We start from the raw sequence: 144,179 nt of genomic DNA, 5'->3' as shown, positions 1-144,179 counted from the left end.
TACTTCTTTTTATCTACAACCATATTTCCAGACAGAGAAAGGGAGCAAAGCGGCCTCACCTTCCAGCTAGGTTTTCTCCTGAAAGGGTTTCCCAGAGATAATATCTTGTGTATTATGTGTGTGTGAGCTTATTTTTTCATTCTCTACTTTTCTTTTTGATTTACTATTGCAGATGAGAAGACCATAGGGTATTGGGTTGAAAACCCCAACAGAGCGAAGGGAAAAAAACAACAAGAAATGCTCAGCCAAACAATCTAAATGCTTATTCTACTGAACTGCGAAGAAGTGTCCTTACCGAAGGGTCCTACATTTGGGTAGATCCCGTAGGGTGCAAACCCTCTGCTTCTCTTGATGTCCTTGAAACTTGTAAATTATTCAAACAAAACATATACAACAGTAGAGACGTGAAGCATATTCATGATATATACGTTAGATCATATAAATGAATGAACAATTATGCATTAATATAAGATTTATAAACAAATCACAAATGCATAAATACATTCTAATATCAGGAATAAAACATCATTTCTTTATTGATGTAAGCTACAAGAAAGGTGGAAAACTACAACCTGAGTCTTCCTCTAGTTCCAAGCGGAATCCTCCTCCGAATCTATCCTTTCCTGGCCTCAACAATATTCCTCCATCATCATACACAAGGATATCTCAAGAAGGATGAAGAATATCTAAAAAGAGGAAATAAGTGTTTCCTAAAGCTTTAGGGAGCGCAAGAGGCATAGGGATTTCATCAGACTCGATCAGGGATAATTAACTATAATATCAATATATCATTTCTTCTCTTCTTAAGTCCTTCCCATGGAGGTTTATTTATACTTCTCCAAATTAGTTTTTTCAGTTGGGAAACAATTGTGCTATGAGCTATAAGAGTTGAGTAACAGGAAAAACCCGTGAACTCCACTCAAAATTAAGGAAATTTATTAATTTTAAGTGTTTTAACACATGTACGCGGGTTGGGTATATGCTGACCCATGTGTAAACGATTTTATCACAAGGAAAAGTAGTGTATATGAAATAAAACACTATTTTTTAGATTTTGGACCAAGTCTGGAAGGAAGGGTTTCCCTAGGCCAAAACCAGAACATCAAATCTACAAAAAGTGGTAAATGGTGCTATAACATATGCCTCCTAATATATGAGGTTAGAAGGGGTGCATGATGGATGAAATGTATTATGTGTATAGAAGGAATCATGCCGAGATCGAGGAGGAGTTCACCAGAATTCAGCTTGCCAAGCCAGTGAAAGAGATTAGAAAGAAACTGATGTCTGAGGTGGGCATACCCATGCTCAGAGGTAGTAAAGCATGTCTGCATGTCAAGTACAAAAGAGGATCCAATATGCATACAGGTATAAAAGAACTGAAAATACATAACGGATCATTTGATCATATCAAAATAATTACATGTCTGAATATCACATTTAAAGAAATGATCAATGATGTTGAAGTATGAAGCAGATCCAAAAAGTACCAAGTCAAATGGTGGAATAAATGGTACTACACTGCAACTCGAGTGCCAACATATAGGATGTCATTGTAAGGAACTGCAACATATAAGGTGGATGGTGTCAACTAGCAGAAACAAGAGCAAATGACAAGTGAACCAAGAAATGCTGATGTAACCCGAGGCCTTCACCGACCACTGTGGTACATTTCTACACAATGGGAATAAATGATCTAAAGTTGACCATGTGAGAAATCATTTGATTACTGGTCATTGATGTATACTGCTAAAAAATGCGAGACTACTCACCGATAATGATGATGAGAGCCAAGGTACCTAGTACAATCTAACAAGTGCAAATAAATGAACTGTAGTCAAACACTTGTAAGAATCTATCAATTAGGAGACAATTTTGCTTTCCCATTGTCGATAGAGAAGGAGTCTACCACTGATGACTGCAAACCCTAAGGTACTTCCAAATGGACTCTAGACCTCTTTCCCAGAGCAATGAGTTGAAGTCGATGGGAAAGGATCTGCTAGAAGGAAGGCATTAAGGCATCCTTCATCAATATAGTGTGAATGTAACCAGTAGGCCAATAATGTGGAAGGAATCGAATGAATAAAGATGTAGTAACCTAACTGAAGCACGTTTCCAGCATACACAAGATGTGGCTAGCACATGATAGAAACCCTCTGAACCAACCAATAATGAAAGCTAACACAGAGGTGAGGTATCCACCAATAGGGTCAAATGGAAACCAGGGTACTGCACAAATCCCAATGTTGATGTCGAACATAAGGGAAACCACTTAGTCAAAGAACTATGATAATAATTGATGTTGATCACAAGGTGACCTGTCAATAATAAAAATAGGACCAGGGTGTGGCTCTAGATCTGATCTCAGAGCAATTTGTCATAGTTGATAACAGAAAGACCTGCAAGCAAGAAGTCAATGAATACCTTCTCAAACCAGCACGAGCAAAGGACCAAATAGATGATGTGATAACAAACATGAATCTAACAACTAGGGATGGCTGACTGAAAAATAGGTCAAGAGACACCACAGAGAGGCTGACTCAGGTTTACTTCCCTTGAACAAAAGCACGACTCAACTGTGACTATGGCATCATATGGTAACTTTGTATAAGTTTGTCATGCAGGAGGCATAAGAAAAATCTCCATATGATTGGAAGAGATAACCAATCAGAGAAGTACTGACTCAATAACAAGGTTAAGGATCTCCCAAGTCAAACTAAAGCCCATCCTAATGGAGGAAAGACTTATTTTTTGAGTGCTTTGTTCAAGGGTGACACAACTTACTCTATCTACCATCAAACATGGAAATAATGTCCCATTCCTGCTCTTTTTTTGGGATATATAATTTTTTTGTCTTTTTCATTTTATGAAGCCTGAAAAAGAATAAAAGAGTTCGATAGTACAGTAGAAGGAACAAGTGTCAAAAAAGCATATGCTTTAGTTCCTAGGAGGGGAACATTCCTATGCTCAAGGAAAGGTGGTGAAATTGGTTAGTAACACTCAAATGAATGTTCTTTCCATGGGTAAAAGGGTGCATCAAGTTGTAGAGACTAAGTGATTGCAAGGTTGATTTTGCAGAGGACATGGTCAAAAAGTGGCTTAAACACGAGTCCAAGTGAAGCCGGCTCAAGTCCAAAAGGTGCAAATAGTCAATATGCAATGCAACAGTACAACTCAACACAAAGGATCCTTTAGGGTATAAAGCCAAAAAAATAGCGAAGAAGAACAAGAATGAGTCTCCAATGCACAAGTCATGGTGGGACTAAAGAGGAATCCCAAGCCTAAGAACAAAAGTTCAGCATGGATGCCAAGTGACAACAAAGTACTATCTGTTAGTGTCAGTGTCTTCACACTGCCATCAATGATCAAAATCTGCTCTTTTTCATTTCATAGTAGGAGTCCCATACTGATGAATTTTCATTCCATTAGGTCATGGATTCACTGAGGGTAGGATTTAGTTCCAGTTTTTCTTCTCATGATCTATACTTGCTGATCCCCTTTCATATTTCAATCATGGTTCATGATTTACTCTGCAAGTTTATATCATTAGGTCTTAGGGTTTCGTGTCATTAGGTTTTAGGGTTTTTTCATGGTTAAAATCAGTTATTTCATGCCAATAATGATCAACAAGGATATGAGGAGGCCAATAAAGAGTCTTAAAGTCATAATTTATCAGTTTGAGAGACAAATGTAGTTCTCACCTCAAAACTAGTTTTGAGGTGAAAACAGAGTATTATGTTTTTTATCTTTCTTTATGATGCAATTTTATTTTTTCTATATGTAATATTTGTTCCCAAGCTCCTCCTAAGCTTGTGAGGCTATCAAGCATCTACCACTGCAAAAAATCAAAGTGAAACAAAGAATTAGTCCACTTGCAAGCAAAAGAGAATACATTTGAAAAAACAGAGTATTGAAAGAAACAAAGAGACATTACAAAAATGGGTTTTCAAAAGCAAAAATTAAAAGGGATCATATATAAACTCATTCTTTCCTATTTTCATGCCATTGTGTTATTTAGCAAATCCAAAGAGCCAAGAAGAGAGGAAAAATGATTTCTAAGTGTCATTGAGCGAAACAGAGGAAAGCACTACGCTTTTGGAGGTTTTGGACTGACGCTATGCTTCTAGCTTGGCGCTGTGCTCCTGGCATTTTTACACAGTGAAAATTAACACTAGTGTTGCGCTCCTGGACCGACACTGCGCTTCTGTAGTTGGCACTGCGCTTTGACCAACAAAGCCCAAAAATGCTCCAAGCATCCACATTTCACCAAGTTTCTTCCATATTTTCTCTTAGCAAGTAAGTACTATCACTCCTATTGCTTAGTGTGCACATGTGAAGATTTTCGTGGTTTTCATCCTCAAAATTAAAACCCTAATTTCTATTGTAAAACCCTAGTTTTCCTACCATTCATTTCATAAGCTAGAACCCTTATTCCATCACTGCTATCACACTCTATCACTCACTTATCACTCTCCAAACCCCCTCCCTCATACATTTTTCCCACACCTTCATTTGCACCCATTCCTCCAAGTCATTGCCCATAGCACAATCCATACATTACCACTGTGCAAACTAAGGGAAACATGGACAGAGATAGTGATCAAGAATATGAGGAGGAAACATCCAGTGGTAGTTCTATAGAGAGGCACAGGCAATAGAGGAAGCCCCATAAAGGAGGAAAAATCATTAGAGAGGAACCCACCAGTTTAAGAGAATTACAGACTTGCCCATTGGAAGTTTCTTATTTCAGACACCAAGCATGTTTTGAATTTTGTGAACTAGTGGAAGGAGTTCAGTTTCACCATGAGTTGGCCAGAATTTTTGTGACTCATTTACATAACAATAAGGTGATGCTTGCCGGAGTAACCTTCACAATGTCGCCAACTGTCATTTCAGAGGCCACTGGAATCCCTAGTGTTGGTGAAAAATGGTACAAGGGTCATGACCTTGATGAGGATTACTATGAACCTTACATCAAGCCTCAATACAGAAACCAGGTGAAGAGGCTTTTCCCCTTTAAATTTTTGGAGAACAGGTATGTTCCTTTGATGAGGATTATCATCAAGTATTTCACTTGTGAAGGCAGATTCTCTCGGTTGTATGCTTACCATATCAGACTCCTCATGCACTTCACCAGGGTAAGAATGATGAATCTCCCATATTTCTTGTTTAGAAATATTGATAAGATAGCTTACATTATGTAGAAGAAACCATACCCTCAACAGTTGAACAACATCTATCATTACTCTTTGATCAAAATCATTGTTCTTCACCATCTCAGTCTTCTTAACATTCCTTGGGAGACTTTCATTACTCATGAGATTTTCAAAGGTCCACAGATCCCTTCACCAGTGCATCAAGAAGAAGGTGGGGCTTCTGACCATGGGGAAACAAGGGAAGAGGTCAAGGAAACCAAAACTGCTGAGGTGCCATTGTACTTAACATATCAGAGAGGCCCAAGGATACTTTTTGCAGCTACTAGGCAAGTTTTTTCTCCACAAGATGTGGAAGGGGCATTGCCTTCGTCATCAGTCCATAGGCAAATGTTATCTCCACAAGGTGTGGAAGGGGATTTGCCTTCGTCATCGAAAAAACAGGTACAGGTTGAGAAGTTGAGAAAAGGTGAGGAAAAAGTGCAGGAGGAAGATATTGGTGATGAGGAGGAAAGAGATTTTGATCTAATTGAGCATGAGGAGCCATAGCAGCACTTTACTCATCATGGAGTTGGCATCATTGACTTGGAAGCTCAGGATGAAGAAACTGTCAAGGACATCATAATTCAAGAGAGGGAAGCTCAAATACAAGCTTTGGAAGACAATTTAGAGATAGCCAAGTTCATCATCAAATATCTAGAATAGGAAAACAAACAATTGAGTGACAAGAAAGTCCTCATGGAGCTGCAAATGATCAAACCAAACAGGCAAATGGCTAAAGAGGCTCATGTCACATTTACTCCTATTGAGAAAGAGATTGAAAATGATAGGGAAACTTGGCTTAAGAGGGTCAACGTACATCTTGAAGGACTAATTGAGAAGGCCAACAGGGATAAGAAAATGCTCTGCCACATGGCCTACCATTACATGACCCGCAACAACATCTGTAACATGAGGATTAGAAAATTGAAGGCAAGGCTAAGGAGAGCTTTGGAAGGAAAAAAGAAGCATGATTAATTGAAAATGTTAGCTGAAGCCTCCCTAGTCCATCACAGTAGCTGATGATGGTGTTCCATGCCAAATTTGGGCAAATTTTGGAAAGTTTTTGCATTTTTGGAATTTTGCACTTTTTGGAAGTTTGTGCTTTTTCCTGGAGCACCAGATGAAGAAAAGGTTTTCATATTTGGATTCAAGATGATGAGGACATGCACCCTGGAAATTTTCAGAAGTTTGGAGCAAATTTGGGTCACCAAAAGGTCGAAAAACTACCAAAAAATGACCTCTTTGCCTCTTTTTGGACACACAAAAGCAGTCTTGGGAGATGCAAGTTTTGAGGGGGCAAATGACCTCAAAATTCAAATTAATTCAAGGTGTTCCAAAAACTATACTTGAATACCTTTCCAATGAGCTATCATGGGATCAATTGAGCTAAGGGGAAAGCCTCCGAAAGTGTGCTGAAAGTGGCACTACGCTTCTGGCCAGTGGCACTGCGCCTTTGACCATTTTGCTTAGAAAATCATAATTCACCTCTTTTGACTAGAATCTGATTTCTCTCTCCTCATGGATGTTTTTATTGATTTAATTGATAGCACGGTATGTAAATGTGATGGTAAATTAGTTTTAGAGGGTATATTCATTAGTTAGAGGTGGTTTTGAGGCAAATGAATAAGTTCCCCTACTTATAGAGGCAAGTTGTTTGACTGCCTATATTCTTGGTCCTTATTTAGAAATGGTTGAAACAACTCCTCTTCTCATGGTTTCGACCCCTGATGGCTAGGATGAGGGATTGTAATGTCTATGTTATGTATTTTCTTTCTCATTTGCAAGGGTTGGATTCACTTGGATGCTCTCAACTATATTGTACATCATTGTAAGCAGTTTGGCAAGGAAATTAATAGGAGTTGCAGCTATTTATATGGGATACCCTTGGTATGATGTTTTTTGCATGGTTTCATATTTTGTTATTAGTTATTACATGTTTTATGTATGCCATCATCTAATTCATTGATTCTGACTGAATGATATCAAGATAGATAGGTAGAATTCATTGTTTGTTGTGCTCTACCTTGGGAAATCTTTCAGTATTTTATGTTTTTTGCTGTTTGAGAAGGATATATGATTGCTCCATGCCCTACTCAGCTCCTCACTAGTCTTAGACACCTCATCTCACTTAATTTCCAGTGCTAAAGCCTATACCTACATTTCCCCATAGAACACCCTGCATTCTGACCTAATTGCCCAGACCCAAATTGCTTAGCTCCAACTGATTCAACAAAAACCCAACAAATTCAATCAAAAACCCTTGAGCTACTATACCTAGCATAAAATATTGTTCATGATTCAGTCATCTTGACTGAAATTCATAAGGAGAGTGCCCTCTCCTAACCTGGTAGGGCTAGATACTAGGTTAAGCTTGGCTTGTGGTTACCCTAGAATTGTCTTCCTTCAGCCTGAGGTCAATCTAGGCTCTAACACTATCTAGGGTGCTCATGGTAAGGTAGGCTCTACCACACAAGTCATGAAACTTCTAAGCAATGAGAAGGTTTCACATCATATCTTGGTGGGGTCGATCCTAAGGCCAAAATGGGAAAGGAAACTGACAAAGGCACAATGTAGGTAAAAGACTTCACCTATATGCCAGTTTTGAGAACCAATACCTGTCAAAGCGGATCAACCATAAAAATGTCCAAAGGATAAATCTTCCAAGTTCTTTAGACATATTAGGAACAATAGACAAGAAGTTAATACATCCCATATATAAACTTTAGATAAAATCTTGTGTTATAGAATACAAAACTTGAAAATGTGTACCTTATATGTACAATATGGTACATGGAACCACATAGCCTTGCGGCTTATGCATAATAGTTCTTCTCGACAAAATCCTTGCAAGGCTCAGGACAAGGACTCCTTTGGTAGTTAAAACTCATGGCTTTAAAAACTTCCTCATGTGAAGGAAAATCAAACTCCAAGAAATCATGAGAACGAAAAGGATCAAAAGAGGGAATTAAGGGGTCCCATGTCTCCATAGGAGGAATCACTCAGTCAACCACTGGGACCAAGTCCCAAGAAGGAAAATAATAGTTCAAAGGATCCTTCTCAGAAGCAATTGAACATTGAGGATTAAACGCCACATAGTTCATCCGTGGTGAGGTAGAGTCTACTTTAACACTTGGAACAAACCAAGGGGTATTCTGTAGTAAAATCAAATTAGGGTTGTGATTATCAGACACAAACTGATCAATAGTGAAAATATTTCTGTTATGGGGAAAAATCATCACTCGAAAGGGTGAAGACACCACAACATTCATATCGTAGACATAATCATGCCCAAGTAGCATATTAAAGTCTAAGGGGCGATCAACCACCATCAAATTGATAGAAACAATATTCCCACCTAAAGTTATGGGAAATTGAGGAAGAACACCCATAGATTCACCAGGTCTTCTATCATAGGCTAACAAATGACTCTCTCAAGAACTTTGAAGAACCCAAAGCTTTCCAAGTCAAAGAGGATATAATACTTGCAAAGGATCCTTCATCCACCATACATTTATAGATGTTTGTGGAATTAACTCTAACCTTTATTTGGAAAGGTGCAGCCGAAAGAAGACAAGGCTTGACAAGACTATCCCAATCAAAGGACACACTCCTAGAACTTGGAGGGGGAACATTCGAAGAATACAGAATGCCCCCTATACCAGAAGACTCTACTAGAAACCAAACAGATTCTGTTGTTAGGCACTTCACCGCCCAAAAGAGGAGTGTAATCAGCCAGAGATTGCACTAGATTAACCACATTATCAACCAATGGTTGATGAGATTATTAAGAAACCATACCAGATTCAAGACTAGAAGAACCTTCAGACTTGGACCATATCCTTTGTACCTCTAGAATACCAGGGCATAAATGAGTAAGATGGTCTCCCTTGCATATCTTACAAGGAAACTTAGGTCTAAAAATTCTACGCTTAGGTTTCTGATCAACATTCATTCCACCAACATGACTAGCAGTGGTTTGCAGAGAGTCCCCAACATGAATTGTCGAGGTCAGTGACTCTTTCCCAAGAGAGATATGACTTGTGCCCCCAACCCTACTCAAAGAAATAGGTGAATCAATAGAAATATGACACATAGAGGTAGGTTACCTATTGCTATTATGATTTGCAGTGACTAGACTTATGCCTCCAGCATGACTTGTAGTGGCTGAAAGCTCATCTCCAACATGACTAGCAGAGGTTGATGATGATTCATTGCTAGTATTACTTGTAGTGACTAGACTTACTCCTCAAGCGTGACTTGTAGTGGTTGAAAGCTCATATCCAACATGACTAGCAAAGGTTGATGATGATTCATTGCTATTATGACTTGCAGTGACTAGAATTATACCCCCAGCATGACTTGCAGTGGCTGAAAGCTCATCTCCAACATGACTAGTAGAGTTTGATGATGAATCTATAGAACTATTCTTCTTCTTCGTCTTCCTCTTTCTCCTCTTTTTAGAACTCTTATTACAAGAGGGAGGAGAAAGAGGAATCCCAGATTTCTCTTTGAAAGAAGATGAACAATTAACACCCATTTGATGCCCATGAAATAAAGAATTCATCTAAGAAGCTTCAAGAACATCAAGAATATTTAGAGTGGACCACATCCCAACTGGTAGTCCAACATTCAATCCAGGAATATTCAAAGTGGCCATCAAGGGGGTATCAACGTTTCCAAAGAACGAAAAAGCACAAGGATCCCCTTTTGGAAGGGTACCTTGGTTGGTATCCATAGGAATATGGGCCATCCCAGACTTATTCGCAAATCTTGCCCTTATAGGAATGTACAAATGAATTTCCAAGGAAGAGATATGCACAGTCAAAACCTTTTTCCTTAAGAAGGCAACTCCACAACTTTCAAAAGAAAGATAAAAATCCTTTCAAGATCGGCGGAGTGGTAGGTCAGTTACTCAGAATATAAGATCCAAAAGTGACAAGGCAAAAACACATAAAGCGAACTAAATCCAAAGAGTAAAGAGCACTCAAATATAAAGTCCCTAAATATGCAACCAATCAAGAAACTTCCAAGTATTTCCACTTCGGGTGATGAGGAATGGACACCAAAATACAAGAAAGTGAAGTAAGGGACCTTCCGAAGATAGATTGCGATAATAATGACCCGAACCTACTAGCGAAGGTAACAAAAGTAGTTATGTTGACCTATAAACAAAATCTTTTGCCAGTGCAAGCACCCAAGCTTCACAAGGGTACCCTCTAGAAGTACTAATGAATGTGATGCAACGTCTACCTCAGGTGCCATGAGATTCCCCTCCACAGCCACCTATGTGATCCCTAAGAAAGGAAATTAGGGGCACCAGTTCGTATCAAAATCCGGGTTGAATAGTCGTGAGGCAGGATCCAACAAGTAGGAGAGGGGGTACCTCTCTTCCTTGTCTTCACTCTCCCTCGTGCTTAACTCCCAGTCATGGAGCTTTATCGGTATTTTTAACAACATCAGATTTCGCTCCTTATTCAACTTCTATGTTTGATAATTTGAGTGGCCTTGGAGAGTTAACTCTCCAATCACCTATTCCAAGTCCCTAAAGAACTTAAACTTGTTGGTGTTTGTTAATGATTGCTATAGGGATTAATGCACGGTGTATGGAGAATGAAGGAACCCTCAAGGGTCTTCCCGGGACCCTTGACAGGCTGTAAGATTATATACAACTGTCACAAAGATACAAGCATGTCCATATTCAATAACTAACTATCAAATAAATACGGACTCATTACCTCGAGTCTCTATTTAGAGTTGTTGGAGAGTCAATGCAGCTAGGTGGAAGTCCCCTGAGTTGGCTCCAGATCAATTATTGCACATAGAAGAGACAAGCGTAATCACAACATTAAACCTTGATAATCAATGCATGAATATACAAAATACATATATTTGCAGATAACTAAGATACTTATGATAAAAGACATTGAATAAACATATAAATGAATTATAGTACCAACACCACGAAGTAGACAATACAACTACAGTTCTATATTAATGTCGAAAGAGTGATTACAACCATCGGTTGCATCAACCTTCCCTTACCCCTCCAGCTCCTCTCTCTCTCTCTCTCTCTCTCTCTCTTCTTACCAACTTCTTATGCTTAAGTCTGAGACTTTGCTCGACAATCAAGTAAGCTATCCTTTCAAATGATCCGACCCCTTTCACAATTGCCCTAGCTCTACTTATGTAGCATGCAAGGTTAGAGTTTCCAAGTTTTTCCATGAATATCCTTAGGTAAAAGCAATGATGTTGCCATTATTTTGAGCTCTTTCCCATTTGCCTACTTCATTAGGATTAGAAATCCCCCAAATAGGTCAAACTTTGATGTTTCCTTGCTTTTCTGAGTTGATTTAGGAGAGAATATAGGGATATTTCTTAGTCAATTTGTTCCTTTGACCCTTAGATCCACATTAGGGTTCACTAACGCTGTCCCCGAGGTAACAAGTAGAGTTACTTGAGTCACTAACACTCCCTTAGGCTTGCAGAGAAGCTTTATAAAGTAGGTTGTTAGTATATAGGTAGTGTTAGCTTGGAAACAAGGATTGTGAACTTGGTCATTGCTTTAGTCATCATGTCTTCCCCTCTGAGCTGATGACGAGGTCATTTTACTATATAACAATGCCAAAATAAAAGAGTTCTAGTTCTTTTTATTAAAGTGCTTGATTTTAGAGGGTTGTTCTTTAAGTCATGGGTAAAATGAGAGTGAAACTAATGATGTTTTGATGAAAAAGAAAATTAGTTACATGCAAATACAATTATTTTCTTCAATGAAAATGGATTTCTATAGAGTTCTACGAACAAACTTGTACAAGCAATTTTTTTTCTTTTTCCAGAAAGCACACTCCACACACACAAAAGCTAAAAAAAAGACTAAAATGTCTGCAATGCAAACTATAATGATGGTGCATGGATGCTCATAAAATAAGGAAATGTGTTGCCTTACAATATTAATAAGCCAACTTGAAAGTAAAGAGGACAAAAATTCAATAACAAATTTCCCTCAAAACCAAGCAAAACAAATTGAAAAAGTTCACAATTGCTCCAAAAAAAATAAAAGAAACCAAAAAACCAAAATCTTGGAAAGAAAGAGAAAGGAAAAAACTATGTTTTTTGTCTTTTTCTTTTAAGGAAACTAAAGAAACTTTTGAGGTCACAAAAATAACTACTAAATTCCAAAGATCAATAAACAAGCACAAGGAGCCCTTATACCTTGCAAGTTATAAAACTCATTAATAAATGAAACTTGAAACAAGAAGGACTACAAACTCACACAAATTGACCCGAATAGTAGTAAAAGACTTCAACAAACTGACAAAATGTCAAGAAAGAAAAACTCTCAAGATTGCCAAAGAGATACTCAAAAAGTACGAAAAGAAACAAGGCCAAACAAAAAGGAAAGGAACACAATACAATTTGAAATCTGGGTTATAAACGAAATAAAAACAAATTTCTTGTTTTGGAAAACCAAAACATCCAAGAACTTCAGGCAGAAGCCTTGAACCCAAGACACAAACCAAAAACTTTCTCAAAAAGTAATACTAGGCCAACTAGGCTTTTCACTGAGAAGGAGATTTGAAATTGAAAAGTTGCAATAGAACAAAATTCTACAGACAGTGGATGACAAAAAAATAACAGAGTTCACCTGGCAATAGACCTAACTAAGCAAAATATTTAAAAAAAAACAATTCAAAATTATGTATACATGTCTGTGTAAAGACACAGAGGTGTGCACATGTGTTTCAAATGCAGGAAACTTGCGTATATGTGAGTCTACTTGCGGAAACTAGCATGTATACGCGATTGTACTCTAAGAAAAACACGTATAAAAGACTCAATCGAGAAAAAAAAATCAAGGTTTAATCTAGAAGATCAAACTTGATGCTTGTGAAGCTAATAAGTCAATAACATTGTAAAAGCAAGTAATCAATAAAACAAACCATGATCGAGAACAAACAACCCAAACTAGGAATAACAAGAATGTTATCCCCAATGGAGTCGCCAATTATGTTGTGGATGAGAACACCCTAAGGTCTTGGGTTAAAACCCCAATAGAGTGGAGGGCAAACAACAACAAGAAATTCTCAGACAAACAATATAAATGTTTATTCTACTGAACTGGGAAGAAGTGTCCTTACCTGGGGTCCTACGTTTGAGTAGATCCTGCATGGTGCAAAGCCTCCACTTCTCCTGATGCCTTTGAAACCTATAAATTATTCAAACAAAGCATATACAACAATAGAAATGTAAAGCATATTCATGATATATATGTTAGATCATATAAACGAATGAACAATTACACATTAATATAATATTTATAAACAAATCACAATATAGATCAATGCATAAACACGTTTTAATGTCAGGAACAAAACAACATTTCTTTATTGATGTAAGCTACAAGAAAGGTGGAAAAATACAACATGAGTCTTCCTCCAGCTCCAAGCAAAACCGTCCTATGGATGCTTCCTTTCTTGGCCTCAACAATCTTCCTCCATCATCATACACAAGGATATCTCAAGAAGGATGAAGGATATCTCAAAAGAGGAATCAAGGGTTTCCTAAAGATTTGGGGAGTACAGGAGGCATAGGGATTTCATCAGACTCAATTAGGGATCAATTAACTATAATATCAATATCTCATTTCTTCTTCCCTTAAGGCCTTCCCATGGAGGTTTATTTATACTTCTCCAGATTAGTTTTTTCAGTTGGGAAAGAGTTCAAGGGCCACGAGCTATAGGAGGTGAGTAACAGGTAAGACTTGTGAACTCCACCTGAAATTAAGGAAATTTATTATTTTTAAGTGTTTTAACACATGTACGTTGGTTGGGTATATGTTGACTTGCATGTATATGCTTTTATCACAAGGAAAAGTAGCGTTTATTTTTAGATTTGGGATCAAGTCTAGAAGGAAGGGTTGCCCTAGGCCATAACCAGAACATCAAATCTACCAAGAGTGGTAAATAGTGCTATAACATTTACTTTTACATGCATGCAATAATTACAGTTAATTTTACAGATGTAGAAATTAAATAAAACTGTAATAGTGTAGAATCTCAGATTTTTAATATAATATTATCATATATGTTGTGACGAACTATCCATAAATTTGTAATAATGTAGAATCTCAGATTTTTAATATAATATTATCATATCTGTTGCGACAAACTGTTTAGTGGAAACCATGACAATTTATAGATCATTTGGTATCGTAGTAGGTTTATTTGGGTATTTTGTGGAGATTGCGGGGATCTAGATAGTCGAGGTCGAAAATCGTAAAACCCCAATCATGGGCGAAAAATTTGTAAACAAACCTCGTGATCCTATAGAGGTGAGGTTTTCACGACTCGAAGAACAAGTCACTGATATAAACCGCAATGTAAAACTCCTCATGGTGGCCCTAAGCAATAAGATGGGGATATTTGGAGTAAAATGGGGTTCAAATGCAGAGAAATTAAAAGGGGGATTAGGAGATAAGGAAGACATAGATAACCATTCGAAGAAAGAACTCGGAAAATATAAACGTTGTTTGAGTGTCATGAACCAATCCTTGTTTAAAGTGGAAGAAAAAGTTGATATCAACCCATACCATGGCGAGATTGATGCTCTGAAGTTGAACCACTGGTTGCAATAGCTGGAAGCTTATTCCAGCGCCCATTATATCGAGGAAGGGCAAAAGATCTCATTTGCAAGGCTGAAATTGGAGGGCCATACACTGACTTGGTGGAAGAGACACACGGAACCCTGAGGTTGGAGGGAGAACCTCCAGGGACTAAGTGGGAGGATTTCAAAACTCTCATTAAGTCATAGTTTTATCCCATTGGGTGCATGGAGGACCAATGGATCCGGTGGCATTACTTTAGGCAAACGCTGGGCCAAAGCATGCATGAGTACACCACAGAATTCAAAAATATGGCTATAATGTTGGGTAACTCTCTAAAGAACCTAGGTGTACTCCTCAAGTATTTGGGGGCTTTGGACTGCCATCTGCGTGAGCAAGTGATGTTGTTCAAGCGAGAAACAGTGGATGAGGCTTGTGTACAAGCACAATACCTAGAGAACATAGGCCTGAAAAGAACGCAATCAAGTGGATCGAATAAAAAGGAGCAACAAGAATCTTATAAGGAGGGGAAGAAGAATAAAATAGGGGAAAAAGATAAAAATATTATAGCCACAACACACCAATGCATAGATCCTAGCAATCACTGTAACCACTGCAACATTGATGGCCATATAGAGGAGAAGTTTTTCAAATTACATCCAGAGCTAAACTAGAAGAACAAGAAGAAATATAATAAGAAGAAGAATCTCATGGCCTCTGTCTCGAGCAACCAAGTTGAAAACAACTCGAACGTGGATGAGAATATCATCTGTACATTAGTGCAGAAAGAGGTGAATTTGAGTAGCCTTCAACAACAAGAAGAGAGAAATGAAAAAACTCTTCCATGTAAATATATAGGTCATGAAGATGAAGATTGATGCTTTGTTTGACTCAGGATCGCAGGCAAATCTCATTGTAGCAGATCTGGTCAAGAAGTTGGGGCTAGAAGTTCATGGTCATCCAAACCCATATCCAATAGGATGGTTACATAAGGATGCAGAACTGAAGGTAACAAAACAATGTAAAATTAGATTTCCTATCAGTGTTGATTTTATTGATCAAGTAGATCTGGATGTGGTTCCCTTGATGTATGTGGAGTTGTGTTTGGGAGTCCATACATGTAAATGCATGATGCAATATTCATGAGGAGAGCTAACCAGTACCATCTCATCAAGGATGGAAAATAATTCATTATCAACATGCATAACGTGAAGTAAAAAATTCACTGGTAAGTTCCAACCAAGATAAGATATTGATCAGTTCTTGCAAGAAGTATGTTTTATTGTTTTTAAGGGAAAATTAGTCTTTAGAGGAGTCAATAAGAGGCAAGGAAGCCCTAGAGGGATGTACTAAGGAACGAAAAGAAAAATTGGAGGAGTTGTTACAGGTGTACAAAGACATTTTCCATGAGCCTAAAGGGCTACCCCCTAAGAGAGAGGTGGAGCACGAGATCCAGCTATTGCCATACTTCCCATTTCCAAATATTGGTTTGTACAAGTAGTCTGTTTTAGAAGCAAATGAGGCAAAGAAATAGGTTCAGGAGCTGCTAGAACATGGTGTCACTTGACCAAGTACATCACCATGTGGGTCACCCATCATCATTGTGCCAAAGGAGGATGGGACTTGGCGGATGTGTATAGATTACAGGGCGTTGAATAAAATCATGCTCAAGAATAGATACCCCCTTCCCAATATAGATGATATGCTAGATTAGTAGTAGTAAGAAAATTATTTCACCAATCTAGACTTGCAGTCTAGATATCACCGGTTTGAGACAAAGAAGAAGACACATGGAAGACGCCTTCAAAACCAGGCAGGGTTTGTATGAGTGGTTAGTTATGCCACTTTTCCTATGTAATGCAGTAGTTACATTTCTAAGATTAATGAATGATGTACTGCACCCTTTTATAGATTAAATTTTTATTGTCTATTTGAATGATACACTGGTATATAGTGCTAACTGTGAGGAACATATTTGACATTTAATGTAGCTGGAAACATTGAAGAAGCACCAGCTGCTAGAAAATCTCAAGAAGCGTGATTTTACGCAGCAGTCCTTGGTGTATTTTGGATATGTGATTTTTGGAGGAGAATTCAAGATAGATCCTTCCAATATGGAGGCCATCATGAAATTTTTGGTGCCTACTAATGTTACTGAGGTTAGGAGTTTCATTGGATCAACATAGTACCTGAGGAAATTCATAGCCTCATTTTCAGTGGTAGCAACACTGCTCCATGCCATAACATCAAGTGGCAAGAGTTTCCAGTGGGGAAAAGGGAAGAAGAAGGCTTTCGATGAGTTATAGAAGACACTAAGTGAAGCACCAGTTTTGGAATTATCAAACTTGCAATGTCCCTTTGAAGTGGAGACAGATACGAGTGGGTATGCTATGGGAGTTGCCTTGATGCAAGGAGGAAGGCCCATTTGCTACCATTCTAAAGTACTTCATGGGGCAGTTCTTAACTACCCTACCTACAACAAGGAGATTTATTCCATGGTGCAAGATCTGAAGAAGTGGAATCACTATCTGATGGGAAAGGAGACGATAATCCACATAGATCACCAATCGTTACAGTAAATGTAGTCCCAAAATAAGCTACAACAAACCAAGCACTTCAAGTGGATGGGAATTTTACAACAGTTTCATTTGGTGATCAAGTATAAGAAGGGTAGCACAAACAAATTTTCCAATATTCTTTCAAGGCTACCCACATCAAATATTATAGCTTTGGGGACTCTTGTGTACATGTAGCCATTCACCCATGATGCATACAAAGAGGCATATTTAGAAGATGAGGACTTCAAGGAGGTGTATCAATAGTTATAGAGTCAGATACATGTGCATTATGGTGACAACATCGTTGACTACCATCTCCAGGATGGGTTACTTTATAGGTTGGATAAGCTATGCATTCTTAAAGGTGAGCATTTGTAGCTGATTAGAGAGGCTCACACCTACAAGGTTATAGGGCACTCTGGTGTAGGGAAGATCGTGGCTAACTTGCAGAGGTATGTGTATTACCCCAAGATGCAAGAACAGGTAGCTAGGTTCATAAGAGGATGCATGATTTATTGTACCAGCAAGCCTAACAACAAGAAATAAGGTCTGTATCATCCCTTACCTATTCCTACTAGTCCTTTGGAAATCATTTCCATGGAATTTGTGGGAGGTTCATTGAAAACCAGGAAGGGACATGACTACATGTTCGTGGTTGTTTACAAGTTCAACAAGATGTTTGTTCTAATGCCTTATAAAATGATCATGAGCAGACAAGAAGCATCAAAATTGTTCTTTGGATAGGTCTGGGTACACTTTGGGATACCAAGGATCATCAATTCAAACAGAGATACAAGATTTCACAGTGAATTTTGGACTACGTTGTGGGAGAAGATGGACACAAAGTTGAAGAGATCTACAACATTCCATCCACAGACACATGGGAAAACATAAGTAGTCAATAAGACTTTGGTGTAGCTTCTGAGGGGTTACAACTAGCAGCGTTCGAAGACCTGGGATGAAAATATGGTATATATACAACATTCTTATAATAGAGCAGTCAACACTTCTATAGAAAAGTCCCCATTTGAAACTTGTTTTTGATATTTTCCACCTTCACCTTTGGATATTGCATATGGGCAACAAGGAGGAGTGAAGGTAAACATTAAATGAGATGCCTTTGAGGGATGAAAATTTTATAGAGAAGACCAGGAAAATCCATCTATAGGTATATGAAACACTATAGAAGTTGGAGGTGAAGTATAAGGCCATGCATGATCAGCACAGAACAGAGAAATCATTCAAGGTGGGAGACAAAGTATGGATATAGTTGAACAGGAGAGGCTGCAGGGGCCTGGTAAGAAAATCAAGGCTCTAAGGTATGGTCTCTTTGGGATACTAGAAAAGGTGGGTTATAATGCATATCGACTTAGTTTACCACCATATATGCACATTTACTCAGTTGTAAATGTAGATAATTTGAAACTCTATAAGCCTTCCATGCTAGATCAAGAAGAGGAAAAAGTTCTACTTTCTATGGAGGATTTGGCACCAAATGATCATGCAGAGTTGATAGTAGATAAAGTTTTGCAGAAGAGGTACAGAACTAGAAGACAATGGCAACAAGACATTTGGCAGATTGGGTTGAAGGGACAACTTCCAAGAAAAGCTAAATTGTAAACCAAAGAGAAGGTGGAGGAAACATTTCCCCGCCTCATTCAGTAAAAGCTTTTGGGGACTAAAAGCCTCCAAAAATGGGGAGGTGTGGTCTAAATTGTATCATTATATTATTTGTCATCCATCTCGATGCACTTGGAGTGGAAAAATTGGAGGAATCATCTCACAAGACCATTTTTACCGGTGGGACCTAGTTTGGTGAAATAGGGTTTGAAACCTTCAGGGAGCGTTTTGAGGCATCAAATGATGTTTTTTGGGGGTAAAAATTTACCTCATAGGCATAAAACCTTTTCATGCTATTATACACATAGAGATATTTCCAATGGCACAAGAATCATGTCAATCATAGTCTGTATGCAAAAGTTATGCCACTTAGACGTTAACCTTCCTGTTTCACACCTATAGCTCGGGAGGATACTGCATTAGCGCCCATTATTTATGGAGAAGGGGATAGCCATATGTTTTTGATGTAAAAGACTCTATAAGAGTATATTTTTTAACTCTAGTTAAGAGTTTATGTAGTAAAACCTAACCACTAGTAGGCTATCGGGTTGTGTTATAATAGGGCCACTAGGAGGAAGAGGCATTCCAATCTTTTGAGAGCATTTTTTTTCATAGTTGAGAAAAGATAGCCAAGATAGATAGAAGATAGAGAACATAGAGAGGATTTGTGCACTATAGCAACCCATGGGTCACAAACATTACTTATTTGTATATGCAACCATATTTCCAGATTGATCTGAATTTGAAACTACTTGTAAATGGTATGCAAGGTATTCAATTCAGATATATACATGTTTAAAAGATGTCCATGTCTTGCAGAAAGAAAACAAATGAAAATTTTAGCTGTTCATGACCCATTTAAGTATAGCAAATTTATTTCCTTTTACTGTTTAACACACTAAAACGAATTTGTTCTGCAAAATAAATCAACCACAGATGCAAAAGAAGTTGATAAAGCAGTTCACCCCTCCTGGGCTACGTCTGCTAGGTCCAAGGCTCCCAAATGGGCCTGTCCTTGTTTTAATTAAATGCTCAAATTGAATATACAGCTGAATAGAAGAATCTACAAGTGGAATTGATGGTAAAAATGGATTCAGAACACTTGAATCCTTCAGGATTGCTACTGGTTCACCTCAAATGGGTACCTGCAACCCTATACAGTCTTCCCAATACTGGGCCCTGGTGGCTCCTAGAACTTCCACGGCTCCAAAACCTCTGCGAATGACCTAAGAATACTGTAAGACCTATGCCAATGGCTTCAAAAGGTCTAAAATAATCAAAATAAAAAAAAAAATTTGTCCAAAACCACCTTTCCTAGCCAAAGTTATGGCCATTTACTCCCAACTACCAGCTTGGCCTAAAATCACTCCAGCTAAAACTAGCTAACTGCTAGATAACCCCGTTAAATATGGGGCAGCTGCCAAATTTGGTGCCACCACCAACAGATCCACTAAATCTGTCATAACCGCCGGCTAACTACAGTTTAAATTCGCATGTGACCGCAAATTCCGGGTTGGCTGTTTGCATGGGATTTCGTGCCAACGGTTAAGGTACAGGCCCACGGTCCAAGGGCGGAGGTCACATGGAATGGGGGCTGGTCGTTAGGGGCTGGCCCCCTTAGGGCCCCGCCCAAACCAACATTATAGTTCATATGATGTTTAGGCCGCTCCCCTATCACGAACTGCAGTTGTGGCAGAATGGTAAGACATTTGGTTGTTGAATAGGAGGTCATGGGATCGAACCTCACTGCCACAAAAATTTTGTATAACGCACCTGCGACCTGTTGATGTCATCCAGGCCACGTGGCTACCTCCGAGCCTGCCACGTGGAAGCTTGCTATTGGCTGCCCAAATGGAATATTCCCTAGAATATTCCAAGGAATATTTTGTGGAATATTCTTTTTAAAATTTTTTTTGAAAAATTCAAAAATTAAGGGTTATTGGGCGATTTTGTTTTTGGCATAACTTTCTCATACGACGACCGTTTTTCAAACTGTTTGCGGCGTCGGAATCAGGAAGACGAGCTCTATCCGATCATTCAGGTTTGAACTAATTCTAAGCATTTTAAGTTTTAAGCATTTTACGACACTTGGGACATGAGCCCCTGATCACGCCTCCCCATTGGGAAGCTTTTGGACCCCAAAAGCCTTCAACTACCTGTTAAAGAGGTGAGGGTACAGCTCCCTCACTCTGTCCACCTCCATCCACTTTTCCTTGTTCGGTTTGCTGCCTTTGAAACGAACCCGAACATAATCTACATTGCCCCTCCTTGAAGTGCGTGTCCTTCTGTCAAGGATTGTATCTTCTTTCAACTCATCTAATATTTCTGGCGAGAAATCTTCTATAGATGGCAGCTTAACAACACTTTCATGATCAGCAATCAAAGGAGGTTCATACAAACGTAAGTTCTCCACATTGACAACAGAATACATTTTCATGTAGGAAGGCAAATCTAATTGAAAAGCATTATTTCCAACCTTCTTGAGGATTTTGAATGGACCATAACAAATAGGCTTCAGCTTTTTACCTTCTCCTTGCATCCTTTCCTTACTATTGTACAGCCATACCTCATCCCCTTCTTGAAACTTTTGATCGACTCTATGCTTGTCGTGTCTTTCCTTGTACTTGCCTTGACTCTTCTCAAGCTGTTCTTGAATTTGCTGATGTATTTGCTGAATTATTTCAATGAATGAACGAGCTTTGTCAATATCACTATGTCCCTCAATGGCGACATCTTTCTCAAGAATGAAATCAAGAGGTGATTTTGGCAAGTAACCAAAACAAGCTTCAAACAGTGAGGTGTTTGTGGAAGAGTGCTTGGTACGATTGTAAGCATGTTGTATGTAGTGAAAATGTTCATCCCAAAGCTTGGGATGCTTGCTGCAATAACCTCTCAAGAGGTGCACAATGGTTCTGTTCACAACTTCAGTTTGTCCATCTGTTTGCGGATGGAAAGCAGTACTTTTCTTCAACTTTGTGTCCATCATCTCCCATAGGTTGGACCAAAAATTCCCCACAAATCTGGAATCCCTGTCACTAATAATGGAAGTAGGCAAACCAAAGTGAATCCATACATGATGAAAAAATAATTCAGCAGTTTTTCAGCAGTTATATTTTTCTTACAAGGCATAAGTATACACATTTTGCTAAAACGATCAACTACTACATATAAATAATCATGTTGCTTTCTAGATTTTGGCAAACCTCCTACAAAATCCATAGAGATGCTCTCCCATGGTCTAGAAGGTACCAGCAAAGGAGTATACAAGCCAAGCTTCCTATTACTAGGCTAGCTTGTAGCACATAATGAACAACCTCTTATGAACCTTGAAACAAAATCTACCATGCGAGGCCAATAGCAATACCTCTGTAGATGTGCAACTATTTTGCTTACACCAAAATGGCCAGAAATAAGAGAATAATGAGCTTCTCTTATGACATTTATTCTCTCCCCCTGTGGTATACACAACTTGCCCAAATGAAATAGCAAATTGTTATGCATGTGATAGTCATTTTCTTCTACATGATTCCCTTTACTCAAGTTAGCATACACATCTTTAAAGTCATCATCATATGCATATTGTTCTATGTAACTATCATGTACAATGGAATCATTCTTAAGTAAAGTAACAACACCAATAATAGGCCTTGAAAGCATATCAGCAACTTTATTCAGAGTACCTTTCTTGTACCTTATTACCAAATGGAACTGTTGCAAGAAGCCCATCCATCTGAAGTGTCGTGACTATTGTAACTTGCTTTGTGATTGCAAGTATTGTAAGGGCTGATGGTCGGTATGTATAACAGTTTCTTTGCCCATCAAATAGTGTTTCCACTTTTTGACACTTTGTACCAATGCATACAACTCCATATCATATGTAGGATAATTTACAACAGCACCATTAAAAGTTTCAGAATGAAAAGCAATAGGCTTACCATGCTGTAGAAGAACTGCACCCATGGCATAATCACTAGCATCGGTTTGTATCTCAAATGGCTGTCTCAAATCCAGTAATGCAAGGACCGGAGCTGAACTAATCTTCTCTTTCAAAGATTCAAAAGCTTTTTGCTGCTTGCCTCCCCATTGGAAAGCATGCTTCACACTTGTCACTGCATGCATAGGTGCTGCTATAGAAGAGAAGTTAGAGATGAACTTCCTCCAATATTGAGTTGCACCCAAAAAACTTCTTACCTCTGTTATGGATTTGGGAGTAGGCCAATTCACAATAGCCTCTATTTTAGCAGGATCTATTCCCAAAGCACCTCCTCCTACTATGTGTCCCAAATAAACCAAAGAAGTCTTTCCAAATTCACACTTTGACATTTTAAGAAATAACTGATTCTTCTTCAAAACATCAAGTACTTTCCTAACACGCATGACATGATCTTCTCTAGACTTGCTGAAAATTAAGATGTCATCTAAGTAGACAATAACGAAATCATGAAGAAAAGGATGCAAGACATCATCCATTACCCGCATGAAAGTTGCAGGTGCATTCCACAAACCAAACGGCATCACAAGCCACTCAAAGAGTCCTTGTTTGGTTTTAAAGGTTGTCTTCCAAATGTCACTTTATTCAATTCTTACTTGATGATATCCACTACGCAAGTCTAACTTAGTGAAATATCGAGCATCTTCCAGCTGGTCTAGCAAATCATCTATCCTTGGGAGTGGGTAACGATTCTTTATTGTTATCTTTTTCAAGGCCCTGAAATCAACACACATACGCCAAGTGCCATCTTTCTTTGGAATCAGTACAATCATTGACCCACATGGCGAAGTACTTGGCCTTATGAAACCCTTGTCCAAAAATTCCTTGATTTGCTTCTTTATTTCAGCATTCTCCATAATAGACATGCGGTACATGCCTATGTTTGGAAGAGGACAATCTGGATGCAAATGGATTTCATGCTGAATCTCCCTCTTAGGAGGAAAACCTGTTGGCTCCTTAAACATCTCATGATATGCATCAACTACATCATATAGATCTGATTTAAGTTTTGGATCACAATTGTCAAATGACTCATGATTCACGTCAACCTCGGGCTTAATCATAAGAAGAACAAAATTCTTACTTGAATTGACTAGTCTTTTTACCTGTCCTACATTCACCATCGCTATATTTGTCTTATTGTGATGAGCTCTAACAATGAACTCCTTGCCATCTTTGAAAAGATGATATTTTTTTTCATGGCGATGAAAGATAGCTTTCCTGTCAAACAAGTAAGGACTTCCCAAAACAATTCCTGTTATATCAAAAGGTACCACATCAAGTTAAACTGTGTCAATAAAATGTGCAGTAATTGCAAAGCGCAATGTGCACTTTCTTGAAACTTGTAAATTTGCATCCTTGCAAATCCATCCAAGTGGATATGGCTTAGGATGTGGAACGGTCTCAAGTTTAAGCTGCTTGACCAAGTCCTTTGATATAAGATTTGCTTGTGACCCACTATCAAAAAGTGTGTCAATTTTAGTATGTTTTGAAATCACCCTCACATGAAACAGTTCAATTCTTTCTTCCTCATTAGGAGCTTGTACATGATAGTTTGAGGTACTAGTGCTGGCTTGAGTTTCAATTTCTTTTCCCTTCAAGTTTTTCAAACCCATGGCTGAAATTTTGGTTTCATCACCTGAATCATCCCCTAAATCTTGTGGTGTAGATGCAGTAGCAGCAGTTTTCTGTTTCCCTTTGGATTTGTTAAATTGAGGCCTTTTTTCAGGATGTAATTTCCAACAATTTTTCTCCTCATGGGATGGTTTAGAACAGTGTTTACAGATCACTTTCTCACTCTCCTGTTTGACAGATACATTCTTTTTTCCCTTTCCCTTGGAGGTTTTCTCTTTGTTTTTCCCCTTGGGGGACTTGTTTCTACCCTCTTCAAATGTGTTTTTCCCCTTGCCTCTAAATGGGTAGCTTGGACACAAACCTTGTCCAGGCTAGTAGGGTTAAACATCAAGATGGTGTGTCTAAGGTAGCTATGCAAGCCACCAATGTATTTCAGAAAGGTTTCCTGGGTCTGTAAATCTACCCCTAACAAGAGATCTCTTCTCCTGAATTATTGGGTGTAGTCTTGGACACTCTGACCCTTAAGTTGTCTGAAATTTTGCCAATTCATAATGGCTTTCTGCATGTGAGCAAGAGGATAAAACTGTTTTTTAATGGCTAACAGAAATTCAGGCCATGTTAAGGTAACCTTACCAAATTTCTTGATCTCCTCTTTAGTCTTGGCCTCCCACCAGACCAATGCTGCTCCATCCATTCTCAAAGAAGCCAACTGAATCTTGGTGGCATCATCATGCATATTCTGGATCCTCAAGTAAACTTCCAACTACCTAATCCAGTTGTCATGCTTTTCTGCATTCACTTCACCATTAAACATAGGTAATTCGAATTTTACATCAAGCTTCAAAAAAGGACTTTTTCCAGAGGATCTATGCTTATGCACAGAAGAAGAAGACGAGGATGAAGAGGAAGAAGGTGACGATGGGGGTGGTGGATCACCATTACCTCCATGTCCTTTCTTGGAATGATCATCATCCTTCTTACCTCCTGAAGAGCCCTCTCCTTCATGTGGATGTTTGGACCCTTCTCCAGCCAATTTCTCATTTCTTTCTTGGTACAATATCCTCACCATTTCAGTGAGGTCCAAGAAAGCCTTTCTGACGACTCTTTCTTCTTCTTTTGGATCCATGTCTGCAGGAATTTCTCCTTCTTGTGCAGACATTCTTGAAGCTTCTGCTTAGACTCTTGAGGGTGAAATTGAAGGTGGAGGCGATGGCTCTCTGGCCTTCCTTGACTGAGGATTCTCTCGTTCTCTAGTCAACTGTCCTTCCCCTCTTTTAAGTTTCAACCTGGTAAGCATCAATACGTGCAAGACAGTTAGAAGATCTTTGCACAAAAACAATCAAAAGACAACTACACCAGAGATTGACTGAAAGAGCATTTATCTACTTTGAAATTGCATAACAAGAGCATTTCGAAGGCTTCCTGGCTCATTTCAGGCTTTGTCTATAGTTTATTTGACTGCTTTTGATACAAAGAAACAACAACATAGCTCCGATACCAACTTGATCTGAATTTGAAACTACTTGTAAATGGTATGCAAGGTATTCAATTCAGATATATACACGTTTAAAATGTGTCCATGTCTTGCAGAAAGAAAACAAATGAAAATTTCAGCTATTCATGACCCATTTAAGTATAGCAGATTTATTTCCTTTTACTGTTTAACACACTAAAACAAATTTGTTCTACAAAATAAATCAATCATAGATGCAAAAGAAGTTGATAAAGCAGTTCACCCCTCCTGGGCTATGTCTGCTGGGTCCAAGGCTCCCAAATGGGCCTGTCCTTGTTTTAATTAAATGCTCAAATTGAATATATAGCTGAATAGAAGCATCTATAGGTGGAATAGATGATAAAAACGGATTCAAAACACTTCAATCCTTCAGGATTGACTACTGGTTCACCTCAAATGGGTACCTGCAACCCTATACAGTCTTCCCAATACTGGGCCTTGGTGGCTCCTAGAACTTCCACGGCTCTAAAACCTCTGCCAATGACCTTAGAATTCTATAATACCTATGCCAATGGCTTCAAAAGGTCGAAAATACCCAAAAAAAAAAAAAAAAATCGTCCAAAACCGCCTTTCCTAGCCAAAGTTATGGCCATTTACTCCCAACTGCCAGCTTGGCCTAAAATCACTCCAGCTAAAACTGGCTAACTGCCAGATAACCCCGCTAAATACGGGGCGGCCGCCAAATTTGGCGCCATGCCAACAGGTCCGCTAAATCTTCCATAACCGCCAGCTAACTACAGTTTAACTCCGCATGTGACCGCAAATTCCGGATTGGCTGTTTGCATGGGATTCCGTGCCAACGGTTAAGGTACAGGCCCACGGTCCAAGGGCGGAGGTCACATGGAATGGGGGCTGGCCGTTAGGGGCTGGCCCCCTTAGGGCCCCGCCCAAACCAATGTTATAGTTCATATGATGTTTAGGCCACTTCCCTAACACAAACTGCAGTTGTGGTGGAATGGTAAGACATTTGGTTGTTGAACGGGAGGTCATGGGATCGAACCTCACTGCCACCAAAATTTTGTATAACGCACCTGCGACCTGCTGACATCATCCAGGCCATGTGGTTGCCTCCGAGCCTACCACGTGGCAGCTTGCTATTGGCTGCCAAAATGGAATATTCCCTGAAATATTCCAAGGAATATTCTTTTTTAATTTTGTTTTGAAAAATTCAAAAATTAAGGGTTATTGGGCGATTTTGTTTTTGGCATAACTTTCTCATACGGCGACTGTTTTTCGAACCGTTTATGGCGCCGGAATCAAGAAGACGAGATCTATCTGGTTGTTTAGGTTTGAACTAGTTCTGAGCATTTTAAATTTTGAGCATTTTATGACACTTGGGACATGAGCCCCTGATCACAAACAGAGAAAGAGAGAAAAGCGACCTCACCTTCTAGCTGGGTTTTCTCTGGGAAGGGTTTCCCAGAGAGAATATCTTTTGTATTATGTGTGTGTAAACTTATTTTTTCATTCTCTAGTTTTCTGCTTGATTTACTTTTACATGCATGCACTAATTACAATTAATTTTATAGATATAGAAATTAAATAAAATTGTAATAGTGTAGAATCTTAGATTTTTAATCTAATATTATCATATCTATCTTGATGAAATTTACATAAAACTGTAATAGTGTAGAACCTAATATTTTTAATATAATATTATTAGATATGTTGTGATGAACTGTCTAGTCGAATATCCTCAGAAGTTTACAGATCATTTGGTATCAGAGTAGGTTTCCTTGGGTATTTTGTGGATATTGCAGGGATCTAGATAGTCAAGGCCGAAAATCGTAAAACCATAATCATGGGCGATGAATATGTAAACGAACCTCATGATCCTGTAGATATGAGGCTTCCGCGGCTCGAAGAACAAGTCGTGGATATAAACTGCAATGTAATCCTCCTCATGGCATCCCTAAGCATTAAGCTAGGGATATTTGGAGTAGAAGGGGGTTCAAATGTAGAGGACGAATCAGAAGAAGGATCAGTAGACCGAGAAGATGTAGATAACTAGCTGAAGAAAGAACCTGGAAAATATCAACCCAATTCGAGTGTCGTGAACCAATCCCTATTTAAAGTGGAAGAAAAATTATATATCAATCCATACCACGGTGAGATCGATGCTCTGAAGTTGAACCACTGGTTGCAACAAATGGAAGTTTATTTTAGTGTCCATCAAATTGAGGAAGTACAGAAGATCTTATTTGTGATTCTGAAATTGGAGGGCCATTCACTGAATTGGTGGGAGAGACCCACATAAACCCTGAGGTTGGAGGGAGAACGTCCAATGACTAAGTGGGAGGATTTCAAAACCCTCATTAAGTCACAATTTTATCCCATTGGGTATGTGGAAGACAAATGGATCTGGTGGCATTACTTCAGGCAAAATCTAGGCCAAAGTGTGTAGGAGTACACCACAGAATTCATAAAGATGGCTATAATGTTAGGTAACTCCCCAAAGAACCCAGATGCACACCTCACGTATTTGGGGGCTCTGGATTGCCATATACATGAGAAAGTGATGTTGTTCAAGCTAAAAACAGTGGACAAGGGTTGTGTATAGGCACAATACCTGGAGAACATAGGCCTGAAAGAGCACAATCAAGTGGATAGAAGCAAAAGGAGAAACAAGGTGCTTCTAGGGAGGGAAAGAAGAAGCAAAAATGGGTAAAAGATAAAAAGATGACAACCACAACACACGAGTGCAAAGATCCTAACACCCACTCCAACCACTGCAACATTGATGGGCATATGGAGGAGAAGTACTTCAAATTGCATCCAGAGCTAAACTTGAAGAGAAAGAAGAAAGATAATAAGAAGAATAATCTCATGGCCACTCATTCGAGCAACCAATTTGAAAGAATCTCGGATGTGGATAAGAAGATCATCTGTATATCAGTGTAGAGGGAGGTGATTTGAGTAGCCTTCAGCAACGGGAAGCGAAATAAATAACCAAACTCTTCCATGTAAAGATACAGGTAAAGAAGATGAAGATTGATGCTCTGTTTGACTCAGGATCATAGGAAAATCTCATTGCAATAGATTTGGTCAAGAAGTTGGGGCTACAAGTTCGTGATCATCCAAACCCATATCCACTGGGATGGGTACATAAGGATGCAGAGTTGAAGGTAAGAAAACAATGTAAAATCAGATTTGCTATTAGTGCTAATTTTATTAATGAAGTGGATCTGGATGTGGTTCCCCTTGATTTATGTGGAATCGTGTTTGGGAGTCCATACATGTACATGCGTGATGCAATATTCATGAGGAGAGCTAAACAATACTAGATAATAAAGGATGGAAAACCATGCATTATCAATGCGCTGAAAGACAAGTAAAAAATTTCACTAGTAAGTGCCAACCAAGCTAAGAAATTGTTGAGTTCTAGCAATAAGTATGTTTTATTGTTTTTAAGGGAAAATAATTCTACAGAAGAGTCAATAAGAGGCAAGGCATCCCTAGAGGGGTGAACTAAGAAAAAAAAATAATAATTGGAGGAGTTGTTACATGCATACAAGGACGTGTTCCAAGAGTGTAAAGGGATACCCCCTAAGAGAGACGTGGAGCAAGAGATCCAGCTATTGCCAAAATCCCCATTGCCAAATATTGGGTTGTACAAGTAGTCTGTTATAGAAGCAAGTGAGTTGAGGAAACAGTTGCAACAGCTGCTGGAACATGGTTTCATTCGACCGAGTACATCACCATGTGGGTCACACATCATCATTTGGCCAAATAAGGTTGGGACTTGGTGGATGTGTATAGATTACAGGGCGTTGAATAAAATCAAGCTCAAGAAAAGACACCCCCTACCAAGGATAGATGATCTGATAGATCAGTTGTAGCAAGCAAAGTATTTCACCAAGTTGGAATTGAAGTCTAGATATCACTAGGTTCGAGTCAAAGAAGAATATACATGGAAGACCAACTTCAAAACCTGGTAGGGTTTGTATAAGTGGTTAGTTATGCCATTTGGCCTATGTAATGCACCAGCTACATTTATGAGATTAATTAATGATGTACTGGACCCTTTTATAGATTCATTTGTTATTGTATATTTGGATAATATACTGGTATATAGTGCTACCTAGGAGGAGAATATTTCACATTTGATGTAGGTTCTGGAAACATTGAAGAAGAACTAGCTACTAGAAAATCTTAATAATTGTGAGTTTGCGTAGATCACCTTGGCGTATTTGGGATATGTGATTGGTGGAGGAGAATTCAAGATAGATCCTTCCAAGAAGGAGGCCATCATGAAATGGCTAGTGCCTACTAATGTTATTGATGTTAGGAGTTTCATTGGAGAAACACGTTACCTAAGGAAATTTATAGCCTCGTTTTTAGAAGAGTCGTCACTCCCATTCCTTTGCTCCGACTGGTCACAATCCCCATGATCCTCATGAATAGACACCTACACATGCAAAGAACGACACGAATACAAGCATAAAATCCAATAGATGCAACTATATATCAGTCAAAAAGGATATAACTCAATCATCATTACAAAGACAATAAGAGTGGAACCATAATGATAGTCGTCTATTATTAATAAACAAAGAAGAATACAACCATAGTTTTGACGTCAAATCCTCCTTTCGTTGGGTGATCAGCAGTGCATGCCTTGCAAAGCTTGTTAGGAATGGGGAACAAGCCTCTCTCTCCTTGGTTACTTGGACAAGAATCTCCTCACTTTAGATTTAGCTTCATGGGAATGAAGAAGGCTTCTTGTAGCATGAGCTTGGCAATTCTCAGACTTTGAGACTTAGAATTTGGAACTTGGAGACTAACTTGTCAAAGGCAAAAGGACAAGCTTTTATCGATAGAGGAGAAGGAGTTAGGGTCATCCACAAGATTCATGGGATTGGCTTTATCACTAAGAAGCTTCCATGAGATGTGGAGAACTACTTCCCTTCTATGGAGATTTGAAGCCTAACTGAACTAACTCAAGATGGAATCAGTTCATGAATAGGTTAGGAAGAACCTTCATAAGTTTGTTTGTTAAAAACTTTACCCAACTGGGTTGGCGCGAGTGCGACTCTGAGACAGAGCGCCAGTTAGCGTGAGTGATACACAGTGGAACCGCGCCAATGGAAAAAGGGCTATTTTTATGGGTATTTTGCAGAAGGTGTCTCCAGGTCATATGAAGTACATACTCAAGGGGATATAATGCAAGTGTTTTCAGGTTATGTCACTTCTCACAGGTCCCGGAATAAGTCCTCCAAGGTGCAGGAGAAGGGGTAAAAGGGACGGTGACAAATTACTGTGTAACAGATGCCCCCTAAAGCATGAAACCCGAGAGAGAGAGAGGGCTGAAATGCTTTACAAGAACATGGCCAACTGAAAGCACTGCCCCGGAGAACCTGCATGAAGAAGTACAACTGATATCTCAAGTACATGATGTAGGTGGTATGGGCGCAGCCATCCATAGCAGAGTACATAAAAATCTAGATCCAAGGTATGGGCGCAGCCATCCAGTAAGGATCGATAAGTAGACGCAGGCATGGTCGCAGCCATCCAGTGAATGAGTCATGTAATAATCATAATAATCCACAAAATCGCAACCTAGATCTCAACAGACAAAATCCAAGGTCTTGCGCTTCATCTCAACCCGAACAAAGTACAAGTTCAAGAATGTGAATATAGGAGTCTAAGTCGAACATGCAATAACATCATCTGATTACTAGTCAATGATGAGAACTGCTAACAGACGTGAGAGGTACCACCAATAATGACAATGGTCCTGAAGGTACTATAGGTACAATCTACGGCGTGCGAATCAGTGAGCCGGTGTCGAACACCCATAGAATCATTCGATCGGAGGCCAATGATGAAAACCTTGCATCGAACACGAAGAACCTGCCATTGAGGCATGCAGGCTCCAAGGCACCTGAAGGGAGTCTCTAGGTCAACTTCCTAAATAATTAGCTGAAGTCGACAGGAAGTGACCTTGATCGAAGCTGGGCCATAATGTTTCCCACATCATCGACACGAGACAGAGAAGGATAAGATGTTTTGTGTGAGGTATCAGAGGGAGGTTGAGTATTTTACAGAGGTCAACTTCTCTTGAACATATTGGCGGCATGACAGTGGACTTGGTAGTATTTGACATCAAATGATCAAGGGTCATGGTGATGAGGTAATGAGCAGATGAGAGGTCAAACAGGATAACCCAAACCCACGGAGGCAAGTGTAAAAACAAGATGAGATGTCCCCACCCAGACACGAATGTAGACAAGTGCCATGTTTAAGAGCAACGTACTGCCGACATGACAATGATTGTGGTTCCATTTTCCCCACCATTTCTGGCGAGTACCCCAGTTATTTTTATCAACAAGCTTGACGGGGATAGCATATGCTTGTGAGCATCATTTCGACGGAATCCAGTGCCATCAAGTTTTAACTAGCCTGACAGAGGAAGAACTCGACGTCTTTTCATGTTTAGAGAGTTTGAAAAGACAGCAGAAAAGGAAACTCCAGGGGTGTCCCTTTTCATAAAGTTGTGTCTCTCGAGCCCGAAAAAGTATAAAACAATGCTCGAAAGAACCGCCCGACCATTACGATTGAGGAGTACTTTTCATGATTAGTGACTTCGACCTGAAAAAGTAAAAAAGCGATCGAAATCATGTCGTTTCATAACTGTTAACGAGACTGAAAAGACAAGGGCCCGACAATCTTTTCATCTTTACACGATCGGAAAAGAGTTTAAAGACGACCGCCTCTTATTTACGTTTAGCGAGTCAAGAGGAATAACTCGGCAATCTTTTCATATTTAGACGGTCAGAAAAGAGCTAAAAGCAGACCTCCTAGAGGAACGAGTGGTATAAAGGGTAGCAATTGGTTTCGGCAATGGTGGAACTGCTCAAAACGTGTAATGGTCAAGAGGCTGGCTAATAAAACCACTCATCACTGCGGTTCCTCAGGAAAGGAAAAACAACCAAGTGAGAGCATATGATCGGCCAAAGAGATGGTAGCAATGGAATGAAACAACCAAGGCTCATCTAGCAGAATTAGCAGATAGGCGGAAATCACAAGATGTGAATTAGGTATGGGTTCAGTTTTACACAAGCTTGAACCATGGAGAACTCTGCTTCGATTCGGTTTCATGTTTACACAAGCTTGAAACGAAAAACTATGCTTGTTGTAAGTTCGCATGCCCCCAGCATAATGACACAAATCGAGGCACAAGTCCCCCAAGCTTCATTGCATTCAACGAGGTGGATGGAATGAAGGTTCACTTTCGAGATCTTGGAAAGACTCGACTTGGATTTTACGAGATCTTAATCAAAGACTCGATTTGAAAAGGGAGTTGTTTCATTTTTTGATGAGGTTGACAAAGTAAAAACGAACTATCCTCATAACCCTTGTTTCATTTTTTAACGAGCTTGACACAAGATCAGGAACTATGCTCGAGACTCCTTGTTTCATTTTTTAACGAGCTTGACACAAGACAGGGAACTCTGCTCCAGGATCCTTGTTTCATTTTTTAACGAGGTTGACACAGGAACAAACTATCCTCATTACACCTTGTTTCATTTTTTAAGGAACTTGACACAGGGAAGGAACTATGCTCCGCCCAGAGCCAGTTTCATTTTTTTAAGGAGCTTGACATAGGAAAGGAACTATGCTCCGACCAGACCTAGTTTCATTTTTTAAGGAGCTTGACATAGGAAAGCGAACTATGCTCCGACTAGAGCTAGTTTCATTTTTTAAGGAGCTTGACATAGGAAGGCGAACTATGCTTCGACCAGACCTAGTTTCATTTTTTAAGGAGCTTGACATAGGAAAGCGAACTATGCTTTGACCAAACCTAGTTTCATTTCTTAAGGAGCTTGACACAGGAAAGGAACTCTGCTCCGAACGAACTTCATCATAATGAACAGGAAGTCGTTGCTTCAAAGAGTGTCACTCCCGGTGGAAGGAAAATGTCTTGGAAGTCAGGACCCAATGCCCCCAGGACATCATGCACGACGGTATCATAACTGGATACAGGCACGGGATAAGTAGCCACGTAGTTGACCTGCAGTGGGGAAGATAAAACCGGTGGATAAAAACTAGGAGGGGATGGCAGCTACACAGGAGGCACCGGGGGACTAAAGAATGATAATTGATCTATAGTGACAATTATTCCGTCGTGTGGAAAGCAAACCACACGAAAAAGTGAGGAGACGAGGGCCCCCATGGCATAAACATAGTCACGGCCAAGGAGAAGACTGAAATCTGGAGCACCTTGGTAACCAGTACGTCTATATAGACTGTTTTGCCTCCCAAAGTAACAGGAAACTTCGGGAGGATCCCTAACGATTGACTGGTTCCTTCGTCAAATGCCAACAGATTCTGTGTGACTGGCACAAACTGTGTGGAGCCCAAAGCTTGCCAAGTAGTGAAAGGCATGAGACTGACAGATGCACCCTCATCCAAGACAGTGCCAGGTACTGCCTTATCATAGGCATGTACTATAATATGGAAAGGCACATGGGATAGAAGGTGGAATGTAGTCAAATGACTCCAGTCGAAGGAAATGACCAAACTACTTGGTGGGGGAATCGTATGATTGCCCCCCTACTCTACAGGAGACGAAGAAGGACCCTCTTGTTCAGTGAGGATAGGAGGGTCGCTCTAAGACTCAGGAGAATCTGACAAGACGAGAAGAACATGAGTAGTAGAATCATGATATTCCTCCGGAACAAAATAATCAACAGGTTGTGAACTAAATTCGATACTCTCTCCGACCAATGGTTGGTCTGGAGCAAGCTTGGCACATCCAGGTTCGGAAGGAGGAGGACAGAAAAGAGAAGAATCTAAGTCGATCTCTTTGTCCACAAGGAGGGGGTCAGAAGAGAGCCTCTGATAACCAACAGGGAGTTGGGGTGAAGAAGCTGTAAGACTTTCCAAAACAGCGGAAGCTTTATTCATGAGCGGACTAAGGTGAAGGGGATGATTGCCTTCACATACTCTACAGGGGATTCGAATCTTCCCTTTCTTCTGAATGTTGTCAGTTGATAGGTGGCATCGCCATGAGCTTCAAAGGATGATGAGGGACGAGCTGGATCGCGATACCATACTTCTAGGATCCTAGGAATACCAGAATAATCACGAAGAAGATGGTCATCCTTGCACAATCTACAAGGAAATTTGACCTTCCGTGTAGGAGCAGAAGGTGGCTCGACTTGAGTTGTACTTTTAACCTCTCGCTTAGGAGACTTCTTCTTCTTCGTCTTCTTCTTCTTCTTATTAGCCACCTAATTACTTGAATCTAGACTATCACCAGGCAAAGTAGAAGATGAGGACGCAGAAACAGGCGAAGAAGGGGAGAGGTCCACCTTAGAATCAACATGATGTTGTTCGGGTGGAGGAACTGATTGACCAACAGTTGAGATGGTAGGGACCAGAGAGGTTGAGAACAACCAAACAGGAAACCCAACAGTTAACCCAGGAAGGGACAACGTTGCCATGTAAGGAGCACCAACATTTCCAAAAGGAGTGAAATGACCAGGATTCCCATCAGAGGGGATGCCTGGGTTGGTAAAAAAAGTTGCCATCACAAACGAGAAAGAACCCTACTCAAAATAACGCAAACAAGATCTAATCGGGTAAATGTGAACGTAGTCGGCTAAATTTTAAGACACAAGGACATAACTTGACCTTTTCATGTTTAAAGAGTCGAGAAAAGGAAAAAAATATGACTCTAGTCGCCTTCGAATGTTTAATGAGCCTGAAGTGACAAGTGCTTAGATGGACCTTTTCTTATAGGGAGTTCGAAAAGGAACAAAAGTGACTACTCTGGAGAGCTAGGCAAAAAGGTTTACCAAACAAATCCGTAAAACTGCATATACACCTTGGCAGTCATATGAAAACCAAGGACTTTCCGTACAACAGTAAATCTTCCCGAATGTTGTGTTCGATGCATTACGGCTTGTAAGGTGGTAGACACGACTTCCTATGGATAAAGGATGATAACCTAGTGGGGTCTCCTCATATACTTGACGGTACGTGGGAGCTCAAATACGTGCTAGACCACTATTGAGTCACAGAAGGAGGAACCACCCAACCTTGAGTGAAACAAAAGTGACTAGGTTTAACGACGCCGGAGCACGTCTCTAGCCTAGACCTCTAAATGTGTGCGTTATGTTCCAATGCGTTGTTAGATTCGTTCAGTTCATTTTAAAGTTGATCTTGGATTATGTTTCAGTTTTCAGGCCCTACCGTATTTAATCTCTCAAAATTCCCATGCAAACTATATGCCAAAATATGTCATTTCATTCGATGAATGCTAGTTACAAGAGGGTTTGAGAGCTTTCACGCAAACGAAATGATCACAAAACAACAAAGAACTTCCCTAATGCAACTAATGGAAATTAACAAACTTTTCTTTAAGATCACTAATCACTAATCAAAATGAAAAGTTCTAATTCTCATTAACTAATACAAAGCAAAAGAGATTTATTCTTTTGTTGATGGCAAAACGCACTAAACAAAGTTTGAGAAACGATAACAAACAAATTCTATTCGATACAAGCACATTCAGTTCCCTAAATCACAAACCAAAACTCCAAAGTACAAGAAAGATCCCAAAGACACCAATGAGCTGTGTAATCTAGGCTCAAAGTGAGACGAAGCGGAATTCAAGTGAAGACAAAGAAAGTCACCCAAATAACACAATAAAACGATTTACAACCACCAAAAAAGTGCAAGGGAGTAATCAAAGAATCGACTGGACCACTAGAAGATCAAAACACTTGAGGAAGGCTCGACACACAAAGCCACTAGATGTCCTAGGGCTAGAAATGTGAAATCGATGGAAAAAAGCAAACACATAAAGGGTAACGATCAAAGCCAGTCAAATCACACTCCAACACACTCAAGTGGTCTAAAAAAGGTACCCAGAACACAAAACCAAGCTCAGAGGGCTCACAGCCAAACAAACTTCAAAAGTTCCCAGGCTTGGCGCGACTGTCAGGCTGAAACTAGCACCTTTCAGTATTGGTGCGGGTTGTCAATGTGCAACAAGCGCCAACTGGTGCGACTGTAACGGTATAAAAGAGTGCCAGCCGAGTTTGCTATGGAAAAATAAAAAACAAATGAGCCAAAGCTAAGTCAACAGTACCCAGGTATACCAAGGGGCAAGAAGCGGCACAGGGATTCAACCCAGGAAGCTAATCAAGTAGGAGAAACCAAGAAACAACCAAGAAACAAGGCAAGTTCCAAGCCGTTCAGTTCGTAAACCAAACAGGAGATGGACTAAAGTGGCATTGATCTACTTTGCTAATGCGGAGAAATAGCGTTTCGAAGGCTATCTGGCCATACTTTAAGCTCCGTCTAAAGTTTACAAATCAAACAACAAGACAAAACAAACAACAAGGAAAAAATCGAACTCCCCAGCGGAGTCACCAAAATTGTTGTGAAGGTAAATCCCCTCTGCGGACATAGGCGATCCCTACTAGTCCAAATGGGGTCTAGCAACAATCAAACAACGCTAACATGCAGGTTCCTAATTGCAAATCAAAGACCGAGGATGAAGGCCTACCTGGATTCCAACACTAATATTTGTAGAAGAGTCGTCACTCCCGTTCCTTTGCTCCAGCCAGTCAGAATCCCCACGATCCTCATGAACGGACACCTGCACATGCAAAGGACGACACAAATACAAGCATAAAATCCAATAGATGCAACTATATATCAGTCAGAAAGGATATAACTCAATCATCATTACAAAGACAATAAGAGTGGAACCATAATGATAGTCATCTATTATTGATAAACAAAGAAGAATACAACCATAGTTCTGACGTCAAATCCTCCTTTGGCTGGGTGATCAGCAGCACATGCCTTGCAAAGCTTATCAGGAATGGGGAACAAGCCTCTCTCTCCTTGATTACTTGGACAAGAATCTCCTCACTTTAAATTTAGCTTCATGGGAATGAAGAAGGCTTCTTGTAGCATGAACTTGGCAATTCTCAGACTTTGAGACTTAGAATTTGGAACTTGGAGACTAACTTGTCAAAGGCAAAAGGACAAGCTTTTATATATAGAGGAGAAGGAGTTAGGGTCATCCACAAGATTCATGGGATTGGCTTTATCACTAAGAAGCCTCCATGAGAGCTGGAGAACTACTTCCCTTCTATGGAGATTCGAAGCCCAACTGAAATAACTCAAGATGGAATCAGTTCATGAATAGGTTAGGAAGAACCTTCGTAAGTTTGTTTGTTAAAACCTTTACCCAACTGGGCTGGCGCGAGTGCGACTCTGAGACAGAGCGCCAATGGAAAAAGGGCTATTTTTATGGGTATTTTGCAAAAGGTGTCTCCACGGCATATGAAGTGCATACTCAAGGGGATATAATGCAAGTTTTTTTAGGTTATGTCACTTCTCACAGGTCCCGGAATAAGTCCTCCAATCTGCGAGAAAAGGGGTAACAGGGACGGTGACAAATGTACTTCATATGCCCTAAAGACACCTTCTGCAAAATACCTATAAAAATATCCCTTTTTCCATTGGTGTGGTTCCATTGTGTATTACTTGCGCTAATGGGGGAAATCCTCCAAAGAGGGTGCGCCAACTGGCGCTCTGTCTCAGAGTCGCACTCGCGCCAGCCCAGTTGGGTAAAGTTTTTAACAAATAAACTTACGAAGGTTCTTCCTAACCTATTCATGAACTAATTCCATCTTGAATTAGTTCAGTTGGGCTTCGAATCTCCATAGAAGGGAAGTAGTTCTCCACCTCTCATGGAAGCTTCTTAGTGATAAAGCCAATCCCATGAATCTTGTGGATGACCCTAACTCCTTCTCCTCTATCTATAAAAGCTTGTCCTTTTGCCTTTGACAAGTTAGAGTCTCTAGGTTCCAAATTCTAAGTCCCAAAGTCTGAGAATTGCTAAGCTTATGCTACAAGAAGCCTTCTTCATTCCCATGAAGCTAAGTCTAAAGTGAGGAGATTCTTGTCCAAGTAACCAAGGAGAGAGAGGCTTGTTCCCCATTCCCAACAAGCTTTGCAAGGCATGTGCTACTGATCACCCAGCCAAAGGAGGATTTGACATCAGAACTATGGTTGTATTCTTCTTTGTTTATCAATAATAGACGACTATCATTATGGTTCCACTCTTATTGTCTTTGTAATGATGACTGAGTTATATCCTTTCTGACAGATATATAGTTGCATCTATTGGATTTTATGCTTGTATTTGTGTCGTTCTTTGCATGTGGAGGTGTCCATTCACGAGGATCGTGGGGATTGTGACCGGCCAGAGCAAAGGAACGGGAGCGACGACTCTTCTACAAATATTAGCGTTGGAATCTAGGTAGGCCCTCATCATCGGTGATTACAAGGATGACCACCTTCTTCGTGATTGTCCTGGCATTCCCAGGATCCTTGAAGTATGGTCTCGCGATCCGGCTCGTCCCTCATCATCCTCTAAAGTTCATGGCGATGCCACCCTATCAACTGATAACATTTAGAAGAAAGGGAAGATTCGAATCCCTTGTAGACTATGTGAAGGCAATCATCCCCTTCACCTTTTTCCGCTCATGGATCAAGCTTCCACTGTTTTGGAAAGTCTTACAGCTTCTTCACCCCAACTTCCTGTTGGTTATCAGAAGCTCTCTTCTGAACCCCTCCCTGTGAACACAGAGATTGACTTAGCTTCTTCTCTTGTCCAGGCTCCTCTTCCCGAACCAGGCTGTGCCAAGCCTATTCCAGACCAACCATTGGTTGAAAAGAGTGTCGACTCGAGCTCACCACCCATCGATCACTCTGTTTCGGAAGAGCATCATGCCCATGTTCTTCTCATCTCCTCAGATTATCCTAAGTCCATAAATGACTCTTCTGGCCCAGCTGCTCCCGAAAGTCCTCCTTCAATTCCTTTATAGCATGGGGGCAATCATATGATTCCCCCACCAAGTAGTTTGGCCATCTCCTTCGACTGGAGTCACCTGACTGCTTTCCGCCTTCCATCCCATGTGCCTTTCCAGATTACATTACTTGCCTATGATAAGGCCGTACCTGGCACTGTTTTGGATGAAGGTGAGTATGTCAGTCTTATGCTATCCACTACTTGGCAAGCTTTAGGTTCCCTGCAGCTTGGGTTGGTCGCACAGAATCTGTTAGCATTTGACGGGGGAACCAGTCAACCTCTAGGGGTCCTCCCGAAATTTCCTATTACTTTGGGAGGCAAAACCGTCTATATGGATGTGCTGGTTGTCCAAGGTGCTTTAGATTTCAGTCTTCTCCTTGGCCGTGACTATGTTTATGCCATGGGGGCCCTTGTCTCTTCACTTTTCCGTGTGGTTTTCTTTCCACAGAATGGAAGAATCGTGACTATAGATCAATTATCATTCTTTAGTCCCCCGGTGCCTCCTGCGCAGCTGCCACCCCCTCCTGGTTTTTACCCACCGGTTGTGTCTGCCCCACCGCAGGTCAACTACGTGGCTACCTACCCCGTGCCTATATCCCATGATGATGCCGTCGTGCATAATGTCCTGGGGGCATTGGGTCCTGACTTCCAAGATGTTGTCCTTCCACCGGGAGTGCCATTCTTGGAAGTGACGACTTCCTGTTCATTATGATGAAGTTTGTTCAGAGCATAGTTCACTTTCCTATGTCAAGCTCCTTAAAAAATGAAACTAGGTCTAGTAGGAGCATAGTTCGATTTCCTATGTCAAGCTCCTTAGAAAATGAAACTAGGTCTGGTCAGAGCATAGTTCACTTTCCTATGTCAAGCTCCTTAAAAAATGAAACTAGATCTGGTCGAGCATAGTTCCTGATCTTTTGTCAAGCTCGTTCAAAAATGAAACAAGGGTTATGAGGATAGTTCTTTTACTGTGTCAACCTCATCAAAAATGAAACAACTCCCTTTCCAAATTGAGTCTTTTGATTAAGATCTCGTAAAATACAAGTCGATTCTTTCATAGATCTCGAGAGTGAACCTTCATTCCATCCACTTGTTGAATGCAATGAAGCTTGGGGGGCATGTAACTCGTTTTGCATCATTATGCTGGGGGCATGTGAACTCATAACAAGCATAGTTTTTCATTTCAAGCTTGTGTAAACATGAAACTGAATCCAAGCAGAGTTCTCCATGGTTCAAGCTTGTGTAAAAATGAACCCATACCTAATTCACATCTTGTGATTGCTGCTTTATCCGCTAAATTCTGCTAGATGAGCCTTGGTTGTTTCATTCCATTGCTATCATCTCTTTGGCCGATCATATGCTCTCACTTGGTTGTTTTTCCTTTCCTGAGGAACCGCAGCGATGAGTGGTTTTATTAGCCAACCTCTTGACCATTACATGTTTTGAGCAGTTCCACCATTGCCGGAACCAGTTGCTACCCTTTATACCACTCGTTCCTCTGGGATGAGTCACCTTTAAGCTCTTTTCTGACTCGTAAAATATGAAAAGATTGCCGAGTATTTTCCCTTTTTGACTCATTAAAGAGAATAAAAATGGAGGTCTGCTTTCAGCTCTTTTCTGACCGTTTAAAGACGAAAAGATTGCCGAGTTTTTCCTCTTGACTCGTTAAACATAAATAAGAGGCGGTCATCTTTAAACTCTTTTCCGACCGTGTAAAGACAAAAAGTTTGTCGGGCCCCTTGTCATTTCAGGCCCATTAACAGTTATGAAACGATGTGATTTCGATCGCTTTTTTACTTTTTCAGGTTGAAGTCACTAGTCATGAAAAGTACTCCTCGATCGTAATGGTCAGGCGGTTCTTTCGAGCATTGTTTTATACTTTTTTAGGCTCGAGAGACACAACTTTACAAAAAAGGACCCCCCCTGGAGTTCCCTTTTCTGCTGTCTTTTCAAACTCTCTAAACATGAAAAGAGGCTGAGTTTTTCCGTTGTCAGACTCGTTAAAAATTAATGACATTGGATTTTGTCAAAATGACGCCTTACAAGCATATGTTATCCCTGTCAAGCTTGTTGATAAAAATAACTGGGGTACTCACCAGCAATGGTGGGGAAAATGGGACCACAATTATTGTCGTGTTGGCAATATGTCACTCTTGAACATGCCACTTGTCTGCATTCGTGTCTGGGTGGGGACATCTCATCTTGTTTTTACACTTGCCTCAGTGGGTTTGGATTATCTTGTTTGATCTCTCATCTGCTAATTACCTCGTCACCATGACCCTTGATCATTTGATGTCAAATACTACCAAGTCCACTGTCGTGCCACCAATATGTTCAAGAGAAGTTGACCTCCGCAGAATACTCAACCTCCCTCTGATACCTCACACAAAACATCTTATCCTTCTCTGTCTCGTGTCGATGATGTGGGAAACATTATGGCCCACCTTTTATCAAGGTCACTTCGTATCGACTTCAGCTCATTATCCAAGAAGTTGACCTAGACACTCCCTTCAGGTGCCTTGGAGCCTGCATTCCTCAATGGCAGGTTCTTCGTGTTCGACGTGAGGTTTTCATCATTGGCCTCCGATCGAATGATTCTACGGGTGTTTGACACCAGCTCACTGATTCGCATGCCGTAGATTGTACCTATAGTACCTTAAGGACCATTGTCATTATTGGTGGTACCTCTCGCGTCTGTTAACAGTTTTCATCATTGACTGGTAATCAGATGATGTTCTTGCATGCTCGACTTCAACTCCCATTTTCGCATGCTTGAACTTGTACTTTTGTTCGGGTCGAGATGGAGTGCAAGACCCTGGATTTTGTCTGTTGAGATCCAGGTTATGATTTTGTGGATTACTATGATCATTACATGACTCATTCACTGGATGGCTGCGACCATGCCTGAGTCTACTTATCGATCTTCACTGGATGGTTGCGACCATGCCTGAGTCTACTTATCGATCCTCACTGGATGGCTGCGTCCATACCTTGGATCTAGATTTTTATGTACTCTGCTATGGATGGTTGCGCCCATACCACATACATCATGTACTTGAGATGTCAGTTGTACTTCTTCATGTAGGTTATCCGGCGGCAGTGTTTTCAGTTGGCCATGTTCTTGTAAAGCATTTCACCCCTCTCTCTCTCAGGCCTCATTCTTTAGGGGGCATCTGTTACACAGTAATTTGTCACCGTCCCTGTTACCCCTTTTCTCGCACATTGGAGGACTTATTCCGGGACCTGTGAGAAGTGACATAACCTGAAAACACTTGCATTGTATCCCCTTGAGTATGTACTTCATATGCCCTAAAGACACCTTCTGCAAAATACCCATAAAAATATCCCTTTTTCCATTGGCGCGGTTCCATTGTGTATTACTCGCGCCAATGGGGGAAATCCTCCAAAGAGGGCGCGCCAGCTGGTGCTCTGTCTCAGAGTCGCACTCACGCCAGCCCCGTTGGGTAAAGCTTTTAACAAATAAACTTACGAAGGTTCTTCCTAACCTATTCATGAACTGATTCCATCTTGAATTAGTTCAGTTGGGCTTCGAATCTCCATAGAAGGGAAGTAGTTCTCCACCTCTCATGGAAGCTTCTTAGTGATAAATCCAATCCCATGAATCTTGCGGATGACCCTAACTCCTTCTCCTCTATCTATAAAAGCTTGTCCTTTTGCCTTTGACAAGTTAGAGTCTCCAAGTTCCAAATTCTAAGTCCCAAAGTCTGAGAATTGCTAAGCTTATGCTACATGAAGCCTTCTTCATTCCCATGAAGTGATTTTATGGATTATTATGATCATTACATGACTCATTCACTGGATGGCTGCGACTATGCCTGAGTCTACTTATCGATCTTCACTGGATGGCTGCGACCATGCCTGAGTCTACTTATCGATCCTCACTGGATGGCTGCGTCCATACCTTGGATCTGGATTTTTATGTACTCTGCTATGGATGGTTGTGCCCATACCACATACATCATGTACTTGAGATGTCAGTTGTACTTCTTCATGCAGGTTCTCCAGCGGCAATGTTTTCAGTTGGCCATGTTCTTGTAAAGCATTTCACCCCTCTCTTTGTCGGGCCTCATGCTTTAGGGGGCATCTGTTACATAGTAATTTGTCACCGTCCCTGTTACCCCTTTTGTTGCACATTGGAGGACTTATTCTGGGACCTGTGAGAAGTGACATAACCTGAAAACACTTGCATTGTATCCCCTTGAGTATGTACTTCATATGCCCTGAAGACACCTTCTGCAAAATACCCATAAAAATATCCCTTTTTCCATTGGCGCGGTTCCATTGTGTATTACTCGCGCCAATGGGGGAAATCCTCCAAAGAGGGTGCACCAGTTGGCGCTCTGTCTCAGAGTCACACTCGCGCCAGCCCAGTTGGGTAAAGTTTTTAACAAACAAACTTACGAAGGTCTTCCTAACCTATTCATGAACTGATTCCATCTTGAATTAGTTCAGTTGGGCTTCGAATCTCCATAGAAGGGAAGTAGTTCTCCACCTCTCATGGAAGCTTCTTAGTGATAAAGCCAATCCCATGAATCTTGTGGATGACCCTAACTCCTTCTCCTCCATCTATAAAATCTTGTCCTTTTGCCTTTGACAAGTTAGAGTCTCCAAGTTCCAAATTCTAAGTCCCAAAGTCTGAGAATTGCTAAGCTTATGCTACAAGAATCCTTCTTCATTCCCATGAAGCTAAGTCTAAAGTGAGGAGATTCTTGTCCAAGTAACCATGGAGAGAGAGGCTTGTTCCCCATTCCCAACAAGCTTTGCAAGGCATGTGCTGCTGATCACTCAGCCAAAGGAGGATTTGACGTTAGAACTATGGTTGTATTCTTCTTTGTTTATTAATAATAGACGACTATCATTATGGTTCCACTCTTATTGTCTTTGTAATGATGACTGAGTTATATCCTTTCTGACTGATATATAGTTGCATCTATTGGATTTTATGCTTGTATTTGTGTCGTTCTTTGCATGTGCAGGTGTCCATTCACGAGGATCGTGGGGATTGTGACCGGCTGGAGCAAAGGAACGAGAGCAACGACTCTTCTACAAATATTAGCGTTGGAATCCATGTAGGCCCTCATCATTGGTCTTTGATTTGCAATTAGGAACCTGCGTGTTAGCGTTGTTTGATTGTTGCTAGACCCCATTTGGGCTAGTAGGGATCGCCTCTGTCCGTAGAGGGGATTTACCTCCACAACAGAGGGCCTGCATTCTGAACTCATCTAAACCATTCAACTAGATTAATCTCTCTTTTTGTGCACTACTGAGATCTAGATCTACTTGGGTTGCTATCCTTAATGTGTTATACTCAAATTCAGTGAACATGAGGGCCGTTTTCCAATAGACCAGCCCATAGGCTATGAATCCAGTGGTGGTCTTCCAGGTGGTATTATACACCCAGGTGGCCTCAACTAGTGTATCTTCCCAATCAGGGAAAATTTTAAGAACCCCCCCTAAATTTATATGTATAATAAATGGGCGAATCTCCATGGTATATAGGAAAAATGGAAGGCGATTTTATCAATAATATAATATGTATATATAATTTTTTGGTGAATCTCTCACCAGGCATGGCGAATATTTTACTCAATTATAAAATCTTGTAAGATCTTAGCGAGTCTTTCACAAAATAGTAAAACTTTGTAAGGTCCTAGTGAATCTTAGCATTGTGAACTCTTAGAGAATTTTTTGAAAAAGTATAAAACCATATATGACAAGAGCCACATGGTGGCAATATCATTGTTTTTTTTCACATTTCGACGACATGGAAATTGTTTATAAAATTATAAAAAAGCCAACCAAGTCCCTTATAATATGTAGGTAAGCTTATAACAGAGTCTGATACATCTACTATGCTTGTCTTCATTCAAGTGTCATAGCTTCTATACTTAACACTGTGAATCACAACTCTCTCAAAACTCAACTCTATAGTGTAATTAAAACCTTTGGAAATTGAATCTGACAAATCTATAAAAAGGATTAGTGAAATAGAAGCTTTTGTGAATGAGCCCACTAATTATCACTGCTAAACAATCAATCTAGACTATGAAGTCTTCCATCTTGATCACAATCGTGCTCACGATCAAGGGAGTGCGACCACCTAGCTTGACATAATGGCCATCATAGCTTCCAATAATCAACAACCACCTTGCAAGGACATCCTAGCTCATGTCTCATGAATTTTATTCATCAATCTTAACTGATCTAAATCTTATAAAGATAATATTAGAATCCTCTCCAGATTCACTGTTAATACAAGGGTAAAGGCAATTTTCTAGCTCAAGGCACTAGCCAATACCAACTTTGGTATTTGTGACCCCTTTGTGGGGATGCACCTACCCTACCCTGTTGGGTTTCTACCTTGTAACATAGTCCAAGGATCACACGACTTTCCAATCTTCCTACTCCATTAGACACACTTTATATGCTATACATAGTGAATGGAAAAGAAGCATTATAGAACACATAATTTCACAGAAGGAAGAAAAATCTTAGCCAGTTCAATATCAAAATCTTAACCACTCATTAATAAAGAATAACAAATAGTGTAATGAAATGACAGTTAGTAATAGTCCAATTCACAACTGAAGATGTGTCACAAATACGAGGGGGCATCTCCTCCAAATCACAAAAGTGCTCTAGGTTAAAATCTAGCATTATTGGAAGCTTAATGCTCGACTGGTTGTTATTGAACCCAGAAAATTTTCCATTCTTCACTAAAAGCTTAAAGATAGCTTCTCTAAGTTCTACGTGACTTCACTATGCTCTTGAAGTGGGGGCACATGAAGGCTCTCCAAGTGAATAGTCTTAAACTAAGTGAAGATAAGGCCGATAGATAATTCATGTGGATATCTTTAACCCATAATTGAATACTATGTCTCTCTTGAACCCATAATTGAATACTATTAGGACTTTCAAATTTTTCATGGAACTCAAAAATGTTGGAAGAAACTATTTGCTTCCAAAAAGAGTAAAACTAAAGCCTCTACTTGAGGACAATTGATGTCACACCACTAACACTTCTCCATGGAATCTATAGGTAAACCACAAATCCAGAATTCCATTAGAATATTGTGTTTATTGAATACACAAATGAAATCATTGCATTTCTTAAAATATCTTTTGAAATCAAAATTACCGAAATTACATATCGATAACATAGTGGGTGTAGGATAAAATTCACTCGTGTCATTCACAGAAAGCATGAGAAAAAATCTAATACTATATATAAAACCAAGAAAAATTCAAATTCATCACTTCTAGGGACCTCGTAACTACCCAACAAATACACAAGTATGTTCTTGTTTGTAGTTACAAAAATTACCCAAATTACAATCTTTTTACTCCAGCATATGTTGGAAAGTTATAGAAGGATGACTAGTGCAATCAATCCATTCCTTTTAGCCCTGGATTTGTTTCAATTTAAAATAGAAGTATACAAATATACTTGTCCAATGTCTATGCTTTAACCATTCACCTTAAGATGTTTTTACAAATATAATTTCCTAAGTATATTTAATATCTTCATTATCATAAAAACCAACCTATATCCATCTTAACTCCACATCTACCACTCTTAGGGGGATGAAATCTATTTATCCTCTGAGCACTTGGTAGACCCAGAATTAAGATGGATCTAAGATGATATAATTTCCCCCTTAAATAGTCTATGCGCACATGAATACCATGGTATTACCATGGGTCAATACCATGGGTTATCATAAACCTGGAGCTTAAAAATTACTATTAGTAATTTATAAAAATTAATAAAATTAATAGTTGAATTTTATTTTATTTTTTATTTTAACCAAGCTAAAATGTTTAACATACATTAAATTACAACATCCATTTTTACTCTTGATCCACCAAGCCCCGAGAGGGATCAAATGTTTTTTCACTGTATGCTAGTTTGCATATCACGATATCCTCTCGGGGGTTAGTAGATCCAGAGTAAAGATGGATCTATGCTGGTATAATTCCCCCATTTAAATAGGCTACATTCTAGGTGAATACCATGGGTCAATACCATGTGCCATTTTGGTGAATACCATGGGTCAATACCATGTGCCATTTTTATTTTTATTAATGCTAATATTAGGATTAATAATGTTTTTTTGCATGGTATTAATAACAATCTAGTCCATGGTATTTGTCCCATAGTATTTTGTCCATAGGTTTCACCTAAATATAACACATTTTTTAAGTGTCCTTAAATATAAGGTGACTTATGGAGTAAATATAAAAAAATGTTTTATTTGTTTACCATACCTCTAGTTTATTTATATTTTTATTAATTTACCATACATCTTTTACAATTATGGTATTTGGCCCATAGGATTCACTTAAATAAAACCTCTTTCTTCAGCCTTCATAAATAGAACTAGGGTTATGGACTAAATATAAAAAGAGGTTTTATTTATTTACCATACGTCTAGTTTATTTATATTTATATTTATTTACCATACCTTTTGAGTAAGTATAAAAAGACGTTTTATTTATTTACCATACCTCCACTTTACTTATATTTTTATTTGTTTACGCCCTTGCATGTATATAAAGTGACTTGTGGAGTAAATATAAAAAATGTTTTATTTATTTACCATACCTCTCATTTATTTATATTTCTATTAATTTACCATACCTCTTTTATAAATATGGTATTTGGCCCATAGGATTCACTTAAATAAAACCTATTCTTGAAAATGGGCGAATGGATTCACTTAAATAAAACCTATTCTTGAAAATGGGTGAATGGAAGGTTGTAACTCCTAGTTTCAAGGGCTAAATTTACCTTTTTTACCCTCTCCCTTAACATAAGGTGGGCTATTTGAGGTGATTTGTAAAAGTGTGCTATGATACAAAATATTCGCCCACTAAAAATTTAGAAACCCCTTAATTTCTCCAAAGGGCGAACATTCACCCCTAAAATTTTCTATGTGCCCAATCCTTCCTGTTTTTGCTTACCAGTTTGGTCAAGATGCCCTCAAGTGCTCTGTTTGTCACCTCCACTTTCCCATTAGCTTGTGGATGATAGGGAGTGGAGGTTCTATGCTTGATCTTATGCTAGCTTAGCAAGTCTTCAATAATGTTGGAGGTAAATTAGCTGCCTTGGTTAGTGACCAGCTCTCTAGGATACCCAAATTTGTAGAATACATTCTCCCTTAGGAACTCAGCTACCTTCTCCTATATTTCTACCTTAATTGCCTTGGTCTCAGCCCACTTAGTCAGATAGTCAATGCACAAAATGATGTACTATTTTTGTTTGGAAGGAGGGTCAATAGGTCTAATGACGTCCATGTCCCACTTTTCAAATGGCTCGAACATCACTTGAGGTTGTAGAGGCATTTCATCTCTTGGAGTAGGCATTCCCATACTTTGGCACCGATCACACTTACTAATATATCTTTTCACATCTTGTTGAAGAGTGGGCCAATAACAACCTACTTGTAACACTTTGAATGTTGTTCTCTTTGCTGTAAAGTGACCACAACAAGGCCCATCATGAAAGGTCATACTGATCTCAAAGACTTCCTCCTCCCTGTCACACCTTCTCAAGATTTGATCTAGGCCAAGTTTGAAGAGATTTCCCCCAATCTAAGTGAAGGGGGCGCTCTTCCTTACTATCTTGATTTTCTCCTTGGAGGACAAGTTCGATGGGAACTGTGTAGATACCAAATAGTTTTCTATATCAGTAAACCATGGAGAGAGAACTGAAATAGAAAACAAATGCTCGTCTGGGAACTGGTCATCCACCATTCCTTCTTCACCTGCAGGTAGAATCACCCTAGACAAAAGATCTACAACAACATTTTCTTTGCCAGGCTTATCAACAATGGTTAGGTCAAACTGCTGTAATAAAAGCAACCACCTTATAATTTGAGCATTCACAACTGGTTTTTCATTAAATATTTCACCACCAGAATTGATCTCATAGATCTCCCACTGGACATTGTCTACCACAGGCCCGAGTGAAACCCCTCAGCAAAAAAGGCGTCCCCTTGAAGCCAAAATAGTGCCAATACCAAATGTAGGTATTAACCCTGTACAAAAATTACCTGCATATGAATTCTAAAACACAGAAAATAAACAATGCGAAAGCATAACACATAAAACACATATAAATAGAGATTTTCGCCTGGATCCCAAAACCAGGACTACCAGCTTGATTTTTCATTATGTTCCTTTCAATGTTACAATTCATATTTATACATGTCGAAGCATCCAATACTATGGACCCAAAAACCATCGTGTCCAAAACCATGGATCGAAAACCATCACATCCAAAACCATGTGTGAAAAACCATGCAAAAAACCATAGGTAGGTTTGCCCAACCTAATATAGGGTCCAAAAACAAAATTTTCTAGGGTGTTGCCACAGACCCCATAGACTGGGGTTACCTACACCCCTTAAACCCCATGTCACCCACCCCACTATGCAATCGGAGTAATGAAGGGGGGGATCTGCCCCACTTCTAACCCCTCGGTTAACTACGTGGGCTAGTCATGGAAAGAATATAACACAACCCAACATTATCCCACTTGTTTTTTCTTTCCATAGAGGGCGACAAGAGAGCTTAGTCATTTATCCAGCCCTGCAATGCCCATTTTTTCTCTACACCAAGAGAGCTTCTCAGAGCTCATAGATTTTGTCAATGCATCTGTAGTATTCTTCAAAGTGTCCACCTTTACCATCAACACCTTTTTGTCTTCTATCATATCCCTCACAAAGTGATACTGAACATCAATGTGCTTTGTCTTTGAATGATATGCAGGATTCTTTGCCAAGAAAATTTCACTTTGGCTGTCACAATCTATCCTTATAGCTCCCTGTACTAACCCCATACTTGAACACAATCTCTACAACCAAACTGCTTCCTTGCTTTCATGAGTGGCTGCCATGTATTCTGCCTCTGTAGTTGATAGTGCCACTACAGATTGTTTCTTACTCATCCAACTAACTGCACCTCAAAATAGGTTAGGCACATACACACTTGTAGATCTTCTCTGATCCAAATCTCCATCCCAATCTACATCAACAAAGCCACGAATATCCAACACTCTATCCAATCCTGGTCTTCCTTGGTAGCACAAACCATAATCACTAGTGCCACGTAAATACCTGAAAACTCGCTTCACTACTGTCCAATGCTCCTTCCCTAGTTTTGACATAAACCTGCTCAATAATCCCACTACATGTGTAATGTCTGGTCTAGTATAGACCATTTCATACATCAGGCTACTGACTGCACTTGCATATGGAACACAGGACATGTCCTCTTCCTCTTCTTGTGTCTTGGGACACTGTTCAACATATAACCTCATACCTACAGGAATAAGAACCTTCACCGGTTTACTACCCTGCATATTAAACCTCTATAGTATTGTCTCAACATACTTCCTTTAGTTTAACTGGAGCTTCCTCTTTTCCAAGTCTCTTTTAATTTCCATGCCCAAAATATAGTTTGCAGCACCAAGATCTTTCATGTTGAATTTGGAGGAAAATTGGGTCTTCAAACCTTGGATAATTTTTGTCATTTCCAACCAGCAACATATCATCCACATACAAGACCAGATAAATAACACGGTCGCCAATTAATTTAAAATACACATAGTGATCTGCTTTGCTTCTGGTGAATCCAAGTCCTCCTATAAATGTATCAAATTTCCGATACCACATCCTTGGTGATTGTTTTAACCCATACAGAGACTTCTTTAACTTACATACCAGTTCTTTCTTACCCTTCACTACAAAACCTTCAGGTTGCTTCATGTAGATCTCCTCTTCCAAATCCTCATGAAGAAATTTTGTCTTCACATCCATCTATTCTACCTCAAAATCTAAAGCAACAACAACAGATAAAAGTAATCTAATAGAAGCTACCTTGGCAACAGGAGAAAAAATATCACCAAAATCAATTCCTGGCACCTAAGAATAACCATTTTCTATCAACCGAGCTTTGTATTCCTCCACCTTTCCTTCTGCATTTTTCTTCTTCTTGAACACCCATTTGCTGCAAATGGGTTTCCTTCCAGTCGGCAACTCCACCAAATCTCAAGCCTCACTTTTGTACAAAGATTCCATTTCATCAACCATGGCCTCTTTCCAAATTTTTCCATCCTCTGAATCTATTGCTTCCTTCACATTTCTAGGATCATCATCAGTTACAGTTAAAGAAAAATTTGAACAGAAAGCAGATGGACTATACCTTTCTAGCTGCCTTCTTTCTCGAACTGATCTTCTCACACCTGGAGTTTGTGGCTTTTGATCTTATGATTCTTCCTCTGTTGTAGAGTGTGATTCTTCCTCCTTAAGCTCAACCTCTATCTTCTCAAGTTCCTTTGGTTGGACTTCATTTTTAATAACATATTTTGCCTCTCTGAACACAACATCTCAATTGTACACAACCTTCCTTGTTATTGGGTTCCAAAGCTTATAACCCTTTAAACCATCCTTATACCCAATAAAGATGCACTTTTTAGATTTACTATCCAAATTGGTTCATTTCTCCTTTGGAACATGTACATATGCATCACATCCAAATACCCTCATATGTGAAAGAGAGGGTTTCTTACCAGTCCATACCTCTTGTGGAGTCTTATCCTCCAATGCTAATGAAGGTGACTTGTTGACTAGGTAACATTTTGTCTCCACTGCCTTTGCCCATAATTCTTGTCCTAACCCGGCACCACTGAGCATGCTTCTCGCCCTTTAAATCAACGTCTTTTTCATTCTTTATGCAACTCCATTTTGCTAAGGTGTATATGGAGTAGTCTTCTGTCATGCTATTCCACACTTCTTACATAATTCTTCAAATTCCTTACTGTAAAATTCTCCATCGTTATCTGTCCTCAGCACCTTTATATTCTTCTCTGTGTGGTTTTCCACCAGAGCCTTAAATTCTTTAAACTTATCAAAGACTTCAAATTTCTTCTTAAGTAAATATATCCATGTATTCCTTGAGAAGTCATCTATAAATGATACATATTACATAGACTTACCCAGTGATGGAACCTTCACAGGTCAAACCACATCACTGTGCACAAGTTCTAATATATGTTTTGCCCTCTTACCACCAAAGAGGAAACTCACCCGATTATGCTTCCCATATAAACAATTTTCACATAATTCAAAATCCAGAGAGCTATTACTCATACCTTCTACCATACCTTTACCATGAAGTATTCGAAGGCCCTTCTCTCCAATATGTCCAAGCCTTTGATGCCACAACATGGTCCTCTATCCAGAGACCACTAGATTTTCTACTCCACTTTGAGGAACCACAGAGCTATTGCACCCATCAATAATGGTGCTACCTTGCAGCTTGTACAGAGTTCTAATACGAACTCCCCGCATCAATACTAGTGCTCCATGAACTATCTTGCAGGTATCCTTATCGTACACTGTTTTTACACTTATATCTTCTAGCTTGCTTACAGAAATTAGATTTCTGGCCAATGCAGGAATATGCAAAACACCTGGAAGTGTTCTAGCCCTTCCACCTTGCAACTTCAACTTTACTTTTCCACGACCAACGATTCTGGCCTTCCTATCATCCCCTAAGAAGAAATCACCACCATCGTATTTCTCATACTCGCAGAACCACTCTCTATGGGGAGCGAAGTGAAAGGATGAACCTGAGTTAAGCAACCATGCCTCATGATCTACATGTGTACTTGAAGAAGCCAAGTACACATCCCCACCTTCATTTGAGGTGGTTTTTGCCTCTGCAGAAGGAGCATCATCAGATCCATTTTCTTTGTCATGAGCTTTAGGTTTACAGTCCCTTTTGTAGTGCCCTTCCTTTATGCATTTCCACAAAACCACCTTTAAAGGTTTTCCTGGAGATTTAGATCTCTTTCTAGATTTATATCTCCCACTCGATGACTTATTTTTGTTTTTGTTCTAGGACCATCCTCGTACAGACAAGGCATCACCATTCTAGCTCTCCATATTTTTCCATCTCATCTCCTTCATCAACAAGGATGAGATTATTTCATCAAACTGCAAGGAAGTTGCATTGCTACCTATTGCAATAACCAGACTATCCCACGAATCTAGTAGAGAACACAACAAACTAATGCACTTATCTTCATCTAAAATTTTAATGTCAACAGATAATAACTGACTTACCACAGTATTAAATGCGTTTAGATACTCTATCACTGAGTCTCCATCTTTCATCCTCATGTTATACAGCTTTTTTGATAGGAATAGTTTATTCACCAGAGACTTAAATTGGTACAAAGTCCCTAACTTGTCCCACAAAGCCTACGCCATAGCTTCCCCTGATACATTCAGCAATACTGAATCTGAGACACACAATCAAATTGTTCTCTTTTCCTTCCGATCCAACTTCTTCCATTCTTCATCAGACACTCCCGTTGGTTTAGTACCCAGATCTACCCTGATCCATTGATCTTTATCCACCAACAGATCCTCCATCTTGAGTTTCCACAACTCAAAACTCTGACCATTAAATTTCTCGATCTCTATCTTTCCACTACTCACCATCTTCTTTCACCACCAGAATTGATCTCGTAGATCTCCCACTGAACAGGGTCTACCACAGGCCCGAGCGAAACCCCTCAGCAATAAAGGCATCCCCTTGAATCCAAAACAACTCCGATACCAAATGTAGGTTTTAACCTTGTATAGAAATTACCTTCATACGAATTCTAAAACACAGAAAATAAACAATGCAAGAGCATAGCACATTAAACACATATACACAAAAAATTTTCCCTGGGTCCCAAAACCAGGACTACCATCTTGATTTTTCATTATGTTCCTTTCAATGTTACAATACATATTTATACATGCCTAAGCATCCAACACCATGGACCGAAAAACCATCGCATCCAAAACCATGGACTGAAAACCACTACGTCCAAAACCATGTGTGAAAAATCATGCACAAAACCATAGGTAGGTCTGCCCAACCTAATATAGGGTCCTGCACCCCTCAAACCCCATGTGACCCCCCCCCCCACACTATGCAATCAGTGCAACGAAGGGGGGGCTTTGCCCCCCTTCTAACCCCACGGTTAGCTACGTGGGCTAGTCATGGAAAGAATATAACACAACCCAATAGTTGGACTCTTTTGATGATAGAAATTTTGTTTGGGTCCACCTGCAGCCCTTACCGAGATATTAAATGACCTAGCACGGTCCTCGCAGTCCTTGCCAAGATATTGAATGACCTAGCATGGTCCCTGTAGTCATCAAGAATTCACATTTTTCGGGACTGAGAGACAGGTTCATTTCAATGCATTTGTGCAGTACTTTACCTAGGTTGGACAGAGCCTCTTGAAAATCACAGCCATAAGGTGTAAACTCATCCATATAAATTTCTACCGTATCATGGACTAACTCGACAAAGATACTCAGGACTACTCTATGGAAATTGGTAGCAGCACTACATAGGACAAAAGGAAGGACCATATAGGCAAAAGTACCCCAAAGACAAGTGAAGGTGGTTTTATCATGGTCTTTCAAGCTGATCTAGATTTGATTGTACCTACTAAATCCATCTAGGAAAGATAAAACTTTTTCCCTGTTAGACCATCTAGCACTTGGTCAATGAAAGGTAGAGGGAAATGGTCCTTCTTTGTGGCTTTGTTCAACTCCCTGTAGTTGACACAAATCCTCAACTTACCATTTTTCTTTGGAAGTGACACCAAAGGAGAGACCCACTCACTGTCGGAGATAAGGTAAATGAATGTTGCATCTAGCAGTTTTTGCAGTTCTTCTTTGACTATATCTTTAAGAGATAGATTCATCCTCCTTTGAGGTTGTCAGACTGGCTTGCAACCCTCCTGGATGTATATGTGATGAGTACACATTGATGGATGAACTCCCTCCATTTCTTTCTAACTCCAAGCGAAGGCATCTAAATGTTCCTTTAACATGTTGCACAACTTCTCTTCTTGGAGAGTAGATAGAGATGGATTGATTTTCAAAGTCCTCTCAGGGCCGAATTCTATGGTTTTGACACAAAAAGGGCTGGAATCAACTAGGCGTAGGTCAATTGGATGATTTTGTTGGGTTTCCTTTACTACATCTTCTAAGGACAATGTACTAGGAGTTAGACTTTGGAGTAGGTGTTCAATCAAATCATCTTCATCCTGTTGTCCTCCTCCCATGGTTTTTTCTAAAGTATAAATTTGCTTGGAATAAACTTCATCTTCTTCCTCCTCCTCCAGCCATAAAGGTAAATCATGCTCTAGAGATGGCTAAGAAGGAGGGTATAGGACTAACTGCTTGGACATATGCCCATTCTTTATGGTCATATTCCCAGCTTTGCAGCTGATGTAAGCATCGGCAGTGGCCAACCAGGGCCTCCCAAGGATGAGAGGGTAACAAGTAAGCTTAGCCTTAGGCTGGAGAACTAGTAAATCTGCAAGGTACTCCCAAGAGTCAATGGAGACCATCACACCTCTACAATCCCCTCAGGGGTCACTGTGGAGCGGTTTGCAAGTTGCAGAACTGTTGTGGTCTTCCTCAATGAGACTTGGAGGCTAATATTGAGCATTTTTCCTTTGTCATCACATTAATGGAATCCCCAACATCGATCAAAGTGTGTGGGACAATGGTGCCATTGATGTGCACATCTACTACAAGGATTCTAGGGTCCAAATACTTTGGACAGATTACCTGCCCCAGCATTAAGTTAGACAACTATCCAATGACATTAATGGTAGGGTCATCTCTTCTTCACCTCCCTGGATGCTTGAATCACTTCACCTTAAGAAACTTATTGTAAATAGGCACATCTTTTATTGCTTGGAGAAGTGGAATCTTTACACATAGATTTTTCAATTCCCTAGAAATTTAGTCTCTTCTAGGGTAGGTTGGAGTAGTTGGGTTAATCTCTCAGGAAAGGGTGGATTTACTTTAAGAATTCTTTCCTCTCTGTCTTCCTCAACATCCCTAGGTGGAGATGGAGGTTGGTTATCAGGGAGAACTCTCCCATATCTCAGGTTAATTTCCTTGATTTCCACAACATAAGCTAGATATGATATCTCTCCATTGTATACTTGTTGAGCCTGTCTGTTGTTTGGGTTTGGATTTATATGGGTAGGCATCTGGGGTTGCTTGGGTGGAGAAAAGTGTAATAGTTGTGGTTAGGTAGGTGGTGGAGGCAATAAAGCTGGAGCATTGTTATATTGGGGCCTACACCCCTTGGGCAGTGTATTCCACTAAGGTTGTGCCGGAGCATATGGTTGAAATGATTGGTTGGTTGGCTGGGAGAGATACAAAGATGCAAAGGACTAAGGAGGAGGTGTAGGCCAAGAAGGATGAGAAGGGGGTCCCCAAGAAGGTATGGATGTGGTCTGGTTGGGGTTATAATATGTGTGGGATGACCCTTGCATGCCCTGCTGGTATGGCCTAGGCCCATGAGGTCTCCTTTGGTTTATGTAGTAAAGTTGCTTAGTGGCCCCTTCAGCTCCTTGATAGACAACTTTGAGTCTAGGCAAAGAAGGGAACTTTTCTATGGAGTGGATTCCTTCAGAGACTGAGCAAATTTCAATAGAATTTAATGGACATTCATTCCTAGGGTGCCTTCTGGTGCATCTAGGACAAAAATTGGCTAAGGCTCTCTCTACTTCCTCCTGCCTTCTCTTAATTTGCATAGTGTCCATTTGTAAGGCAAGGGTTTGCAACATCTGACTCATGAAATCTTCCAACATGTTTCCAATTTCACCCTTGATGGATGAGTTGGAAGAGAATGTACTAACCATAGGTTGACTACCCCTATCCTTTTTCTTGGCTGCCCTAGAATGGTCTCTAAGGATAGTCTTGATGTCCTCATAGGGAAACTGGTAGATATCTCCTCCTACTAACAAGTGTAGGGTATCCAGGAGATCTTCCCTTACTCCCCTAAGCAGGTCCAACTTTAGTGACTCAAGGTCAAGTGTTGTTGGGCGCGAGATCCCCCAAGGGCAGTTTTGGGGCTAAAATCCCATATTTTGGTCCAATTTTGTAATCCAAATGTAAAGACTCCACATTTTCTGGTCACGGAGAACGTAGGTGTTAAAGAGTCATAGGGTTGTCCGCCCTTATTTTGGAAATGTAATGTCGACTGTAAAAGATCTACCCATGGTCCACGAACCATGGCATTGTATAAATAGAGCTAAGCTCTAAGTAGTTAGAGGCAATGAATGAAAAAAGCATCGACATGTATGAGAGATAGCTTTGAAGTAGAAGTCTAAGTTTGGGCTGCAACGTAGGTAGAGCCTTTACAACTAAGTGCACAGAGGCTTAGAAGTCCACAGCTAAGTGCGCAAACCATTGCAGCTAAGTGCGTTGGGTGGGTCAAGTCTATAATTGTCCAGAATTATTAGTAAAGAGAAGGATTCTATAATTTCTGCCTCTTTATTTCATGTTTATGCATCTATTATATTGGGTATGAATCTCACTTATAATGCTTATATGATGTACGAATGTATGTAAATGTGTTGGTTAAGTGAACACAATTAAGAACATCTATTTATGTGAAGCTAACTAAGATCGGTTAATAAGATAAGTAAGACACTTAGCCTAGTTTGGGAGATATTGCAATTCGCTGCCCTAGCAGCGTGAAAGTATACTAGCCCTAGGTTAGGGCTGCGGGAAAGTTGATCGTATCCTTTCGCGGAAGTAATGAAGGGTGGAATAGTGGGCTAAGCAACCTACGCATAGATAGGTACAACCGAGATAACCCAGCATCACAACCATCTCAAGGGTGCGGAAACTTGGTTTCAGCATCCCCCCCTACTGCTTCGGGTGAGACTTCAGTCCATGCTCCACGAGCTGATGCCGAAATGGCCAAGTGTAGGGATTTGTTTGGCTAACTAACATTGAACATGGGCCAGGCCCCCTCAAGCAAACAAATGGTTCCGTTGCCAGGACCGGAATTTGCATAAGAGATGTGTGATGTCATATCACTGGAATCCAACTGAAAGAAATCAAAGGCTGATTGGACAGGAGGATCCACGAGTTTGCGGCACAGGAAAGCAGAAACCCGTGACTGTGAAAAGAACAGTGGCTACACAGGTACTTATATATGGAGATCCATGAAATATTTTTCGCCTCCTTTCCTACTAAGCTATACAAGTGGATCATGAAGCTAGTAGATAGCCAAGGAAGCTGGAAACTTGACGATCCTATTGTGTGGACCCCAGAGCTAGAGCAAAGGTTGGAAGCATCAGAGGATAAGATGACCCGCACTGTCGATCATTGGCTCGATCGCATCATAGATGGATTTGTGATTGAATTCATGATCGACACCTCAGTCAGCTATAGTGAGGCAGAGCGATGTTTTTTCAAAGACCACGAGGTAAGTATGTAAAATATTTGAATAACTAGATTAAGATGTTGTTGTGTGAAAAACAGGTTATGCGTCTACCTTGATGTTCGGGACTACGCAAACCATAAGATTTTACAAAAACAAAGGAAATAAGGGTTTGCAGCATATCCCATTGATTTCACCTCTGCGAGGGGACAAAGAAGGGATCGCGCAAGTCTCTCCGCGAAGTGTTATTCAGTTGATAAAACAAGGATTCCCGTGAATACCACCTCTACCCACACCACCACTGGCTTCACCGCCATCATCTCCAACTTCACCCATACAACCTTCACCTCCATCGCGATTCAGTATGGCAAACACAGTTAAGTTGCCTGTTTTCAAAGGCTTGGGAAATGATGACCTAGACCAATTCTAGTTCATTGTGAGGATTGTATGGGAAGATCAAGGTGTTATAGATGACCATATAAAGAAAGCGACACTGGTTAGCACTCTGCAGGATCGCGCGCTGACCTATTATATTAAGTACTCCAACGATAACCCGAAAGCTAGAGTAGCGTACATCCAAGCAGCATTAAGTAAGGAGTTTAGCAGGCCTAAATCTAAAGTGCAGTCAGTTGTGGGATTCAAAGAGATCATGATGCAACTAAGCAAGACACCTTGGGAACTAGATCAGTTGCTGAAATGTACAATTCGTGAAGCCAACATGAATTTGACAGATGGACAGCATCGTGAGTGGTTTATGGCTTCACTACTACCACACTTAAGAAATGCGCTGTCACAGCAGAAGATAACAACTCAGGAAGAGGCCTTGGAGATTTCCATGAGACTACATGAGACTCCGATGCAGGATCCTAATCTAGGAGTCCAGCAGATCCATGCACAGCTGAAAAATCTGTGCCTTGAGATGCAAAGTCTGAAGCAGGACATGACAGTTCGACCAGAGGTACATGAAGATGTATGGTGTTTGAAATGCAAGAGTCAGGGTCATGGCAAAGACCACTGCCCAGTCTTCACAAATTACCTTGCAGGAGGAGTACCAATGCCTTTAAGGCCAGAAGTTCAAGTAGGACCTAGTGTGCCGCCTGCTTTATGGTGTGCTATCTGTCAGGTAGCTGGAAAACATGCCATGGATAACTGCCACCTGCTACAGAAATATGTGCAAGCACCACAACAATTGTTCTGCAACTTTTGTAGGTTGGTGGGAAAAAATGAGCGTACATGTAGGAACTATGAATTGATGATGGAAAGAACTCCCACCTACAGGGTTCAAGCCGAAATGCAGCCCCTTGACCAGAATGCAGGGATGGTGTGGATAGGATTTCGGGGGCACGGATGAGGTCGAGGCAGAGGAGGACCTAGTAGAGGTCGAGGACACTTGATTTGCTACGATTGCGGAGGATCAAGACACTATGCCCACGATTGCACTAATCCAACGCGTCCATCATGCAATTATTGCACATTGTTTGATCATGAAACAAAAGACTGTCCTATGCTGATAGCTAGGATACGTGACAAAGGAGTGCTACCACCTCCCCTGACTCAGAACCTGCAGATGATGTCTAAGCTGCGTGAGGAAGATCCGACCGTAAATATAGTGCTTCGGACTGGAATCGCAATGAGAGATGACAAGGGGAAACAACTGGAAGATAGTACATCAGTTCACAAGGCCATGATGAAAGAGGCTGAGTTTGACTTGGAGTGCACTCAAGAAGCATTCATGGAAGCTAAGAAGAGCTTCGCTGAGGCCTCTACTTTGGGAAGCGAGGATAAGCCTAAGTCGGAGATGGACCCCTCTATGCTCACAACTTTCCTGGAAACCTGTATGAAGTTACTGTGTGATAGTGAGGTTGTGAAAGGGTTACAAGAACATGTCAATAGATGTGCTGGGACCATGCTAGGAGAACAACGCGTAGTCCGAAATATCGAAAATCATAAAACAAGGAAGGGGCATGAAATGAGACTCACCACGTAGATTAGAGAATACAAAATGGATTAAGTCATTCTAGATTTGGGATCAGATGTAAATGTCCTCCAAAAGAAGACTTGGGAGTGAATGGGGTGACCTGCACTGTAATGGTCTATGATTCAGCTAAGGATGGCAAATCAACAAAAAATCATACCCATGGGGAGGTTGTAGCAAGTGATCCTGGATATTGAGGGAGCAAGTGCGCTAGAATATTTTGAAGTAATAGAGATTGTGGATGACAACAATCCCTACCCTACGCTCCTTAGAATTGATTGGGCTACTAATATGAATGGGGTAATCAATATAAAGAAGTGAAACATGATCTTTGAGAAGAAATCACTGGTACCCCTGGATCCTGCTGAAGGATCGCGCTATACGGAACCAGTCCGTGACTATGAGAGTGATGATGATTTGGACTACATCTATAAGATAACAGCACGAGACCAAGATTGGGTGAATCCCACCATGGATGGATGGATTACATGGGAGCATGAGAGTTTCTACACTTCAGATTCCAACGAAGAAATAGAACGCTGGTAGAATCGGTTACATGAAGTAACTATGTTGAATTGCAATATGATGACCTGGTCACTGCATTGTGTGTCGTCTGAGGTAAAAAATCTGCCTACTTGTGATGTTCTAACTAAGGTAGATGCCTTTTTGGAATCATTTTAAAGGGAGGTTCCAAAAAAGCCATGCTTCCAAGCCTTGGACTGGGTACTGCGTGCTACGCTCGCAAGATGGTGGGGTACACACATGGGAAGCTTCAATGATTGGCATGAATGTAGAAGGATGATGAGTGCATGGTTTGGGAAATCTAAGATGTGACTGACAAACAAGTACGATGGGTAGGATAATCTACGTGCGCATCTGGCCAAATGGATGTAGGCTTATTGAGAAAAGCCTCAACCTGAGTGGGTGCACCTGTTCTGTCATACCCTGGATGTTATCCCAATGAATTGGTATATAGAAATAGAGCTCCACCATGGGATAGGTGGATGGGATATCCTGCGTGAAGGATTCATGATGACACTCAGTTTTGAGGATGGATTTGACAGTATTGATGAAATGCTACAAGGGGTGAAAGCAGCCATCTTTAGGATACCACAGGATCCTTTAGACCTGATTCAGCCTGAATGGGATACTCAGCTAAGTCATGCACTGGAATGTTATAATGTAACTGCTGAAGAGGAGGACGAAGATCTGTGGAAGATTAAGATTCCAGAAACATAAGGACACCATGAGGTTCAATAGCCACATATTGAGAACCCTGATATAAAAGCGGTGGTGAAAACTAAACAGGTGAACATTAGTATGGAGGCAGAACCCAAATTCTCAAATATTGGTGACTACTAAGATGACACGACGATGGATAAGGTCATTGAATTACTCCGCGAATATCAAGACTTATTCCCGACAAGTTTATAGATTTGAAAGGAATAATAAGAGATCTAGGAGTGATGAAGATCACGTTAAAGCCCGATGTGAAGCCAGTCAAGCAGAGGCCTTACCTCATAAACCCGAAATACAATGAGAAGGTTCGCTTAGAGCTAGACAAAATGATAGCATCAGACATCATTGAGCCTATGTAGGAATCCGATTTGGTAAGCCCAATAATGGTGCAAGAGAAGAAGCAAAAGGATGAGATAAGGATATGCATGGATCTCAGAAAACTGAATGACACTTGTGTGCATGATCCTTTCCCAACTTCATTAATGGATGTGTTGGAAATACTGAGAGGGGGGGTGAATCAGTATTTCTTTTCTGACTAATGTTTTGCCAATTAAAACATTTATATTCAGAACACAAGATGAACAACAAGAATAAATTCTTTTATTAATATAATCTTTGCAGTAAAATAGATACAATATATAAGTGGTTGCAATCAGTTGCTAAGCACCAACGTGGACTTTTCTGAGGCTTCAACCTCCAGAGCTCCAAATCTATTTTGCCAAGGCACCAATCTTGGACTCAGGAGCACCAACTCCCAAGGACTTCAATCCTTCCAGTTCCTGAGACACCAATCCCAAGGACAACTATCCTTCCTACTTCTGAGGGACCAATTCCAAGGACTCCAATCCTTCTTACTTCTGAGGTAATCAGCCCCAAGGACTCCAATCCTTCTTAATTCTGAGGAAATCAGCCCCAAAGGTTCCAACCAAATCTTGTCTACGCATGTTTGATAGTAATGTTCTGCTCTCAGAACTCTTCTCTACTGAGTTCTATCTGTTTATCGCTTCACTGTAGTCTCCATGCTACACCATCAATGACAATCATTCTTCTTATGAAGGAGTTTTTACAACTCTTCATACTGTCCACACAGAGTCTCCAATAGCCTTAGTGCTCTCTGATAATGCCTTCACATAGCTTTAGTCAGTCTATTGTTAGCTACACTAAGCTCTACATAAAGAACAAATTTATGTTCAAGCATCTATTCTAATGTCACATTGAATGCTTCAGCATGACTGCTTCGCTACTGGCTACTTCTCCCTTCAATCAATGTTAGACAAAACTTTATTCACTACATCACATAGTTATTCTTCACACTCCATTGTATACTTGATTAATTCATCATAGGTTTGAGTCTTTCACAGGGTGATATGATCAGCCAAGATGCTCATCCTTTGAGTGCCTCCTGTCTTGTTGGTCCTTCGGCCCTTTCCTGTTATGCTGGACCCTACTACTACTGTTTCCTCCAACTATTTCAACAACATTCAACAACCCTCTGTTCTCTGTTTTTCCTATTTTATGCATTCCTCACACCTCTGTCTATCAGTTTCCTCTTTTCACTAGCTCTTTGGCTTCCTCCTTGGTCTCTGTAGTTTCCTCTGCATCGCTTGATCCTTCAGCTTCCCTCCTTGGTAGTTTTGGCTTCCTCTGTCTCTTCGTGCTCACCAACACTCCTGAGACACGTTGACTCAACGGCGAGGACCGAATAATACACAGAGAACACATATTCCAAGTTAAAACTATAATAAATCTCCTTTTTTTAATCATCATAGATATACATAGGACTTTATAGTTTAAAAAATATGCCACGTCCCAATTGCAATCGAAATCCCCATGATTCAGCCTATTGAACTATCGGGTGCGTTTCATATGCCTCTTTGGCCTAAAAAACCCCATGCAATACAAAAAAATTGAATACACAGAGTTATATGAAAAAAACACGACCGAACCACTTAAGGGTAGACTTCAAATTTAATTCACTTGAGTCTATAACCACATCATATCCGATGTGCAATTGCAATCGGTAGTTGCGCTCATGATATCGCTGATGGCAAATGGCTGATTCTCCACTGGACGCAATATTATATTTAGCAGTAGTTGATAACTCCAACAGATCCATGGAAAGGCCTTACACACTTGTGATATGGCAGATGCGATATCATATTAAGCCCAACTATAATGTTGCATCGGGTCTGATCTTGCAATCGAAATCAACGCTTTGCGGAGGACAGCCCTTTGGGCATTATTGTCATGGGCGGATGTGATATCATATTAAGCCCAACTATAATGTTGCATCGGGTTCGGTCTTGCAATCGCAATCGGCACTTTGCGGAGGACAACCATTTGGGCATTAATGCAATGGGCGGATGCAATATACAATAAAACATTTCATAATGTGCAACGAGTCCGCACATATCACAGTTATATGATATCCATACATATATCATAGTCGGGGGTTTTGGGGTGATGGAATATAACTGAACCCGCTGATTACACTGTCACTGATATATATATATCTGCCACTCCGATAGTGTATTTGCATATATGTATAGGTTTTTGTCATCGATAGTCTATATAGCCTATATATATATATATCTTATATATATATATATATATATATATATATATATATATATATATATATATATATATATATATATATATATATATATATATATATATATATATATATATATGTTTTTGCCACTTCTTTTAGTGTAAATGCATATATATAGGAGTCGTCTGCCTTCGATAGTGTTAATGCATGCATATAACCCTTTTGTGGTATTCTTGCTCCGATAGCTTCGTCTGCTTCCTCCGATGGCTCTAATAGCTCTGATTGCTTCCTCCAATGGCTCTGTCTGCTTTTTGCTCCTTCGATAGCTCTGTTTGCTCCTCTAATGGCTTTGTATGCTCGCTGCTTCCTCTTGATTCTTCTTGGGCATGTATTACATGCAATGATCCTCCAATATGGCTCCTCTTGCTCCAATGTGGCTCCTCTTGTTCCAATGTCTTCCTTTAACTTTGCAATGTCTTTCAATGACCTCCTCTTGATGCCTTCATACCTTGATGGCTTCTACCTTTTCTGAAATTCCTCTCTTGCTCTGATATTCTGCAATATACCTTGATATGCCTCCTTTGTTAACTCCTCCGTTAATAAACTCTTGCTTATGGCTTGGATATCCTGATCGCCTTGCTCCTGTGTCTTCATGGATCTTCTATGCTTCCCCTTGGCTTCATATCATCATCTAGTATCTAGAATATTGCCATATTGACATCAATGACAACCTAGGTCAACAATCCCCACCTTTGTTATTGATGGAAATAGTATTCTTTTCTCCTCCTTTGACATCAATGGCAAAGGAGTGCTTTGGGACTCCCCCTATCAAACTACTTTTGTTCTTCATGAATGGTAGATCTTCATGGGTCTATGACTCCCCCTGTCATAGTGCTCTTGTTCTTTTTACTCAAGATAGAAGGATTGATGCTTTATCATCAATTAGCACATTATTCCCTCTTCATGTCTTAGAACTATTTTATCATGGCTTCAACAATGCTTAAAGATGCTCTACTTCAATGCTTTCAATCAGATTGCAAATAGCCATACACCAAGTGTCCAAGTCCAGGTTTTTATGCTTCAATCCATATTGTTGTCTCCACAGGCAGAACTGAGAGGCCTTCATAGTCCAAAAGAAATGACACTGAGATTGTCTTTCTTGCTATCTTTCTTCAGATCTGATTTCCTTTGTGTCTTTGTGCTTCTCCTTAAGTCACTGCCATCCAGTATTCAATCATCATTGCATTTGGATGAAATGTTGAGGGGTTGTGCCTTACTGTTATTTTCTTAGTGACCAGTCTTAGCATAAGTTATATTTGATTGCACAACATTCTCCTTTCTATGAGCCATCTTTTCCTTGTGTTCTTGTACATATCTCAGCAAGTTATTTCCCTAGCAAATTTAGACATCCAATCTATGACTATATTTTAAAATAATTCTGCTATTTTTTTTTTTTTTGCAATGCTTCAGTTTGTTATATGCTGTCAGATGCTCTTACTTCAAACTCCATTCCAGATGTATCTATTTGTTTGAAGATTACCTCTATTAATGTCTATAATTTATCTATTCTCACATTAAATCCCTAAGTCAAGACATTTAGCATCTGTAATATTAGTACCATAGTTATTTGCCCTGTTTCTCTAGCATTAGATGAATTTCTTTGTTGCTCCAAATACTACTTAGTGATTAAGTGGAAAGCATCTTTAACAACAGTCCAAAGAATGGTTACAGGATCATGTTCTCTAATGGAGTACCCATGAGAAATGATCTTTATCAAAGAATGACTACTAATACAGCTCAACAAGGATTTCATAAAGACCCTTTCACTAATAACTTCTACAATAATGATCAAGGATCACAGGCTCCCCCTCATTGTATGCATCATCTCCTTTTGGCAGAGTCTTCCCATCAAATGCTTAGATTGTCAAAATTCAGGCCAATGACATATGTTGTTGGCTAGAGAGTTCAAGGGACTTTCAGATTATATTTTCTTTCTTCTCCATACCAGTGTTACTTTATTCTTTTCCATGGTTCTATCTTGTGTAAGAGCCCAAGTTAAGTTACAATCACGTGCCATATGACCAATGTTATGACACTTGAAGCATTCTACATTGTTCATGAATAAGAATTCATGATTTCTTCCTGCAAAATTGTTTCCTGGAGATTGTTGGGGACCATAATATATATCTCTATGAGATGGTTGGGGACCATAAAATCTATATTTATGATATGCTTTACAGTCTTTTGCCATGTGACCAAAGTTTGTACAAGAATAACAATAACCAAAAAATTAACTTTGGTACCTGGGAGATGGAGATTCCCTTGATGTACTTCTGAAGCCTTTCTGCCTTGGATCCTTTTATGATAACCATTGCCTCTCGCATCTCTGACATCATCTACATTTCTTCACGGAGCAGGATTTCTTCTTGTAGTAGGATTTGTTCTTAGAGTAGAATTTCTTCTTGGAACAGGATTTCTTCTATTGTAGCCTTGATTTTTCTCCTTGCCTTTGCTATAACTAGGAGCATCACCATTTCTTTCTGGCTTCTTCACATCCCTTTTGTTTGAAGCATTATCATTCTTGTTTGAGGATTCACCTGCATACCTGAGACATGATTTATCAAATGGACATCTGTAATAGCTAAGCATGTCATACAAGGCCTAAGAGCTCTTCAAGATTTTGTTCATCGCTTTAACCTTTTTTCTGAGGAAGACAATCTCTTCTTCCAATATTTCACACTCATTATTCTTCTTAGCAAGTTGTTTCTCAGTTTCTTCCATGATACGAGTAGCTTCATCTGCTTCTATTTTAAGGGAGATGATATCTGACATCATTGTAAATATTTCTTCATTCTTTTCTTGACTTCTCTCCATTTCTTCCTTGATCCTTGTAGCTTTACATGTTTCAGCCTTGAGAAGCTTGATGTTAGAGTTTAATTTGAAGATTTCTTCATCCTTTGTTTTCAGTTGACAGATCATGGTGTTTCTTTCCTTTCTTGCTTCATCAAACTATCCTTCTATGACTTCCAATGCTTCCATGGTATTTTCAGCTCATTGTGCTTGTTTCGTTGCTTCTTGTAGTTGAGACTTGAGAGAGGAGACCTCTACCTTGTACTAACCAATCTCTTCTTCAAGTTTGTTCAAGCTTTTGTGCCTTTGTTCAAGTTGACTTGACAAGGTATCTTCTTGATTCTTTGCTTTATTCAATTGATTTGTCATGGATATGACTTCTTCATCATTCTTTCCTTTTCTTTGATGAAATCCCTTCTTAAGCTTGGCATGCTCTTCATCCTTTTCTTGTACTTGAAGCTTGACAAGGTCAATTGTATCCCTTGTTTGATCTTGGTCACCAGTTAGTGCTATCTTCTTAAGTTCCTCATTTTCCTTTTTCAAACTATTAATCTCTTCCATGGCAGGCATAAGTTGAGTGAGGAGATATTCTACAAAATCTTTTTCAATCTCTTCATCTTCTAGGTTTGCTTTAGCCTTGATGTCATCATTCTCATCTTCATCTTCTATGATGGGTTCTGGATTTCCTTCTTGATTTCCATCATCTTCTTGACTGATGGTCATGGTCAATGCTCCTTTTGAGTGAAGGTCATGAAGTTTTTCCCATATACCCTTTGCTGATGAATATTTTCCTAGATTGTTCTTCATAGAATCAGGTAGCCCATTCAAGATTGCCTTCATTGCTTTTGTATTGTACTGCTTGGATTCTTCATCCATCATGTTATCAACAATTAATGATTTCCAGATTTCAATGCTTTGAGTCTGTAAGAAATTCCTCATTCTTGCTTCCCATATATTAAAGTTCCCATTGAACCTTGAAGCCTCCTCAAATTGATTGTCTTCTATCTTAGTAGTAGAGGAGACACATCCTTGGGAGGATTGGAGGCTTTCTTCCTTGACTTCACCATTTGTGCTCTGAAGATCAACCTTCAAGTTGTTAGGCTTTGAATGAAGGTACTGGCTCTGATACCAATTGTTGGAAATACTGAGAGGGGGGTGAATCCGTATTTCTTTTCTGACTATTGTTTTTCCAGTTAAAACATTTATATTCAAAACACAATATGAACAACAAGAATAAATGATTTTATTAATATAATCATTGCAGTAAAATAGATATAGTATATAAGTGGTTTCAATCAGTTGCCAAGCACCAACTTGGACTTTTCTGAGGCTCCAACCTCTATAGGTTTAACTCTATTTCACCAAGGCACCAATCTTGGACTTAAGAGCACCAACTCCCACGGACTTCAATCCTTCCAGTTCCTGAGACACCAGTCCCAAGGACAACTATCCTTCCTACTTCTAAGGCACCAATCCCAAGGACTCCAATCCTTCTTACTTCTGAGGTAATTAGCCCCAAGGACTCTAATCCTTCTTACTTCTGAGGCAATCAGCCCCAAGGGCAAGGAAAATTTTAAGGATGGAAAATTTTCTTGAAGTTTAAAACATTGGCGAATCTCACTAATCCCCAATATGAAAATTATAAATGTTTATTGATATATTTGTAAAATTAATCAAATTTATAATTATTTTATATATAGTCTCTCTATAATGTTGGCGATTTTTAAGGTAAAATAATTTTATATTCTAAAATTTGGGCGAATCGTCTTTTATAAAATTGGAAATTGGCGAATCTTTTTTTTGGAAAAATCATGGAAAATTAGCCCACTGGGCGAACATTAGGCCCTAAAATTTTCCATGCCCAAGGGTTCCAACCCAATCTTGTCTAGGCATGTTTGATAGTAATGTTCTGCTCTCAGAACTCTTCTTTATTGAGTTCTATATGTTTATAGATTCATTGTAGTCTCCATGCTACAACATCAATGACAACCAGTCTTCTTATGAAGGAGTCTTTACAACTCTTCATACTATCCATACAAAGTCTCCAATAGCCTTAGTGCTCTCAGATAATGTCTTCACATAGCTTTAGTCAGTCTACTGTTAGCTGCACTAAGCTCTGCATAAAGAACAACTTTCTGTTCAAGCATCTCTTCTGATGTCATAGTGAATGCTTCAGCATGACTGCTTCTATGCTGGCTACTTCTCCCTTCAATCAATGTTAGAGAAAACTTTATTCACTACATCACAGAGTTATTCTTCACACTCCATTGTATACCTGATTAATTCATCATAGGTTTGAGTCTTTCACAGGGTGATACGATCAACTGAGATGCTCATCCTTTGAGTGCCTCCTGTCCTGTTGGTCCTTCGGCCCTTTCATGTTCTGGTGGACCCTATTGCTACTATTTCCTCCAACCATTTCAATAGCGTTCAACAACACTCTGTTCTCTGTTTTTCCTATTTTATGCATTCCTCATGCCTTTGTCTATCGGTTTCCTCTTTTCGCTGTCTCTTTGGCTTCCTCCTCAATCTCTGTAGTTTCCTTTGCATCGCTTGATCCTTCGGCTTCCCTCCTTGGTCATTGTGGCTTCCTCTGTCTCTTCATGCTCACCAACACTCCTGAGACACATTGATTCAACGGAGAGGACCGAATAATACACAGAGAACACATATTCCAAGTTAAAACTGTAACAACGCTCCTTTTTTCGATCATCATAGATATACATAGGACTTTATAGTTTAATGGAAATTCTACGTCCCAATCTCAATCGCAATTACCATGATTCAGCCTACTAAACTATCAAGTGCATTTCATATGCCTCTTTGGCCTAAAAAACCCCGCGCAATACAAAAAAATTGAATACACAGAGTTATATGAAAAAACACGACCGAACCACTTAAGGGCAGACTTCAAATTTAATTCACCTGAGTCTATAATCGCATCGGATCCGATGTGAAATCACAATCAGTAGTCGTGTTCATGACATTGCTGATGGCCAATGGCCGATTCTCCACTGGACGCGATATTATATTCAGTAGTAGTTGATAACTCCATCAGATCTGTGGCAAGGCCTTACACACTTGCGATATGGCAGATGCGATATCATATTAAGCCCAACTATACTATTGCATTGGGTCCAGTATTGCAATCACAATCGGTGCTTTGCAGAGGACAGCCCTTTAGGCATTATTGGGACGGCTAGATGCGATCTCATATTAAGCCCAACTATAATGTTGCATCGGGTCCGGTCTTGCAATTGTAATCAACGCTTTGCGGAGGATAGCCCTTTGGGCATTATTGCGATGAGTGGATGCGATATACAATAAAACATTTCATAATGTGTATCAGGTCCGCAGATATCACAGTTATATGATATCCATACATATATCGCAGTCGGGGGTTTTGGGGTGATGGCATATAACCGAACCCACCAATTACACTGTCGTCGATATATATATATGCCGCTCTGATAGTGTAAATGCCTCTATGTATAGGTTTTCAATATATATATATATATATATATATATATATATATATATATATATATATATATATATATATATATATATATCTATATATATATATATGTGTGTGTGTGTCTGAATTCCACCTCCGATAGTGTATTTTCATATATGTATAAGTTTTTGCCACCGATAGTGTATATAACCTATATATATATATATATATATATATATATATATATATATATATATATATATATATATCTATTTTCCACCTCTTTTAGTGTAAATGAATATATACAGGAGTCTTTTGCCTTCGATAGTGTTAATGGATGCATATAACCCTTTTATGGAATTCTTGCTCCGATAGCTCTGTCTGCTTCCTCTGATGGCTCTAATAGCTATGATTGCTTCCTCCAATGGCTCTGTCTACTTTTTTCTCCTCCGATAGCTCTATTTTCTCCTCTAATGGCTCTGTCTACTCACTGCTTCCTCTTGATTCTTCTTGGGCATGTATTACATGCAATTCTCCTCCGATATGGCTCCTCTTGCTCCAATGTGGCTCCTCTTGTTCCAATGTCTTCCTTTGGCTTTGCAATGTCTTTCAGTGACCTCCTCTTGATGCCTTCATACCTTGATGGCTTTTGTCTTTTCTGACATGCCTCTCTTGCTCTGATATTTTGAAATATACCTTGATATGCCTCCTTTGTTAACTCCTCCATTAACATACTTTTGCTTATGGCTTGGCTATTCTGATGGCCTTGCTCTTGTCTCTTCATGGATCTGCTCTGCTTCCCCTTGGCTTCATATCATCATCTAGTATCTAGAATATTTCCATATTGACATCAATGACAACCTAGGTCAACAAGATGAAGTGTTGGAAAATGTAGGTGGTCAGGAAGGAGAAAGACAACCTTCACAACTGAGTGGGGTTGCTTTTTATATATTGTAATGTCGTTTGGATTGAAGAATGTGCCTGATATATTTTCGCGTGTGGTTTTTTGGCATTCAAGGAATTTATTCATAATTTCCTAGAGATCTATTTTGACAACTAGACTGTATTTGGGTTGGTTAAGCGCCACATAGTGAGCCTCCTCTTGATGCTAGATACCTGTCAAAGATACCAGATCACGCTCAACCTCAACAAGTGTCTTTTTTTTGTTCCTTTTGGGAGCCTACTGGGGCATGTAGTTTGCAAACAAGGGTCGATGGTAGACCCTATGAAGATCGCAGTGATTCTAGACTTGGAAATGTTGAGGAGTGTGAAACAGCTACAAGGTACTCTGGGACATACAGGATATTATAGAAAGTTTATCAAGGGATATGCCTAGATCACCGTGCCAATGGAAAAATTGTTGAAGAAGGATGTCACATTCTGTTGAAACGATGACTGTAAGAAAATCTTGGATATATTGAAAGAAAAGATGGTTACCGCATCGATTCTAGTCTTCCTGAACTAGAAGAAAGAGTTTCATGTACGTGTCGACATGTCGTGTATAGCGCTGGGGGGAGTACTAACACAAGATGGCAAAGAAGGCTTGGACTACCCTATCACGTTCATAAGCCATATATTATCCAAAGCAGTGAAGAACTATTCTACCACTGAATGCAAGGGGCTAGCTATGGTATATGCGCTCCAGAAGTATCGGCACTACCTGCTAGGAGGCCACTTTAAGATGTATATAGATCAATCCGCACTGAAGTACCTGGTCAATAAGCCTATGTTGGGGGGGGGGAATTTGTAGATGGCTCTTATTGTTCCAAGAGTACAATTTTGAAGCTATTGTGAAGCCTGGATGATTGAACACGGGACTAGACCATCTGTCGCACATCGAAACAGGGGAGGAACCTACTAATTTGGAGGAAGGATTACCTGACACGTAGCTCTTTGCTGTGCGCGTCATAGATGGACATTTCGAGGATATAATACACTTCCTAACAACTGGAACTTTGTCGGAAGGATACTCTGTCTAGAAAAAGAAGGAATTAGTGGTGCATGCGGTACATTTCTCTGTCATTACTGGGCATCTATACCAGATGGGGAATGATTAAATACTGTGATGGTATGTACCTAAGTTTGAACGAAGCAGCATCCTCGCGGATGCTCATGGGGGCACCATGGGAGGACATTATGCAAGAAGAGTAACTGCGTAGAATATTCTATGCATTGGGTTATGGTGGCCAACCCTTCATTAGGTTTCAAAAGCATATTGCAAGGCATTTGATGTATGTCAAAGAATAGGCAGGCCATCAGGGAGGGATGAAATGCCTTTGAATCCACAAATGACGTTGCAACCTTTCGAAAAGTGGCCAATATATTTTGTAGGACCTATTCAACCTCAAGGGAAGATAGGCACGAGGGACATTATCAATGCGATAGAGTATTTGACTCGTTGAGAAGAAGTGCAACCGATGAAGGTTTGCATGGGCATGACTACCGCGAAGTTCCTATTTGAGCATGTACTAACCTGATTTGGATGTCCAAGGATCTTGATGAGTGATCGTGGTACACACTTCCTGAATGAGATGATCAGCGCACTAACAGAGGAATTTTAGGTGTATTACCAAAAGAGCACACCTTATCACCCACAGGCTAATGAGACAGTGGAGGCATTCAACAAGGTGCTTGAAAATGCATTGACCAAGGTATACAATGCTCAACGAAGTGATTGGGACCTACACATACCTGCAGTGTTATGGGCTTATCTGATGACATGCAAGAAGCTGACAGGACAGACACCCATTAGGCTGGTATACGGGATTGAAGCCATAATGCCTATGGAATACATCATGCCTAGTTTGCACATAGCAGCGCTCACAAGTATGACATATTTCAGAGCCTTGAAAGAAAGGCTCGTGCAACTGGATGAACTCGAGGAAGAAAGATTTTTGGCTAGATTTCACTAGCAAGTCCAAAAACTGCGTGGAAATGCATGGCACGATAGACATATTAAGTTGTGCACCTTCAAGGTAAATGATCTGGTTTTTTTGTATGATAGTAAGTTTGATAAATTCCTCGGAAAATTCAGGATGCATTGGTTAGGGCCGTATGTTATTAAGGAGATTGCTGACGAAGGCGCGGTATAGCTGGTCAAGTTAAATAGAGAACCCTTCCCAGGAAAGGTGAATGGCAGTCGCTTGAAGCCATACACCAGAAATTTGGCCATGTGACTAAATGAAAGTAGTATAGGCTTAGTGCTCCAGGCAGCTGAAAGGAGCTGTGGGACTATAAACTACACTGCCCAGGTTGGGGACCTGCACGATGTCAGGACTGCGCGAAGCAGTGAAGTGTCACAAGGTCCGCGATAGCGTGAAGATAGTTGCACTAGCATGTAGGTCTTTTGGAAAGTGACCGTTAAAGTCACTATTCACAATTTGATGGTCGGTTTGAGGCCAAATGGAGCAGGCGGTAGGCATTTAAGGCAAAATTTATGGGTTAGATTCTTGAAAATCTGCTGCCAATCTAGCATTAATGGGCCGAATGTGGGGGGAATGGTCGAATTTGAATTCAAAAAGCCCTATAAATTACAAGTGCACTAGTATAAAATGAGAAATTAGTGACTAGGTGACTAAAAACGTTAGTCACCCCAGCTTTTCCAAGTGAAATACTACCAAAAATGAGAAATCTTAAGTGATCGAACTAAAGATGACTAACATAAATCACTAATCTGGTCGCGGGTTAAAATATGTGACTAGCTAATAAGTAATACAACTAAAAATGACTAACATGAATGACTAATTTAGTATAAGAATAAAATTACAACTACCTAATTAGTACTACAATAATATGAATCGATTTTTTATGTTAGTCATCTTAATTGTGTCAACAATCTAAACTGACAAGTGATAGGGGATTGAAAGGTTGTTAAAGATTGGTTGAAAGGTTATCCTTCCTTAAACACTTCTTCATCCTAACATGGTGTATAGGTGAGCAAACTTTGCATTATTTATCTCTAATAATATGTAATTTTAAAAATATATTTTTTAATTAAAAAAAAATTGTATTTTTAAAAAGTATATTCAATATATATAATTGGATCTAGTTCCAATTTGAAATTAATTTGAAGAGAAATTTTAATTTTTAAGACTATAATATCAAATAAAAACTACTTTTATTTCATATTAACTGACCTAGATCCATCTTAACCCTAGATCTATGAAGCGTCTAGAGGGATCCAATCTCTCGAGTTGGAAACATTTTTTTCTAATGCAAAAGTTGAGGAAAGGTTTGCACCTCAAGAGATTGGATCCCTCTAGGCACATGATAGTTATAGGGTTAATATGGATCTAGGTTGGTTATATAATACTATATAATATCTATATTTGTATTTGTGTCTCTTTGTTATTCCCTCTCTGTATCTCACCCCCAAACATACACACACACACTCTCTCCCTCTCGTCCCCTTCTCTGTCTATCTCTTTCTTCCCCTTATCTCCCTCTCTATCTATATCCCTCTCTCTATTCCCTCCTACTCTCCTCTCTCCCTCACTATCTCTCCATTATTCCCTTGTCACCCCTTTTCTCTCTCTACCTTTCTCCCTCTATGTTTTTCTTGTTTCCTCCCTCTCTTGTCCCCTCCAATTCCATCTCTCTCTCCTCCTCTCTATCTTCCTTCCTCTCTATCCCTTATCTCCCACCTCCCTCTATCTCTCCCCCCCAAATCACTCTCCCTCTCTCTCTCTTTCTTCCTTCCAACTCTATCACTATCTCCCCCCCCCATCCTTCTCCATCTCTCTCCCTTCCTCTTCTCTCCCTATCTTTATCCTCTCCTCTCTCCCTCACTCTATCCTCATCTCTCCCTTCTCAATCCTCTCTATCTCCACCTCTATCTCTCTATGTCTTTGTTCTTTCCTCCCTCTCTCTCCCACTACAACTCCATCTCTCTCTCTCCTCTCTCTTCCTTCTTCTCACTCCCTCTCTCCCACCTCACTCTCTCTCTCTCTGCCCTCCAACATTTTCACAATCTCCCTCCCTCTCTTCACCCCCTCCCCAACTCTCTCTTAAATTTGATCACATTTTATTGTGTTTAAGAATTTATCTAAATTAAAAAAACTTAGTTGGTTGTAAAATATTAAACCCATATTTTGGATCAATCATGTCAAAGAAAATAAAATAATGAAAAACTTTAAAAAATCTTGCACTATTTTTAATATATTATAATTAGTCAATTTTCTTGCTACAATCCCTTAGATCCTTAGCTAAGATGGATCTATGCCAGTTATATATATATATATATATATATATATATAGATAAAGAACCGACATAGATCCATCTTAGCTTAGTTTTATTAAAACCTTAATTTAATTTTTATGGGAATATTTTTAGTAGTCGTGAGGAGAGAGGGTTTAGATATATCTCAAATTGTAATATTTTCCCTTTTAGATTAAATTAAAAAAAGTTGTAATATTAAATTAAAATAAAATATTTTTACTATGGAATAAGTTATGGTTTTTTGGCATGTGGTATTGATAAGCCATGGTATCATAACAAAGCCGATTTACAAGTTAATATCCATGGTAAAGTGAGGGTGAATATCCATGGTTAAAAATCTTGTCATATTGTTATAAAATATTTTGATTGTGAAATAATTTATGTTTTTTGGGCACTAATGGTATTGACCCATGGTATTGTAACAAAAACTATTTTTTGGTTGTGAAATAATTTATGGTTTTTGGACTTGTAGTATTGATAAGCCACGGTATTGGCCCATGGTATTGTAACAAAGACACTTCACAAGTTAATAAAAAAAATCAAAATATAACAAATCGAATTTTATTATTTTTATTAATTTGTCTTTTTATTATTAATTGAAGCCATATTTAAATGTTTACACTCATCCCAATATCATTTTTAACTTCTTCTTCTTCTTTTTATTTAGCGTCTTACCCAAAAATAACAATTTCTTATTAAAAATAAATCATTTAACCCAATTGCAATTTATATATTTTATTTTATATTATAATTTTATTTTATTTTTTCATTTCTAGTTTAGCGTTGGGTTCACATATAATATTCACAGATTACAACACACTATAGCACTGCATTTTTCTTCCTTGTTGATATTTGTGTGAAAATTCCAGAAGAAGGAAGACCATCAACGTGATCTATGGATTTCATGGGATTCGAACCCCAGATGGAGTTTGCATGGGAAAGACCATCAACGTGATCTATGGATTTCATGGGATTCGAACCCCAGATGGAGTTTTCAAGGGAAACACCTTACGATAGCATCAACACGTTATAGCACTGCATTTTTCTTCCTTGTTGATATTTGTGTGGAAATTCTAGAAGAAGGAAGACCATCAACGTGATCTCTGGATTTCATGGGATTCGAACCCCAGATGGAGTTTGCATGGGAAACACCTTATGATAGCATCAACGATTAGATGGAGGAAGCGCAAGGTCATTGGGCATGGATATTTTGGCCATTTGTACATGGGTATGAATTTGGACTCTCGAGAGTTCTTCCTTTTTACTAAAGATGATATTTTCTCTTATGGGTAAAAAAATTCAAGGGTTTATATCATCAAATCATAAATTTCATCTAGAGTTGAGGGTTTAATGATTATGATAATGAAGATCTTGATTGCAGCGAACAATTCATCAAAAGACAATGGAAAAGTAAGCATTTTGCATGTCCTAATTGTACAGATCAATTTGCTCCCTAATGTTTCTAAGGTAGAATGCATGCTGGAAGATTAACAATGGCTAGATCCCTACCCTTTCCTCTTAGGCCCCCTCTCTCTTTTACCCCTATTCGTCCATTTTTTGTTTCCTTTCTAATTTTTTTCCCTTGACTTCTCGATTATTTAGATTTCCCTTTCTATTGATTTGTTGTTTTTTGTTTGGTACTCATTACCTTTTCTTTAGTTTATTATTATTTTATTCATATAAATTTACTTATATTTCATTTGGTTTTTATTGAAAATAAGAGGATAATTAAACCTCCCTTATTATTTATTTAATCTCTTAGTTTAAGTTCTAAAAAAATATTAGTATTTTTTACTTAGTATTTTGATATATAAATAAATAAGTTTGAAATTATAAGCATTTATTTTAGATAACAAATCAACTAATTAATTGATTAATTGATAAACATTTAGGTTTAATCCATATTGATCCCATAATATATTTCTTTCATTTAAATGTAAACAAATAATTTGAATAAACGGATTAACTAATTTCTTTATTAATTAATAAACCTTTATTTATAAATTTATTCTAGTTTATACCATAATACCTCATAGTTTAGTATTAATATGAATTTATATATATTTTTATTTATTTTTAAAATAAAATTATACATATTTGGTTAAATGTAAATAGGCCTAGTAATAAAATTAACTAATTAATTAACTAATTAGTTATTTAATGAATAAAAAAATATTTTATCCTATTCTCTATATTATTATGAGTTTATTTAGAAAAAGAGGATAATAAATTACTAGGTTTATAGCTCCTAATTCATAAAAAATTTAATTATTTACAATTAGATATATTTAGTTACATGTGAATTTAAATAAAAATAAATATATCTAACAAATTAACTAATTAACTAATGAATTATCTAAAATTTCCCTAACTCTTGGACGAGTCAAATATAGTTGTTGCCCAGTCAAATTGTAGTCATTTCCTTTGGTTAATAGTAGGTGTTTCTTTCTAGCTGTTTGAATGATCAGTCTCTCTATTTAACTTGTTGCCTTGATCTGGTTCTTCATCTTGTCCTGACGATGAACCACACTTTCTAGTTCAACACGCATCGACAAATGAATTTTGATGTGATTATCGCCAAAAACTCGTCTCAAAAATACTAGACCTTCCTCAAACTTTGTTACATGAAGTTAAAATTTCTTGTAATCATGAACATAAAACCTTTTCTATTTCATCCTTAGATTTTGATCTCAATGCCTATAGTTTTAAACCATGTTACTATATTTTAAGTAGAATATACTTAGATCCATTAAACCTTACAACTCTCCAAATTTTAGGTTAATTTTAGCTAAAAAGAAGGAACCTGAATGGATTTTTCAATTTAGACTCAATGCTTGCAGACAATGATTAAAAATGAAAGAACCTAAATGGTCTGATAACTTTTACCCACCCATCAATTTCCAAGACCTTTGCTATTATTATGAACCTAAACAAAGAGAGTAGAAGAAGAAGAGGAGCCTCAATGAGGTGGACCCTGACCTGCTTGATACTTTTCAAAAGCTCAACATGCCCTTGACTAGAAGAAGAGATTGATTGTTGTAGATGTTTTTTTTACAGTGTTTTCATTACTACCATGCATAGGTAGACTCTATATGCAGTTGAGGTTATCTTTTGTTCAGTATAAGAGGTAATTCAGGAGTATCTTGATCTAGTTAGGAAGTAGCTTGGAAAGTTTGTTCCTCCTAATGATAACTATTATGTTTCATTGTATTTTTTTTAGTGATAGCTCCTTCTGTTAAATGCCCAAGCAGTAGCACTCTTTTTCACCCATGGAAATATCCACTTATTTTAGGATGAATGAGATGGAGACTAGGCAGTTTGAGAGGACTCTTATTGTTGTAGACGAGAGGAGTTATGTGAGGTGATAGGAGTTCTGTGACATATATTGAAGGATGCACTACACCATTTTATGACACCAATCATTTGCATGGCACAGTAGTGGATATCTATTGCACCAAGGGAGAAACGATAAATTATTCCACTGTAAAGAATTGGTATGTTGGGGACTAGGAATGCAGATGTGGGGTTTATAATTTATTACGAAAAAAGGTTTGTGCGATGGAGACAAATCAAGGATTTGGTGGACCTGAGTAGAGACCAGTTCGAGAATCACCTGGAAATACTCAAGCATTGTTTTGAAAGGTGATGATGCAATTGGAGACTTTTATTATGTTGCCTTGAAAAATAACTATCAATAGGGGGGAACAAAGATGATCCATATAGGGAAGAATTGCAGGAGTAGGATTGTTTCTAAAGTTATATCTATAGGTAAGTCAAGGAACTACTACATAGGATTAGTGTAGGTGAAACCAAATTCACATAATACAAGGAATTTTTCATAGTGTGATTCCATGCTCATTGGTGGCTAGGTAGCTGCAAATACTCATTGTTACATTGGTACAATTTGAGTTGCATTATAAAGTCTCTAATTTCATATATTGATAGTCCTTATTGTGTCCTTGTCTCTCTTAATTTAATTGTGGTAGGATTGGAATGGGTTAAAAAATCAAGCATATCATTGAGTAAAATAGACACTCACATGTCACTACATGTCATTGTGCATACCAAGGAAAATTTTAATGATGGAAAATTATCTTGAAGTTTAAAAAAATTGGCAAATCACACTAGTCCCTAATATGAAAACTATAAAATGTTTATTTATGTATTTGTAAAATTATTCAAATTTATAATAATTTTATATATACTCTCTTTATAATGTTGTCGATTTTCAAGATAAAATAATTTTATATTATAAAATTTGGGTGGATCATTTTTATAAAAGATGGAAATTGGCAAAACTTTTTTTTGGAAAAATCATGGAAAATTAGCCCAACTGCGAATATAGCCCCTAAAATTTTCCATGGTGCATACCCCCTATTTTTTATACAATCAGAAGTGAGAAATATGATGTGTGAACAACTAAAAATCCTAGCAGGCATGATGAATCCAGTCTTAGCATTGAAATCGAAACCAAGAATCATAAAATATCAATAAATTTGTGACATGGAGTAAAAAACACAATAAAAGATTTTATGCCAACATTGTCTATTTAGTGCAAGATACTACTAATATTTCATAATTTTCAGAGATGGTGGATGTCATGAAGATGCCCTCAAGCAAAGTTACTGACTTAAATATAAGATTTCCAGTGCAACTATTTACCTTTAATAGGCTAAATTTAGGTAATTAAAACAAGTTTGAAAATCACTAGAAACACCACCCCTGTTTATTTTAAATAGGCTAAATTTAGGTAATTAAAACAAGTTTGAAAATCACTAGAAGCACGACCCCCACATCATTTTATTTCTAGTTGTACAAGATAATATTTAATAAAATTATGAGCACTTCCATTTAAATTGACAGTACATAAAATAACAAACAAGGTTGATGCATTTAAAAGCTATATCCATCATTAAATATAAGATATGGCAAGGATGGCTCATAATTTTAATGGCTATTTCCATCACCAATTGTAAGATAAGAGTTAATGAGATGAGAAAAAATTTGTCTTGATATAACATGTAAACGTCATATTACTTATAACTCATGTATATTGTATTTTTTGTATATGTTAATTGTATAACTTCAATCTAGGTAATTTTTTACATTTAAATTGTCAAATGTGTAGAAGTTACATTACACTAGCTTAAATCCGCAACAAATAAAATATTAGAAATATGGCAGGGGAATGAGTAAGCATATTCACATTGGTTTAAAATTTCCCCTTGGTTGGTGAAGAACCAATTCAATGCTATTTTTGGTGGAGTATTAAGTTATTAACCGAAGATAAAAAAATGTTAGTCTCTTAGATGACTCAAAAATGATATTTAGAATGTTATATAGAAGTTACATTTCACGTAGCTATATCTACCCTGGCATAACTACAGTATTCCAATTCCATTTTTTATATAGAAGTTACATTTCATATAGCTATAGAAGTTGTATTTACGTGTTTTAGATAGAAGTTACATTTTACATAGCTATATCTACCCTGACATAACTATAATATTCCAATTCCATTTTTTCACACTTTTCAACATTTTAAAGATTTGTCTATTTTAGTGTGATCATGAAATTAAATAGTGGATATTGTTTAAGACATCTCCTATTTACAACATTCTGAATTCTTAAGTGGGATCTTGGGTAGATTTCTGTTACTACCATATATCATGTTTTAAGTAGATGTTGTTTTATAATTCACCGAAGAGACTTTAGGAGCAACCTTGAATTGCATGCTTGTTTCCATTATACATCTAATATTTGAAACCTTTTCCACGTGACGAACCCAATAGCCCATGTTGAACATGAAGCAAGTACCTTAAAAATTGGGAAATATCAGTTATTCTATTTCCAGAGGGGGATAGATCTAGCGAAGGTGATGACAACCATCATAAATGGCTCTTGTCAGGTTGTATTTGATGAAATCCCACTAGAATTTGCTACTAAAGAAAATAAATTGATGAATTTGAAGCTTGAAGGTAGTGCTAAATAGGTGTTGCAAGGTATCTCTATACACTATCTATGTACATGATTCTAATTCCATGAGATGGTGTTTCAATAACACTATTGTCCAGTGACGTGTGCTATATGTAGATAGATTTCTCATATCCTATAGGTAAATCATATCATTATATTTCTATGAAATCTCGTAATGTGTTAAAAGTTCGTCTCAGATAAGGAAATACATATGTAACCTTGAATTTATATATGTTGTAATAAGATCAAGAATAAAGTTGTAATTGAAAATAATTGGGATCTGCCATGTAAGTTTAGCTTACTACATGAAATTCTTGATTTGTTAGATCCCAACTAGTTAGGGTTGAATTTATTTTTGTTGTAATGAGATTAAGAATAAAGTTGTCATTTTAATCACTGAAATCTACCATGTAAGATTTATTCACTACATGAAATTTTTTATTTGTTAGAGCCCAACTTATTAGGATTATGAAGAGTCCTCTTTCATGATAATATTTATGAATGCTCTATTCTTGCTCAAAGAATTACACATTACAGAAGGGTGGAAAATAAATGAGATGCAGTTGAATGGAATCTTTTTAAAATGTGTGGAGGGAGTATAAAATCATTTTTAGTTGCGTTCAAATATTTTGGAGCACCCACTAAAGTGCTTCATTTTCCTCCTAGTTAATTCCATTTCTACTATCCCAATGCTTCTAGAAGTCCTTCTCCAAAGTGATCTCTTAACTATCTTGGAGGGAAATTGATTACTTGATTGAAACCCATGGATTACAATTTGATTAGGAGTAAGGGATGAGAAAGCTTCATATTCTGCAATATATTCTATAAGTTAAAATCCTATGAAATGATTGCCTTTATGTTTAATTGATACAACAATCGCTCGAGCATTTGTTAGTATTTTGAGACCTTTTTTAATGAATTTTATTTTCTGAAAGTTATGTTCTCAATTAAAGAAATTAAAGAAAATGTGAAAATGATGCAATGGAAGGATTTTCTATTTTAGTGCCTAAGAATGCCTTGCTAATGAGAAGGGCTTGGCATTTTCTTGACTTAAGACTAGTCACATTTGGCTTCCTAGCATTTCTTTTAATTTCATCTTTGTTGTGTTTATATTGTTATCCTTGAAGTTCGTGATCTACTTTTTGTTTAATAGGAAGTATTAACTACTAAGCACTCTCAATGATATTGATAGATGACTAACTTTAAATGTCCCTACTCGACAGTTTAGTATTACATGATCATGAAAAGAAATTATTAATCAATATTAAAGGGAAGATGATTAACATGCAATGTTTCTTAGATTGTCATATAATTACTACATTTTGGCCCCCAATAATATATTTGAGGCTAATTTTTTGTTGTTACTTGCCGAGCTTCCCTTTGGCTTAGAAAAACATTGAGGATAAATGTCCATTTCATTGGCATTTGACATCATCAAAGAGGAATTCATGAAAAGCAATAGAGGACATGGGAAAAATTAGTAAAATGAGAAAATAACCGCTAGAGAAACACATAGGCACCATAATTTCTTGTGTATTTAGATTCACTCGAAATTAGCTAGTCATAAAAAGTACCCTTTTTGTCTAAGTATTTTCATGTATACATAAATACTTAAAATGCAATTTCAGACTAATTATTCAAACTAATAATTAAATGATAGTCATAATTTATAATTAAATAGTATAATATGATTAATATTATAGGATAGAACTATAGGGTTTGACTGTGAGGGGCATTGTGACAATATATGTAGACTTTTCATTGTATTAGACAATCATCTTCCAGAGTGTGATATCCATCCAACGAAATATACTCCCATAGGCCATTGTGGGATTCTAATTTTTTCTTGCAGTGGAAAAGTGGTGTTATATTTTCTTAGGCCTTAGTGTTCTGCTTCCATAAGGTTTTGACACTACTCACAACTAGCACCTTCATTCAACCAAGTGAGGTACTCATCTTGGAAAGTTGAATCATTTTGTCTCCACAATCCAATATGATATAAATTAGTCATTTATAATGATTATGAATGAAATTAAATGAAATGAATAGAAACTACTAAATTAGTCGTTTATGTAATGAATATGAAAATACCAAAAAATGATGACTACTGCAAATGATAATTTTTTTATTAAAATGATGACTAAATTTTGCATATATACGACTATTAATAGTTAATTTACAGTACATTATAACACGAATAAAATTTAGTCATATTTCTTTGGTCATTAATTGGTTTCAAATGATGACTAAAATTTGCATATATATGACTATTAGTAGTTAATTTACAGTATCTTATAACACGACAAACATTTTTGTCATGTTTCTTTGGTCATTAATTGGTTTTCGTGAGGATTCATATCATAATATATTTTGTTGTATATTTGGTCATTAATTGCGACAATTGATGACTAAAACAATGAAAAATTAATGACTAAATATACTACTAGATGGTAAAATTAAGGAAACCAATTAATGACTAAGCTGAAAATGACTAAAAGTTGGTCACGTTATAAGATACTGTAAATTAGCTACTATTGGTCACCAACTAAAAAATGGTTGTTTATATGCAAATTTTAGTTTTTTGTTAGTAACTAATTAGTTATTTTGTACTAGTGGTGGTTGTCCAACGAAAAACACTTGGCATTTTAAAAATTCAGTTGTTGCGTTATCAGCTGTGTATGGACCTTTTGATTTTTGAGGCTTTGATAGCAAGTCCAGTGTTTGAGAGATTGCCGAAGGAGACATAGGACCTCCTGACCAGAATGATGTCGACACGCGAGGAAGCCGCGCAGGAAATTGTGGTAGTAGAAGCCCTAGAGAGTGTTGAAGTGATATTTGAGGTCCCTAAATCACCCAGAACACTTAGACCTAAGAAGGATAAGCAGCCTATGATCATGATGCGCATCTCACCAAGAAACCCACAAAGGACCAAACTCACCTTGCAGGAAAAGGGGAAGGCCATTAATATGGAGGTTGACGGGGAAGAATCTGAAGAAATCCTGGTGGATGAGGAGGACGTGGAAATGGAAGTTGAAATCCATGGTGCGGACCCTATTACTTGGTTATCTGAATATGTTCCTCCACGTAAGGGCAAAGCCAAGGTGCCAAAGGATATAGACGAGAGAAAGATCTCCCTGCAAACTTCACTGCTCCCAAATGACATTGTTTTTTAGGGGCCGAACTTAGGGCAAGTTCCTGTACTAAAATTCGAAGATTGGGACCTCGTAGATCTTGAGAAATTCCCGCATCTAGTGACTGAGTAGCTAATGCGCTGACGGATTGACGTGACTGCTGGAACAATTGAATTAGAGCTGTGGACTTGGCTCAAGGGTGTAGAGAAAGTCATGTTGCTTAACCTACTCCGGGTACCGCATTACCACCGTACCCCAGTGACCATCTTCGTCATCAGGTAGCTGCTCTGCTTGGTGCATGATGGGTGTTTGTGGCTGGAGGAGCCCATTCCCAACACAAACCACTTGATCCATTGGATTACAAGGCTGCCTTACTCAGGAGAGGATCCAGCCAATACTTCAGAAGGAAAAGGTGGCGAGTTGACCCTCGCAGAAGCTATGAAGAAGAAATTCAAGCAGGAGAAGAAGAAGCGAGGATATGCCATCTCCAATATTAACAACCCTGTAGTCAAGGTAGCGACACAAATAATAGCAAGCAAGGTGATGTATAAGTGCCATGCAGATGAGGTGTCCGCGCCTGTGATTGCACTAGTGGCCTAATGCGCTGAAGGAGTCTAGTTCAACTGGGCGAATTATCTTCGCGGTGAGTTCCTTGCGAACTGTTGTGAGCCACAAGAGTAGGGAAAAACATTTCACTACCCATGACTCCTATTGTCGATCGTATTAGTGGCATGGGAGCTGCCATAAGATAGCCAATTCCCTTCGGTTGTGTCGAACCTCCCAGGGGAAGTGAAGTATGCTTCGCTATGAGTAACCAAGGATGCATAGCGTATAAAATAAAGCAACATCTTTTGGGTCTTAATGGAGATGAGTATTTAGATGGGGATCAATCACAAGCCACAGTTGTCGCCCACTATATATGCTAGTTTACAGAGCTTTACAAAGTTTAAAGTAGATTTCCACCATGTTTTTATCAGGGCGCAGAAGGATCCCATGAAGACATGGCATAACATACCATATCTGGCGACTAATGATGTGATGTTTGCAGTCCTCGAGTCTTGGCCACCGGGGACTGCTCCAGCAGGCTCCGCAGTGGAAACGAACAAGTCCACTACACAGTGTAAGAAGGAGGAAACAAAGCTCTGAATAGCGTAGTTAGCTAAGAAGTGTAGAAAGGAGGAAGCAGAGGCTAAGGCCCAGGCAGTGCATGACACTATGAAAGTGGTGAAATAGCAGAAGACAGGAGAAGAAGCACATGAAGGAAAGAAGCCACCATCACCCGCGGCTGAGGCAAAAATAGGGGAGCCAAAAGAACAACGTGGCAGGGACCCACAAATGACGTCCACCCAAATCAAGCATCTGTACCCACAAGAGAAGGCAGCATCGCGGAAGAAAACCAAGGCTTCAAAGACATCCTTGGACCCAATCACCCTCATGGAGGGGGATTTGCATAATATTAGAGAAATGGTGCAGAATGTCACCACAGAGGCCCTCCAACAATTTGAAGAATAGTAGCAATTAGTATTGTGGGATCTCCAAATAGAACTACATGAGTTGCAGGTTCGCACTCCATAGGTTGGCACAACGTCCACCAACCTCGCAATTGGCGCTTCAGCTGCCGAGGAGATGTTGCGCACAAGGGTGACCAACACGATAGTGCTACCAAATGGGACACTTCTATAGAGAATGAGGCCGACAGGCCCACGGTAAGCAGTTTGAAAGGGGTAGGATTGAATATGGCTGCACTCCCTCGAGAGACACTCTACCTCTTGCAGGATGGAGTTACCATGGAACTTTGGGCCTGGGAGAGTCGTGCTCTACACGTGATGAGTGAGCAACGCATCAACATCGAGCAATTAGGCCTATAGTGCAATGAGGAACTGGAGAATAATAAGCAAATAATGCAGTTAGTGGAGGAAGCTTTTCGAATGGTTTCGGAGTTGGAAATTTAGGCAGAAGAATCGATACAGGCGTGCTTTTGCAAGTTAGCCATAGGGGTGAGTGACGCTCGAGTAGAGATGGTCGGGGTTCAGCTGGAGCCGAACTTGTAGATCACAAAATTGCAGTTGAGGGCTCAACCTTCAACTCCATTAGAAGTCAGGTAATAGTGTACCACCATTATTACAACAACAATAGCAGTGGTCGACAGTGTAGTAGCAGACTGCATGCGGCTTTTGGAACAGTCATTCGAGGTCCTAACCACCCTGTAGAAGGACCTGAATGTAGAGCACCTAGAGACAGAGGCATGCGAGCTATAAAAAAGGTATGATGAGGTCAAAGGGACCACGCAGATGGTTTCCCTTATGCAAAGGCTTGCACAGATGCAGGAGGCAAAGGCGCTCAAGGAACAGGTGGATGTCGCTCGGCACAAAGAAGCGGTCTTAAAAGCATGCCTATTGCCATGGATAGATGAGGCATATATGATCACAACCTCCATTGAAGGAAAGCTCGCATAACTATAGGAAGCTCACCAGAAGATTTAGGACAACAATTTAATGTCATTCACTGAGCATCGAGTGGAAGAAGTCCAGCAGGCGGCCCCTCAGTGTGTTGTCGAAGTTGTGGTGATCAAAACAGAGCTAGGAGGTCTTCACGCTAAGATCTTTGCACCTACAGAGTGACTCGAGGGTGAGTCATGATGCTTGTGTTGGGGGCCTGTTGAGCGTGGGATCCCCCAAGGGAAGTTTTGGGGCTAAATGCCCATATTTTGGTGCAATTTTGTAATCAAAATGTAAAGATTCCGCATTTTGTGGTCACAGAGTGCGTAGGTGTTAAAGAGTCATAGGGTTGTCCGCCCTTATTTTGGAAATGTAATGTCGGATGTAAATATCTACCCATGGTCCATGTACCATGGGATTGTATAAAGAGCTAAGCTCTAAGTAGTTAGAGGAAATGAATGAAAAAAGCATCAACATGTATGAGAGATAGCTCTGAAGTAGAAGTCTAAGTTTGGGTTGTAGGATAGGTAGAGGCTATGTAGCTAAGTGCGCATAGGCCTAGAATTCTGTAGCTGAGTGCGTGGAACCCTGCAACTGAGTGCGTAGGGCGAGTCGAGTCTGTCATTGTCTGAAATTATCAATAAAGAGAAGGATTATATAATTTATGTGTCTTTATTTCCTATTTATGCATCTGTTATATTGGGTATGAATTCCACTTAGAATGCTTATATGACGCATGAATTTATGTAAATGTGTTGGTTAAGTGAACGCAATTAAGAACATCTATTTACAAAAACCTAACTAAGATCAGTTAATAAGATAAGTAAGACACTTAGCCTAGTTCGGGAGATATCGTAGTTTGCTGCCCTAGCAGCGCGAAAGTATATCAACCCCAAGTTAGGGTTGTGCAAAAACTGATCATATCCTTTCGTGGAAGTATTGAAGGGTGGAACCTAAGGCTAAGCAACCTACGCATAGGTAGGTATAGCTGGGATAACCCGACATCACAACCATCTCAAGGGTTCAGAAACTTGGTTCCAACATCCCCCCATACTGCTTCAGGTGAGACTACAGTTCGCGCTCCACGGGCTGATGTCGAAAGGGCTAATAGTGTAGGGATTTGTTTGGCTAACTAACGATGAACCTGGGTCAAGCCCCCTCAAGCCAACAAGTGTGCACCTGGCCCTTTTGTAACTAAGCTGGAATCTTTCTTCATAATCCTCTAGGGATTCATCATTGCCTAAGGTCATCCTAAAAATTTCCTCTTTATTATCCTTTGACCTACAATAGTCTCGATACTTATTGTTGAAGGCTTGTTGAATTTGAGCCCAATTTGTGATGCTATCCCCAAGTAAACCCATGAACCAGTGCAATGTTACATCCTTGAGGGTGGATGGAAATAGTTTCAACTTCTGCTCATCATCTGTATAGGCATAGGTTCAACATATAACAACAAACTTAAATAGCAAAGTGTTGGGACCTTCTGTGGTCAAGCCATGGAAATGAGGAAGGGCAGAGGGGCTTATATTTTTCATATTAGTGTCCCCATTGGTTTCCCTGATGGGGAAGGCACCCTCAACTCTCTCTCTATTCCCTCTGTCGTTTATGTTTTCAGCCATTGGTTCGATAGGAATGGGTTCTTATTCTTCTTCTTCCCCTGTGGGTTCTTCAAATATGTCAAGTTGCTCACCTAAGGGTTCCTCCAGTTCACAGCCACTGAAGAAGAGAGAAGGTTGGTTGTTTGATGCAGTGGGGGTATTTGGCAAAAATTTCCCTAAGCTATCCCTATTCCTACGAGGCATGATAGGAAATGTTTTTGGTTTGGTTTGGTTTTTTGTTTTTTCAAACTTGGAAAGTACTTTGCAGAATCGAAATTGCAGATTGAATAAAAACTACTGACTGAATGAAAAACTATTTTCTAAATTGAAATCTTGCTTGCAAAATGGAAAGGAAAGTAGAGAATGTAGAATGAAAAAGGAAGCAAAAATTACTTTTGCAGAAATAAAACTAATGGAAGAATATTAGAAACAAGAAATAGAAGAAAGAAAGCAGTAATCACATATTACTCAGGCACCTTCCCGGCAACGGTGCCAAAAAGTGATGAGTGCCAGTATTGGAGCAAGAATGTTGCAACTCTTCGACTACCAGCTTTACTTTATCAACCTGAGGTTCGTACAAACTTGGAGGTAACGGTGTTTTATACACAAGTAAAAGTGATGGTTTTTCCTTTTGTCACTATTCAGCTGGAGAGAGACCACTGGGGTTTTCAAGCCAGACTTATATGGATTCATAAGAAGCTTTATTTCTAGATGGAAGAAAGGGAAATCTACTCTAAGAGAGAGCTAATCTATTGCAATAATGAAAAAGACAGAAATTCAATGCTAAATCACACCATTTCCTAATTAACTACTAAGAAACTATGCTTTGCAATAATGCTAAATTAACATGAACCAAATGCTACTATCTAAGCATGGAATTTAAAAGCATAAAACATCACTATTGTGAAAGTAAAGGGACTGAAATAAATTTGCTTTTGTCTTTTTGTTATTTTCATGCAAAATCAAGTATGCAAACTATTTTCTTTTGGTGATGTGGCAGGTGGTTGAGGGATGTTGGAGGATGGATAGAAGGGTCAAGAGATGGTTGGATGGTGTGGGAGACCCTTGGGTGACCTTTGGTGGCTTCCTAGAGGTTTTCCCTCAATTCATCCTCAAAACAGGTCACTACAAGAAAACCTATAGGATGAACTAGAAACCTACAGGATTCCCTATATTTCTACAGGATACAGCCGAGAGAAAAACGAGAGGTGTTGGAGGTGATGGAAGGCTTAGGGAAGGTGGTTTATGGGTGGAATGGAGTGATAAAAGGCCTAGGATCTCTCAAAATTCAACAACAAGGTTAGGAGATGGTTGAATTCACTCAATGTGCTTGGAAGAATTTCTATGTAAAATGATGAAATTAGTGAAGGCAATGGTGAAAGCAAGGAATGATTATGGTGGATGAAGTGGAAGGTGATTGTTGTCTATGAGGTATCTGTCTACTCCTAAAGCACCTTCTCTGCATCAAACATGCGTAATTTCCAAAACACTATGTAAACAAGAAGCATTCTCGTAAGTTAGAAAAGCAGAATTAATTACTAACTGTCTACTTATGCATGAGGAAAGTTGCTGAAGGGAATAGAATCATGGATTAGATATACTACAAGAATGAAGATAGAAGAAATGGCAATGAAATCATACTTTGTAAAACTAATAAAATGTTATCTTAAATATAATAAACTCTAAAGCTTATAAAAGAAATAGAAATTTGTGTTTCTTGGGCTGCATAAGGGTCCCTTCCTCAAATCATGCTCCCAGAGGGAAGAAGTGAGGCCAAGACACCTGCTGACATCCTTGTGGTGCTTCTTTTATCACTGCTACCTTACTACTAAAGTAAGGCACAAATGAATGCAAACTAATAAAGAACTAATGAAATCTACACTACTTGCAATGAAAATACCTCTAAAGACAAATTAACAATCAATATATTAAACTAAGTTTAAACATACAGATACAAATAGAGGAGCCTTGGCTGCTATGGTTGGGCCCTAACCCAAGAGATTCAGCCCTCTGAGTTAACTCAGTGCTGGCTCAAAACAAAACTCATTCTTATTACCAAAACAAAAAATTACATCAAAATATTCCACAAGTCTAGAGCTCAAAAATAACTTAGAGTTTTACAACAAAAATTCGAATCCTAATGAGGCTCTAGGCCTTTCTACTTATAAAATTGAAGTCCCCAATGACTTCCTTAAAATTATGGAGGCTCAGCTCCCAAACTCGAGATAAACTAGCTCTTTGTCTCTCACTTGCTCGACTGCCTTCTAATCCTCATGACTTGGTTGCTTGCACTCCGAGCTGGTGTGATAAATGGAGGAATATTCGAACATGGAAGAAGTAAATGAGGAGGATTTACCTCCTACAATCCCTCTCCCTTGTCCCATTTGAGTTTCAACCTTATTCTTTGCCAAAATTCCTTGATTTTCTCCTTCAAACCTACATTCAATGCATAGTAGTCCACTAGGCATAATATCCCACTCTAATTCATCTCATAAAAAAAATATAATAAAAAACATGTAATAAGTTGTGAGAAACATTGGTTTGACTAAGCTAGGAAGTGAATTAAGGCCCATATAATTACCCAGTGATGAGGCTCATCAAATGACAATACCTCTTTTCTATATATAGGATTCTGAGTGGTCCCAATATAATCAGAGGCTACATAACTATAATATTGTAGGGGCATAACAATAACAATGGTGGGTTTCTATGAGGCATAATAATAACAACATGGGGACTACATGGGCACAAAAATACCATAATGGGGTTTCACTAATAACAATAAGGGGCTACACTAGTAATATATGGACCTAACATGCCCCTCTCCTTCAAAAAGTGCTTTCCTCAACGTTTGAGTAGTTATGGATGCTTCTATATAAAATTATTGTCCTCCCATATGGAATCTTTAACGGGTAAATTCTTCCACTTGATGAGATACTCTGAAATTGATCAATTTCGTAGCTACCAAGTGCTTATTTCCATGACTTCTTCAGGTTCAAATATGATTTTTCCTTCCTCGTCAAGTTTCAACAATATTGATTGAACTAGGACCTTGTCACCTATAACCTTCTTTAAGCATGAAACATGGAAAAATGGGGTCACTTGGGAAGTAGCAGGAAGCTCCAATATGTATGCCATAGTACGAATATTTTTCAGCACTTTATAAGGACCATAGTACTTTGGTGATAATTTATTATCCTTCTTAGCTTTCTTGAGGGACATTTGTTTGTATGGTTTTAGTCGTAACAATACCAGTCACCTATGTCAAAACTTCTTTCGTTGTGATGTTGATCTGCCTGTTCTTTCATTCGATTTTGCGTGAAAGTGAGGTTATCCTTTTTCTTCTTTATGTGTCCTTCTATATTGAGAGTTTGAAGAGTGGTAATTCTTGCCAATGCATTACAAGATATGGTTGGATTCATTTCTTCTTTCTCTGGGGTTGGTTCCTGGTGTATATCCTCTTCTTTTGACATATTTATCCTTTTCTTCCCCCTCTTCACAATCAATGTAAAATAATTTCTTCTTAGCACACTTATGACCTTTAGTATATTTTCTATCACAACTATAACAAAGGTCATTTTCTCCTTTTTCTTCCAATTTTTGTTGTGTCAACCTTGTAGGTTGTGGAAGGCTATGAGAAATAACACTTCCATATTTATAATTGTGAGTGGTAGGATTTTTTGTTCCCATAATTTTTCTTTCAATTTTCTTGCCAACCTAAATGCCTTCTCCAATGAATTAGGTTCCCAAAGACGAACCGCGTGTTGAATGTTATCCTTTAAAGTCCCTATGAAGACATTAATACTCTGCTTCTCTAGAATATCATCTACCCTTATATTCAATTTTTGGAATTCCTCAATGTGCTCTGCCATTGAACCCTTTTGTTTGAGATTTATCAATTGCCTAAAGAAGGTGTTGCTCTTTGTATCCTCATAATGTGCTATTGTTTCCTACGTGAAAATTGACCAGGTGACAAGTGGTTTACAAGAAAAAATCCCTTTATACCATAAAAATTGATTCGGTTTGAAATATAAAGATGCAATACGTACCTTTTGTAATAGTCGCACATCATGTGGATATAACTTCCTCAAATCATATATCTGAAAATATAGCGAGACAAGATCTGAAATTTAGACCCGAGGTTCTGAAAGATTACGACTGAAATGGGTTTTATTTTTTAGCTTTTAAAACTTCATAGAGAAAATTTTATACCGAACATTCGATGATGACCTGTTTGGTGTAGCGAAACCCTAGAATCCAAAGCTCCGATACCAAATGTTATGAAACTAGCTCACAAAATGATAGAAAAGATAGATCAACGACTTAGAAATTAGCCTCTTCAAGTGGTAAACCTCCTTTACATTATGTAAATGAACAATTCTTGGATGATACAAATGACAATACCCCCTTTCTATATATAGGAGTCTAAGTGGTCCCAATATAATCAGAGCCTACATAACAATAATATTGTAGAGGCACAATAATAACAATAGTGGGCTGCTATGCGACACAATAACAACAACATGGGGACTACATGGGCACAACAATACCATAAGGGGGTTTCACTAATAACAATAAGTAGCTACACTAGTAGTATCGAGACCTAACATAATTACCAAGTCATGATGTGGCACATGATGACTTGTGACAGGACATGACATGACATGTACTGCATGATGATGTGATAGTGCTAAGTTGTCCTTCTTGCTACTTATTTATTTCTATCTTCTTGAAAATATGGTAGAAGTTCTTCTTCTTCCTCCTCCTTATGACTTGAAGATGAGGAGTCTTCCATGTGATCTTCATCTCCATCTTCTGTTACAGTCTTTTGTTCCTTTTTCCTCTCACCTGATGATCATCTTATCTCTTCTGCTCCATTTGTGTCTTCTAGCATGTCCTCCTTCTCCATCTCCCTCTTCATAATATTTCCATGGCATGATAAGGTACCTATTTTTGTAATTCACTCATGACTAGATGGCATCAATTTGAAACCCCCTAGTCTAATATTGTGCATACTGATCCATTGACTGAGATGGAACTGGATGTAAGGATGGGAAAAGGGCTCAGTGACTGTGCAGTTCACGTAGTCAAGGGGATCCTTGAGCCCTGAAACTATGTAGTGTGCAGTTCAGGCTAATCTGATGTAGTAAACTTTGCAATTCTGGATATCAGTGCAAGAAGTTAAGGGGATGACCACTCGAAGAGAACATTTCATAGTTCTCGAAGACAAGGAAGACTATGTCATTATATAGTTGCATAGTTCAAGACCTCAATGATGATATTAAGGCTAGAGACTATGCAATGTGAAGTTCCAGCCTAGCAAGAAGGAATGATTGTTTAGTTTTGGGAATGAGCATTGAGGTTGCAAAATGCATAGTTCTGAGTGTTGGGCGTGAGATCCCCCAAGGGAAGTTTTGCAGCTTAGAGCCTAGATTTTGGTCAAAAGCTGTAACCCCGATGTAAATACTCTACATTTTGTGGGCACGGAGCATGTAGTTTGTAAAAGAGTCATAGGGTTGTCTGCCCTCAATTTTGTAATGTAATGTTGGCTGTAGAGATCTACCCATGGTCCACAGACCATGGGATTGTATAAATAGAGTGAGGCTCTAAGTATTTAAGTCAGTCAATCTAATAATGGAATAATAAGAATAAGGATGAAGAGTTGAGTCATATTTGAAGTGTAAAGTCTAGTTTTGGGTCGTAGAGTAGGAGAAAGCTCTATAGCTGAGTGCATAGAGGCCTAGTAGTCTGCAGTTGAGTGCGCAGAGCCCTATAGCTAAGTACACAGGGTGAGTCAAGTCTGTAATAGTTGGAGAATTAATAAAGAGAAGCTTCATATCCATTCTGCATATTTATTTCCAGTTTTATGCATCTGTTACATTGAATATACATTTCACTTTTAATGCTTATATGATGCGTGAATATGTATAAATGTGTTGAATAAGTGAATTCAAGATAGAATATCTATTTACATGAAGTTAACTAAGATCTTTAAGAAGATAAGTAAGATACGTGGTGTAATTTGGAAAAATAGCGCAGGACACTGTCATAGTAGTGCGAAAGAATCTTAGCCGTTGGGTAGGGCTACGTGAAAGGTGATTATAACAGATCGCAAAGGTATTGAAGGTCAAGATAATGCATGAAAGATAATGCATGAAGTGACCTACACAAAGGTAGGCAAAATTGGACTAAATCGCCACCTCAGACATCTCAAGGGTACGAAAACTTGGTTCTAGCATCCGCCCATACGACTTCAGGTGAGACTTCAGTCTGCGCTCCACGGGCTGATGCCAAAAGGGCCAATAGTGTAGGGATTTGTTTGGATAACTAACTCTGAACCTGGGTCAGGCCCCCTTAAGCCAACACTAGGCTTGGACACTTAGGTTGCGGAATGCACAGTTCTGGGATTGAGCATGGAGGTTGTGAAATGCATAGTTCTAGGCTTGAGCACTGAGGTTGTGAAATGCACAGTTCTAGGCTTGAGAACTAAGGTTGTGAAATGTGTAGTTCTGACTTGAGCATTGAGGTTGTGAAATGTGCAGTTCTAAGAGGCTAGATGAGGCTAGGTTGCCAAGAATTTTCTAAAATTTGGCTAAGTGTGGGACCAAAGAGACTGTTGTGAAAAGTGATATGTCTTGACTGTGATCACCCACTTGAAACAATTTGATGACACAACAACATAGATCATATGGAAAATGTTACAACATATTTCCCTCAATGTGACAACTTTGGGATGACTTTATGACAAGTGTGACACTAAAGGTACACTTTGCGACGATGTGATGACACTTGTGCGACAATGCTTAAATATTTGGCAATAAGTTTGACTAATGTTTACATGGCTAGACCAACTCATTCATACAAATATAACCTTTTGGAACCACCATAACAAGAATACATACATTGTGTGACAACTAACATGCAAAAAGACAACAATTTCTAAAGTGTGAATGACCCTTGTGATGTGTGAATCAATAGAGCAAGTAACACATGCCAAAGAAAAGATAACATGAAAATGCCACTCATTAAAATGAAATCAAGTGAAAGTGCAGTTGAAACAATGAAAATGACGCTTGCGAAAACAAAGGTGCGCGGGAGCGACAGTTTGCAAAACTCACCGAAATAGAAGTAAAAACGCATCTAAAGTATGAGAATCCATTGTTTTCAGTGCGCACTGACTATCGACATGGATTGAACATCACATAGGCACAATATTTATGGAACGTGTTATGCTTATCCAAAATTGTGTAAAAGACTGCACTCATGCACTTGTTACGGATTGAGCATGCATGAGAAAGTTACTTCGACACTTCCAGTCCAAAAAGGGAGCTAAAAAAGAATCAACGAACGAAGAAGTGACTATGAAGAGATAGATCTCAAGATCCATAGTAGGCTCCAAAATTTGATTTTACGCAAAATTTTGGAAGTTGTTTTTCACAACGACAACACTTGGCAACACACTGGTAGAACTCCATCTTCTCTGACTTGGTCAATTATTTCGTGTAGGGTATAGTTCTTCAAGGAGTATTGATTCATTGTTCAGATTTTCATGGATTCCCATTTACTTCATGCATAAACATAGTCCCATTCATTTCTTTACTCGGTTAAACACAAACATAAGATTGATGATAACAGAATGTTTCAAATCGGGATAGGGTAATGAAGTTTGTGAGATTTATATTTTTAGAGTATAGTTTTTTCATCTCTAGTGTTTCTCAACTGCTAGTAGGCTTGGATAGTACCTTGACAGAGTCACTTCAAGAACACAAAAATTTCTTCGCTGCCATCGAGCTTGGAAAATACCCCAATGGATTTTCTTGCTTCACTTCTCTCCACAGTAAGCCTTTCTCTTCTTTCACCTTTATTTATTTATTTATATAGGATTGTGCAGTGACACTTATTTATTTCATGGGCGGAAGAGGGATCCTGACTTATTGATAGTTGGATAGGTTGTCCCTTCAGAGAAGCATATATAAGACCTCTGATATTGGTTTTCTCATTTATATTTTCCCCTCTTCCTTCTCTACTTGATTAGATCAACCTAAAAACATTGGAACATAAAAACTCGAGTGCAGGCATGAGGTTTCCAGAATATACGTGGAGGTCATGGTTTGACACAAGTCTTTCTTAATGCAAGGATCGTATTTTCCATCGGAACATCATCAACCAAAAGATGTAACCAAGACAAGGACGAAGGGCACAGAGTTAGCCAAATGTTGTAGTTTTACAAAGTCCTTTTCTATTTTTCCATATTCCTTTTGAGCCAACAGATCATCTTCATGCACAGCCTCACAAGATGAAAGGAAATACAATGCACAAAAAGGAAATAAAATGAGAAAACAAGACAGGAAAAGGCTAAAGCGAAACATGATATGAAACCAAAAACAAAAAGCACAAGACAAACTACAGGAAACTAATGCAGGATGTAGATAAACTAAAATGTAATTAGAACTACTCCTAACCTAACCAGCTATAAGGTCAGGGTCACATGTAATGCGATTTCCAATGTAGCCACCGTAACTGTTACTGACCTACAATCACAAATATGTGATCGATTAAAACAAATATAAAAGAATGTGTACTAGAAAAGGTAAGAACTTGAATATCTTACACAAAAATTCGAAGGTCTTTCCTGTTAGTAAAAAGATAGGGCATAGCCACCGTTTGTAACTAATTTATATTCTTACATTTTTTTATGAGAACCATCATTCAACAAACCTTGGAAACTTCTCAAGAATGTGTCTCCATTTGTACCAAACTCCTTAGCAAGAAAGAGGAAAGATCAAAACTTTTTATTTGTGATAGAGCTTCCCAAGTAAGATTGTTCTAACCATTCAACAATTGGATTGTACAATTCGTGACAATCCTCTTGAAAACCCCAAAATATTTGAAAATATGAGTTTTAAATTAGAGTTATGGGATTATGATGAGAATCTCATGCGGGAAAATAGATATGATCATATTCAACAAGGCAGTCAGGACATTGAGGAATTGACATAACCATCCGCAAGTGTGAAAGTACCTCAACCGCTTCAAAAGAACTTGGATAGTGAGATGTTAGATCATGAAAATCAAAAGGATGTAAAATGACTATCATTGGATGTGTTGATGGGAAAATAGTAAATTGAATGACAGTCATCGGAAATAGAATCATGATCAAATAGGCTGATTAAAGCATCAGATTCCCAGTTTGTAATTACCAAATATAAATCAAATTAAATAGTATCCTAAATTCTTTGCATAATAGTGTCATCTTCCTTATGTGATGAGTGTAACGAACCATTTTCTTGTAACTGTTTACATGCTACACTAGCATTGTAATCATCGAAAGGAGTAAAAAGGAATGCTAGTATAACAAACATAGGAAACAAGTCAACATAAACCAGGTGAAGAAGAATTTGATTCGTTAAGTCACCCATGCATTCACTAACACTCAAGAGGATTTCAGGTGTGATGAAGAAAAATATTAGCATCATAATATTCACAAGAAGGATCAAGAGTTGATTATTTTCAAAAGAGTGTGACAGGTATGACTCCATTGGCAAAGATAATCTTTAGAATAATCGACTTCGCAATTCCATGATTCTATGAGAGATACACATTCCAAACCTGATTTTTATACAAGATATTTGCATGAAGATGAATTGTTTGAAATTTAAACTTGAATCCAATCAAAAAACGAATTTTGAAAGTTCAAAAGATTGTATTTTCAATGCCAAATATATTTCAAGAAAACATTTACATCAAGCGAAACCATGCAGAAGGAAGAGTTTTTTGAAGAAAACCGGACTTGACTCAGTTTGGGGGGGCTTTCCAGGGTTACGAGATCTTTAAATAACCATCAATGAAAGTTTAAGTGCCTCGGCTCCCTTCCAAGTCCCATAACTTTCAAGGATTATAAAATCGCATCCTAAAGATTGAACTAGAACGTGCATGATGTGAGGAGATCTACCTTAATTGATTTCCATGAGACCACAATTAATTGAATGGGATCCATCTTTGTCACTAATTTGATCAGATTTTACAATTTTGACAACCAGATTATTCAAGTCAAACAAACCTTTGATCACAAATCTAGAGATGTATGAATCGGAGGAATCTCATGAGCAAGCTGATTTGAAGAGTTGACTTCATGCAACGCAAGAGATGATACTAGATGGAAAGGATACTCAATGAGCTAATTACTTTCTCTTTCATCGTGGACAACCTCACTACCTTGTGTCAATTGAGAATCGAACTCATCTAATGAAGAAGTTGAAGACCATGGAATATATTCATCGCACGTAGATGCATCGAAAATGGTAGAGCACAAGGGAATAGGGAAAATTTTAAGGATGGAAGTTTATCTTAAAGTTTAGAAACCCTGGTGAATCTTACTAGTCCCTAATATGCAAATTGTAAATTTTTTGGTGATATTTTTTGTAGAAATATTTATATTTCCAATGCTTTTATATTAGTTGATATAATATTTTGGTGATTTTTAAGGTAAAATAATGGTGTGCTATAAAATTTGGTGATTAATTTTAGAAAAAAATGGAAATTAGCGAATCATTTTTTTGGAAAAAACATGGAAAATTAGCCCACCTATGAATATTAGCCCCTAAAATTTTCCCTGCAAGGGACAGTGAGATGGAGAGGAAGTTTCGATAAGAAAGTATTATTTGACTTAATTGGGTTCTAGGGCTAAATTAAAATATTCATGAGAAAATGAAAGATCAGCTGGTGCACTTGGGCATTCATCATCACATACATCAATAGAACCATCGTCATGAAAATGATTGCTTCCCATTATTGTGGATCTAAACAATTTTATTTCGTTAGATTCACTACCGAGATTAACATATTCGATATTAGCCAAGAATGAAGAAACACCATCTTCACATGGAGGATTTTGAAAAAGATAATAAATATTGAAAGAATATTCACCTTCCTGCTGCCCTACCTATGTAATGTGACTATCTTGAACCCAACCGTAATTTGAAACAACAATTTGAAAATTAAGAGAGTGCAAAAAACTAGTTGATGGAGTAGATTGATCAAGCGGACCATGGTACAAAGAGTTAGAACAAGTATATGATAGAGGATGACATAGATTTGAATCATATTCAAGACTAGAGTTATGAACGTTAATACCATCTTGAGGAATAGAAAGAAAAAAATACCGTAGGCTTCATAAGCCATTCCAGGATTTCCTCTATTGGATTTGAATCATGAAAAGAAGAAGGAGGATGAGAATATGGATTAGGAATTTGATGTGCGGATTTCCAAACTTTACGATCATTACAAGGAGGCACTTGCATCAGAACTGAAAAAGGAGGAGGATAAGGACCAAGAGGAAAAATAGGTTCCTCCTCTAAAATTAGGGGGGTCCCTTTGTTTACAAGAGTTGGGGACGCAGAAACATCAGGTGGTATGGACTCACCATGCAAAGAGATATGAACCAAATGACCAAAATTTTGTTTCAAGAAATCCCAATCCATACCTTCTTTAGGAAATTCATAACAAAGGTGAAGGAACTGATTAGAGAGATCTGCAACTAATTCATTAGGCTCCATTCTAAGTGATGAGTGCCAGTATTGTAGCAAGGATGTTGCAACTCCTAGGCTACCAACTTTACTTATCAACCTGGGGTTCGTACAATCTTGGAGGTGACAGTGTTATATGCACAAGAAAAAGTGAAGGTATTGCCTATTATGATTGCTCATTTGGCAAGAGACCCCAGGGGTTCCAAGCCAGACTTCTAGAGAGTCAGAAGAAGCTTGATTCTTTGATGGTAGAATAGAAAATTTATTCTAAGAGAGCTCCTCTACTGTAGTAATGAGGAAAACAACAACATGTAATGCTAAATCACACCATATCCTAATTAACCATTTAAATAGCTCTGCTAAGCATAATTTCTAAATCAACACTAACCTAATGCTTCTATCTAAGTTACAGAAGTAAAGACCATCAAACCATACTAATGTGTGAGTAAGAAAACTAAACTAAATCTGTTTTCAATTTTTTGCTTTTCTTTGGTAAAATCAAGCATGCAATTTAATTGTTCTTGTGGATGTGATAGGTGGATGGAAGGTGGTTGAGGATGGCTAGAAGGTTTAGGGAGTGGTTGGATGCTGTGGAAGGGTCTTAGGAGGCGTTTTGTGACTTCCTAGAGGTCCCCCATTAATTCAGCCTCAAAAAACGTTGTTTCAGGAAAACCTACAGGATGTACTAGAAACCTACAAGATGATCCTATAAGAATCACGAGAAACCTACAGGATACAGAAAAGAGTTAATTGTGAGGTGTTGGAGGTGTTGGGAAGCTTGGAAATGGTGTGTGATGAGTGGTATAGGGTGTTAGAAGATCTAAGAACACTCAAGAGTCAATATCCAAGAGAAGAGATGGCTAGATTCACTCAATGTGTCTAGGGGAATTTCAATAAAAAAGGACAAAAACAGTGGTGAGGGTGATGGTGAAACAAGAAATGGTTGAGTTGGATGAGGTGGAAGATGGATGTTGGTGATGAAGTTTAGACCTCCTCCTGAAGTACCTGCAATGCTTAAAATGTGTGTGTCTTCCCAGAATTATGCAACAAAATGCATTCTCATAAACTAGAAAAGCATGAATCAATTGCCCATATTATGCATGAAGAAATTCCTGAAGGGAATGAGAACATGAGTGTGATCTTATTGCAGAAAGAGAGTGATGGAAAAAGATGACAATGCAATGAACCAAGTACTAAATCAAGATAGAAAACTCCAAAGCTCATGCAAGAACTAGAAATCTATGTTTTTAGGGTTGCTGAAGGGTCTCTTCATCAATTTGTGGTCCCAAAGGGAGAAGGTGAGGCCGAGACACTTGCTGACAACCTTACGGTGATATTTTTCTCCCTACTAACCTGCTATTTGAAAGAAGGCACAAATGGAAGCAAACTAAAATACAACCAATCTACTCTACACTGTTGTAATGGAAATGCAACTACTTAAGAAAATGAACAATTAAACCATGAATCTATGATAGCATACATGTATAATAAAGAGGATCCTTGGCTGCTAGGGTTGGACCCTAACTCAAGAGATTCAGCCCTCTAAGTTAGCTCAGTGCTAGCTCAAAACAAAACTCATTCTTATTATCAAAACCATGGATTACATCAAAAATTATCACAAGTCTTGCAACTCGAAAATATAGTAGAGTTTTACATTCAAAAATATGAATCCTAGGAAGGTCCTAGGCCACTGTACTTATACATTTGAAGTCTCCCACGAATTCCTTAAAATTAGGGAGGCTTGGTTCCCAAACTTGAGATAAAATAGTTCTTTGTCTTTCACTTGCTCGGCTGCCTTCTAGTCCTCATGATTTGGTTGTTTTCACTCCGAGCTGATGGAGGAATATTCGAATAGAGGGGTAGTAAATGGGCAGGATTTACCTCCTATAATTCCTCTCCCTTGTCCAATTCGAGTTTTAATCAAGGTCTTTGCCAAAATTCGTTGCTTTTATCCTTTAATCCTACATTAAATGAACATTAGACCACAAAGAAAAATATCTAACTCTAACTCATCTCATAAAAAAATATAATCAAAAGTATGCAATAAGTTGTGAGAATAGTTGCCAGGTTTGACTAAGCTAGGAGGTGAATTAAGGCCCATATAATTACCCAATGATGAGGTTCATCATCACCCCCTACTGAAAGTGTTGCTCATCTTCTAAACAACTTTGTCAATTTCCATGTCCTTCATGGCTCTAGTATCTTCTCTGACATCCCATGCTTCTGATGTGGCCTCTTCTTCTTGTTCATAGAAGCCTGCTTTCTTTTCTACTTCTTCCCACTGCCTATTTTCCTCTTTTTCTTTTCTCCCTTCTAGCATCCCTATGTGTAGTGTTGGACTGAGTTTTAAGACTATCCAATTGATTTTCAACCTTTTCATTGATTTCTTATACATAGGTGTCCTGTTGAGTGCCTCTCTCAACCTTTGAGGGGAGTGGTATTCTATGATCTTCAAGTTTTGTGGCAGTGTGTTCCATCTCCTTAGGTAGGCATGTATACTATCATCTCCTAGCATCCTAAACATATCCTCAAAATGTGAAATTGCTTGCTCTTGGGAAGAAAGAATTTAAGTGCCAACTGAGGATCATTTCCAATCATATTGTGGGTGCTGATTAGGGCCATGGGATTTGATTGTTCAATTCTAATGAAAATAGGTTCATTTTTCTCTCTCACTAACATTCTTTTCATCTCTGGAGCCCTTGACTCCTCTTTTTTCATCCACTATGCCAAAGCCATTACTTGTAGGTCTCCTAGCTTGGCATTAGGATCCCAAACATTCATGTCCATGAGGGCCATGTTGTGTAGGAAGAACTCAGCAATTTTGGCCCTATCCTCTTGTGTACTTTGATCAAAAAGATCAATAAACTGCTTATAGTCCTGAAATGGCATGTTGCCCATTTGTGTTAGCGTTTTAATCTGAAACTACAGCCATTGTTATTTGAGGTAAAGGGCATAGGATTTAGCTAGAATCCTATATTGGATGGCCTCCAAGGAGAGGTTGGCCATACATGCTAGTTGGTTCTCCCTTTCTTGCAGCTATCCCCTCAGCCATGCATTTTCCCTCTCAAGTTGATCTCTCATTATTTCTTCTCTATCCCTTAAGCCACTTAGCTCTTTGCCCATTTCTTTGAGCTTCTCTTCCATCTACCCAATGTCTTCCACCCCTTTTGACTTGGCAAATTTCATCCCTCTCCTTCTCAAGTTCGAAAAACAATGGGATGGAAAAATTTTGACGTATCACCCTCCCTCCTTCAATAAACTGGTAGTAGGAGTCTAGGTTAGGTTGGGAACTTGGTTCCTTTGTTTTAGGGTCTTCCTCTTTTGTTTCTTGCTGCTCCCTACCTTTCTTTCCAATTTCTCTACTTCTTGTAGTTTTTATAGAGAATCTTGTAGGACTATTTTGCTTCTTGTAGGTTTTGTTGTAGATCTTGTAGGATGGCCTTATCCTTTAAGGAAGTTGATCTAGTACTAGGCTTCCTTACATAGGTGATTGGTGACTTAGGGGAAGACATTTTTCCTCTTGTTGTAGGGTAATCTTCAATCTCAATAGGGATTTTTGTTTATATTTGTGGCTTCCCTTGTTTGATTCTTGTGCTCTTTCTTATTCTGAAATATAGAGGGGTTTTCCTCCTTCTTTTCCATTTTTGCTTGATTGGGGTGCTGATAGTGAGGGCAGCTGCTGCCTCCTTCTGAGGGGCCTCTGGAGACACCTAGGTGACTCCTCCTTGTGTTCTTCCCCTTCTATTTCAATGTCTTCTTCTTCTCTGTTTTTCTTATCTTCTTCCTCTTGTTGTTCTTCCTCATCTCCATCAGTTTCTTCCTTAGTTTCCTCCTCTATTTTAGCACCATCCTCCTTCTCTTCTCCTTCTTCTTCTTTGGCTTCATCATGTCCCTCTGTATTAGTTTCTTCCTCATCCATCTCATCCCCATCTAGATTTGTATCTTCCTCTTCTTGTTTTGCCTCCTCCTCACTGACATAAGGACTAACATCATAGGTGAGGGTTTTGATGTCATCCTTTGTCGGCAAGTCTCTAAAGACTAACCATGTTATAGGGATCCTGAGGTTTTAGAGGGAATCCTCAATGAGGATCTTGATGAACCCATGGTGAGCCAATTGTTGGGTATTCTCTTCCTTTATTTGTTGCTGGATTCTATGAGTGATTGCATGAAGAAATAGGGTATGTTGAGCCTTTGGTGAATTGGTGTATCTACCCCAAATCTTAATTCTTCAAGGATCCTAAAGTGGTAGCCATAAATATCACTATATCTACCCTCACATGAGATATATTTGATGAGTTGGTAGCCTAATTCACTCCATGGGTATGGCAGACTGTCCCTCCTTACTCCATTTTTATCCTTTATGGGTTCTTCACCTTCTAAAAATAATTTCCTTTTTGCCACCCGACTGTCTATTTTGTCTTCTTTTCTCCATAGAATTCCTAGGGAAAGTGTTGTGACCCTACTGATGAGCTCTGGGGTGAGATATATAGTGAGACCTATAACTATAATAGTGGCATGGATTCTGCTGTGTGGGGTGAGGGAATGAGAAAATTCTTGAGCCACCTCATCATCATACCCTGTGAATTTTTCGAAAAACCCCATCCAGTTGTGTCTTGTAAAGATTTCAAGCACTTGGGGGTGTTGTTGTATCCTCACAGTGTTTGTGGGATCTCTCCTATTAAACCCTCCTGTCATCTTGCTTATGAGGCTTGAGTAGAAAATGAGAGGTTTGACAAAAAAAATTTAAATTCAGGAGGAAAACAATGTTTATTATGTATGTAATTTAGCTCCTACAATTGCTAACTTGACTAGATTTTAGAGCATTTCTAGTTCATTTTCTTATAAATGGGGATGTATTTTTAGATCCTACCTCCTTAGAATAGGGGCAATGGACAATTCCCGTGATATCCCCTCTTGAACTCTTCTCTGCCTATCCTATAGACTGCCTCTGTGTATCCTGTAGATTGCTCCTGTAGGAATTCCTGTGCATTCTCCTGTAGAAATTCTCTTGCCGAACAATGGATCCTTGCTTCTAGTGGGTGGCTAGAGTTATGAGAGTGACTTGAGTGAGGGAGTTTCGAGGAGGTGGAATGCATGAATGCATGCAAACTATGTTTTATTTCCCTTTATGGTGTTTCAGGGTGAGGTGGTGTGCTGGTAGCAGAGGTATGTTGCCATTTTTGGACGGTTGGTCCCCACTACCACCTCATCATTTCCTCTCCTCGTAATAATCTCCCACCTCGTAGATCCGTAGTTAAACACCTCTTCTCCTACTCCTCCTCTTCCTTTGAGTTGACTGCAGCCACGTGTGAGAGGACACTCGGTTTTGCATGTGATAACTGAATGAAGGTGGCCAAGTTAACTAGCCACCTTTTCACTTATAAACCAACTATCTCATAACCCTTACAAATTTTTATCAAATGATGCATATGAGTGAGTAAGCAAGATACTTACCTGTGGTCTCAATGCCATGCTGCAGTTGTCAAATATCAGAGGTGTTGTGTTGTTTATTTGCTGCATGGTCATTTTTCTTTCTCCTCTTGTTATTTGTTGATGGTTTCTTGGCTTTTGCAGGTACCTGTGACTGAAGTCTGATGTTGTTGCTACTGTGGAACTCCTGGATCATCCTAGTGAAGACCTGTAGCTGATGATTGACATTTTGTGGGATAGACTACTACAGGATTTCCTACAAGATGCCCCATAGTTGCTTCTCCCTTAGAATTTCTTAATCATGTTGCTGGCTGGGGATGTGACGATGGTGCAATGAATGGAAAGAGGCAGTAGGAGTGTGTGTGAAGCAAGGGACATTCAGGTAATGCCCTTACTCTCCTCTGTTTTTCCTTTTTTTCTTTTTTCATAACTAGCAGAAATTGATCTCTTTTTTGTTTTGGACGGTGATTATAGGGATGATGATAATGGACGAGGTGAGGTGTTAGATCATGTCTAGGATGAATTTTAGGGACCTACCAACCCTACCATTCACCCTCGAATTGCTTCCTATAGGTTTTCTAGGCCACTATAATTCCTACAGGATCAGCATGTAGGTTTTCAGGGGATCGGTAGGAATATAAGGGATCCTATAGAAAATACAGTCTACGCATAAATTGAAGCAGTTGAGTGGAAAATGATAGAAATGATGGAGTGATGCATGTAAGGAGTGGAGGAGATGGATATGTGTGAGGCAGGGTTCCCTTTGGATCCTCTTTTTGCTTCTTGACTGTCTTTCTCACCCACCTCCAAATAAAAATTATATCTTTTTCTCTCTCTTTTTTTTTTTTGAAAAACAACTATAGGCTACATCAGAGAGGTTTTCACCCTAGATGTTTGCCCTGGCCACCTCAAAGAAGGTTTTCACCTAGGGATCTTATTGCTCTTATTTCTATTTTTTTTCTCATCCCTGGGCCACCTCATGAGCTTTTCAACCCAAAGATGGGACTCAGGCGCCTCATGGAGGTTTTCACCTGAGTCCTTATTCTTTTTTATTTTTTTTCTTATTGACCTGATGAGGGAGGAGCTGGAACTTGCTCCACCATCATCACTTCTTTATTGATATTGTTAATGAACTCTTGATTTTATAAAAGCCTCTTGTACATTTTCAATCAGTTTCCATTAACAAGCAATGGAATGGATTCTTCATCTATAGTTCTAATTGCACTGAACAATTATCATGGCATCTCTCCACCACATAAGGTCTGAGCCATCTTGTCCTTAGCTTGCCCTTGAAGTATTTATACCTAGAATCATATAACAATGCCCAATCACCCTATTGGAATTACTTCTTCTTAATATGTTTATCATGCCAGATCTTCCTCTGAATCTGAACTATCCTTGTATGTAGGAGGGCTTGCATTTTGAATTCATCCAAGCCATTTAATTGGAAAAATCTTTTTTTCTGTGCATGACTGAGATCCAAATCTAGTTGGGCTTCCATCCTTAATGTGTTATATTCAAACTCAATGGACAGCAAAGCTATTTTCCTATAGACTAGCTCATAGGGTGTAAATCGAATGGTGGTCTTCTATGTTGTATTATAAGCCCAGGTGGCCTCAACTAGTCTCTCTGCCCAATCCTTTCTGTTGTTGCTCACTACCTTGGTTAAGATGCTTTCCAATGCCATGTTGGTCACCTCCACTTGCCCATTAGCCTGTGGATGATAGGGAGTGGAGGTCTTATGCTTGATTTTGTGATGGTTGAGTAGCTTTTCAATCATGTTGGAGGTAAACTCGTTGCCTTGGTCTGTGACTAGCTCTCTAGGGTACCCAAATTTGTAGAATACATTCTCCCTTAGGAACTCAACCACCTTCTATTCTATTGCTGCCTTAATTGCCTTGGTTTTAGCCCACTTAGTCAAATAATCATTGCACATAATAATGTATTGTTTTTTCTTTGAAGGAGGGTTGATAGGCCCAATGAAGTCCATGCTCCACTTGTCAAATGGCTCAAAAGTCACTTGAGGCTGTAGGGGAATTTCATCTCTTGGAGTAGGATTTCCCAACGTCTGGCACCAATCACACTGACTAATGTACTTTTTCACATCCTGGTGAAGAGTGGGTCAATAATAGCCAGCGTGTAACACTTTGAATGTCTTCGTCTTTGCTACAAAGTGACCTCCACAAGTCCCATCATGACAGGTCAAAAGGATGTCAAAAACTTCCTCTTCCCTTACACACCTTCTCAAGATTTGATCTCAGCCAAGTTTGAAAAGATTTCCCCCAATCCAAGTGAAGGGGGCACTCTTCCTGACTGTCTTTCTCTTTTCTTTAGAGGGAAAGTTTGGTGGGAATTGTGTTGATACCAAATAGTTTGCTATATTAGAAAACCATGGAGAGAGAACTGAAATAGCAAATAAGTGCTCGTCTGGTAACTGGTCATCCACCATTCCTTCTTCACCTACACGCAGATTCACCCTAGGAAAAAAATCTGCAACAACATTTTCTTTGCCAAGATTATCAACAATGGTTAGATCAAATTGTTGTAATAAAAGGACCACCTTATAATTCGAGCATTCACATATGGTTTGTTCATTAAATATTTGATTGCAGCATGCTCAGTATGCACAAATCTTTGATAACCTGTAATGTAATTCCTAAATTTGTTTAATGAATTCACAACAGCCAGGAGTTCCTTTTTGGTCACTGTATAATTTAGCTCAGTCTTTGACAAGTTCTTACTCATAAAATAGATGGCATAGGGCAGTTTCTCCTCTACCTAACCTGAGGTTGCTCCTATGGCTTTGTGTGAGGCCTCAGCATGAATATGAAAAGGGAGGGCCCAGTTTGGGCCTCGAAGAATCAGTGCAGTGGTTAACTTACCCTTTAAAATTTCTAAGGCCTATTGACAGCTTTTTGACCATATAAACTCAAAATCTTTAGCCAACAACCCAAATAAAGGAGAGGCCAACTTACTGAAGTCCTTTATGAACCTTTAGTAGTATCCGGATAACCCCAAGAAACTCCTGACGTATTTCTACTTTTGCGGAGGTGGGACCCTTTGGATGATTGTTATTTTATTCGGATCCACCTGTAGTCCTTGCCGAGCTATTGAAGGACCTAGCATGGTCCCTTTAGTCATTAAGAATTCACATTTTTCCAGACTGAGAGATAGGTTCATTTCAATGCATTTGTGCAATACTTTGCCTAGGTTAGTCAGGTTTTCTTGGAAATCATAGCCATAAGGTGTAAAATCATCCATATAAATTTCCATCGCATCATGTACTAATTTAGTGAAAATACTCAAGATTTGGATTTGGTTGTACTCACTGAATCCATCTAGGAAAGAAAAAAACTTATTCGCTGCCAGGCCATCCAGTACTTGGTCAATGAAGGGTAGGGGAAAATGATCCTTCTTTGTGGCTTTTTTCAACTCTCTGTAATCGACACAAATTCTCCACTTACCATTTTTCTTGGGAACTAGCACTAAAGGAGAGACCCATTCACTATCAGAAATAGGGTAAATGAATCCTGCATCTAGCAGTTTTTGCAATTCTTCTTTGACTATATCTTTAAGAGCTGGATTCATCCTCCTTTGTGGTTGTCAGACCAGCTTGCAACCCTCTTTGATGTATATGTGGTGAGTACACACTGAGTGGTGTACTCCTTTCATTTCCTTGTAACTCCAAGCGAAGGCTTCTAGGTTTTCTCTCAACATGTTGCATAGCTTTTCCTCCTCGAGAGCAGAAAGAGATGGATTAATTTTCAAGGTTTTCTCTGGGCCGAATTCTATGGTTTTGACATGGAGTGGGTTGGAATCAACCAATCATAAGTCCATTGGATTATTTTTCTGGGTTTCCCTTACTTCTTCTTCTAATGGTAATGAACCAGGAGTTGGACTTTGGAGCAAGTGTTCTATTAAGTCATCCACATCTTATTGCCCACCTCCTATGGTTGTTTCCAAAGCATAAAGTTGGGCGGAATAAACCTCATATTCTTCCTCCTCCTCCCACCATAAAGGTAAATCATGCTCTAGAGAAGGTTGAGCAGGAAGGTATAGGACTAACTGTTTGGACATATGCTCATTCTTGATGATCATATTCTGAGCTCTGCAGCTAATGTAAGCATCGGTTGTGGCCAACCATGGCCTCCCAAGGATGAGAGGGTAACCAGTAATCTTAGCCTTAGGCTGGAGAACTAGAAAATATGCAGGGTACTCCTAGGAGTCAATAGAGACCATTACATCCTCCACAATTCCCTAGAGGGTAACTATGGAATGGTCTGCAAGTTGCAGAACTGTTGTGGTCTTCCTCAATGACCCTTGCAGGTTGAGATTGAGCATGGTGTCCTTGGTCATCACATTAATGGCATCCCCAAGATCAATCAGAGTGTGTGGGATGATAGTGCCATTGACGTGCACATCTACTGCAAGGCTTCTAGGGTCCAAATATTTCGAACATATTACCTACCCCAGCATTAAGTTAGACAATTGCCCAATGACATTAGTGGTAGGGGAATCCCTTTTTCTTCTTCCTGGATGCTTGAATCACTTCTCCTTAATCAACTTATTGTAAATGGGGACATATTTTATTGCCTAGAGAAGGGGGATCTTTACACATAGATTTTTCAATTCTCCCAGAAGTTTAGTTTCTTCTGGGGTGGGCTAGAGTGGTTGGGCTAATCTCTCAGGAAAGGGTGGATTTAATTTAAGGTATATTTCCTCTCTTTCTTCCTCAACCTCTCTATGTGGAGAGGGATGTTGGTTATTTGAGAGAATTATTCCAGATCTTAGGTTGATCTCCTGGATTTCTACAGCATAAGCTGGGTATGATGTCTCTCCACTGTATACTTGTTGAGCCTGCCTATTGTTCGGGTTTAGATTTGGTTGGGCAGACATCTGGGGTTTCTTGGGTGGAGCAGAGTGTAGGAGTTGTGGTTGGGTAGGTGGTGGAGGCAATAGAGCTGGAGCATTGTTGTATTGGGGCCTCCACCCCTGGAGTGGTGGACTCCACTGAGGTTGTGGCGGAGCGTAAGGTTGAAATGACTGGCTAGCTGGCTGAGAATGATACTGAGATGCATAGGACCAAGGAGGGGCTGTAGACCATGAAGGATGAGTAGGGGGTCCCCAAGAAGATACAATTGTGGTTTGGTTTAGGTTGTAATATGCATTGGATGACCCTTGCATGCCCTACTAGTAAGGTCTAGGCCTAGTAGGTCTCCTTTGGTTGATGTAGAAAAGTTTCTCAATGACCCCTTTAGCTGCTTGATATACAACTTTAAGTTTGGGTAAAGAAGGGCACTTGTTTGTGGAGTGGTTTTCTTCACAAACCGAGCAAATTTCAATACAGTTCACTGGACATTCGTTCCTAGGATGCCTCCTGGTGCATCTAGGAAAAAATATGGCCAAGGCTCTCTCTGCTTCCTCTTGCTTCCTTTTGATATTCATGGTGTCCAATTACAAGGTGTTGAGTGATAAAAGGTTCCTTTTTAACTCCTAATTATCTTCACATTAATTATCAATCCAGGAAACTCTTTCTATTTCAAGAGTGTACACAGTATGTGGTGGCTATTTAACTCAGAGAGTAGTGCTTCTAAATTGCAGTATAGTTCTTTCAAATACAAGAGTAAATGGATGCAGCAAGTAAACTCTAATATCAATTAAAAGAAAACTCAATCCTTTAATGAAACTAAATCAGATATTCATCAAAGTAACAACAATCATCAGTCGAGAATACAATGGTAATAACTCTTTCCTCTTTTAACTGATTTATTCTCAATCAACACAATTCTTAATATATGCAGCAAATGATCTCAATCTGAGAGCTTCAATAGCAGTAGTCAATACTCTTTACATTAGATTATCTCAAAATATAATGCTTAACCAAATAACTAAATCTGAAATGACAATAAACTGTATCAATGATATTACTGCAAAATATATGAACAGAACAACTCTGTTGAGATTGGAAAACAGGAAATAGAAAAGTGATACAATTAGAGAAAGTAGAAATTCAATCAAACCATCACACTGCAAGAATCATAAATGCATGATACAGGAATAGCAAGTGAATCCACCAGGGCTAGGCCCTTAGCCACCAGTGAACACTGACGGATTACTTCAAGAGATCTGAAGGAACAACTGTTTTATATATTAATCATTGCATAAGCATTACAGTAAGTTCGTGCTCTACTCAATAGCGAGAGTAAGTGATAAAAGTTACAATTTCTTAATAGTAATTCCCTCCTTCTACTTACAATTTTTGCATTTTGTAATGGGTAAGAGGTAAAAAGATAAATAGTAAAAGTAATCCCTCAGGATCAAGAGATCCTGAGGGATTCGTGCAATTTTTCAACTTCATTCATCTTTCCCTTCATGTGCTAATTCCTGTGATTTGTTTTGTCCTTATCTGTAACTGCTGCGCTCCTTCCTTGGTTTGCTACTTTTTCACTGTTCCTTGGTTAGGGAACAACAATTGTCCCTTTTCATATTTTTCCTGCATAAAGAAGGATAACGATCAGCTAAATTGTAATTACAGATAATTTCCTCATTCTTACCATAATCCTTTGATATATTAACATCTTAGGATATAAAAGGGATATAACTAAAGGAAAAGGATGATGAAATAAATAACATATGCATACATTTTCCATGACTCAACATACTCCCCTTCTTACCCTTTTTCATGTCCTCATGAAAACCATGTAGTTCGTATGCAGAGCAGTCAAGGAATAAGCTGGAGAAGGGAGGTCGTAAAGCAGTCTGAAACCATGAGTTTTGGCCAAGATTTCAAAATTGTGCCCTAGTTGTCCTTCAGATAGCTCATATGTAGCCTTGTACCCCTCATATGGATACCAAATAATAGGTTTGTGGAACCGACAACCTAGCCAATATGGGTCTTTCCTTAGGATGAGATTACTATATGATGCAGGAGCATCAAGACCTTTTTCTCCATTTGTAAATATGGGGTGTGATAATATTGATTTGTAAATATGGGGTTTGATGATTTTTAATATTTTATTAATTAATTAAATAGGAGAAGGTGAGGATTTATGTAAATATCTTTTTATTAATAAAAAGATATGAGGAAATTTAATAAATTGAAGGATTTTAGGGATAAAAAACCTATCCTTTAGGGATGTTGGAAGATTTAGGGGTTGTTGAGGATTTTAAGGGATTGAGCATTTAATTTAATGATTTTTAAATAGGAAGGGGTTTTGAGAGAAAAGGCAGAGTAGTGAGAGGAAGTGTGAGAGGTTTCTGGTTGGGAGCCTTCCGGCGTTGTAAAGGGCCATCAGTTCTGATTATCTGGCCAACACAAGCTTGTAAGTTCTTATTTTATTCCCGTTTGTATATATTGGTTGATTGAGGAATTGTTTCCTGGTTTCCTGAAGTTCATGGCATTGTTGAATTGATTAAGAAATGATAAACATATGTGTTAAACTCCCATCGAGAATCGCTATGCATAGACCTTGCATGTACAATACATATATCTGAGCGTAAGAAGTGGTAATTTAATCCTCAGCTGACTAAATTTCGTGGATTCGAATTGATGAGTGCCGTGGATAGAAAACCATTGATACAAACCCTGTGTATAATTGCGGAGGTGCCCCACAAATCGTGGAAAGGCTGGGATGATAACGTTGAATTTTAAGAATTGTTTGTTTATTCAATCTGCTGTGCGGCACTTATACATGTTGTGTTAAAGACTGTGTGAAGTAAGGCGGACTGAAATTGCATGTCCGTGGCCGGGGTTTATAAAGTGCTGTCTGTATGCTTGTGGAGCATATATTTACTGTGCGCCAACCATCAATTAAAATAAACAGATCGAGCTGTGCGCCTTTGGTATGGACAGCGGCACTGTCCGTGGACTCACATAGGGACGCTGGGGCATTTAATCGTGACAATTGAACTGGTAGACAGCGTATATTTTATGGATGGCGCCCCGAAATACGCTACAGGTTGTGTAGTGTTTCAATATTGCATATGTGAATTGTGGGGTGCGCTCAAAACTCTGTGCGCATAAATCCTGTGCGCGGATTTCATTTATTTTGTGACTGTTTCATTTATATATATGCCTGTACATGGCCGCTGCATGTTATTTGTTTTGAAGTCAACCGGAGCTGTATATTAACCTAGTGGATGTGCTATGATGTGCTACTGATACATCATCAGTTCTAAAATCATAATGTAGAAGTTTTTTTTATGATAATGAATTGATGGCGCAGAGAATTTCATTATTAATTTGAGTATGTGGTGAAATTATGGCGCTAAGTTTTAATGCAGAAGAATCAACAAGAAGTCGATATGAAAATACCACGAGAAGGATTGATCTACAGTGATGATAATTGCAGAGTGAAAACGTGGAAGATGATAGTCTGAACAGAGGTAAGAGAAATTGCCAGATTTCAATACTTAAATCTGATTGAATCAACTGTAAATATTGGGTACGCTGTAAGAGAAAGGCCGCACATATATTTGGTGCTTTGACTGGTTGAAATAGGTAAATTTGTGCATGCAAATGATATTGGTATTGTTTGTGATGTCCACTTGAGGTTGAAAAGCATAAGTTCATTCTTTTGATTGAACTCAGTTATAAGTTATACTTGAGCATTGATATTGAATGGAAATGATAGCAGGGTGCATCCTTTTCTTTGAATTTTGATTTAACTCTGGCGTTATAAGAATGAAAGTATATGAGTTGGAATGATAGTTAAGAAGGAAATTTGGGATGGTGTGTATTAATAATGGCTTCATAACCATGGTTGTTTGTAACAAAGAAGTTTTCATATAGATGATGAAATTGCCGTGTATTGAGGAAAAGTTGAGGCGTATGCTTGTATATGAATGTATGGAAAAGATCCTGGTTATTTGCAGGCCTAGCCTGCGTCATTTTGGTATCAGAGCTGGAATGCTGTGTTGATAATGTAATGCAGAAAGCGTTGAGTTAATATTGGACAGCGCTGAGCTAATAATGCAGTGCAGGAAGCGTTAAACACTGATTCGGTATATGGACAACGTTGAAGGCGTTAAGCACTGGAGATTCGTTGTTCTATCCAGGAACGTGTTAATGTTGAATGAGATTGCTGGATCGATTCTCATTTCTGTTATGAAATGACGGAGCACTATCCTTATGGTATTTTTTCTGCAAAGTAAGTATTAATTTGTGAATGAATTGCAGGGATTACGTGGCCCAGGACTGCGTTTTGGATAGTGCTGGAAGTGATCAGTGGATTGAAGTCTGAAATGATCAAGTGAAGTTGGGTTTTATTGCTTGGTCAGTCGATTTGAATATCGATTTGTTTTGCATAAATTTCTGATACAAATCTTGAGTGTTCCTGTGGTGATCGATTGTAATTACCAGAAATTTCTAAATTCCTGATCTATTTAGATGTGTGTTAAACGTTTGACATTGACTTTGTGTGAAAGTGCTGAGGATTTGATAGCAGTATGTCAAAACGTAGTACAACAAATGAAAGTAAAGGCAGAACGATGGCATGGAAATTGGTAACCATTGCAGATAAATTAACGCAGGTAAACAGAGTTTTGTATTAAAATTGAAGTGAGACCGCTAGTACATGGAAATGGAAGAGGCGCGCGTATACAAATTTGCAGAAGTGGTGAGATTCTGAAGGTAGTTGAAGAGTTTGAAGACACAAGCTGATAGCTAGTGGGAAGAATGGTCCATTTAAAAGTACAGGCAAACGAAAAGACAAGATCAGACTGAGATCTTGAAGGTAAGGTGATCTGGGTTTATTTGAATTTGAAGATTGTAGTCTTTGCATTAAAGCAGAAGTATTTTTGCAACTCCCAAAAGGAAAATCCATAGAAGACATGTTTAAAATTGCTAACGGAAAACTGGTGAAAGCATAGGTGTGGCAGAACCTTGAGGAAATCCAATAGAGATTGGATAAGGAAGACAGGGAGATGAGTTGACGCCAGGAAGAGCAAAGAGAAGTTCTCAAAGGAGGTTCCGGAGATAGAACCAATTGCTTGCCAAAAGACCGAGTGAGTAGGGCTTGGTGAGGTAAGTGGCGTCAAGACAGGACTTGCTGCGAAAGAGGCTTTAGTACAACTCATAGTAAAATGAGTAAGGAACTCATAGAGATGGAAAGGATGATGACTAGTGACAGTCGTCACAAAGGTTCTGAAATAAACCATAGCAGAGGACAAAAGGAGAAGGATGCCAAGGCAATTGGCATACAGAGACAGTTAAGCAAAGAGGAATATGAAAGGGAGAAGGCTGAGATAGAAGTTCAGCTTGAGGTGTTAATGGAGATGTTGCAAATAAATGAGGAAAACCAGAAGCATGGTTATGTCATGAGAAAGAAGTTGAGATGGCAGAGACTACAAGAGAAGTGGAATCATCAGGTGAATATACAGTTGATAAAGGAACTAAGGGAACTTGAACAGGTTATTGATGCCAGACAGAGGATAGAGAAGCTCGAAACAGTTGAGCTACAGCAAAAGGAAGATGTTGAAGTTTCGATATGTTACCCAGAGAGTGGACCATTACTTTTTGAAAGTGATGAAGAGCTAGAGGAGTTGAATCATATGAATGATTCGAAGCAGTCGAAAGATTTGATGACTGAAGCCTTAAACAAGACCATAAGATCTTGTGATTTTAAAACTAATGATTTGTGTGTGATTGCAGGTTTGGAAGAAGAAGAAGAACATCTACTGAAGGATGTTAAGGAAGATTTAGCAGAAGAAAGACCATGTGAGGAAATAGAAGATCGTGTTAAATTTCCGAAGTCCACTCCAAGTAAAATATTTGAGCTATATCGAGAATTAGGCTTTCAAAGGAAGAAATTGGAAGAACAGAGGATGAATGTCCAGGACAGATTGCTGAAGAAGGATGACAAAGCGATTGTCATAAATGATAATTAGGAAGAAATTGCAGATGGTGAGCAAAGGAATGTTGCAGAGGGAAAGGAAGTTTGGGAGGCCGCAACATTCATATTGACAGCTAGAGCAACATGTGATGCAACATTTATAGTAGCAGCAGTAGAAAAGGTGATCAAAACAAGTGAAGAGAAAGCAAGAATGAGAATTCAGCAATCAAGGGATGGAAACAATCAGCAAACAGAGGGCATACTGGATAGAGAAATTGAGTTGATAAGAAGGTTAATGGTAAAAACATCCCAGAGGAAGACAGTCGAAAGAAAGAAAAGGAACGACAACAAGAGAATGACAATGAAGGATTGCAAGAGCAGAGCAGGTGGAGCACTACAACACAAAATATGGAAACCTGGAAGACAACAGCAGATGACAACAACAATGAAGCAATCGACAAGCACGGAAGGATTACAAAATAAAATTTGGGATCCAGGAGGAAATATGACCAGGTGGTCATGAATTTTTTTACATGGGGAGTCTGATGCAGGAGCATCAAGACCTTTTTCTCCATTTGTAAATATGGGGTGTGATAATATTGATTTGTAAATATGGGGTGTGATGATTTTTAATATTTTATTAATTAATTAAATAGGAGAAGGTGAGGATTTATGTAAATATCTTTTTATTAATAAAAAGATATGAGGAAATTTAATAAATTGAAGGATTTTAGGGATAAAAAAACCTATCCTTTAGGGATGTTGGAAGATTTAGGGGCTGTTGAGGATTTTAAGGGATTGAGAATTTAATTTAATGATTTTTAAATAGGAAGGGGTTTTGAGAGAAAAGGCAGAGCAGTGAGAGGAAGTGTGAGAGGTTTCTGGTTGGGAGCCTTCCGGCGTTGTAAAGGGCCATCAGTTCTGATTATCTGGCCAACACAAGCTTGTAAGTTCTTATTCTATTCCGGTTTGTATATATTGGTTGATTGAGGAATTGTTCCTGGTTTCCTAAATTTCATGGCGTTGTTGAATTGATTAAGAAATGATAAACATATGTGTTAAACTCCCATCGAGAGTCGCTATGCATAGAACTTGCATGTATAATACATATATCTGAGCGTAAGAAATGGTAATTTAATCCTCAACTGACTAAATTTCGTGGATTCGAATTGATGAGTGCCGTGGATAGAAAACCATTGATACAAACCCTGTGTATAATTGCGGAGGCGCCCCACAAATCGTGGAAAGGCTGGGATGATAACGTTGAATTTTAAGAATTGTTTGTTTATTCAATCTGCTGTGCGGCACTTATACATGTTGTGTTAAAGACTGTGTGAAGTAAGGCGGACTGAAATTGCATGTCGGTGGCCGGGGTTTATAAAGTGCTGTCTGTATGCTTGTGGAGCATATATTTACTGTGCGCCAACCATCAATTAAAATAAACAGATCGAGTTGTGCGCCTTTAGTATGGACAGCGGCACTGTCCGTGGACTCACATTGGGACGCCGGGGCATTTAATCGTGACAATTGAACTGGTAGATAGCGTATATTTTATGGACGGCGCCCCGAAATACGCTACAGGTTGTGTAGTGTTTCAATATTGCATATGTGAATTGTGGGGTGCGCTCAAAACTCTGTGCGCATAAATCCTCTGCGCAGATTTCATTTATTTTGTGACTGTTTCATTTATATATATGCCTGTACATGGCCGCTGCATGTTATTTGTTTTGAAGTCAACCAGAGATGTATATTAACCCAGTGGATGTGCTATGATGTGCTACTAATACATCATCAGTTCTGAAATCATACTGTAGAAGTTTTTTTTATGATAATGAATTGATGGCGCAGAGAATTTCATTATTAATTTGAATATGTGGTGAAATTATGGCGCTAAGTTTTAATGCAGAAGAATCAACAAGAAGTCGATATGAAAATACCACGAGAAGGATCGATCTACAGTGATGATAATTGCAGAGTGAAAACGTGGAAGATGATAGTCTGAACAGAGGTAAGAGAAATTGCCAGATTTCAATACTTAAATCTGATTGAATCAACTGTAAATATTGGGTACGCTGTAAGAGAAAGGCCGCACATATATTTGGTGCTTTGACTGGTTGAAACAGGTAAATTTGTGCATGCAAATGATATTGGTATTGTTTGTGATGTCCACTTGAGGTCGAAAAGCATAAGTTCATTCTTTTGATTGAACTCAGTTATAAGTTATACTTGAGCATTGATATTGAATGGAAATGATAGCAGGGCGCATCCTTTTCTTTGAATTTTGATTTAACTCTGGCGTTATAAGAATGAAAGTATATGAGTTGGAATGATAGTTAAGAAGGAAATTTGGGATGGTGTGTATTAACAATGGCTTCATAACCATGGTTGTTTGTAACAAAGAAGTTTTCATATAGATGATGAAATTGCCGTGTATTGAGGAAAAGTTGAGGCGTATGCTTGTATATGAATGTATGGAAAAGATCCTGGTTATTTGCAGGCCTAGCCTGCGTCACTATAGATGACAAAGCGTTCTGTAGCTAGTTTAAAGTTTTTGTAATTAAATGGCTCTCTATTTTGTACACTGTTATTGGAAACTATCCATCTGAACTTTGTTGCGGCCAAGGAGCTTTCCTAAATGAAAAGGAAATACCTGACTCCTTTTCCGACAATTTATCTCTGAATAGGCCCCAGTGTTTAGATTACTCCTTCCCTCTTCATCAAACTTTTGTGGTTGGCCAACATTTGTAAGGGGTGTTTTGGTTCACCTCTAACCTAAAGGTCTAGTCCATTTTCCTGCCTTTGGAACGTGTTATAAGCCTTGAATCATTTCAGTCGGTTAACAGCAAATGAAATAAAACCTTGAAATTGTACATTGCCTACAAAAGGACTGGGGTTCTTTTCAGTTTCTTCTTCTAATACAAAATTGTGTAAATAAAATTCACACCGCAGCCTCTGTACTTTTATCCATGATGCTTACAACAGTTTATAAAATCATTAATTGTTTTCAACTCTATCAAAATTCTGGCCTTGACAACTTTGATATTTAATTGTAAGTATCTTTCCATCAAAAATAGGTCATAGTTATTGGTAGGAGATCTGCATGCCAATATGTCAGTATATAAGGAGAAAATAGTATCCATTTGACTCCTAGCATTTTCCAATCTGAGCTTTATTTTCTTAGTCCTCTCTTCAGCCTTTCTCTATTTATCAAATCCCTCACTTTCTGACGCATTCATATCCCGCAGTTGCCTCTGTAATTCCTAGTATCTCTGTTGGGGGACAGTTTCTACCTCAAGTTGTTCTATGGTAAGTCGAGCCTGTGCCAGATTTTCTTGAAGATTTGCTATACTAGGGTCGCTGCTTGTCATAATATCTTTGGCTTGAATATATGTCTGTGTATTCTTGCTATGAGAGTGGATTTTTATTGTCTGCGTGTTCTTATTATGGGACTGAATGCTTATAGTCTGTGTACTTTTATTATGGACCGTCAGTCTTTCTATCTCGGTGGTCGTGTTGTTGGAGGGTACCACCTCCGTTTGAATAGCTAGGTTATGAAAATTTACACTCTTTGTTTGGGCAGCTACTTCTACAACAGTTACATGTTGTTCCTTATCAATTTGAGTGAATATGGGCTCATTTTGAGTCCTAGTAACCTTTGTATCATGAAATTCAGTTTGAATGGCTGCATCTAATGTTTCCGGGGTTTTGTCTGAAACTTTCCCTATTGTTAATGTCCTTATCTTTTGCCTGAGTCTTTTTACTAATTTCTGTAGCCTCTACTGTTCCTTTCTAAGCTTTTTAATTTTGTTTTTCTTCTTTTCACGAGGAACAACTATTCCACTAATCATTTCTACTCTTAGCAAGCTCGGTTGCTCATCTAGGTTTTGTTCTACAAGAGTTGTATCCTTACCCTGACTTGTTCCTATTTCTCCTATTTGTCCCACATCCTGTGTATTTAAACTGACCTGACTGGGTTCTCCTAGAGGTGTATTACTAGTTTGGTCCGCCTCTTCCTAAGTGACTTCTGCCCCTGTTTCTTCTCTACCGATTACATTTTCTGATATGCTCCTATTATGGGCATAGTTTTCTTCCAATTGTGTTGCTTCAACATTAAAGTTGAGTGGGCTTTCGGGCTGTATAAATTCATTCATATTGGCCAAAATCTAGGCCAATTCAATATCAAATAAGTCTCGCAGGGGACTTGTGTTGGGTGTTAAGGGGAGTTCTGTTTCATTCCTCTCCTCTTCACTAGAGTGCTCTGTTTCCTCCTCAAGTTCTGACTCCCGATCATCCCATCCTTCCAGCTATAAATGTTGCTCATTTTCTGGACTAGATAGTTCTAAGGGTTGGCTACTACTACCCTGGGGATTTTCAGCTGTTCCCAAGCTTGTCTTGGCAGAGTGTCTACATTTTTGTGGAATGTTTGCTATGCTGGTAGTCCTCTTCCTTTTTGGAACAGGGTTAGGAGCAGGTAAAGCTAACCCCCCTTCTATGGTAAATACTAATTCTTCCCAACTTGTTTGTTGTTGGGCAAGGTTGTAGCTTACTATCAGCCTAATTAAGCAATGATGACTCACGACAGTTTCTATATGCTAGGAGTTTTTTATGCTTCAAGCAGCATCGTGTAGTAAGAAACTCAAATACGCAGGCAAGTTTATAGAACATTTTTTTTTCAGAACTGCTAATAATTTAAGGTGTCGTGGCCTTACCACATCTTTTCTTCTGTCGCATGTGATATAGCTCTGAACAATTCTGGCCAGTTCTATCCACAGTTCTCCAAGGGATGAAGGTTGAACTCCTTTGCCTTTGACAATCAGGTCCTGTCCCTCATCCCGAAAGACTGCAATAGCATCCTGCAACCTCAATTTTTTATGAGTCCATATGGGTCTGACTGTTGGTAATCTAGACACTTCAGCTATTACTGTGTCTGTCACTATAATTTGCTTTCTTCTTTTCGTAGAATGTTCATTCTGTAAATTATGTAAGAATTTGATAGCAATGGCTTCATTAGGTTGTTGCAGTCATGTGAAATATGCAACCCATCTGGCTTGAACTAGAATTTCTCTGGCAGCATTGGAAATAGCTAGTATCAGCGGCTCCCTGCGCACTGTTCTTCCTCCCATTTTTCCTGAATTCTGCACACTGTTAGCTTAACACAGGTAACACAGCAATAGACAGAGCCAGCAATGGAACAACAAATTGTTAATATTAGATGATACTTTTTCAGCATAGATACCGTTAAAGACTTGCTATTATGGAATGTTGTATAGTCCGGTATAACCAAATAAAGGGTTGACACGCATGCATGAGTGCTTTGGGAGTCACCCTCTCCCCCCTTAAAATGATAGGTCACCTTCGACCGGTTAAATGAAGGAATGACGCACTGGTGGCGATGTACAGAAGTGGTAAAAATGGCAAGGTATACATATTTATGCTAAGATCACAAAGAAAATCAGGGTACTAAAATCGATGCATAGAACAAGAATTATGAATAAATGTGGAGACGTCGTGGAATGATTCGAAAAGGGAGAAAGGACATATTACGTGGGCAAGATGCTTTGTGGTCATTATTCCACTTAAACCACTATCATTGACTTTTTTTAAAAGATATCTCATTCATAAAGGTGCAAAAGATAAATTAGGAACATAATCTCTCTATAGTAAAGATAAAGAATAAGAAAATGGAGTTATAATCACTATTAATGTTGAAAATATGACTCCAATACCATCAGTAGAGCTTTTGTTGCCCACAGGTGTTTATAACCTTGACAGAGTTTCTTTTTCGTCCTTTAGAACCATGATCCTTTATGTATAATTAGGAAAGTGCCTTATGATGTTAGAATGGAGGCCACTGTGCTAGCTTAGTGTCCAGATTAATCACAGTGCCATTCACTGGTGAGGAGCAAAAAGTGGGCAGGCTGGCTCATGATGAGACCCCCTATCCTCCATCTGACAAATCATAAAATTGTTAGTAAACATATATATATATATATATATATATATATCTTGTAGATAGCACTCACTATTTATATATAGAGGGTGGCTCAACACTCCTTAAGAGTAGGGGTGGTGGAAGAAGTCTGAACATACCAATAGAAAAAAATATTCCCTTACTCTTATTCAATGATAATGAGCAGAGAGAATTATAGGGGTTAGGGAAGAACTAGCATGGTACAAATAATCAATCAATTTGATTTATAGTGAAGATAAGGACAGCAAAGTGATATAGATGGTTGTGTCCTTCCATTTTTTAATCAATACAAAGCAATCTCATTAAAGATGATAATATTCGATTTGCTTGTTCTAGTAACCTTCAAATTTGTATCCTTATATATATGTTTGTATTCTTGCCCTATAGAGGATCATAGAGAGTGAAATAATATTCACAAGGTGCTTATTTTCTAAAGAAAACCTTTCACAAAAAGTGTTGTTCCTTGTAGGGAACAACAAGAAAAACACACAAAAAGGTGTTGTTCCTTAAAGGGAACCGCAGTTGTTCCTTAGGAGGAACAAAAAAAAGAAACAAAACTGCACACCGAAACTACTGTTCCTTAGAGGGAACAACAGTTGTTCCTTAGAAGGAATAGCAGTTGTTCCTTATAAGGAACAATGAAAAGAAAGAAAAATAATTGGACGTGAAATTGTTGTTGCTTAAAGGAAACAATAGTTGTTCTTTAGATGGAACAACAGAAAAATAGATGCAAACGAAACTGTTGTTCTTTAGAGGGAACAACATTAAAACAAACCCAAATGAAACTGTTGTTCCTTAGAGGGAACAACAGTTGTTCCTTAGATGGAACAACAATTGTTCCTTAAAGGGAATAGCAAAAAGCAAATACACACAGAACTGCTATTCCTTAGAGGGAACAATTGTTGTTCCTTAGAGGGAACAACAACTGTTCCTTAAAGGGAACAACAAAAATCAGATACACATGGAACTACTATTCCTTAGAGGGAATGGTTGATGTTCCTTAGAGGGAACAGTAGCTGTTCCTTAGAGGGAACACAAAAAAGCAAATGGATGCGAAACTGATGTTCCTTAGAGGGAACAGCAGTTGTTCCTTAGAGGGAACAACAACTGTTCCTTAAAAGGAACAACAAAAAGCAAATGCATACGACACTGTTGTTCCTTAGAGGGAATGGATCTTGTTCCTTAGAGGGAACAACAACTTTTCCTTAAAGGGAATAGCAAAAAACAAACGCACACAAAATTGTTGTTCCTTAAAGGGGACGACAGTTGTTCCTTAGAGGGAACAACAACTGTTCCTTAAATGGAACAGCACGAAAATCGAATATACAGGGAACTGTTGTTCCTTAGATGGAATGACAGTTGTTCCTTAGAGGGAACAATAGTTGTTCCTTAAATGGAACAACAAAAACAAGTACACACGAAACTGTTGTTCCTTAAATGGAATGACAGTTGTTCCTTAGAGGGAACAACAATTGTTCCTTAAAGGGAACGACAACTGTTCCTTAGAGGGAACAACAACTGTTCCTTAAAAGGAACAACACAAAAATCAATAGGTAGGAGACTACTGTTCCTTAAATGGAATGGCAACTGTTCTTTAGAGGGAACAACAATTGTTCCTTAAATGGAATAGCAAAAGCAAGTACACACGAAACTGTTGTTCCTTAAAGGGAACAGCAGCTGTTCCTTAGAGGGAACAACAGTTGTTCCTTAAAGGGAAGAGCACGAAAATAAAATATACAGGAGACTACTATTCCTTAAATGGAACAACAACTGTTCTTTAAAGGGAACAACAACTATTCCTTTAAGGGAACAACACAAAAATATGTACACAAAGTTGTTGTTCCTTAGAGGCAACAACAACTATTCTTTGGAGGGAATAGTAGCTATTCCTTAGAGGGAACAACAAAGGGAAAAAAATAGTTTATTTACAGTTTATACAAGCAAATTCAATCAAAATATAAAGAAAAATTTATGTACAAAATTCAAAAACAAATGAATTATTCACTGGGTCAATGTTGAGGATGGGTTGTCCTCCTCGACGAGAATTTGTATGGTGGAATCTTCTTGTAACTGTTGGCAAAAGGACTCCCTAGTAAGCGGTTTGTGATAAAGTCATACTCGATGTCCATTCATTTTAAAAGAATAGCCAAACCCATCGATGGTGTCTAATGTGATGGTGCCATTATCATGCACCTTTTGTATCTCATAAGGTCCTAACAATTGGTCTAGAGTTTTCTAGGGAAATCCTGGAACCTAGAATCATACAGCAGTGCCCAATCTCCTTCGTGGAAGATCTTCTTTTTAATAAGGGCATCATGCCATTTCGCTCTTTGCTATTGGACCAGTGCAGTGTGCTAAAGAGCTGATAGCCGAATTTCATCCAATTCACTGATTTGATGTAGCTGATTAATCTATGCCTCGTTTAAGTCCAAGCATACCTCCTGAGCTATCCTCAATGTCTAGATTTCAAATTAAATTGGGAAGATAGGTTCTTTGCCAAACACTAATTGGTATGGGGAATATCCTGTGGTATTTCTCCATGTCGTACGGTATGCCCATAGGGCTTCTAGAAATTGGGTAGCCCAGTCATGTTTATGTGATGCAACTGTCTTTGTGAGTATTTCCTTGATCACTTTATTGGTGCTTTCTACCTGGCCATTTGCCTGTGGGTGGTATGGAGTCATGATTCTATGCATGATATGATAATTCTTTAATGTTGCAGCAATCTTATGGCCTATGAATTGTGGCCCTCCATCCGTGATTACCTCTCTAGGCAAGCCATATCACACGAATAGTTGGAAAAGAAAGTGGATTACCGAATCCTCTGTTGCCCTTGGTAGTGCCTCTGCCTCCACCCATTTAGTCACATACTCTGTTGCAACTAATATATATGTCTTTTGATTAGAGGATGGGTTTATTGGACCGATGAAGTCTAACACCCATCGCTCAAAAGGTTCAATGACTATCTGCGGGTGCAGGGGCATCTCATCAAACTGCCCGGGGCGTCCCATTCTCTGGCAACTGTCACATGCCTAGACAAACTTCTTGGCATCTTTAAAAATGGTGGGCCAATAATAGCCCATCTGTAAAACTTTGTGACCAGTCCTGCGATCTGCAAAATGTCCGCCGCACGGCCCATCATGGCATGCTTTCAGAATGTCAAAAACTTCATCTTCCCTAACGCATCTTCTAATGTGCATATCAGCTCCTGTATGAAATAAATAGCCCCCAATCCAGGAGAATTGTGTGCTGCACTGTACTATTTATTTTCTTTCATTAGTCGTCAGGTGCTTGGGTAATTTTCCCACTGCCAAATAATTTGTGACATCTGCGTACCATGGTGTTTTCACTATTACAGTAAATAAATGTTCATCTGGAAACTGGTCTTCTACTACTGTCGAGTCATCTATCTTTGGCATTCGTGAAAGGAAGTTTGCTACTGGATTTTCTTTTCCTAGTCGATCTTTAATTGTAATTCCTGCAAAAGGATCAACCATCTTATCACTCTTCCATTTGAAACTAGTTTATTGGCTAGATATTCAGTAGCAAAGTGATCAGTGTATAAAACCACAGGGTATCCTGTTATATAATGTCTTAATTTATTGATAGCATAGATTACAACCAAAAATTCTTTTTCAGTAACAGTATAATTTAATTTAGCGGGAGATAGATTTTTGCTAATATAGTATATTGCAATATTGCATATGGCTTTTTATCTTCTTCTTGACCGAGAACTGCTCCTATGGCTGTGTCTAAAGCGTCGGATGAAATTTAGAATGGCAAATCCCAGTTTGGGCCCCTTAATACTGGGGCTCTTGATACAGGCCATTTAAATCTTCAAAAGCATTGTCACATTTATCTGTCCAAATGAAATCAATATTTCCTATTAGTGCATATAACGGTGCAACAATCTAAGAAAAACTATTTATAAACCTTCTATAATAACCAAAAAATTCCAAAAAACTGCGTACCTCTGTTTGTGTGGAAGGGATAGGTATTAAAAGAATTATCTAAATTTTTGCTGGATCTACCTAGATTCCAGTAGTTGAGATATAGTGACCCAAGATGAGGCCCTTGGTCATCATCATGTGGCATTTTTCATTGCTTAAACAGAGTCTAGTGGAAATGCATCTTTGCAGAACTTTCTCTAATGTTTGTAATGCTGACTCGAAGTCATATCCATAAGGTCTAAAGTCATCCATGTACACCTCGAGCCCTTCATTTATCAAGTCTGAAAAAATGCTGAGTATAGCCCTCTGAAATGTGGCAGGTGCATTGCACAACCCAAAAGGTAGGACCCTGTAAGTGAATGTTGCCCAAGGGCAGGTAAAGGTAGTCTTATCCTGATCTTTAGGGGCAATCTGAATTTGATTGTATTCGCTGAAGCCATCTAGGAAAGAAAATAATTTTTTCCCTGCCAATGTGTCCAAGACCTAGTCAATGAACGGAAGGGGAAAATGGTCTTTTTGGGTTGCTTTATTAAGCTCTCTTTAGTCAACACATATACGCCATTTTCCATTCTTTGTCTGCACCACTACTAATGGAGCAGCCCATTTGCTGTTAGATATTGGGTAGAAAAATTTTACATCTAGCAATTTTTGTAGTTCAACTTTAACAATATCTTTAAGATGAGGATTTAACCTCTGTTGAGGTTGTCGAATGGGCCTGGTATCCTTCTCTGTATAAATGTGGTGCATGCATAATTGGGGATCAATCCCTTTCATGTCCGGGTAATCCCATGCAAAGGCCTCTTTATATTTTCTCAGGAGTTGAACAAGCTTCTGCTCCTGGTCAGCAGTCAGGTTTTTGTTAATATTCAAAGTTTTTCCTGGCTCAATTTCTATGGTTTTGTTGTTATAAACAGAGGTAGTTGGTATTGATTGATTGTTAATATCTTTTTTGGGATCTTCTTCTATTTCGCTATCAAATTTTGCTTCGATCATGTGACATTTTAGATGGGATCTGGCATCTGGCTGGTTAATGTAGGTGTTAATGATGTCATCTTTTGTTTGATCTTTAAATTTAAGAGCATCTTCTATGGTTAGCAGTGATCTAATGTTTTCAGTTAGATATGATACAGGTTGTTTTCTAGTTTTGATTATTGTTAAACTTGGCTGAGCTGGAGGATATAAGGCTAAATTCATTACATTGCTTCCTCTTGCTATAGTCATTCTACCTATTCGATAGCTTATGTACGCATCCACAGTTGCTAGCCAAGGTCTTCCTAGAATTAAGGGATGTCCATCGAGTCGGTTTCTAGGATTGATGATTAGAAAGTCTACAGGGTATTCCCAAGAGTCTACAGACACCATTACATCATGTAGTTTGCCTTCTGGCTTGAATACCAATCTGTCAGCCAATTCTAACAAGGTCATGGTTGGGTCCAAGGATGTAATGCCAAGATTTTGACAAGTTGTGGTTGTAAGAATATTGATTGTTGCTCCTAAATCGACTAAGGCATTGGGAAAGGAGCATCCATTTATTTGCATCGTGACTATAGGATTTCCTGGGTCCTCATATTTTACAGGTGTTTCTCTTCTTGATAGTAAATCAGATAAGGTATTGACTACATGGACAGTTGGATTTGTTTTTATTTTCCTATTTGGCTTTTTCATACATAATTCCTTAATAGTTTTTGCATAAATTAGGATGACTTGAATAACCTAGAGGAGTGGTATTTTTATACACAAATTTTTCAATTCTCCCAGAAGATTGAAATCAGGATGTTCAATTGGGTGAGGTATGATTAATCTTTCTGGGAATGGTGGAGAAGAGGTGGTTGCTTGATCATGAGTTTTCTGTCTAACCATGTTTTCTTCTTGTGGTGATTGTTCTACAGGTAACGGATCTTCAATTTGAACACTTTTATCCCCCTCTGATTCTATTATCCGACCAGATCTTAATTGAAGGTCATTGCACTCCGTTAACTCGGTTTCTGGCTCTAGTCCTTCGATAATTTTCACGGATTGAACCAGTCCGTTGTTGGGGTTCGGGTTGGGTTGGGCTGGGAGCTATGGTCATAAGTTGGTCTGAGGGTTTTGTTGCAATCTGTAGGGTGCTGGCAATGTGGGTTGAGGTAGGGGGATTGTTCCTACTGGCTGATTTGTAGGTCTTTGCCAGCTTGACTGCCAGTTTTGGTTCTGTGAAGTTGAGGGTGGCCATTGGGATTGATGTGCACTATTTTGCCAAAATGGTGGGAAGTAAGAGGAATTTAACCAATTGTTATTTTGATTTGATTGGTTGGGCCAAGGTGGCATAGGGGATCGCTGTTGTGACCAATTTGAAAAATATGGTTGGTTCTGCCACATGGTTCCCAGGTATTGTTGTGAATTATATTGCGGCATTTGAAAGAAAGAGTATGGATCAATCGGTGTAGTTGTTTGTTGTGGTTGCCATTGGCACGCGATTTAGTAGGTAGATTGGTTTTGTATCTTCTTCTACCTCCTTATAGACTACTTTTAGCCCTGGGAGTGACGGGCATCTTTCTGTAGCGTGATCTTTCATACATATGGCGCAGGTTTGCACCATATCCAGTGGGCACTCCTTGTGACTATGCTTCTTTCTGCATCTAGGATAGGATATCACCAAGTTTTGTTCTGCTTCTGTCTGCGTTTGTTTGACTTGCATAATGTCCAATTGCGTTGTCAGAGCCCCTAAAATATCAATTTTGAAATCTTCTAGCAAATTTCCATTTTCTGCGCGAGTTATACCTCCACCAGAGATTTTGTTGTCCCTTATGTTCATGTCACGTTCCACTGGCTTCAATCTCGTGCTGCCTCTTGAACACCTGATACACAAATTAATGATGTCAGCATAATTCTCCTGATATATATCACCTTTACCCATAATATTTAATGTTTCTACCCATTGTTCTTTCATCCCTTTAATTAGTGTAGTTTTCAGCACATTATCAGGTAAAGGTAGAGTTGCATAGGGAGACCGCTGGAGGTTATATTGAAATCATTCCACATATTCTTCTAATGTTTCACTTGGTCTTGCTACCATCTGGAATATTTCATCTTTCAATTCCCTAGATCTACAATAGTCCTGATACTTTTTTAGGAAAGCGGTTTTCATTTGTTCCCAATCGTTTATTGTGCCTCCACCTAATCCCATAAACCATCACAAGGCTGCTCCTTTCAATGTAGAGGGAAACAATTTTAATTTTTGGGGGTCGGTGGTATAATCATACCCCCAACACAATACATCAAACTCAAATAGGAATGCATCTAGATCCTCTGATGTCAACCCATGAAAGGTAGGAATATTTTGGAGAGGGATGGCTTTCACAAGTGCGTTGACCGCTGTGTCAATGATGAGATACTGCAAGGTGGAGGTCTGAGGTGTTTGTGGGTTGTTGGCCATTTGATCAAATATGTGCCAATACCCTTTTGTGATCTCTAGAGAGTCATTCCTAGGATGACTAGAAGGGGTGGGAATGAGCTTAACAATACTCCCCTGGTCTAGGATAATGAGCGTTCCTTGTTGAACTACTACCTGAGGGGATCTTGGCTCCTTTGCTTCCCTTGCTTCTTCTTGAATGGACTTAACGACACTCCCTCTATCGTTCCTAGTTGAATTATTACCTAAGGGCATCTTAGCTCCTCTATTTCCCCTGTTTCTCCTCCTCCTTCACGAAGATTACTAGAATTCCCTTCTTGTAAAGAAATTGGGCGAGAATTTTAAATTTCTTGAAAACTCTGCTCAGTCTCTTTTGTTTTGCTGTGGACCTCAACGAAGGCTATAGATGGTGAGCCGATGGCCCGAAGGGAGCCAATAGATTGTCTGGAAGAAACTTTTCTAGGACCTACTGATGGCTGAGATTCGGCTTTCTTTATGATGTCGTCTATGAAAGTTGATCGTCCAAGGGTCACCGGTCCCTTAGCTTTGTCAGGTTTGGGTAGTGGAATTGGATTATTTTCAGTTTTTTTCTTCTTAGTCATACACACAATTCAAATATTTACCTCTACCCTAAGTTCTTAACAATTCTACTAGAAAGTGGGTGGGGGAGCAGGGATTTTACATGCTCCGTACACAATTTCTTACCTTTCATTTTTAATACCCAATTCTCTCCCAACAGACAAGCAGCAAATACCTATTTCAGATTTTTGTAATTGTGCTGAAAAGTAGGCGGGGGAGCAAGCACTTTACTTGCTCGTTACGTAGGTTCTTACCTTCCGTTTTCAAAACCCAATTCTTCTTCAACAACAATCATCAAATGTACACTACTCCTCAGAAATGGCTACACTCTCCCCGGCAACGGCACCAAAATGTTGAGTGATAAAAGGTGCCTTTTTAACTCCTAATTATCTTCACATAAATTATCAATATGAGCAAGTCTTTCTATTTCAAGAGTGTACACAATATGTGGTGGCTATTTAACTTAGAGAGTAGTGCTTCTAAATTGCAGTATAGTTCTTTCAAATACAAGAGTAAATGGATGCAGCAAGTAAATTCTAATAACAATTAAAGAAAACTCAATCCTCTAATAAAACTAAATCAGACATTCATCAAAGTAACAACAATCATCATTCAAGAATACAGTAGTAATAACTCATTCCTCTTTTAACTGATTTATTCTCAATCAACACAATTCTTAATATAAGCAGCAGATGATCTCAATCTAAGAGCTTCGATAGCAGTAGTCAATACTCTTTACAGTAGATGATCTCAAAATAGAATGCTTAACCAAATAACTAGATCTAAAATAACAATAAATTGTATCAATGATATTACTACAAAATATATGAACAGAACAATTCTGTTGAGATTGGAAAACAGGAAATAGCAAAGCGATACAATTGCATAAAGTAGAAATCCAATCAAATCATCACACTGCAAGAATCATAAATGCATGATACAGGAATAACAAGTGAATCCACCAAGGCCGGGCCCTTAGCTACTAGTGAACACAATCAGATTACTTCAGGAGATGTGAAGGAACAACAACTGTTTTATATATTAATCATTGCATAAGCATTACAATAAGTTCATGCTCTGCTCAACAGCAAGAGTCAGTGATAAAAGTTACAGTTTCTCAATAGTAATTCCCTCCGTCTGCTTACAATTACTACCTTTTATAATGGGAAAGAGGTAAAAATATAAATAGTAAAAGTGATTCCTTAGGATCAAGAGATCCTGAGGGATTCGTGCAATTTTCCAACTTTAGTCGTCTTTCCCTTCTTGCGTTGATCCCTGTGATTCGTTTTGTCCTTATCTGTAACTAATGCGCTCCTTCCTTGGCTTGCTGCTTTTTCGATGTTCCTTGGTGAGGGAACAACAGTTGTCCCTTTTCTTATTTTTCCTGCATAAAGAAGGATAACGATCAGCTAAATTGTAATTACAGATGATTTCCTCATTCCTACCATAATCCTTTGATATATTAACATTTTAGGATATAAAAGGGATATAACTAAAGGAAAATGATGATGAAATAAATAACATATGCACACCTTTTCCATGACTCAACACAAGGCAAGGGTTTGCAGCTTCTCACTTTTGAAATCTTTGATCCGGATTTAAACAGGAAGGCAAAAATTACAGAGATAACCATATACACAAAGATGCAGCAGAAATAATACTTCATTTCATTAATGGAAAATACTGAAATATGCTTACAACCAGAAATGGAAATAAACCAGCTAGGGTGATGGTTTCTTATCTCTGAGAAGAGATGCGATGGCTACATGCCTCTGAACTGTATTACAATGAGGCTCGAAGGCCTATTTATTGTTGAGAAACAATGGAAAAACCCTTAAAATTCCAAAACCTAACCCTAGGAGATGAAACGCCAAACTGTGGGCCCCATTTGGGGTAAATTGGTACATCAACTTCCCGGGGTCGTAACTTTGGCATATGATCTCCGTTTGACGCGTACAATAGCTCATTAGAAAGATCTATCCGAGCACTATCATTGTTTTAATGGGAAACATCGGTCCATTCCATGGACCCATGTTGCCCCCGGATTCCCCAAAAAACGTCGTTTAGGGCCTCAAAACGGCTCCGGAAGTTCAGGACCCAAAAAATTGCTAAAAATAGTAAGTTGTGCTACAATTAAGGAAACTGAAAATGCAGAGAAAGACAATGGTGGGGGTCCAGGTGGACTTGGCAGGTGGCCACCAATATCCACCTGGATCATTCCTCCCCCCTTAGGAAGCAATGGTCCCCATTGCGTAGAGCTCCTCCATGAGATGAGGGAACTTCTGCTGAACTTGTTCCCTGGTGAGCCACTTGCCCTGCTGAAGGAGTTGGCCTGCTTTGACAACTCGATACAGTTGGATATTCTGTTGGCGAGTGTTCTTGATCTGTGTGTCCATGATTCGATCAGTTGTAGCTTGTTCCATGCAATCTGGATTTAATTCTGTGGGTTTGAGCTGTTCTGCAATGTCGGATGTGTCTAGCAATGGTGGAAAGTATGGCCGAAGGCGGTCCACATTGAACACTGGGTGCAAGCCAAGGAATGGGGGAATGCTGAGCTCAAATGCATTGTCTCCCATAGCCTTAGTAATGGTGTAAGGACCATATCGGAGTGGTCTCAATTTCCGATAGGCTCCAGTAAGGCGTTCCTTTTGCAAATGCAACCAGACTTTGTCGCCCACCTGAAACTTGTGTGGCACCCGATGTTGATCATGTCGCTGCTTGTACTTGGCATTTGATTTTTCAAGAATGTCATGGACCTGCTGGCGAATATGTTGGATGCGCTCAATGAAGCTGGTGGCCTTATCTGTTTCGGACTGGACATGAGCTGAATTCATGTGAGTAGCTGCAAGTGGCATGGCCACATCAATGGGGCATAGTGGCTGGAATCCCAAACCCACCTGAAAAGGGCTATGGCCAGTGGAGCTGTGAAGAGATCGGTTGTAGCTGTGCTGAACATAGGGGAGGCTCTCGTCCCATGTGCGTGGATGCTTTGAGTTATACATGCGCAGGATGTGCACAATCATCCTATTGACAACCTCTATCTGGCCATCAGTTTGAGGATGGAAGGCTGTGGACTTCGTGAGTTTGGTGTCCAGCATTGACCAGAGACTGGACCAAAATGTGCTGAGAAACCGACTGTCCCGATCTGAGATGATAGACTGTGGGATCCCAAAGTGCACCCACACTTGTTCAAAGAAGAGTTTAGCAGTGGCTTCTGCTGTGATATTCTTCTTGCAGGCCACCATAATGGCCATCTTCGAGAACCTGTCGACGACCACAAAAACACAGTCATTTCCATGCTTAGTGGAAGGAAGGCCTGACATGTAATCCATGGAGATGGATTCCCAAGGTCGACTAGGGGTAGGCAACGGGGTATAGAGGCCTTGCTTCTTAATGGTCGGTTTGGCAATGGCACAGGCAGTACATGATCGGATGTACTTCCCAACATCCTGTCGAAGATTCGGCCAATAGAAATAATTTTGCAGTACTGCCACTGTTTTCTCGACCCCGAAATGCCCAGCAGCCCAACTGTAGTGTGCTTCCCAAATCATCTTGGCACGCTCGCTTGAAGGAACACAAAGGTGACCGAGGTGGCATAATAGGGCATCCTAGAGGTGAAAATCTGCAACATGCCGACCCTCCAAGAGTGTCTGGTATGTGTGGCCGAATTCTGGGTCGCTTTTGTAGAGAAGTGGCCAATCAGAAGTCTCGTGCCCACAAGAGTTGAGCACGGTGGTCAGCGTCATGATCGGTGGTCGACTGAGGCAATCTGCAACATTATTGGTGCTGCCCTTTTTATACTTGATATTCAAGTGAAACTGTTGCAGGTATGTAGACCACTTCTGATGGCGATCATTCTGCAATTTCCCTTGGGTCTGTATGAACTGCAGGGGTCGGTGGTCTGTGTGGATGACCGTTTGCTTCCCCAAAATGTAATGCTTCCATTGTCGGCAGGCCTGTATAATGGAATACATCTCTTTATCATAAGTGGGGTACTTCCGGACTGTGTCTGAAAGCGTTTCACTGTGATATGCCACTGGATTTCCATGTTGAGTAAGGACTGCCCCAATAGCATAGTCAGAGGCATCTGTCTCGACCTCAAATGGTTGTTGTAAATCTGGTAACGCGAGCACTGGTGCCGTGCAGAGGCGATCCTTCAACTCCCTGAATGCCTTCTATTGAGATTCAGACCAAAAGAATTTGGCTTTCGCCCCTCCCTTGGTGACTTGACTCAAGGGCCAATCCCGAATGACTTGGACCTTAGCTGGATCGACATGCACCCCCTGTTCATCAATGATGTATCCCAGATACTGAACCTCAGTCATGCCAAAAGTGAATTTCTCCAAATTGGCACATAGCTTGTGTTGCCGCAGTGTTTGGATAACCTGTCGGATGTGGTGGAGGTGTTCTTCCCAACTCTGGCTGAAGATGAGAATGTCATCCAAGTATACTACTACAAAGGAGTTGGTGAATGGCCGCAAGATGTCATCCATTAGCCTCATAAAGGTTGCAGGAGAATTCGTCAATCCGAAAGGCATGACCAACCATTCGAAGAGGCCCTCCTTGGATTTGAAGGCAATCTTCCACACATCTGAGGGTTCGATTGGTACCTGGTGATATCCTGACTTCAGATCGATCTTGCTGAAATATTTCGCCCCCTTTAGTTGGTCTAGGAGGTCATCAATCCGCGGGATCGGGTACCTATTACGGACAGTGATCTTGTTCAGCGCCCGATAGTCAATACAAAGTCTCCACGTCCTGTCCTTCTTCTGTACCAGCACGATCGGGCTCCCACAGGGCGATGAACTCGGACGGATGTGACCTTTCTGCAGGAGCTCCTGAATCTGCCTCTTGATTTCATTGTTCTCTAGAACGGAGCGCCGATAAATTGGTCCATTGGTTAGCGGCGCACCTAGGGTCAGATCGATGGAGTGCTTGACTTGACAGTGCAGAGGAACCCCTGCCGGGGAGGTGAAGATGTCTTCGTACTCCTCCACAATCTTGTCCATCTGTAGCTGTGGTGCAGAGGGACCCCGTTTGGAGGCCGCGGCCACTGTCTTCTTCTTCCCTTGAGGGCGTATCATTAGGAAAACAAATTTCCTGGTTTTGGAAATGATCTTACTGCACTGTTTTGCAGTAATCAAAGAGATGGCGGCAGGTGGTGCTACCTCTGGTATCCTGAACAACTTTTTTCCCAATGTAATAATAACAGAACGGGGCCTTGATTCATACACAGCATGTCGCTTCCACAAGTATGGTTGTCCTAGTAATACATCACAAAATTCAAGGGGAGCAATGTCACACAATACCTCATCCGTGAAGGGCTTGATGTTGTATGGAAGGCGACACTGCTGGCTCACGCGAAGATCTCGCCCTTGGTGAAGCCACCCAATGGTGTATGGTTGTGGATGTGCTGTGGTCGGTAAGCCCAACCGCTTCACGACCTCTGCTGAAATGAGGTTCTTTTGACTCCCGCTATCAACAATGAACTGTGTCGGGGAGCCCTTTACCCACATTTGGGAGTGGAAGAGACGCTCCTCCTCCTCTGGATCTTCGGGTTCATTTTTCTGGATATTTGCGGTAGCAACAGTGGCGCTAGGATCCGCATCAATGATCTGCTTCCCTTTTTCATACCCCTTATTGGGTTCTGACTCAGAGTCGGAACATGCATCTGATTCTGAAACCTTTAGCTCAGCCACCAGTGACTGCTTGGCCCGACACTCACTTGTGTTGTGAGTGGAGCTCTTATGGAACTCGCACCATTTTCCAGTGTCCTTTCTCGGCTTCGTAGCGTTGTTCTTTGCTTGCAGCTTCGGCTGGTTGTCTTGGGCTGTCCCGCCTTGGCTCTGTCCTTTGTTCTGTGGTTTAGGGGCACCTTTCCCCTGCTTTGAATTCGCAGATCCAAAGTCTCGCTTCTTTTGTTTAAACTTCTGCTCGACCTTGACAGCATATCGGTATGCTGCGCCGAGCGAGGGGATCTTTATGAATTGTATTTCTTCCTGGATGTACTTGTGCAGGCAGCCACGGTATTTGAGTATCAAATTTTGCTCCGAATCCTTGATACCCAACTTTGTGCGAAGGGTATGGAAAAGATTGGTGAACTCCGACACGTCTTGGTCCCTTCCCTGCCGCAGCGTGGTCCACTTTATGTATTCATCCTCATAGCTTCTGACAGGGTAGTACTGCTCCTTGATGGCATCCCGAAATGAATCCCAGGTGGGTGCGGCTGAAAATAGTGAGCCAGTACTTTCATCCTTCTGCTCGCAGTAGGTTTCCCGACAGTCCTTGACGTGGGGGGCTGCTTTGAGAAGAGCAAAAACAATCTTTTCCCGACTCGAAAATTCATGAACAGAAAAATAACCCTCTAGCAGATTTAACCATTTATCTACGGCATCGACGTGTATCTGACCCTCGAATATGGGGATTTCAAAATTAACTTGTACCTTAAAGGGTGTGGTGTTTCCAGAGGAGCTGCTGGAAGCCGATGCACCGCTTCTGGGTAGCCGCTGAAGGATCTGGGCAAAGCTGTCCATCATCGCGTTCCATTGTTGCTCGAGGGCTTCTTCGAGCAAGATTTTGATGGGATCTCCTGCCCCCTCGTCTTTCTTCTCGTCCGCCATGGGAGGCCGTCGGGATTTGCGAGGCTGGTCTTGCAAAGGTTCAACCAGTTCAAGCCCTAACTCCTTATATCCTGACCTTGTTGGGGACACGCAAAGAAAAACAGAGAAAAAGCAGACCGCTCTGATACCACTGATCCGGATTTAAACAGGAACGCAACAAATTACAGAGATAACCATATACACAAAGATGCAGCGGAAATAATACTTCATTTCATTAATGGAAAATACTGAAATATGCTTACAACCAGAAATGGAAATAAACCAGCTAGGGCGATGGTAGCTTATCTCTGAGAAGAGATGTGATGGCTACATGCCTCTGAACTGTATTACAATGAGGCTCGAAGGCCTATTTATTGTTGAGAAACAATGGAAAAACCCTTAACATTCCAAAACCTAACCCTAGGAGATGAAACGCCAAACTGTGGGCCCCGTTTGGGGTAAATTGGTACATCAACTTCCCGGGGTCGTAACTTTGGCATATGATCTCCATTTGACGCGTACAATAGCTCATTAGAAAGATCTATCCGAGCACTATCATTGTTGGAACGGGCAACATCAGTCCATTCCATGGACCCATGTTGCCTCTGGATTCCCCAAAAAATGTCGTTTAGGGCCTCAAAACGGCTCCGGAAGTTCAGGACCCGAAAAACTGCTAAAAATAGTAAGTTGTGCTACAATTAAGGAAACTGAAAATGCAGAGAAAGACAATGGTGGGGGTCCAGGTGGACTTGGTAGGTGGCCACCAATATCCACCTGGATCAATCTTCCAGCATATTTCCGTTTTCACCCTTGATGGATGAATTGGAAGATGATGTACTGGCCATAGGTTGACTACTCCTACCCTTTTTCCTAGCTTCCCTAGAATGGTTTCTAAAGACAGTCTTGATATCCTCAAAGGGTAATTGGTACATATCTCCTCCTGCTAGCAAATCTAAGGCATCCATAATATCTCCCCTTACTCCTATGAGCAGGACCAGCTTTAGTGACTCGGGGTCAAGTGTGCACCTGGCCCTTTTGTAACTAAGCTGGAATCTTTCTTCATAGTCTTCTAGGGATTCATCCTAGCCCATGGTCATCCTAAAAATTTATTTTTTAGTATCCTTTGACCTACAGTAGTCCTGATATTTGTTGTTAAAATCATGTTGCATCTGAGCCCAAGTTGTGATGCTATCTCCAAGTAAACCCATGAACCAACACAATGCTGCATCCTTGAGGGTAGATGCAAAGTTTTAACTTTTTCTCATCATCTGTATAGTCATAGGTTCAGCATATAACAACAAATTCAAATAGGAAAGTGTCAGGGTCCTCTATGGTCAGGCCTTGGAAATGAGGTAGGGCAGAGGGGCTTATATTCTTCGTCTTGGTGTCCCCATTGGTTTCCCTGATTGGGAAGGCACCCTCAACTCTCTCCCTCTATTCCCTCTATCATTTCAGTTTTTAGCCAATGGTTCAGTACGAATGGGTTCCTCTTCTTCTTCTTCCCCTATAGGTTTTTCAAATATGTCAGGTTTCTCACCTAAAGGTTCCTCCAATTCACAACCACCGAAGAAAATGTAAGGTTGGTTGTTGGATGCAGTGGGGGTATTTGGCAAGAATTTCCCTAAATTTTCCCTATTCCCACGAGGCATGAAAGGAAATGTTTTTGGGTTGGCTTTTAAAAAAAAAAAAAATCTGGAAAATACTTTGCAGAAGTGAAATTGTTGACTGAATGAAAACTACTGAAAATAAATAAATTAAAAAATTAATTAAAAAATAAAATAAAATAAATAAATAAATAAATAAAATAAAATAAAATAAATAAACAAATAAAATAAATAAATAACAAAAAATTACTTGCTAAATTGAAATTCTACTTGCAGAATGGAAAGGAAAGCAGATAATGACAACTGAAAGAAGGGAAGCGAATAGATTACTTTTGAAGAAATAAATTAATGGCCTAAAATTAGAGACTAGAAATACAAGAAAAGAAAGCAGTAATCACATTCTAATCAAACACCTCTGTGGCAACAATGCCAAAAAGTGATGAGCGCCAATATTGCAGCAAGGATGTTGCAACTCCTAGGCTACCAGCTTTAGTTATCAACTCGGGGTTCATACAAACTTGGAGGTGACAATGCTATACGCACAAGTAAAAGTGAAGGTCCTGCCTATTGTCACTATTCATCTAGCAAGAGACCCCAGGGGTTCCAAGCCAGACTTCTATAGAGTCAGAAGAAGCTTGATTCTTTGATGGAAGAAGAGAAAATTTATTCTAAGAGAGCTACTCTACTATAATAATGAGGAAAACAACAACATGTAATGCTATATCACACCATATCCTAATTAACCATTTAAACAGCTATGCTAAGCAGAATTGCTAAATCAACACTAACCTAATACTTGTATCTAAGTTATAGAAGTAAAGAGCATCAAACCATACTAATGTGTGAGTAAGAAAACTAAACTAAATCTATTTTCACTTTTTTGGTTTTCTTTAGTAAAATCAAGCATGCAATTTAATTGTTATTGTGGATGTGACAGGTGGATGGAAGGTGGTTGAGGATGGCTAGAAGGTTTAGGGAGTGGTTGGATGGTGTGGAAGGGTCTTAGGAGGATTTTTGTGACTTCCTAGAGGTTCCCCATCAATTCGGCCTCAAAACGGGCCGTTTCAGGAAAACCTACAGGATCTACTAGAAACCTATAGGATACAGCTGAGAGCTAATTGTGAGGTGTTGGAGGTGTTGGGAATCTTCGAAAGGGTGTGTGATGAGTGGGATAGGATGTTAGAAGATCTAGGAACACTCATGAGTCAATATGCAAGAGAAGATATGGCTAGATTCGCTCAATGTGTCTAGGGGAATTTCAACAAAAAAAAAGGACAAAAAAACTAGTGAGGGTGATGGTGGAATAAGAGATGGTTGAGGTGGATGAGGTGTAAGATGGATGCTAGTGATGAAGTCTATACCTCCTCCTGAAGTACCTAAAATTCTTAAAATGTGTGTGTCTTCCAAGAATTATGCAACAAGATACATTCTCATAAACTAGAAAAGTATGAATCAATTGCCCATATTATGCATGAAGAAAGTGTTGAAGGGAATGAGAACATGAGTGAGATATTATTGCAGAAAGAGAGTGATGGAGAAAGATGACAATACAATGAACCAAGTACTGAATCAAGATAACAAACTCCAAAGCTCATGTAAGACCTACAAATCTATGTTTTTGGGGTTGCTGAATGGTCTCTTCCTCAAGTCATGGTCCCAGAGGGAGGAGGTGAGGCCGAGACGCCTGCTGAAAACCTTGTGGTGATATTTTTATCCTTGCTAACCTGCTAATTGAAAGAAGGCACAAATGGAAGAAAACTAAAATACAACCATTCTACTCTACACTGTTGTAATGGAAATGCAGTTACTTAAGCAAATGAACAAGTAAACCTTGCATCAATGCTAGCATACATGTACAATAAAGAGGAGCCTTGGCTACTATGGTTGGGACCTAACCCAAGAGCTTCAGCTCTCTGAGTTAGCTCAGTGCTGGCTCAAAACAAAACTCATTATTTGTTATGCTCTTAACCTGCAAAGTAATACCCAAACATAGAATTTGTGAAGAAAAGATACCGAGAACACAGAATATGCGAAGAAAATATACCCAGAGCACAGATTAGCAATGATTTTATTATTCAGAGAGAAATGTTCACAGGTCTCTTCGAGGGGGCAACCTCCAATAGAGCAGAGCTCGATTACAAAACAAGACACGATACTCCTCGCAGGGAGTCTCTATCCTTTATATATGACTCATACATGCAATACCACGGGCCAATACCGTGGGTTTTATTAATACCATCTATCTAATACTACCGCCCATTTACCATCTATCTAATGCTACCGCCCATTTGCAACTAACTGTGGTCTCGTCATTAATTGCGGGTTAACCACTTACAAATATTAATATGGGCTTTATTGACTCTTGACTATGACGTGATCCCATGACATAAATAAGGGGGTTCGGGTGGGACCCTAACATGCCCTCCCCCTTAAGACTAGCCTTGTCCTCAAGGCTGAAGCTGCAGAAACTGCTGAAGAATAGTGGTTGATTCCCAAGTTGCATCTTCCGGAGAGGTGTCTTTCCATTTGACGAGGACCTCCTTAATCATGCGGCCACGCAGGTGCTTGTCTCGTGTGTCTAGAATCTATTCAGGTTGAAGCCATATTGACCCTTCTTCGTCCAATTCAGGTAGACTGGTTTGAACTCGGCAATTGTTCCCAATCACTTTCTTGAGGCACAATACATGGAAAACTAGGTGGATTTTTGCTGTAGGTGGCAAAGCCAACTTTTAAGCCACTTCTCCAATGCGCTGAAGTACTTGGTATGGTCCGTAGAATTTTGGAGAGAGCTTTTGACAACCCTTGTCTTTGAGTGATATTTGCTTATATGGTTGCAGCCTCAAAAAGATCTGATCCCCTTCTTGAAATTGGCGCTCTGAGCGATGTTGGTCAGCCTGTTGCTTCATACGGTTCTGAGCTTGATGAAGATTCTCGCGTAGATGGCCAAGCATGGTTGCGCGGTGTTGTAGGAGTTGATCCACGGCTTGTACTTTGGAGCACCCCGTGAGATAAGAAGTAGGGGAAGGCGGAAGTTGTCCATAGACTGCTTCATAGGGAGTCATTTTGGTGGTGGCATGATAGTTGGTGTTATACCACCATTCCGCCAGAGGTAACCACTGTACCCAAAGGTGTTGCTTTTCTGAAGTGAAACACCTAAGGTAGGTTTCTAGACATTTGTTGACGGCGTCGGTTTGACCATCTGTTTGCGGATGATATGAAGTACTGAGTTTGAGTTGAGTGCCTTGTATTCTGAAGAGCTCCTGCCAAAAATTACTGGTGAAGATTGGGTCGCGGTCGGACACAATAGAAGTGGGCATGCCATGCAATTTGAAGATCTGATCCATGAAAGTTTGAGCAACCAAAGTTGGTGTAAATGGTTGGGGTAGGGCGCAGAAATGAGCATACTTCGACAGTCGGTCCACAACCACCATGATGACTGACTTGTTCCCAGACTTTGGAAGACTCGTAATGAAATCCATGGAGACCTCCGTCCAAATTGACGTCGGAATGGGCAATGGTTGTAATGTGCCTGGTGTGTTGACGGTTTCCCCTTTGTGGCGTTGATAGACGTCACATTCTGCTACGAAAGTAAGGATGTCATGTTTCATGCCAACCCAAAAAAATGATCTTCTGGTGCGAGCATATGCCTTCTGAAAGCTCGAATGTCCTGCAATGGGAGATGAGTGCACTTCTGCCAAAATGCGACTTTTGAGGGTGGATGTTGGTGATATTACGACTCTGTCCTTGTAGCGAAGAATATCATTCTGCCACGAGTAGCCCTTGCTGGAATTAGGATCTGCCTGCAATTGGGAAATGAGTTGGGAGAGCCCGGGATGTGAAAACCATTCCCTGCGAGCCTCTTCAATCCAGTCTGGAATGGGGAGGGAAATTGCGAGCAGAGTACTTTCCTCCTCAAATTGGTGTGACAATGCATCTGCTACCCTGTTGTCTTTCCCTTTCTTGTAAATGATCTCATAATCATATCCCAGCATTTTGGCTAACCATTTATTTTGTTGTGGGGAAGATAGGCGTTGCTCCAAAAAATATTTAAGACTGTGATGATCTGTGCGGATTTGGAAACGTCGCCCCAACAAGTAAGGTCACCAGGTCTCGACTGCATGTAAGATGGCCATCATTTCCTTCTCGTAGGTAGATTGGCCCAGATTCCTCCCACTTAGTTGTTGGCTGGTGAAGGCTAATGGTCGCCCTTCCTACATTAAGACCGCTCCAATACCGGTTCCCAAAGCATCACATTCAATGACAAATGATTTGGTGAAGTCCGGTAGTGCTAAGACGAGAGTGGAACACATGGTGGTTTTGAGAGCGGTAAATGCCTGTTGTGCTTCCTCGTTCCAGAAGAAGGAATTTTTCTTTAGGAGTTGCATTAGGGGCTTCGCTATGCGGCCATAGTTGCGGACAAATTTATGATAATAGCCTGTGAGACCCAAAAATTCTCTCAAGCTTTTCAAGGTCTTAGGTTGAGGCCATTCTTGCATTGCCTGGATCTTTTTGGGCTCCACCTTGACACCTTCACGCCCCACAATGTGGCCCAAATACTCAACTTCTTCCATGCCAAACGAACACTTAGACATCTTGACAAATAATTTATGCATGCGGAGCAGTTGCAAGAGTAGATCTACATGCTGAAGATGTGCCGCCCAAGTGCCACTATAGATGAGG

Source organism: Pinus tabuliformis, chromosome 5_2, assembly GCF_031772625.1.
Source record: "Pinus tabuliformis cultivar Carrire ecotype Pingquan chromosome 5_2, CPIR1, whole genome shotgun sequence".
Classification (NCBI taxonomy): domain Eukaryota; kingdom Viridiplantae; phylum Streptophyta; class Pinopsida; order Pinales; family Pinaceae; genus Pinus; species Pinus tabuliformis.
This window is presented reverse-complemented; position numbering follows the sequence as displayed.